We start from the raw sequence: 144179 nt of genomic DNA on the forward strand, positions 1-144179 counted from the left end.
ATGTACGTATAAATCATCTTACAATCAATTCTGTTGATATTATTTGCGTTATTATTATTAGGAATATAATATTTGCGGATTTCCGCTCATTAGCTTCTCTCTCAATGCGCGATGTGAATCTTTACATCTCTCTCGTGCTTGAATTAATCAAGATAAAAGGGAAAAAATTATTCATCGCTCTCTCTCTCTCTCTCTCTCTCCGCGCGAGGGCGAATAAACGTGAAGATATATTTTGTAAAAAGATTTTTTTATTTTATCGATACTTTTCGGTGTGTGTGTTGTATGTATATGTATAAAACTACTTTCTAATCGTGTTTTCTGCATGGATAATTATTTCTCTATGTCGATAACGAAATATTCTCAGCGTATCATATATCGGGGGGAGGGGGGGGCGTCTCTTCCTGTCTTTTTTTTCTGTCTTGAGGCTCAACTAGATGAATATAGTGTCTAAAATCATTTTAATTCCGAACGCGTTTTTTCTCACATAATCACGGAATTGAGATCATCTCGCGCACGCACATGTCTAGCGTATATATAATTTATATTATATACGTACTCGCGCATATAGCACAGAACATTGCAGCAATATTGCCGTAATATTCCGTGCTGTATAGGTACGAACGCTCGGCCCTGTTGAGTAGTTTTTACAATATTTTACAATATTTTAATAAAAAGAAAAATTTGCAATTTTCGCGCAAGGACTGCTGAACTAGTTGATAATGGATAGATAAAATTCTGTCGATATCTTTCATTTTATTTCTATATAAAATTTCTTGCGCTGTATATTTTATATATATATATATATATATATATATATATATATATATATAAGAAATACTATGCGTGATGAGTATCCGCAATATTATCTCTAGGATACAATCTATTTAATATTACACTGCTGTTTGGCCCTTAACGCCCGGTGTTTTCCTCATATACTTACAACTTTTCCTTCCTCTCTCTCTCTCTCTTTCTTTCTCTTACAACTTTAATATACATATATTTATATGTATGTATATATATATATATATATTCATATAATTGTCATTGCAGTCTGTCGTATTTAAGCTCTTCGAATATCGCATAATCCGATTCGTTTTGCACAGCTTCCTCCAAATATTGTCATGATTGGCGAAAAGTTTTTTTTTTTGTCAAATTTGCTCCTAATATTATAATGCAAGCATCGCTACTCGCGATGATACACCGTATTATTTGAAACGGAAGACTATATCTTCATTGAGTAGCTTTTTGTTTTTTTTTTTAATTAATGAAAAGCTGGACTGAGAATTTTGTTGATTATTATAAAATGTTTCTACAGCTAATTACTCTCACACACGAAAAAGTTAAGCAAATTCTTTCATCACTCACGCATACACAGACACACACACACACACACACACACAAAAATAAGGACAATTATCACTGAGCTACAGCAGAAGTATCTCATTAAAGTATGTAGAAATAGCTTTTATCAAACATAAACATAGAATAGTCATTTTTTTAACAGGCAAATATTTATCTTCTTGTAATTCTACTTTCATACTATTACGCTTAAGTCGACTTTTATATGCTTTATTACAAGTATATTATATATTTGTTACAAGTATACTATCATTCTCGCATTCTCTCTATCTCTTTTTTTCCCGTTTCCCTCTTTTATTACCCATTCTGCACACATACACATACATGCATACACTCTCGTCACGACAAAATATGATTCTTTCTCTTTATATTTACAGCGTTACTTTCGTTGCGTTTCTAGAAGTATATATAATCAAACTTAGCATCTGCTTCTCATAATTTCTGTTAATAGCAATTTAATATTCACATTCAATACCGTTCAGCAAATCGTCCAAATACTGATTAATATTTTTTTGTTTTTATTATCGCTAGTGTTGTATGTATGTGTGTGTGTATCTCTGATGAGATGTACAAATTATTATGAGTAATGTCATAAATGTTTATACAATGAACTTTGAATTGAAAAGAAGATTGATCAGTGATGTTACACGGATGATATGTGTGCGCATATACACGAAAGGAGGTAATAGTCACTTTCTATTAAAAGAAATGTGAAGAGGGGGAAAGAGGAAGACGGTTCTTATGTAAAATTATCTTTACATTAAGTATTGCGCAAATCAATAGTATTTTTAAGTGCTTTAAGGGATGCTCCTCGTGTTTTTCATAGAACATTGACAACAAATAAAAAGGTTAAGCAACTGTAAAAAAAGAAAAAGAAAAAGAAAAACAACAATGTGCAATATGTATAGATATACATATATGAGACAGTCTCGTTAAAATACCAACAACAGAGATCAATTTGTTTGTTTCGCATGCAAGCTTATAGCTGCATCTTTCCAAGTAACATTTATAGTATTATTTAATACTTTTCTTTCAAAATGAACATTTATTAAAAAATATTTAATAAAAGAATATTGTGCTAGTGTTTATAATCAACGTACCATATTTTTTCCTATTACAGCGTAAATATCTTATGTCACGTATGTTTAAACTTAAATTTAAAAATCATTATATGCTAAAAAATATAGATTTAGAAAAATTTACGAATAAGTAAAAATAAATTTATTGATGGTCCATCCTTTTAATTTATTTATACATATATATGTATATATGTAAATTTGTTGTATACATATATGTATATATATACAACCAGTGTATATATAAATTTTAAATCATACTTTCTCAAATATCAATATTGATTGATAGCCTGTATCATATATTTGAGAATATTATCTCATAACAATAAAATAATATTTTATATGATTGGTAAATATATTAGTTTTTGAAAAATTTTATTTTTTGCAATCATAATAAACGTCCTTTTTCACTGTATACAAAATTGGGTAAATTTTTAATAAAAATTTGTCCATATATTGAAAGAAGTTAATCTTTTTTAAAAATTACATTATATGTAATTATGTGTAAAAAAACAATATACAATATAAATATATATATAGACATAAAGACATATATAACTTCTAATCTGTGATTTGTTATTTTCTTTCTTTGATAATATTTAATGAAAATAAAATTTTTTTGTACACAAATAAAACAGTAAAATAATATTTGCCAATTCTTAAAAAAAAATTTTGTTTAAATAAAAAAATAAAAAAAAGACAATTACAGAAAAGCAGTTATATGTATTCGGGCTTGATATCATCTCTCGCAAATTTCTCTGATATTTATACCACAATTAGTTTTGTTTTTCTTTTAGCTGTTAAAATATATAAAGAGAATAAAAAATGTATTTTGTGTGATCGATAAAAATCCACGTATTCTATGGATGATATATATGTATGTATACATATGTGTATATGTAAATATATATATATATATATCTACATACATACACATATACATATACTAAACATATTAACTAATTGTTCCATGATTAATTGCTCTATAAGTAGATAATTGGTCGACTGATGTGTTGAGTTTTTTAAGTACACTTTCATAACTGGGATATATAAGGCATGGCTATGCTCTGTTCTTAAGTAAGCGCAGAACAATACGCAATACTGGTGTTCTGTTCTATTATAACCGTTAATTACAGAGGTCAACTTTGTTTATAGATTGCGCATTTCCTATTATAAAGAGTTTGCACTCGAATAGGTTACACCCATCTCTAATAGAATTTAGCATTTTAATGCCATTTGATACCATCTCACATATTTATACAACGCTTATCATTGTAAAAGTAAATGCTCTGCGTGTCTCCGTATCAATTATACTTTCAGTCTCATTAGCATCTACATGTGCACTGAATATCCAGTGTACCGTAGGCCGCTTTGAAATTCATTTGTTTCGATAGAAGAACACGAACACGCGCGATCTGTATGGAAGCATTTCGGTGTAAAATAGAAAGTTCCTCTCATTTTTATTAGATTAATGCGACCTAATTACGAAGAATGCAATCCCCTCACCAAGTACTAATGTCACTATAGATCTTACATCTGCCGTTTTTTCATTTCTTTAATCTTTCTTACACTTTGCGAATACCTATTATATCCGATTCCCTAAGCTTATGGACCCTATAAGCGTGGAATCTGAAAAAAGAAAAATTCAATTATACTATTCTATAAATGCATACGACTGATTAAGGAAACTTCATCACACATCTTCATGATTTATATATTTTATTTTGCTTATTATTAAACTTACGGCTTGGTTTATACTGCGTTGATAATTCAGTGATCTCCTCTTAACAATTCCATTAAAAGATTAAAGGAGCTGCCTTCTCCCTCGGCGCGTTTTGCACTGAGTAGTTCTTTTCCTGCTTGACATGTTCTTTGTAAATCTGGAATTCTCAATAATAGTTCACCGAATTTGGCAGGCATTTCTGGATATTTCGCAATTGTGTATTGCTGCAATGCGTGAAGGGCTTTTTCCTGAGAAGCTCTGACTTTTTCAGGTTCCTTTAATTCGCTTATGTCGGACGTTAACAGTACGATCACCTGTTTATTTTTGAAAAGATAAAAAGATAAAATAAAATATCGATTTTAATAGATAAAAAATTAAGATAAAGAATTAATTATATTTCCATCCTCATTTAACATATCTAGTGCAACTATTTGAGTTTTTAAAAATGTATTTAATATAAGAATAATATTCAATATAAAGAAATAAATGGTAGACAGTTGTGTCAAGTATTAAATGTGTGCAATGAGAATGAGGATCTTTAATAATGAGAGGAAAAATAATTACCTTCATTGCAACATATTCGTATTGATCTACTCTTAGCCTTCGCAGATTATTGGTAAAAGCAAGCATTCTTTCGATGCAATTCGCTAAACCAAGTTCTTTAGCTTGTGCCAGAGTGATCGACTTGCCAAGAGACACTCTGATCTCACCGGGACTATTCATGCTACGAAAACAGCAGGAGAAGAGTAGTAATTCGCACCAAGAGTTGATCAATAAACAAATTTGGTCGTCGATCGAGATATTCTTGAATAACGGCAGACTCTTGCACCATTTGACAATTTTATAGAGCCGGTGGTCTGCGATGTTGCACAAGTTAGACAGAAAATCCGGATGTTGCGTCGGATTGCCATTATTGGAATTACTGGCGATTTGAGAATTGCCATTATTCACGGTATTGCCGTTCGTGGAATGTTCATCGGGCGCCCTTGTGGAAGCCGAGCCGGCGGGACTACCCGACTCTCCTCTTCTGTTGTTAGTATCGACATTGCTCGAATCGTTCGACGAACATTCCACCGCGCCTCCGTTATTTCCGGTGCCAATAACACTCGCAGTTCCGCCGGGTGCCGATGGGCCACTTCCGAATCCACATTGCATATTATTGTCACCGCTAACAGAGATGTTTCTCACATTCCCGGACATTCCCCCGCTTACTCGATCATTATCGTTATAATGCCAAAGATGCTCCACATCCATGATATCTTGCAAGAGTTGCGGCACTTGCATTTTATGCGAATGATTCGAGTGATATCTGACCGAGTAATGGTGCTCGCTTCCGGCCGGTGCCGGGCTGCAATTGCCCGCTGCCGTCAGTTTTTCGCTGCCGGCCATACCGCCGGCGGGACTGCCGACAAGATTCGCCGGTAGAGTATAGGTGCACTGATACGTACTTCTACCACCTCTGGTACGATCCTCCCTGATCGCCTCGAGCTTCATACCCATGTTGAGGCACTTGTCGAAGCGGCAGGCCGGGCATTTTTTCCTCGTGGCCACGGTGACCGGACAAGCTGCGCCTCTAAGGCACACATAGTTCTTGCGATTCTGGACGGTACGCTTGAAGAATCCCTTGCACGACTCACAGGAGAAGATACCGTAATGAAATCCGCTTATCTTGTCACCGCAAATCGGACAGGGACTATTTATCAGTTGCTGTCTGGTGGAAATACCTGACGGCGCTGAAGGTATTCTACAGTCTTCCTGATCCTCTACGACCGCGTGGCCGTCCGGTGACAGTTCCGAGCCTGGCACTGAAGAGGATGAATAATGATGCGCGGCGACAGCAGACGAGGCTGTTGGAAGATGCAACGGGCTACCTTGCGCCACTTGATGCTGATGATGTTGCGAGTGCGAATGCGAATGTCTCGGCTGCTGGACGGGTGAATGTGTAGGCGGACTAAGCGAGCCATAACTATAACAACTACTGGAAGCGTCCGAGTTATTCCTTGACAGCGAATGTGACAGCGATAGGGATAGCGAGGAGGTCGAATTGTTGAAGCTGTGTCGAGAGAGGGATAATGACGAGGACGGTATCGGGCTGCCCGCACCTAGAGCGGAGTGCCGCGCCGCGTGAGGACTTTGTGTCGGTGAACTGAAGACGCTGTATGCGGAATGAACGGCGGAATCTGGTGACGGTACCTACAAGAGATGAAAAATGTCTATGTATAATCAAATACTATGATGCGACAGGCTGATGTTAATATGATGTTATGTTCTCTGTTAGCTCACCTGTGATCTAGTATGACTGTGCTTGGTTAGATGATGTCGTGGATTGAGAATAGGGCTATGATTAGGCGTGGAATTATTGTATCCACCTAAAAGCTTGCCCACGAGAAGCGGTAAATCGCTCTGTTGTGTCTGCTCGAGATTTTCGATACCGCGTTGTTGCTGTTGCTGCTGTTGTAGTTGTTGGTTGTGTGTCATAGGTAGTCCAGCGTCGTGAAAGGATCCTATTGTGAAAGCCGGACTGGATCGAAAATCTGGCTCTGACTTAATCGGAAATTTCTGTTCCATGGGTCCAGGACTCGTACTGCACACTTGAACTCCCTCCATGGAGGTTTCCTCGTTATGGTCCTAATAATTAATTTCATTATTAAAACTTGTATACTTTAATTTTATATATCTTTAATAACTTCATCTTGTATAATTAAAGCCAAAATATTCGCTTATATTCAGAGTTTAATCTTTATATTAGGCATTTCATATATATCGTAAAATAAAAATTATTTTAATATACATGTTAGACATTATATCTTTATTACACGTCTGGGCAATGACTTCATCGTTTTTGCGAGAAAATAATTCTATTTCTTCCGCAGAAATTTTGGCAAACATGTCAAAATGTCCCTCAAGTGTCCACGAAATCTCTTTGTCGATGACTTCAGAATATCATATCCGACAAATCCAACCTGATTAGTAATTGTATTGGAAGACATTTCTTGGTCCGACAGTTCTCCCTCCCACGACATCGGCCTCTCGGGCTGCTGTTGCGAATTATCGCAGCATCCCGCGCCATCGCCATTCGCATCCCCGTCGCCGATCTTGTCACCGTTCTGATTACCCGACACGTCGCGTTTCTTCTTCGAGCGCAGATTGACGCCTCTAAAGTCAATCTTGCTGATTTCACCATCGCTGTCTTCGGGATCGTCGATGTCGGCCGCGTTCGCGGCGAGGATACCGCCGATTCCGATACTATGCGGACCCGTATTCGCGCAGATTCCACTCGTCGGGACGGTGTTTCCGCATCCCAGCATCGAGGTCGATACCACCGACACCGTCACACCGTTCTGTCCTCCGAGATATTTACACACTCCTTTACCTAAGTATCAAGCAAAACATATTGCTATTAAAATTCACGAATTACTTCTTCTTATAATTATATAATAATTATATAATTCTTATAATTATATAATAATGTATCAAAAATCTTACGCAACAGATTAAAAGTTTGACGCTTTATGGATCTATTTCGTATCCAGACGATATCGCATTGAAGGAATCAAAGAGTAATTACCATCGTGCATTTCTTGATTGGGCGGTACGTTAATAGTGGTGACAGACACGTTTTTCCCCGTCTCCGTGGAACGGCTCGGGCTCATCGATACACCGACGCAAGGCAAGGGGCAACAGGTCGCGGATGTGTTGGTCGAGGTGGAGGAACTCGTCGGGGACGAACTGGACGTGACGCAGGAAACCGAAACGGACGCAGAACCTGCTGCTGAAGTGGAAGTTGAAGATGAGGTCGCCGCCGCCACCGCCGACGACGACGATGACGACGATGATTTCCAGGTCTGTGTGGCCGACCACCAGCCTGAATCCGAACCAGGCCCTGGTCCTGGGCCCTCGCTGGGCCCGTTTTGCTCCGACATTCTCAGCTGATTACGCTGCTGCAAGCGGCTCGTGATACGACTTGCGGCCTCTCGATCTCCGCGAAACCGTACAGCATCCTTACGGCGAAGCCTCTTATTGTCGTCTCTGTGAATTATCAGGAGCTACGTACAGGCAGGATCTCGATATCGATCGTTTTTTCGCTTCTTTTATATCTGAAAAAAAAATATTATATGTATATAATATGTATCTTTATTATTTTATATATAATATCTATTTTCTTATATTGAGAAAAAAGTTGTAAACTTGACTAAATATTTTCAATTATTATTTTTTAATTGAAATACTTTGGTATTTAAATTAAATACGACATATTAAATCTAACATGACATTTATTTAATTGAAATACTTAAATATTTCAATTAAAAAAATAGTAATTGAAAATATTTAAAAGAGTTTATAATGTTTTTCTCAGTGTATACATTGGATATATTGAACAAATAATTTTAGGGATAATTCAATACGAAAATGAAAAGAAAATATCACTAATTAATTTGGATGCACTCAATTAATTTTCTATATTCAATTGATATATTGAAAATGATACAGAGAATTAATCGAGGACGCATTTCCAATCAAATCGCCGTAAGTCAAATTAATAAAACATTATATTTCGCGCGATTGCTCGATTGATCAATATTTTATTAATATTTATTTTATTAAAATCACATATATATATTTGATTGCCGGTCTTCAAATTTGTTTTTCCAAGTCTGTTTTTTTTTAATATAAAATTTACATAATTAAAAAAAACATTGTAGCGAAAATTCAATTCAAAATCTAATTACAAAATCCGCAGAATGTACTTTCTAAACCACAGTTTATGCAATACGATGCGGTTTCGCTAGAAAGTAGCACGCTTATTTTGGCCCCTTCGGCTCTAGAATGGCTAACAGTATATCTTCTCTCGCACGAAATGATTCGCCGAAAAATTTTAGCCGCGCGATTAGAAGCCATCTCGCGAGCGCTGACACACAGTCTCTCTCTCTCTCTCTCTTTCTTTCGCAAGGTTACGTCGATGGCCGTGCCGCAAGGCCGGCCCACTTCCGGTCTCGCAGAACCGCCGAACGACCTTCGCGCGGAAACGCGCGCGTTCGCTCACGCCCGCACACGGTGCGTAGTGCGTGCAGGACGAATGCTAGCGACCGATCATATGAGACAGATGGTTATATCATACGAAAAAAGCGACTCGTCATAAAAAAAAAAACAGAGACCAACAAGAGAGCATATATATATATATATATATATATACAAGAGAGCATATATATATATATATATATATATATACACACACACACACACACACACACGCGCGCGCGCGCGCGCGAAATATACATATAATTATTAAAATAGAAAACATTATATTTAGATCAAGTTTGCTACATATCGGTCCCCTTTCAAATTATGAGCGTATTGCAAAATCATTCATCTAGCACGCTATGAAGCGTAAATGCGCGGATAATTAAAATATTTTACGACTCACGTATGCGGAGAACCGCGTATTAACGATTAACGCCTAGCGAGAAAATCGTTGATGTGTCCTCGAAAGAATTAATCTAGTTCTCACTGTTGCACGATTTTGTTTTCTATTCCGTCTACTTATTATTAATAACGACAATCTGACAAGTTGGAAGTCGAGACATTTTTCTTCGAGTATTTAATTAAATAATTATCTTCTGTTCTGGCTCAACATATTTTTAATTTAACATCTTGTCAAAATTTTGAACTCTAGATCTATTAAGAGTATCTATTTAAAATTAATATTAATAATTTTATTTTAAATCTATTAATCGATAATAAATTTATTAATTTAATTTTATATTAATATTATTAAATTAATATTAATAATTTAAAAAAAATGATATTAATAATTTATCAATAATTAAAAAAAGATGTAGCTATTGAACTCAATATTTGCATACATATAAAAAACATTAGCTCTGAAAAATGACAAAATAACTCGCGAATATTCTAATAAGAATGACGCATCATCTTCCTCACAAAATATTCCTTCACGACGCGACGTGTGCATTAATTTTCTTTTTTAATCTCTCAAGATTCTCTCTTACATAATCTCCTTTCGTTTCCGTCGCACAAAAGATACAAGGTGCGTAAGGAAGATAGCGTGTCGTTTTATAATTTTCCATTATACTTTGTACGCATTGTCACATGCTCGAGTCACCGCGGACACACGTATCTCGCCGGCATGAAAGAAGCGAACGACTGCAACGCGATAACCGTACTCTCGTCGGACCTGCGCGAATCTCACGTTGGACTAGTTATCGCGAAGTTTCGAGAACGCAAAACGTTCGCTACGGTGCCGGTGCGCGTAGGGGAGCGTTAACAACGTTAGCTACGAGAGCGGAGACGAGGAGGTCGGGCGAGGCCGAGCGGAGCGACGGCGGTCGAGCATATCGGGGACCGGCGCGACGCGACGTTACGATTTCCTCGCCGCGCTCGGGATGTCGTCCTGCGGCACCCACCCGCGCCCACCCGCTGACACACGCAGGTAGCCCCTCGGCGGCCACGAGTGCAGGCAGGTCGCATACCGGGTGCGCCAACAGACAGGGTGTCTGCTCCAATCTTGCCAAGAGATTTTTTCACCTCGCGAATTTTTGCGCAAAATTTCAGAGAAATTAAAGAGAGTAGTTTTTCAATGGCCTCTCGTAAAATAAGTTTGTTTTATGCATGCGTTTTTTAATATTTTTCATCCAGAGAGAAAACGAATTATTCAAGTTTCTAGTTTTATTTATTTGCAAATTTATTGAAAAAAATTGAAGCTTTCGTCAGATAAACATTTTTCATTTGCATAACTTTTTCATTTTTTTTATTACAAAGTACAAGAAAAAATATTTATTCAGTTTTATTAAGATAAATAGTGATAGACGTATGTTTTAAAGATACATAATTCACAATTTGACGTACTGACAAATTGTCTATAAAACATGAGAGAAAATGATCAAAGAGAGAATTTTGAAAAAATCCCCCGAGTTGCAATAAAATTCCGCGAAAATTCCAATTTTTTTAGATGAAATCTCTGAGAATTCATTTCCACGATGTAGATATTTCAAACATATATAATTCATAACTTGACGTACTGATAGTCTATATAACACGAGAGAAAATGATCAAGGAGAGAATTTTAAAAAAATTCCCGAGTTGCAATAAAATTCCGTGAGAATTCCCTGATTTTTTTTGATACGAAAAAAATTTCTGAGAATTCATTTCCAGGGTGTAGATATTTTAAACATATATAATTCATAACTTGACGCACTGATAGATTACCTATATAACACGAAGGAAAATGATCAAGGAGAGAATTTTAAAAAAATTCCCGAGTTGCAATAAAATTCCGTGAGAATTCCCTGATTTTTTTTTATACAAAAGAAATCTCTGAGACTTCATTTCCAGGGTGTAGACCCTCTGACGGAGAAAACCTTTCCTCTCCTCACTCTTTCACGTTTTCTCTCGCAGAGCGGGACACGCGAAAAGAGACGACGGGGCGACCGCGATATACTCCCCATGTACACGCATATGTACACGCACACGCGTGGCATCTCTCTTCCCCTCGTATATAGTAGTCCGTTCGAGAAGGCGAGCGTGGCGAGCGCGCGATAGTTACGACGCCGGCTTCGACAACGTCGGCGGTAAGTTCAAGGCCCTCCGCGACCGCCCTACCCGGCTCCTATGCACCTTCGGGGTCACGTGACGCGGCTCAAGGTCTTCTCTCCCTACTCCGGGATCGTCGCGGCCGCGCCGAGCCGAGTTGGACGGACTGACGACCGCGGCCCCGCGCTATATCGTTGCATCGTACCGGTGTAACGCTATTGCGTTCCTCTCCATCTCGAGAATCGGAACCACCGCCGTTGCCGTCGTCGTCGTCGCGATCGTATAGTCGGCCAGGCGACCAGGCGACGGCGGCGGTTAGCCGTGGGTGACGACAAACGATGACTACGACGATGGAATCTCGTGCCACCTCCCTCCCTCCTCCTCCTCCTCCTCCTCCTCTTCCTTCTTTCTCTCCTTCTACTCGGCGTTTCTTTCTCCCGCTCCTTCTTATTCTTGTGCATCGAGATACGGACTCGGGTCAGTGACATCGCGTAAGGACGGTCGGAGGAAGCGTCGGCTCGCCGAGAGAGCCGAGAAAAAACGCTGTCGGGCCGGCCGCTACTTCGACAGGTAGACCGAGCTGCAGAGGGCCCACCTTTTCTCATGTCTTTTGTGCCCTTTACGCGTTGCTCTGTCATTAGGCTCGTTCGTTACCGTTCGTTACCGGGATAATAGGGAAAGACGAGTACGCGAAATGTAACGTGTAGCGGTAACATTGTAATCGCTCCTGTTAAGATTACGCTTTTATCGCGTATATATTTATCATCCGCGAGATTTTTTAATCTCGAAATATCAATTTAATGTAATTTTAATCGAAATATTAATTAAATATAATTTTAATCGAAATATAAATTTAATAAAAGCAGAGGATTAATTACAATTATTTTGCACGCGAAATTTCTTTCCGCACGTGGATGTATGTCTCGATAAAAGTATCGGAAGGGAGGATAAAAATGAGTCAGGGTAGACAGCGACAACGCACCGTAAATGTAGTTACCGAAATCCGGTTGGCCAACTCCCACGTGTACTTTTTTTTTTTCATAAGCCGATTTTCTGCCCTTATGCGTTGCACCTTATATCCTCTCTTTGGAACGAATCAACGCGGCAAGCACTTGTAAAATGTGCAAGTTGTGTCAGGGATCTCCTCATTTTACCCGTCCAAATGATATCCGTTTTGACTGACATAGCAGGCTCGGCTCGCGCGAACAAAGCAGCGTCCTCCGTACCACGATAACGCGAGATCAGGCTTTATCAAACGATAAGTGCCGGGTACCGAGAAAGATGCTACGCCGACAAAAATACACATGTGATGCTTTTCGAAAACAAAATATCTCGAATAATCGAACGTGACTTTCGGAACATGCGATTAACCGTAAAACGTATCAATCGTGGCTGCTAATTATTGGAAAAAATTAATTGCCATAAATTAATAATTATGACTCGCCGGACACACTTTACCGATACGAAGATGCAGACACGATGACTTTGAAATTCATTTCAGACGCGTCATCCGTAATTAATTCAATCGCAGCAAAATTGATAACAAATTACAAATTCATCGAGGAGACGTTTGAAAAATAAAACACCTCTCTTATTTTTTTCAATAATATTTTTTAAAAAATCGCACGTCCAGATACGTACGTAAAAACGCGTTAAATCTGTGCCGGCATTCGAGTATCTCGCGCGTTGCCGACCCTTTCTCACAACGACGCCGTTCTCTCGTAGAGACGCGAGGCAGCGCCTTTACGTGGTAACGGGCGTAAAAGGTTATTTACCGTCGAAGGCTTTAGTCAATGACCGTTCGATCGATGCCGTTTCTTGACATCGGCAGCAGGGTGGGCGACGCGATGCGATGCGATGCGATGCGATGCGACGCGAGACGCGGTGGTTGCGCGCGATGCACGCGTCCGTCCCGGTCTGGCTTCCTCGTATCTTGACACGAGCTGCAGCAGGCGGTACGGCAGGTGACGCGGAAGAGGGATCGACGACCTACGGAGTCTATACGACGGCACTATTTTAAGCGGGTCGCGCGAACACAGAGTCCCCGATCGGCAGCCCCACGGAATGACCGTGAAAGACGCGCCGCGCCGCGCTCGTCTTTCCACGTGTGTGGATGTGTCGCGTGTGTGTATTGCGTATTAGACGTTTCCTCGTCCCCGATGAGGAAACGCGCTGGCCAAGTGTAACGTTCGCGTGCAACACAGGGATCGTGATTGCGCGCCTTCATCTTTGGACTTATCGAGCAATTTTTGCGCTTGGTCGCAAGATGCGATTTGATTTTTTCCCCCTCTTCTTTTCTTTTTACTTTACCCTTTTAATTCTCCGATGATTGAAAGAAATTCGATGGATATTTTATGATATATTGTAGCGATCACTTTTTGAAAGCGGATCTTCGTGATAGAATGAATAATGAATGTCAATATGACATGTGTCGAGAGAGGACGATATATATTTTTTCGCCGGGAAAATTTCTCGCGGTTATTGTATAAAATAATGTATAAGGAATAAATACATAATTTACAGAAAATTTAAAAATTAGACAAATGTCAATGCCTCAGAAATTATATACAAGCTTAGAGGAACTCGTATTTAATATGTCAGATGCCAAGGCTTGACGCCTACAGATTTTAATATGTAATGAGACAAAACAATAATAGTGTGTGATATCACGCTATTATTATATTTATTATAAGCGGTGATATCAAACTTCGAAGGTTTTAGTATTATGAAAGTGGGCGTCAACCATATTTCACTGTCATCATAACTGTATGTGTATTATACCATACACAGTTGCGACGTACGTGCAATATATGTTTTATTAACGGTAATCATTCTGGAAAGTACATTTGCAATGATTGGACAGAGAAATTTTCGTTTATATAAATTAGTTAAAATATATTAATATCATAAGTTTAATATCTCACATTATATATGCGTTAATAAAAAAAAATAGTTGTAATTGTCATATATATACTTATATATATAGTTATTCTGTTCCTATTTCTAGCGACAACTATTTAAAACTATCAATACTACGCACAAGGTTATTATTATCAATAATTATAAAAATAGATATATCTCATAATTATTTTAATTATGCATTTATTTTAATTATAGTCGGCCTTTTTTTCAGTAAACGCTTCATTAGCAACATAAAAGAGCATCTCGGAAAATTAAAAATGCGAAGTTTGTCAATAGATACATTCTATCCCTCCGCGAGAGATAAATTTTTCGATAGCGTTTATTCAATATGTCAATCAAGCGAGCAATTTCCATTAATTAATTCCTTATCTAAATGCAAACGCGAGAGACAGCCGATCGTGCGAACTTGGTACGAGTGCGTTGCGCGTTGGAATAAAACGGTATCTCGAACTGGAGCGGTTTTCCTTACAACTTGCATAGCGTTCCCGCCCGCTCTATTTCCCGGAGTCTTAATGCGATAGTCGACGTCTCCGATGGTGATTCGCGGATATTTTATAACATATCTCATTTTTTTAAATTATTAAATAAACATTTTTGTCTAATAATTCTATAGATACGACGTTGTTGAAACATTTAATTGGATTAACATGGAAATTTCCTTTATAAATTATCCAGTTTTATTTCACAAGATGTTTTTTAAATTATTGAACAAACATTTTTGCCTAATAATTCTACCATGTCTAACAGACACAATGTTGTTGAAACTCTTAACTGGATTAACGTGAAAATTTATAAATTATCCAATTTTATTTCATAAGACGACTTAAATCCTTTTAATCTCGACGACGTCGCTATAAAAGAAGCGTGAAAAAGCGCTGGGTGTTTAGCAGAATTTTGGCAGTATCATCCGCAGACAGGTTCCCGATGAAAACAACGACGATCTGACTGGACTCTCTTCGCGACATCCGGAAGACCACCAAGACATTCGGCGCAGCAGTCGCTTTAAAATCATTGTTAGATCGGTATTTAGCGCTCGCTTGGTCATTTAACGTGCTCGCACCTAACCGTAGCGGTATTTCGCGAAAACTTGGCGTGTCCCCCGCGGCGATCCTTGTCCCACCAGCCCTGGCTCGCGGAATCCTTCTCCTTCTGTCTCCGGAGCCGAAGGTAGTAGGCGCGCGCGTTTTCCTTTCACCCGGAATAGAGTGTGTGTACGTGTACGTGTGTATACACATGTGCGTATGTGTACGTATACGCCTTGTCAAACAGGGCTCGGTCTCCGCAAGCGCATATCTTCGACATCTCGCGAATGCACGCGCGAAAGCATGCATGTGAGAGGGACCGACTGCCACCCCGACCAGTCAGCGCGGGGTCTGGTCTGGGTGTCGATTAAAATTATTATTGCCGGCGGAGGGGCGTTTCTTCTTTTTTTCTTTCTTTCTTTTTTTTTTTACCACACTGCGAAAACCGGTTCACAGTCGCGCGGCTACCGCCCGACTATGCGTGCGTTTCCTTTTAGACGCGGTCCAGCAGCGACATCGAGCAGCGCACGTTCGCCGGAACCGGTGGTAATCGATAGCCGGGCATCCGGGTGTTTGACGAAAGTCCTCGGGACAAATAGGCATGTTTCACGATTTGCGAGACGCACGCCTAGCTCGGATAATTATCGGGAATGCTCGAGAAAGTTAATCTCAATCTCACGATTTTTAGAGATTTGCTGAGAGCAAAGTACATGTAACCGATATAAAGATACTCGAGGACACGATTGATATCGATTAACACAATTTTGAACGATGCGCAAAAGATGAGGAAATATATTTCAATAAGACTGAATCGGCGGTAATAATTTTTCGTGAGCAATTCCAAGATTCTTACCACGTGTATATTTTAAAAACATAAAATATTTAAAAATATTTTATTCACTGGAAATTTTATACGTAATTTATTTATTGACGGTAATTAAATTATGTTCAAAATATAAAAGTTTACATCGATCTTTTCAGACATTATGACATAAGTCGATGACATAACTAATTTATGTAATGTAACGCAATTAATATAAAAATCATAAATAGAGTCATGCAACGTTAATCAATACATCAAATAAATACATCAAATCGTTAAATCTATTTTCAATCAAAAAAAGGATTAAAAAAAGAACCTTTACTGCGGAGACCTTTAGGATACAAAAGTATGACTATGAAGAATGATAATTTTGATGTAACGGTTAAAATTGTCAATAGCTCAGATTAATGAACATTGATAAAATTCTTTAAGTTAATTTCCATATCTAAGAATAGCAATTATTTGCATGCGGTTATGAGTAAAATATAGATACAGTCAGATCAAATTGCCACATCGCCTCGCATTAGAGTGTTGGCTATATTCCAGTCTCCGTTACCGAAAGAATGTCATGCAACGGAGATCGAGCGGACCGCACAACAATTGGAGCGTACAAATACAGTAGCACAGAAAAAAATTATCAATCGAGAGAAAAAGAACAACCTTTTCCGTTTATTAATATCCGACAAACTATCATCGTGAGAAATTAAAAAAAATATTTTGTAGAAACACAAATGTTATGTATAAATGAAAATGTATTAATCACACTAAGAGAAGCAAGAATATCTGCTCTATTATATAATCCGCTTGGATATTTGAAGGAGCAGAAAGCAAAGCAAGGAGCTACTGTCGGTCGACAAAGTTGAAGGACGCTTCTTAAAAATAATCTTTCGCCTAGAAATACCTGGTGGCGATTCAACATTCTTGATTTGGCAATATCCCAAACGTGTCCTGCCGATTCCTAGCATACGGCGTAATTAATTCTCCACTAATGCGACGCAGCGGTTATACATTCAATTCGAAAATGCGATAATGCAAGCGATTGCGAGAAACCGACACTGCCACGCGTTCCTAGATCGAAGCAATGCAATTCCAAAACCGGTATCCATCAGCGCGACTCTAGCACGAGTGGAAAGAGGGGGGAGATACAATTTCTCTCCCTTTTTCCCGCGTACGCGCGCAGGACGGTAGACGGTAGAGGTAAAAGAAAAATTCCACACCGCCTCGTCTCGCGCCATGTCGTGATATTCACCATCGACGATACATCCAGCCGTCTCGTTTCGCCGCCGCGTTTGTAACCGTCGACCTTTGAAGAACAAGAGAGGAACGCGCGTTCAGAAGAACGTACGTACATGTACGTACGTACGTACATGTTGGCCGTATACCCGCTAAGATGATTCCGGACGAGAGCCTTGGCTCAAAGCATTTTCCAAGCGAGGGTACGAGCACGCGTGGGAAGACCCACGCTTTACGGTCGCGATATACCGACGGATTGTCTCGCGTCATTCGTCTAATATTACCTTATTCCCTCGGACACACGTCGCAAGGGAATAAGGTCGCTCGCGTTGAAGCGTGAATTCATTAAAACGTGAAACCGCAGAGCTGATTACAAGAAAATCTCACTCCAGAGACCAGAGATAAGCACGTTTAGCGACCGTTTAACGTTTCGTTTTCTGATAATTTTGAAATAAACCGTCGGAATATTTCGTAGAGATGTTTTGCGCGTGCAATCGGTTCTTTCCCCTTCTTCTTATTCAATTGCGAAATTTGGAAATCATCTTTCTGTAGCAGTGTGATTCTGATAAGTGTAATATATTACTTGGCTTACGTGAGTTAAAATGAATCATGTACATGCAATTGAAAAGATATCGATAACTTTTCAATATTTATTCAAGTTTCCTGCTACTTTAAAAATAAGTTGGCTTATTGTTAAAGCATTCAATTAAAGGATTGGTTGTTAGAAAAAGGGACAACGCGAGATGAAGAATAATCAGCTGATTGTCAAAAAATATCGGAGAGGAAACGATCTGTTTATCGACACTTGGCTCGATATTTTTTGACAATCAGCTGATTATTCTTCATCTCGTGAATCGGTTCCGGGTGCGGCTGGAGAAAGATTCATCAATAGAAAAAGAATAATCAGCTGATTGTTAAAAAATATCGAGCCAAATATCGATAAATAGATCATCTCCCCTTTGATTTGTTTATCGATATTTGGCTCGATATTTTTTGACAATCAGCTGATTATTCTTCATCTCGCGGTTAGAAACGAGTCATCAGGGTGCGGTTGGAGAAAGATTCATCAATAGAAAAAGAATAATCAGCTGATTGTCAAAAAATATCGAGCCAAATATCGATAAACGGATCATCTCCCCTTTAATCTGTTTATCGACGTTTGGCTCGATATTTTTTCACAATCAGCTGATTATTCTTCATCTCGTGAATCGTTCCCGCGGATAGAAACGAGTGATCAGGGTGCGGCTGGAGAAAGATTCATCAATATTCATAAGTCGCTAGGCCTATCCGCGTTGTTTCAAGGATCCAGGGAACTTCCACCACGCATAGTTTCGTTCCTCTTCCCTCGTCGCCCTTCACGCATTCACGGATTTTTTTCTTCTCGTAGACACACACACAGAAGCGTCTATATCCCTGTAGACTATCTCCGTGTCGCATAGATTTATCGAGCGCATAAGAATTCTGATGTTTATATGTATACGTGTCCGGCACGCTGGTTACACACCGACCGCGGATACGTGACGGGCGTATGAATGCGTGCACGTACATACACATGCAGTGTGCAATGGCACGTCGTGCTGCAGCCGACGCGATAAGAATCGTGCCCAAGGTGCTTGCGCAATCTGGAGTAGCGATTATCCAGAGAGACACGCTCGCGTATTCGTCGCTACCATAAACTTTTGCCCGCACACTTTTGTCGAATGAACGAAGGGATGAGTAGCAGGGAGCACGATACCGCCTCCCCCTATTACATGTCATTCATGCAACCCTGGGAGTCGACGGAAGGCGGTTATGAATTATTTAAGTATTATTTCCACAGATATTGGAGTAACTTTTGCACCGACCTCGAATTAATGCTAATCTATGATTAACCGATTAACTTTTCCTTTTATATATTTAGGGAAAGAGAGAGATACACACATGTGCAAAATTTAATTTTACCTATTTGTTGCAACTAGACTTTACGTTAACGAACAAAGTATTTAAATTATTTTATATATTAAAAATAATGCACATAAGTAATTTAAAAATAATTTAAAGTTGAAAATTATAGTTATAGCCATATCAATAATATGATAGTTTTACGATTATATTATGTTAATTGCATTTTTTGGACGATGATCTTTTCTAAATATAACGCAGCATTAAATAATGTACGGATTATTATAGTGATTTCCAGAGAGCTAACTTATTAAATTAACGCACAGGTGATTTTTCGTTGCAGGAACCCGGGCGTGCAGCTAAGCGAGAGTATTCCCGATTTCTTTTTACGTCAGCTGTAACGAGTGATGTTATTCCTTATGTAAGTTTTTCTCTTATAAACTTCTGTGTAATCTAGGTAACTTACTTTTACCTAGAAAAAAATGTAGTATAATATTGTGTTGGTTAATGAGATCGTAACGATTACAAATATCGAAGTGAATAAATCAATAGGTATTTATCATGAAAGCAATTCTTTTTCAAATTACAAGACTCATTTCATTCTAATAAAAATTACGTCAACGTGTGTTACAACTCCTCATTTTTTACTGGTGATAAAAAATATAAATTAATATAATTTATTAATATAATTTATCACCAACGAAATTAATTGAAATAGAAAATTTTTATATCTGTACTTTTATAGAATTCGATCCACTACAACAATTTGACAATTTCGATATTAGACATCTTTATAATTTTCGGTTCAGAAAAATTAATTAAAATGAAAAATCTTCAATTTTTCAAGAAATTCGTTTCTCCAAAATCTAACGAAGATCCTCGAAAAGTACCTCACCCCCTTTCTTTCTCTCTCTATAAAAATCATATCTTGCGAAATATTAATATAATTTATTAATATAATTTACCAAGGGAATTAATTGAAATAGAAAATTTTTATATCTGTACTTTTATAGAATTCGATCCACTACAACAATTTGACAATTTCGATATTAGACATCTTTATAATTTTCGGTTCAGAAAAATTAATTAAAATGAAAAGTCTTCAATTTTTCAAGAAATTCGTTTTTCCAAAATCGAACAAAGATCCTCGAAAAGTACCTCGCCCTTCTCTCTTTCTCTCTCTATAAAAATCATATCTCGCGAAATATTTCGTCCGCGTGGATAAAGGCGAATCGAATCGATTCCTCGCGTAAATCGTAGTTCGGAAAAGGAGAGAACGCGTTGCGCACGCGGCGAGGTAAATATAGTATCGCTTAGCACGCGAATGTGTGTGTGTGTGTGTGTATGGGGCTAACGACTACCAAACGCAGAGAAAGTTCTTCTAAGCGTTCCGTGACCTTTCGTATCATTCCGACGGGAAGAGAGAAAAAAAGCAGCGGTCAAACGCGGAGGGTGCAACGCGCGGACTTTCGCCCACGGTTTCACTCGCGCCCGACGAAATGCCGCGGCGCAAATTCCGTCGACATTTTACACGAGCGCGTAGACGCGAGAGACACGCGCGCAAGTTGCAACGCTTAATCTAATCGACGGTGTATTCTTTTTTGCCGAAGGACGTTGGAGCGAGTCATCCCGTCATCGCGCTTTTCAAACGCAACGCGGCTCGACAAAGGTCGACTTTCACACCGTGAATAAGCGAGATTGGAGAGAGAGAGAAAAAAAAAGATTCGGATTAATTAAAGACCCGTATTGCAGTTCGATGACACCTGTCGAACGCACGATTATCACTTCTAAAGAAAGATTTCGCGCGAAGACGACATTATTAGATGACGTTATTAGCGCTCCGATTGAAAGACATGAAAAAGACCGGCGCGATAACGCGTCTCAGGTTCCCGATGCCGGCGATCGGAATTCTCGAACACCCCGTATATCAGGATACGGCGAGGCGAAAGGCGCGAGTACGCCGGCCGAGTATTCTATCGCTCGTAGGTGGAGCCGCGTCAAGGTGGAGCGCTCGATCTCGGGGGGCCTCCGTCCGAGAGATGGGAGAGAGGACAGCGAGCCGAGGGTCGGATCAGGTCAGGTCGGGTCGAGTCGAGTCGAGTCGAGTCGTTCCCCGAGACTTATGTTAGTCGCGGTCGCGACGACGCCCGCGGTTACCGATATATATACCATTGTCGCGATCGCCTCGCATATACCGCTACAGGCTAACGCCCGTCCGCGCCCCCCCTCCCTCCCTCCCTCCTCCGTCTATCGTTCTCCGTCCGTCCGAGCGATTTTCTCGGGTGCCCTCGTCCCGCGCTTCGTCTTCGCGCCGCGGTTCCCCCCTTCCCGCTCCGTTTCCTCGCGTCCTCTTCCTTCGCGGCTCCTTTAATCGCCTCCCGAGACGCGCGCTCACAATTTCCTGCGCTCTCGGTCACTTACTCTCCTACCTTGAGAAACGCCCGGACGCTCGACGGGCGATTCGACGGTGATTTCGCGTCCGCGCGCGCCGCGAGAGAAAGGAGAGGAGGGCCCCCCCCTCGAGCGAGCGCTTCCCCTGCTCTCCCCCTCGGGAGCGCCTCGAACGAGACGCGTCGCGATGAGACGAGATCGGGATCGGGATCTCGTCTCCGCGGAGAAAGAGCGGGGACTCTCACGGTTTTGTAAGGAGCAGTGGTTGCCTCGTCTCCCTCCTTAAGGGGATGCCGGAGTCCTGTTTTACTGATAAAATGTCATATTTCATTTTTGTACGAAATCGTTTTATTAATTGCACAGACTAATAAATGCTCCTTCGCGATTAAAGTGCAGAAACAAAGCGGGAACCTCCTGATTTTATGTTAAAAATTAAGAGAAAATTGAAAAATTACAGTTTTTAATCAGCTTCGAATCGTAACAATATTTGCTTTGTATGCACAAAGTAAGATAGGTATTTCGGTTTATTTACCGAAATCTTTTTCATTAGAGGCTTCTAAACTCATTTCTAAAAATTCATTTATATTCCTTCGTACAATCTCTAGCGGGAACCCATCTTATTTTGCGTGTACAAGCTGCAAAACTTTTATATTAAGCAAATATTGTTCTGACCTTTTTACGATTTTTCAATTTTTCAAAATTTTTAATATAAAAGATCAGAAGGTTCCCGCTTTGTTTCTGTATGTACTTTAATCGGAGGAGCATTTATTATTTTGCGCAACTAATAAAAAGATTTCGGACAATAATGAAATATAACATTTTATCGATAAAACAGGACTCCAGCATCCCCTTAATCCGTAAATCTCCCCGATGGATCGTAAATGCTTCGCGTTATCCTTAATTAAGTTTTAACCGCCTCTACGCGGAACGCGACTCGATATAAATGCAAATTGTACCGAGTCGATTCTCTCGTGAATCCCTGGAGGAGATCCCTTCGTAACGAGAAAGCTAGATAGGAGAATAACGTAACTTTTAAAGTACAAACGTATGAAATTAATCAGATCTGATTCCTATGCTTACGTTCGATTTAAATTTTATTTAAACGATAGCGGTTCGATAATCAAAGCGCGTCGAGATAATCTTGCAAGCTCAAACATACTTGTCATTGTTTATTATCAGGTTACTTTCATACAGGATGTTCCAACTTTCTGCAGAGTACATCCTTGTACATCACTTCGTATTTACTTTCTACTATACCACGCAAAAATGTGCACGAAACCTAGAAATCACAAAATGTACTCCATCTGCTATGAATTACGCAAATTGATCGATAAATATTATAGCAATCTGCAAAGGCTTCGATCAAAGGCGAAAGAAAAGTAGCCAATCCATTAAATCTGGCAGGCTCCGAGAGAGACAGAGAAAACGTAACGAAACAGAAACGTCCCGCGTTTGAGCGTCACTGGTGCCCAGAGTATCGCGCAGTAGTAGGGACGGACTCGATGGGCGAGCGTGCGCGGGGAAGACGGGGAGCGAGGGGGACACGTGGAGGTGGGGGGAAGGGGGGCTCAAGGCCGGTCGCGCTGTCAGAAGGCCTGCGCGCCGAAATATCAACAAGCCTTTTTCCTACTCGGGAGCGAGCACGCTGCCGATGATGGCCGATCGGGTCGTCGGATCCGCTCCTCTCTCGAAGGGAAATTGCGCTTGTCGCCGAGACTAAGAACTCGGACGAAGAACCGCTCGTAAAGTCGCGCTGCGGTTTAACGCCCGAGAGTCGAGCGAGAAACGGGGAAGGGGAGCGGGTGATATAGAGAGGCGAAGAGGAGAAAGAGAAAGAGAGAGAGAGGGAGGGAGAGGGAAGAACGAGTAGAGAGAGACGGTGCGCGCGTGCACGCGCTTGCGTCGAGTTTCGGACAGGTGGCGGCTGACAGCTGACAGTTCGCGAAACCCGTATCGAGAACTTACGAAACTGACTGTCGCGCGAGAGGACGCGCGAAACACGCGAGACACACGTTAGACGCGAGTTAGGTACGGTGCGCGTCTCTCGCGCGTGCGAGAGAAAGACGCGCGCGGACAGACGGAGAAGGAGAAAGGAAAGAACGTAAAAATGTCTCTCTCGCGGATGAAGATCGCTGCCAGGTGCGCGGCTCGATATCGGGCTCCGCGAGAGAGACTTTGGATCGCGTCGCGTTTTGCTCCGACGACGTCTACGCGAAAAAGAACGCAAAAGAGAACGAGGGAGGGGCGGGGAGAGCGAAAGGGGGAACAAAAGTCCGCGCGAGGAGGGAGGAGGGAAGAGAGCGAGAAGGACGCCGCGAGGGGGAGGAGGGAGAGGGGGGAAGGCGAGCGGGAGAGGGAAGGGGGAACGGAGGAGGAGCGAGAAGGAGAATCGAGGGGTCATCGGGAAACATAACCTCCGTATTCTCGGACTTGCACGGCGAACGGACTTTAATGCACGTTACCGCCCGCTCTTTCCGGAGCACGCAGGCAATCTCTTACCTCGTCCTCGAGCGCGCCCCGGCGCTCTCTCTCTCTCTCAATTTTCCTCTCTCGTTCCGAATCTCTCGACCGACGACGACGACGACGACGACGACGACGACGACGATGACGGCGATGTCGTATCGCGGGTAAGTCCAGCTCTCGTGGAGGAAGTAATATAAGGCACTCCTGACAGTCTTTTTTCACGATGACGGCACCGTGGCACCTATTGTATCGCGCGAGCACAGCGAAGGGCGATCCGCGAGCGAGAACGTATCACGTCGCACTGGTCGCACTATACCGATCACATTCGCGTGTACGAGGGAGAAGGAGAGAGGAGGTGAGAAAAGGAACGAGGAGAGCGAGAGAAAAAGAGAAAGAAAGAGAGAGAGAGAGACGGCGGCGGAGGCAGAGCACCTCGCGCTGCTGCTCCCGGTGGACGACGACGCGCCGTGTCGGCCGGGCTCGGGCACCGAGGGAGGTAACGACGAGCGGCGGGCGAACGAACCCGGGGCGACCGCGCGGCACGCACCTTCGCGTCGCGTTACAACAGCGGGGCGGCGGGTAACAATGAGCCACGGGCGGTCACGGGTAGCCACAGGGCCCACAGGCACGGGCCACCTCCGTCTCCGCTGCTACTCTGGCTGGTGGCACCTCCGCGCACCACGAGTTCGCGCTCGACTGTCTCTCTCCGTCCTTCTCTCCCTTTTTCTCTCTTCCTCTCCCCCCCCGCGCTCCCTCCTCTCGTCTCGCTCTCGCCGAACGAGTCCCTCGCGTGTACGTGTGCGCGCGTGTGGGGCCCTCGTACCTGCTTCTCCGTCCTTCTCGTCGCTCTTTCATGAATTTCTCCGTCCCTTCTCTCTCGTTCTCTCTCTCTCTCTCTCTCTCTCTCTGTCTATCTGCTTTGCGGTGACTGTACGCTGGTACAGTACACTGTCGCGCGATGCCGACACCTCCGCGGATCGCTCCGAGACGCGGCGCGTCCCCCTTTGCCGTTCGCCGGTGGACACGGAGGCTGGATGGTTGCGGAGCCCCTGCCCCGGAATGTCGGATTACGTGTCCGCGTAATAGCGGTCGCGCTTAAAAATGGAAAGTTTGCGCTTAGCCGATAACGCGTCTCGCGTCCTCGCGAAACCCTAATAAAATTCGCATCGATTACGACGACGATTCCGAGATGGGAACGTTGTAAAACCCGTGCCTCTCGCATTCGACGTTTACTCGTTTCTACCGCAAGCTCAGTTACGATATCTTGTTTAATGTACCTTGCAAATCTCGGCTATCTCGAGGACGGAAGATTCCGTTAATCGCAATTAGCCTTCGATTATCTCGAGTCTGCTGCTTTATCGAGAAACGCCCGAGGTGATATAAAGTCGATATATATATGGATTGTAGATTCGGATTTCGGTGGAGCGGGTATCCATCGCTAGCTGCTTTCGTGTGTCGCACAGACGAAAATCACATCACGGTTCAACGCTCGAGTCTGACCGAGGTCGCAGCGGCTTGCTCTCCTTAGGAGCGATCGGCTTCTCGATTCGCGTTCGTAAACTTTATCAACGAACAAATGCTCGCTAGAAATTCGTTCGATATCCTTGAAAGTCTCTAATGAAATCGAATGTCGACGTTAAAATTGTTACATTATTTTTTTAAAGAGCGATTGTCGATCGATCAAACATTTTTTGAACTTAATAATTATTCCGAGGATATGAAATGTATCGTATGAAAAATGTTATTTATTTCTTTCGAGGATAAAAATCGAGGAGAGAATTTTTTCTGTTTCCTGTAAATTTAATTCGCTCGAACTTCTTTATAAATAATTTTTACGTTATCGGAATTTGACAGAGATACGATATTTATTATATATTTCGAGGATAAAAAAATCAGTAGAGCATTTTTTCCTGTTTCCTGTAAATTTAATTCGCTCGAACTTCTTTATAAATAATTTTTACGTTATCGGAATTTGACAGAGATACGATATTTATTATATATTTCGAGGATAAAAAAGTCAGGCTGGAGAGTTTCTGTTTCTTGTAAATTTAATTCATTTTAACTTCTTTATAAATAATTTTTACGTTATCGTGGAATTTGACAGAAATACAACATGACGATATATACCTTTCCAAGTAAATTACTTATATTATCGTTATCGAGTCTAACAATAAATGCGCGATTGTGAAATTCATTTTAAGAAGCAATGATTCAACGAACCGATATACGATAGATAATAATATCAACATACATTTTTATAAAATATACCTACGTAAAACAATTGGATGGATTTATTGGTTCAGAGAGATATTATTTCATATATATGATTACAGATCTCGAAGCAACACGATCATAGAAAGAAAGGCGCGAGATAAGTATTGAAAAAATACTGTTTTATCACTTTCGGTGGAAATGCAACAGTTAAATATATATTTTTATTTGCTACTTAATATTATATACACACGACGCGTAAACATCGACGCTTATTTGCAATGTCGGAATGTCGACAAAATAGTTTTCGTTCGATGAAAATAAATCCACGGATGCGGGGGGGGGGGGGGAGAAGGTAACACGACGGTCCTGATCCTCGAGGATCGATCAACGTATGCGATCGCCATTCCGATCCAACATTCCTCGCGTCCCTCCCCCTCCTCTACGTTCGAAGAAACGTATGATTCATCGAGCTAATGCGCGTCTAAAAAATGCCCTTTTCATGCGTATTTTAAGTGCGTGTTGAGTTTGATTTCGCAGCCTAATGTCGAGTCGTGCGTCGGAAATATTTTCAACCTTGACTATTACAATGATGGCCTAGATCCTACGCTTAAAATTGATTTTGCGAAACAATGAGGAACTATAGTATACGATACTCGCTTGAAAAAAAAAACCCCTGCAAAAGTGAAAGTTGTCAAAGTATCGTCGTTTTCGTCGTCGAACCTCTTAATTACGGACGACGTGAAGTAAAATTTGCTTAACTTGCTAAGGAAGATTGATACTTGAAAAACATACATTGTACGATATTTAATCAAAAACAAAAGAAATGATCGTAAAATGAAAAAGGAAGATTAGAACACGATTTAAATATTTTCAATTTGCTTTCTTCCAAAATTTGAATTCTAAAAATTTCAAGTCTTTGTGTGTGTATATCCATTAAAACCGCAAGATTAAGATAATATACACAATGCGTATCGAAATAAACCGAAAACAAAATAATATATACGATAAAAGTAAGAATTAATGACACGCGATAAAATATTGAAATAAATTCTTCAAGCAAAATAACAATTATATTTCAATAATAAAGATAACGTATCCCCGTCGTAAGATCTACTTAAATAATCATTTACGTGATCGCACTTACATTCAAGATATACATATATGCGGCGCGATGCGCCAACAATGCGTAACAATGACAAAGATTTCCGTATGTTCCCTCTCGTACGAGAAGGGAACGAGAAGTCAGGTACGTGCGGTCGGTCATTTTCTTCCTTTTCTTTCTTTTCCGCGATCGATCTTCTCCGCGAAGGATCGCGAGACTAACGTGATCGTATCGATTGGCGGGTGCCAACAATTACAGCACTCTATTTGCTACACGATGGCGGCAAATTCGTGGTCGGCGTGGGTGTAGGGCTGCTGCTGCAGGATCTGCTCAGCGCGCGATGCGGCTCGACGTTGAGAAAGGTACGGTCCGTGGTAGGTGGTGCGGAAACGATTTCCGGTTCCGTGGGGCTGGGGCATCTTCTCTGGCTGCAGTTGGAGCCTGTGTTTCTCGACAGCGTCTGCAGGGGTATCCGATAGATTCTTATCGGCTTCCAATCGCCCTGACTATCTGCGAAAGCAAGATTTCTCGGTTGGAGAGTGACCTCAAAGCGTTCATCAAACATTTGGAGGCATATTTATCGATTGAATCGAGGGAGGGGATTGAACAGAGGGGTTTCGACTTCTGACCAAGACAAAGAAGCCGAGTAAGGTCACGTACTTTGAAAACTCGATCGAGAGGACGAAGATTGCGCGGTGGGCGGTGGGCTGCACGGCATCTCGTCCTTCTCGAATGGTTTCGAGTCCAATCGAATTCGCTCGCACTTCCCTGGAAGGAATTCCGGAGCCGTAGTCGCAAAGAATACGTCCCGCTTCGAAGTAATCAAGTTGATATTCGGCATTGCGATCGTGTGAACCAGATTGCCGTTTATTATCAGTCGAATCTCCATCGTGTCGCTAGTGAAGGCGATCACGTATGGAAAGGCACAGACTGTCGTAAAGAACAACGTCCATGTTACATTGGTATACGTTATTTAAATAATGAAAGATATTATATAGGTGTGTGCGTATGCATATGTGTGTGCAGATGACGACTGAATATTTTATGTATAAATATATCACGCGAAATTTGTCACAAAGTGTCGCACCTACGGCTATCGGCACCGAATTCCAATTGAAATCGAACTCGGTCGGCGCAGCGTTCTCTTCCATCAGTTTTTGAAAGTGACATGTATCTAAAAAAAATTATTAAACATTCATAAGTCTATTTTCAAGATTAGTATTTTAGATCCAAGCATTTCACGCAATTTAAATAAGAAATACTTGGAGATCTCTCGACGTATCGCTGAATGTCTTGAAATATAAGGCAAACTTGAAGCAAGTTAGGCATCATCAGCGGCTCTCAGGGATCTCGAAGTAAGAATTGAGATAAAATGCGGTGACCTACTGTTGTAACAAAGTAACAGTTCCGGCTCCTCGTCTTCGCGAAGATCCAACGCCGCCACCAAATGCGGCTTCGGCGTCGCTTCCATGTGAACGATCCTCGAAACTCCGCTCGCGGAGATCAACTCGAAGTGATGTCGGGCACCGCAGCACAGCGTCCACTCGTTGGTCGGATCGGCGCTCTCGATCATCGTCACTAACGTGGGTGTCTCGCTCGCGGTGAATTCCTTCAGCGGCAGGAAACCTTCGATGGTGTCCGTGTCGGCTGACGAGCACCAGATGGTCCAGGCCGCGTTGTGCTTCCATTGAAGGACCGTCAATCGGCGGCCGACGACTACGCACTGTCTCGCAATCACACATATTGCGTATTTTTCTCACGTTAAAATAATTATTCGACATCATCAGAACATCAGAAGAAAGAGGAGGAGGGAAATTTCATAAATTGAGTTTTCTCGACAGATTTTTAATTAATCATCTTTCGTTCCGCTCGGCGTGATACAGGCATTACTTTTGTATTTTTTTTTATCAATATTGTATGAAATACGCAATGTATTTAGAATAATTGCGAACGAATGAAAAGATTCTTTTTCTTTTTCACGAACGTTTATTTGATTCGTTCTCCAACTCTATTCATTGGCCAGTTACCAGAATTGGATGAAAAAGCCCAATAAAAGAAGAAAATCATAATAAATTTTTTTATTGTTTCGGATTTTATTCACTGCAATAAACTGCTGAAAATGATAAAATAACTAATATATAATAAAGTTATATATATATATATATAACTTTATGCAAAAAGATATTTTTGCTTTAATTAGTGAAACATACTAATCATTAAAAAAACAAAATTAATATAATGATTTTTTTAATTCAAATTAATATGTGAAATACATGTTTGAAACAAAAACTTTGAGGATATAGACTTGTTAAATTTTATATTAATTTTTAATGAGAAAATTTTAATGAGAAAAGTTTGATGAGAAAGATAGAATGACATTAACAAAAAATTAAAAATTTCTACCGATATCTAGTTCGCGTTTATCATTTTTCACCTTATAAAAGAAACTAATTTATTTGTTACATTAATTACGGATTTTATTTGCGATAAAGCTTATAAATTAGAAAACACTCTCTCACTTGATAAATAATTGTCGATAAAAAGATTTTCCATTTATTTTAACAGTTTTAATAGAAAGGATCATATTTTCCAGGCTTTTTCCCAAAAATGCAGATAGTAGAACATGAAAATGTCAAAAAAATATAGGATTTTGTCAATCCTGGCCAAATAAGAGACGAACAAGTAAAAAACTCGAGACGATACTTTACCATGCGTAGATGCGAGCCCCCGGGCCTGGTGATGCTGTACAAGTGACACCCTCGGGTACGCCGCAGCTTCCTCTCCTTGATATGAGCCCGGCTCCTGACAGCTGGTGCGCGAACGCGCGCGCGCGGCCGCGAGCGCGTCACCGGCTGAAATCGGGCGGTGGCGCGGGTGAAGTTGTCGCACTCGTCGGCGTCGTCCTCGTCGCAGTCGTCGTCGTCGTCCTCGACGTCCTCGTCGTCGACGTCGTTCTCATCCTTCTCCTCGTGGTTACGATCGGCGTTCAACAGCTCGGCGCACCTCGCGGACGCGTCGCTCTCGAACTCGCGCAGCCGGAAAACGTACACGCTGTTTTCCTTGCCCTTGTCGCTGGCGCGGAACAAGAGTATCCCGTGCTGCTCGACCACGTCCAGCTGCTTGATCTGCACCGACTCGTCGAAGATCAATCTGTGCGAGAGTCCGTCTGGAAATTGGAAAGCGAACGATATTAAAATTCATATATCCTCGTCTTTCTTCTTCTATTATATTAATTGTAACTTCTAATCTCGTACATATTTTTGTAAAATTTGAACGTAAAATCAATGATTAGATTTCCAAGATAATTTGCGCTACTCCAAATGTACCTTCGATGAGAAACGTCCCGTTTTCTGAGGCGAGGATCAACCTGTTTTCCAGCCAGACGTCTCCACAAACGACCTCGTAGGGGAAGTCGGGATAGATGCATCTCGGTTCCCAGGGTCTGGGCTTCAGGGGGCCGACGGTGGCCAGAGAAGTAGGCGCAAGACCGCGCATAATAGCTTCCAGTTTCAAGGCTTGTCCGACTCGCACCATCTCGACGGCACGGGTCTCCTCTCGACGTCGTCCTGGCGCCTCGACGACGTCTGAGAGCGCTCGTCGATTTAGCATGCTCTATGGTACAAAATTGTGCCGAATCGATCTTTAAATTCTCTACGATATATCAAGCTTTTGTCAAGATTACTACTGACAATAAGCATCTGACAATAAGCGTTTCTCTTGCGAAAAAATATCTTATTGATTGTTATATTGTAACATTAATATTAATTATATTATATTAATATCAATAATAATATTAATATAATAATATAATAATATTATATTGTAACATAATATTAATAATATTGATACAGTTTTTAAAATTTTCACTAAAATCAAGTATATTAATATAACAGTTAATATACCTGCATATTAAATCAATCACCTGCATATTAAATAAATGTCAAATTATATTTATCGATTTACACGAGTATTATAATTCAAAGTTAATGGAACGTGAAAAAAAGTATGAGCGAGCAAACGACAATTTTCGCAAAGTGACTTACGTTGCTTTTGCTCTCCTGCGAGTGCTCCTGGTACATATCTCGCAATAGGGCGTCGAGGGTTCTCTCCCTTTTTCTGGAGAATGTCGGGGTGTCGAATGTAGCCTTCTCGCCGTTGATCAACTTAACAAGGAGAAATTCCCGAAGATTATACGGGTCCTCGAATACCGGCGGGCAGGGTAGACTCGGGCCAAATAAAGGTACGTTCTCGTCGCAGTAAATAGCGACTCGCCACCCCTTGCCGTCTGCCTCGGTCGTCACCACGGCAAACACGTCTATGTAATGGAAAATGAATTGATAGTCAACAAGTGATCTTTTCTCATCTTACTTCCTATAATATTATGTTAGGTTTTTTTTTTTCTACAAGTATACGCTCATTGTTTTCGACTTCGCTTTGATTAATTAGTGATTGTAATTAATAAAGGACGATGAAAAGTATACGAAAAGAATATTTTTAATTGTTATATAAATGGAAACTGTTATTGATAACAGAGATACACATAATCGAGGAATAAATCAAGCGTATAAAGTGAATATATTGTTTAAAGTTCAAAGGAACATAATAAATAAACAAAATCTGTAGGTGTGCAAAGAGGAAAAAGGCGTAAAAAGGATGAGAATCACTGCGCTGTGTGTGGTATTTCAGTGTCAATTGTACAACCCGTGTGCACTTTATTACGCTTTACCGTGTATGTAACGACAATAAGCAAGGTTCGGTTGATATTGTAACGTGATCTTATCTGACCTTACGTGTGATATTTTTTTAACTCACGGGTAAATTGGCTTCTTATGCAGTTCGGATTGAATGTATCCACGGCTGACGGGTCATCCGTGTAGATGATGTTGACGATGTCGTTGCCAATGTGCCTCTTCCTCTCTAGCTGCTGAGGATTGTCTTTTGAATAGGGTAACATCGTGCTAACGTGATACATAACTTCGTGGCCTGCATAAACCGTGTAGTAGCTCTCCTTGCCGGTCATATCTCCTGAGAAACGATAAAATATATGAATAAAATCTCGGAAAAGAGAGACGAGATTTTTCAAATATACAAGAAAAATGCGTGGAATATCGTAAATACCACGGAAAGTACCAAAGAAATAATAGAGACTGAATAAAAAATGTTCCAATTGACAATATACTAAGCAATATTTTAATATTATAATTCAGTATCATATTATTTCAGTGCGCGGCTTTATGTTATACATTTATGATGGAAATAGTAGGAAAAGGGATGAAAAAATATTTGAATTCCATGTAGCAATCTGAAACGGGAGAGAGAGAGGGGAAGAGGAGATAAATTGCCAACCTCTTTTGATTGCAGAGATCCCAAGTTTGCACTGTCAATATTCATATTATCAACGTACCTTTCACATCCAAGCCACCTCTGTATTTGTCCCAGCCTTTGAGCCGTATTCGCTCACCCAGGATCTCCAGGAAAGCCTCGAAGCCCGGGCTACCTCTTTCTGCGAGCAATGAGAAACGTTTCTCAGCAGGGGAGGGGAATCGATAGCGCTATCTATTATCACTTAATTTCCCATCCCACTCGACTGTCTTTTGTTCTCGCCGACACTCCTGATGGTCTTACCGTTAGACAACATCTCGTCGTCGGTGATCTGACCTTCTCTCGCGTAAATTACGCCAAACTTGAAGTTCACCGAGCCTTCTTGTTCCTCCAGCAGTAACAGATCCTGCAACAGGCATCATTGAATTAGTCCGTGTCTCCGATGATGTCTTTTGTCGAGCGTGTAATTGGCATGAGACATTTGCAAACGTACCTTTTGGAGTTCAGGCGTGAAAACTTCTCGCGGCACCTTATCGAGTTTCTCCAGACCAAAAAAGTTGCTGAAAAGGTCAGAGTTAGTAGACTGACGTAACATGCACCGTTTCACGTTCTTTTCAATTTGTAGACAAAGAGATAGTTACCTGAGGATCTGCCTGATGGTCATTGTCTTGTTCGCCGAATATGGCAACGATATTTTCTGCGCGCCCTACGCGAAACATTCCTCAATTCATCATGATTGATTTTGCATTCACACATAACAATTAATAATTTTACACTCTTAATCAAATTGCGTGCTTAATCGAGATTGGATATTATAATGAAAGATTATAATTTAAGATCTAGTTTTTATTTTTTAATTAAATCTATTTTTCATTCATACATCGAGCGCAAAGTAAATTTATTTTAATTTATTTTAATAGAGTCATATTTTTCTTATGTAAACAGATTAAAGTAACGCGAATAATGTGATGAGATTTTCTGCAGTTTTCGCGCTAGGATGAAGAAGAAGAGAGTTGGGAATATAAATAATTCCGTAAATTCGTCTCCAGAGAAAGAGAAGGATGTGTCAGGAATCTGTTTTTCTTACTAAATAATATATTATCTACTTACAGTTCGCCTCCATAAAATAACTCTGTAGTGCGGTACACATTGATCACCGACTTCGCTTGTGACTACCGAGAGAAAAAGAGGATTTCTCTCTTGATCGGAGGCGATGTAATTTTGATGAACTGTGCATAAATAAAAGCGTAATCATTATTCACATATTGCTATTATTAATCACTTTGAGCTGTCTATAATAATATTGTGTAAGTAATTTTTGCGGCATAGTTTTTCTACAGTTATGAAAAATGGAGAAGGCACTTCTACTCTATGCATAAATTTTTGTTAAACGCAACGATGATTAACTCGGTCGAGCGAATATAAAGAGCATAACTCTATTTACATAAGTGGACTTTTAACGGAATTTTCCATCGTGTTATCGCAACATTATATAATTACTTGTAGAAAGAAAATTTAATTTAAAAAACTCGAACATAAAGTGGACAGAAATATGCGCAGAAATATTTCAAATAAATTACGCAGAAATATTCCAAATAAAATACGCATAATTAATCTAATTAGCACATCGATATTGTATCGACATTCACAACTTACGTTTTCCCAGAAAGTATTTGAAGTACCAACGCGTTTGATACTCCGGGTTCTCTAGTATCGGCGTACTCGGCGAACCGAACATCTGTCGAAGTAAAATTCGTTTCTCGTTACAGACGTCATTTCGAGAAATAAAAGTGGAATAGAATGAAATACGAAATGAGGCGAAGGTAAACAATTACGTTCACCAAGGGGAACACACGAAAGGGGACGAATCTTAAGAAGTGAAAGAAAGAGATCCGACAAACAAGTTGATCGTTTGATCATTAAGTTTTCTTACCTCTTCTTTCTCCCCAAGAGAGTCCCCGTTCTCCACTCGAAATCTTCTGCCATTGTCGGCGCCGTCTTGCTCGATTTGCGGCAACTGAAAATACATTTTCAGACGCGATTAGCAAACACACGAAATACCAGGTGTGAGTCAACATGCTCCACTTTTGTGTTTGCGAATCGTAATTCCGAGGCTTCGAAATGCGCGCTATCGAAAACAGAGATGGCAAAAACTTGTCGGGTTTTTCAAACTTGTCGTAATTGTTTTCAATTATTTTTATAAGCAATCTTTGGTTCTTCGGGAAAAATTCGATATTTATGTTTACAAAACTAAATTTAATCGAATTTTATTATAATTAAAATATTTATTATAAGCGTTACTCTAACGTATCTTTAAAAAATTAAAAAATTTTTTTTCTCTGATTAAAAATATTAGAATAGATGGTTTAAAAAGGAAAGTTAAATATGGCATTATTTAATTTCACATAATTAAAAAATTTAATTAAATCCTCCACAAAGAGAGAGAAGAAAATTTTATCAAATATTTTATTATTAATATAAAATATGATTTCTTCATTCATGAATTAATTAAAGACGTATTATATTTTTAATCACACAAAAGTATATTTGATGTATTATTTTGCAAAGTTTATCATTTTTTTTCTCTTTCTTATTTTTTGTTAGAAAAATCTATCAAATATATTGTAACGTCATATATCAACTATGAACACAGTGCAGCTTCAGCGAAATTGATAAGCAAATCAATAGATAAACAGCCAGAGATAGAGGGAGACAATATAATCAGTTTACTGTACGTGTCACAGATTATAGGACCCTCGTATGCTTTTATCATGGCGATTAACATTTACCGTGTCGCAGGCATTGTGTTAGGACCCTCATGTGGCAAGTAGAGCGAGACTCTTACCTAAATAAATCTGCTCTTTCTTACACTTACCATTTCGACACTGCCGTAGCATCGTCTCGATAGGACTCCTCGCCTCGCTATCGCGTCCGTGGTGGACCTAAAAAACGAGGTTTTACATTTTTAAATGTAAGTCGAACTTGTCATACCATGAAGATATTCTATCTCGCAGCCTTTTCACAAAGAGCACGTTTAAAGACCCATTCGCGCATTCGTTGGAGTCATATGGTCCGCAAACGCGTTTCATTTTCTGTTCGTTTGATTTTTAACGTGCTTTTTAATTTGCACTTACAGAGACATTTTGCTTTGCGTAAGTTTTTTATATAGCTCTTTTTCGCGTATATTCTTATGGAACTTGTTCACGTTAAAAGAAGCAACATGTCGCGGTAAAGGGCATCTTGGGCAAGAATACGTACATTTTTCTACCAATCTCACAATGGACTTCCGTTGTATTTGCAACATGCTATTCGAATGTATACATAACATAGTATTTTGCAGACGGATTTAAGTCACGGAAATATTGCTTGAAAAATTTGTTTCTGCAATCAATTTTTGCATTGCGAATTAATACTCGCAGAATTATCCATAATATGTCTCTCTTTAATTTTACTAATTAGATTTTTTGATTCTTCAATTTAAAATCTATCCATCCTTTACTAAAAAATTGGGGCACAAATAAAAATTTTGGGTCACAAAGATTTGAAAAAATAAGCGCTTTTTCCTGAATTAATATTCTAATTAAAATGTGTCCTACTCGATTAAATTTCAAAGATTTTATTTCTTAAAAATTTTAATTTGCAATTTAATTAGGATCAAATTTAAATATATTCAAAGTTACGATATAAAAAATTATAATTTGTAATTTAATTAAGATTAAATTTAAATATATTAAAAAATTACGATATAAAAAATGATTCTGTTCAAAATTAATTCTGAAAAAATTCACTTTATGTTCAGCAAATAATAATCTATAATATTATTTAAAAAATTGAGAACGAGACGGTTGTAGGGAATAGCCTGCCGTTGCGTTTTCCGATATTTTTTTTCGCACGGAAGATTAAGAGGTACAATTCTGTTATCGGCAGCATAATTATCATTGACTCGCTAAATGTACTCCGATCGAATACGATCATCCCCCGCGAACGGATCGGGGGATCTCCCCCGTAGTGTGAATGTAGCGTAATGTGATGACACTTTCCGTCCGCCGACTCCAACCCCTCACTCACATTTCTCATTTTTCACGACATGAATATCTGGGTTAACGAGAACCTACATCGAGGTCGAATTGGCCGGGCAACTGGGAGAGGCCGTTACACGGACAGAGATACAGGGAATGATTATCGTTCAAGATTCGGGATTTGCACGGATCGTGATCTTTCCGCAACAGCTCTTCTCGTTAAATCGTCGACCGATTCAAGTCTGCAAAACTATCGAGTTGTTGCGCAAAAAAAAAAATAGAGAAAGATCAATCGTTAAATCAACAGGTCAAGCATTAAATAAAATAATAAATAAAATAATAATGCCGTTCTTCTCGATAAAAACAATAGAAAACGGATGAGTGACCACTTCGCAAGATACGAATATCCGTATGATAAACAAAAAGATGAACGATAATAACGAGTTACTTGCTCTTCATGAGGAAAGCGAATAATCGACAATTGAAGAGTCAATAACTCGTTACTCGATTCGGCAATTGACTTCGTAGTTAATCTCGTTAGATCAGAGGCCACGTACACATGACTGGCGCGTCGATGGAGATGTCTGAGCTGCGAGGACGGCAGGATCGCCACGCACACCGATCTGGATCTGTTTCTGCGAATCATCTCCTGGACGCTCGAACCGGGTCGCAACAATTCCTCCTCGCTGTCGCTGGTTATAATCGGTACTTCGCCGCTGTCGCGTCTCGCTTTGCGAGACTTGCTCTTCTCCGTGGAACTCAAGGACGGCAAAACTGTGCTCGGCTGCGTCGACGAGGTATTGGTACCAGAGGAAGCAGTTCCTCGTAATCGCGAAACGAGCTTCATGTCCAAGCATAGCATTTTCACTGACCTCCTTGATACGCGACGTACGTCTCTACGTACAATTTAAATGTATGACTACGCACAACGCAGTTTTGTCATCACGGGCAACACGCGTCGCTAGAGACGAGCTCGATGCGTTTCTCCTCTGGTAACAGTAATTGTTACGATGTTGTTGAACTCGGGCGATAATAACGTTGGCACCCGCATCACTGTGCGACTTGTGCAAGCTAAACACGTTGCAAAATTGCCGCAACGGTGAGGTTGAGAGGAACTACAGGTGTCGTGAGATTGTTCGACGGATCTCGGGATTCGTGCTGTTGTCTTTAGATCCCGTTACCCGCCAATGCGTTGCATCTCACAGCGTCTTATCGGAGGAATATACCGATTATGTAGACAAGATCACTTGCACCGTATGGTAATCTGAATTCTCTCTCTTGACTCGGGTCGAAATTGGCGTCGGGCGATGGCTTGAATAACAGATCGTTGATGTATGCGGAACGGGAAAAATAATGCGTTTTATTTACCCATTTATACGCCTCGCTTTTGCGATCCTCTTTAAAATATTATGCAATAATATAACTAGTTATATCTTCACTTAATGCCTTTAACGACAAGTGACATGTTTTGCAACTTATGCTAGCGTCGCAAATGCGGTATCGTTAGAAATAATCGAGTCATTATAGATAATTATATATCATAATGTATTTCGTGATAAAAAGCTTAAAAAATGTGAACAAGTGACAACAAGTGTCTTCTAAAACGACTAAACGATAACTTCAAAATTATGCACTTTTCTCTTCGTTTCGTGAACTTATTTGTCGAAGATCCCTTACACATTTACTTTTTAAAAAGACAAAAATTAATATTTATATCTTAAAAAGTTAATTCATGTCATTTTGAAAAATACCTTATGAATAATATATTAAAAAAGGAACTGTATGTATTCTGGATGTATTTTTGCTACGCAAAGAGTAAACGATGCTAATATGAAATGTTCTGCATAAGTAAATGCAAACTAAGCGCGTAGGATTATTGAGTTTTTTTGTTGAAGATTCTTTAGATCTTTCTTTGAAAAGAGACGAGAAAATATTATAATATTAATATTTTAAATTAAATAGAGGGAAAATATTAATATTTATTTTAAATTAAATTAATATTATCAATTAAATAGACATAGAAAAACTTTTTTTGAATAATATATTGATAAAAAGAACTGACCAAAAGCTAGAGATATTTTTAGTGAAAAAGTAAACAATGTTAATATAGAATATCCAGTAAGCAAATGCAGACTAAGCGCGTAGGATAGTCTCAACACAAGAATATCGATTTCGCTAAGATAATGATATTCTTACAGCCTATTCTCGGCTTGGAAATTTTCTTTGCGAGTGATAGCAGAAAATTGCATATATAATACACATTTTATTTAAAATTCAAATGAGGAAAGATATAAATTAAATTCTGAATATCTAATTATAATTCAATTATGATCTACATACATATGTAATTATTAGATTTAAAAATCTTGAACAAAATAATTATTAGAGCTAAAACTTCGGAATAACAAACAATATCAGACAGAGAAAAAGAGAGAAAAAACAGAGATCAGTATTTCTAAATAACTCCGCGTTGAACAATGTAAAACGATAGAATACTCGCATTAAAAATGAAATAACAATGAAATTGAATAATGAAATTGAAATCATTACGTCAAGAATGTCACAAATGAATAGACGAATGAATCACGGAATTGAGTTTGCGAATGAACGATTCGATGCGGTCGTTCATCTCTCGTAGTTATTTTATCGGATCGATCGGATCAAAGATGTCGATACCTCCGGGACGATTTTATCGTCCAATATCCGAGATACCAGAAGTTCCCCCCCTCGTAGCATCGCGATAAGTGACACGTCAAAGATACCGTCCGAACGTATTCACAGGTCTTGTGTCCTACCTTCGGCAAACAGCAACATCGATCTCTCTTTGTCAGTTTTGTGGCTCTATCGCCAAATGGACAATTTGCGGCTGACATTGGACGTTTGTTATCCGAATAATTCGAGACGTCCGTGATACCGAGGAAAAAATGTTATGCTATTGATATCATCGATTTTTCTTGCTCTCTTGCTCTCTTGATCGTTGAGAAATTCGAATTGAAGGGCAACAATATCATTGAATTGATATAGGGTGATTCGACCAAAATATGTGAGATATATTATTGTGTATGTGTGTATACACACAAATATTATGTATAATATAAGTGTAATTTTCCGAACTCAGCTGACGAATGTCAAGTCGCGAAATATTCACTGTGAAATATCCAATCTCGAATCGCAAATTATTCTCGCGTGTGAACGAAAATGTTTTCGGTTATAAATATGCGTTGCTTGCGTTGAAAAATTGAAAAATTTTATTCGAGTCAATCAGACTGCGAGATATGCTTGTTTACGAAGGGTTTTCACGTGGTTTCCCACACATGAATTTTACCGCGAAAATATTGCGTTTTACTTTTATGTAAACTCGCGATTTCTACGTAAAATTTTACAAAAACCTCTGTCATATTGTATTAGATTTACGTGATATATGATATAAGAATAAAGTACCTTTGCTATATTATACTTTCGATTGAGAGATCAGTCCTTTTTTTGGAATTCGAAAGGATCAAACGAAACGTTTCTTAAATCTCAAAATAGATCAAAACTTCTTCGGAAACAACCTCGCTATTCAGGCCTTGATACTTTTCACTAACATCAACTTCTTTTCATGAGCTTAACTTTCCTCCCTCCAAACTAAAAGAAATACAAACTTTATTCTCGTTGAAAAAACACTTCATCTTAATTGTATCGTTTTTTAAAATAATATTACGATGACATTAAGAAACATGAAATATGAATCACATCTTAAGTGAATTTTTTTATCCTTAATTTTCCTCAAAAGCCATACTTCTTCTATTTTAAACTTGCAATATCATAAAATAAATCTTAATAAAAAAATTTAACTGTGCAAAGTGAAATTGCGTGAATTCCGTCAATAATTTATCCTTATCGATGTCATCAATAAACACTACCCCGCAGCCTCTCATCAGGAGGTGTTGTCGATTTCTTGATAAAAAAACAAATAGTCATCGAAACTAAACTCCTCTCTGCTTCTCTCTCTCTTTTTGTATCTAATCATTTAAAAAAATACACAAATTCAAGCGAAACTCTCTTTTTGTATCTAATCATTAAAAAAAATACACGATCCAAGCGAAACTCAACTAGATTGCTTCAAAAGAGACTCGTGGGAGGACGTATATCGTCAATCGACTCTTGTGTAACAATTGTGACATACATCCATCGTCCAAAAATGATATGATTTGTAGCCCACGTCGCATCTTGAGAACGTCGTTAATTTTTCCCTGCAGGATATCTAGCAACACACTGATAAGGGAGTACAACGGACTGTATCTCTCCTGATGGCCGTTGGCGAGGCGCGAAGGACACCGCTCGCGAAACTCGACGGCACTGATCGCACTCCCTCGCGTCTTGGGTCCGCAACCCCTACTGGCCGTCCTCCCGCCGCCCTCGCCCCGCCGACGCAAATTCGCGGCGAACTTTACGACCCGACCCGTAGCGCAGCAGCAGCCCCCGCGAAACGGAGGCAAGTTGCTCGCAGTGACATGGCGACTCGACGACTGGCGACTGGCGCCGTGTCGACGAGTTCGTCGGTCCCCGCGTCCTCCTCCGTCCCTTCCTCCCCTGTCTCTTTCTGTTTGTCGTCTTCCACCACCTCCTCCTCCTCCACTGTTACCGTCGCAGTCACCTCTCCCCCTTCCCCTCCCCCCCCGCTTCTCTTCCCGTTCATTTATCTATTTGTTCTTCCACGTACGTACGCGTACGAGGGTCCTAACGCGGTATGTACCGTCACGTACACACGTTGCCGCCTTTATCATGTATATCGATGGTTTCACCATCACGGTTTCGGCGACGACGTCGGTGACCCGTATTCCCGCCGACACCGAGGCGCTCCCTCAATCTCCATCGGTGTCCCGGCGATTCTGTCCCCTCCCCCCCCCCCTCTTCCCCATCCACCGCTTCATCTTCTTCGCAAATTTCGGTATTCGAGCTGGGGATTAGGACGTGACTGGGCGCGTGTCGAACCGGCGAATTAGCGCGATTCGATGTTAATCGGATCTCCCCCATCGCCCCCGATGACGTTCTCGCGAAATGCAAATAATCGGATGAGAATTAAAATTGGATTCTTATGTCACATAAACTTACGCGGAGCTTCGCGTGTGTAGCTGTTGTTCGTTTATAATTGTTGTTATATGGAAGAAGGTTTGTCCTTTGATAAACTCGAAAGCAGTCCTTGTCTTGCGTTTAATTTTATGAAAATCTTATTCTCTCTAAACAGAGTCTGACGGACTTAATTTGATTTAATTTAACTGGTAAATTAAACAGTAGCTTCAGTTCAGGTCTTTCGCGAAGAATTACGTATAAGCAAGAAGATTTGTTCTTCAATTTAATTAGACGAAATATTACGTGTATAAGATGTGGCTTTGTAAAATTTTTTATCGTAGAAATATTTTATATTAAATAATACAAAATGATAATATTTTATGTGCCTTATAAACTTTGTATACTTTATTGTATGAAATATTTTATTTATGAAAATAACGATCATAAATTCTTTTTTCATTAAATAAATATGTTCGATAAATTTTTCATTCTCACGCGAACGGTATATTATAATTATACTAAAAAATTCGTGATGGGATGGAGATTTCTTTGAAAATTTCGATCAAATTCGCATTTTTATTGATCGATGACATTTTATAAGATTTTTCCCGTTCACGCAATATATACGTAATATATATATATATATATATATATATATATATATATATATATAAATATTTTTATACAATAATAAATAATTTTGATTTATACGTATAGTCTTCCTTAATAAGAAGAATGTTCTCAAGTAACTAATTGCCAATTAAAATGTTATAGAGAAACACGACAAGATTTATGTTGTTGAGGAAAAAATGTATATATAATTGACGGAAGTACAATGTCATAATGCATCTTTCTATATCAATCTTCTGCTTATTTCGTACAATATGAGTGATACGATGATGAAGTGATGTATAATAGAGAATTATGGCCGCAATAGATTCTCTTTACGATTGTTACTTCTTGACTCGATTTTTAGTAGCAGCGTACCGTACTTACAGTTTTATAAAGAAAAGCAAACTAGGTTATCATACATATGGCAAAACGCAAAAATATTTTCATCATATACATGCGACAAATACAGAGAAAACGTTTTTAGATTAAAAAAATTTGTAAATTGAAAATTTGTAGATTGAAAGTTGAAAAAGAATATTTTTGCATAATCAACATGTAAAAATTGAAATATATATAAATCAAATTATATTATATATAAAAATTAAAATTGCCGAATGCATATGCCTTGATTAATCGCGACCGGCGATGTATCGATATTTCGTGTCTGTTTTTTCTCGTATAGTTTCATCCGAAGCTTTCGAATCTCCGGTGTGTTGTTGGCATTTTATCGACTCTCGATAAGCCTATAGTTGGCTCTCCAGCCAATGGTTTCTTATCGACTACGAAGGTGGTTGATTTCATCCCACGCGACGGCGATAACCGATGTACAGATCCACGTGCGAAACGTAAATGCTGCGTAAATGATGCGTTTCATAAAATCGCGGCAACATGCGACAGATGAGCCGAATATATTTCAGTATAGAAATAAATTTAAAACGTAAGGCCCAGAGATAAGCGTATTATGATTATCGCATCACATCATGCTATAAAAAAAATGAAGAAAAAAAAATTACTAAAACGCACGGTTTATACAACGCTATAAACATAATGGAGCAAATAGCTCTTTTGTGTACTCCAAAAGTGAAAAGCCTGTGAAACGACTAGAATTGCATCCGAAGTCTGTTTTCAGAGATTGTTTTTCAAACTGCGACGGTCATTAAAAGCGACATTCCTCTTTAGATCAAAGGCAAAGTAAAAGGAAATGTTGCTCATTACGGTAGTGGTCGTTTTCATTAAATAGCGAAAGTTGTGCGATTTTAGGCGCATCCTGTTGTATGCACTTGCATGCAATTTTGACTTTGCATCTACTTTTTCTATTGAAAGTTTTGAAAATGCAAATGAGTTTATAACTTGAATAGGAAATTTTATTTATAATGACAAAATAAATTTTGAAAATATGTAAAAAAAAAAAAGAAACGCGATGTGTTAAATGAGCAAATGTTAATTATGTTTTCTTCTTTTCTGATATACATTTTTTCAATTACTTATTATTATTTCTAATATTTTATTATTATATTAATTCATCGGTTGAATTTTTCAATGAAATCAATACTCGATCTTGAAATTATTTTTAATTTAATGGAAGCGGAAAAGACAATTTTTCGCAAATATACAAAGGACTTCATATAATATATTTGATTATCACGAATATTGTCAAATTACACATTCAAATAATAATTTGAAAGAACGTAGAAATAATGTGCACAATTTTATTAAATTTATTTAGAACGCATGCGAATATGTCTTAAATTTCAATAAAATAATGTTTTAAATAGAAATCATATCTGTTGACTAAATTAAAACAGAAAGAGTAGTCAGACGGAAAAATGTATTATAAATTAGCACATAATTTCATTTTACATTCTCTCCAAATATAACGGAAATATTAAATCATTGAAATAGCGTTGAAATTTGTCCTCAAATTTATAGCTATCGTAAAACGTATAGTATGTCAATAGCTTAACCAATTTCGATGAAAGTGTCAGTATCGTCAATAGATCTGGCCAATTTCTACAAAAATGCTGATATGGTCGATAGATTTTCTTGAAAATGACGAAGAGGCAGCGCTCGTAACGTATATTGCGCAATTTTTCTACATAAAGTAGTATATGATATAGAAGTAACAAATAATGCAGAATCGATTGGATCGACGATAGTATAGCGTAATATTTCTTGATAATAAGAGCACTAAAACATACATGTCGTTTCTTAATAATAATTGATATATATTGATATATTAAAAATTTTTCTGATTTCAAAATTTTTCTGATTTCAAATTTTCATCAATTATTTTCACCTATATCTTACGAGTCGCCGTTCGTTATGCGCGAAGGGAGGAATCCAAATGTACGTCGTTGATTAAATTAAAAAAATATAAAAAGATATAAAATAAAATATAAAATAAAATTATAAAATAAAATGTAAATAAAATTATACGGAGATACGTGCACGTGAAAAGGGGACATTTGCTCGGGCGCGCGTGGTCAGTTTATGATAACAACGTCGACCAATGCAGTCTCGTGGATAACGCGCGTAAAAATAGACCCGGAAAGCCTCGTCCGACTTTGAAACTATTAGCAATTTATGTCGCAATTCTTTTCCTCGTATGGTCTTCGACACGATATTGCAGTCACCCTGCGCGATCTGTGCTGTTTGGTTCGATTGAATGATTTATTTAAAAAATGATTCGAATTTTAAGATTTAATTAGTGTTCTAATAATGAAAAGCAATTTTCGTGGCAGTTTCTATGCCATTTTTAAACGATATCTAGATATTAAAATGTCTTTCAGACTGAAAAATGCTGGGAATGGAGAGACTTTGTGGAAAGGATGACAGAAAGTAACAAAGACCTCTATACACGTCCATCTTAATCACGATGACAAATGAAAAACACACGCGGAATTTTATTCCACAAAGAAAAGAAACAGTCCTTATGACCTTATCGTCATAGTTTTGTAGTTTTGCGCAAACACATGTGCATACAACTCTGCTCTGTATTATATCACATATAGAGAAAAAAAAGAAGTTAAAAATTCGAAAACTTAAACAGATATATATATATATATATATATATATATATATATATATATATATATATCGATACGCAACAAACTTAAACTTTTACTTATATTACTTATATATATATATATATATATATATATATATATATAAAATAAGTAAATAATATAATTATCATAAAAGTTTAATACAAGTTTGTTGCGTATCGTAATAAATATTATTTTATAAGGCAGCATCAACATATATAGTACATCCTCCCACAACTTAAAATATATTTCCAATTTTTTTACAAATATGATATTACACTTTTCCTACTTCTATGCAATATCTAACCTTATTCTTCTAAGTAATCTATTCATACAATTTATGATTACGCAGAAAAAGATTATTTATAATTATCATTATACATGTAGGAAATATTTCTGCGTAACTATATTTGTGTCTACGCAGGCAAATATAATAAATGTCTATGTAACTATAATTATGAGTGCACAGTCAGAAATATGTAAATTTCTACACACACACACACACCCACACACACACACACACACACATATATATTAATATATAATTATAAATTATACAAATATATTCCACAAAATATGTCAAAATATATAATCTAAATAGAAAGACAAAAATTTTACAATATTTACCTTTTGATTGATGAATCACAGTCCATTTGGCGATTGTTAAGTGTCACAAAACTGGGTTTTTCTTTATTAATCAATGCATTCGGCGTCGCGACGCTACTACGTCGCTTGATAATAACTTTTATTAATAATATGTCACACTTCTTTTCTGTCTTTTTAAACAAATAACCTTAACGTGTCACTTCTATTCCTTGTTACACTATTCCACACTATACTTTAAATTTATCTTTTATACGTACGGACACATACATATTACACTATTCCGCACTATACTTTAATCACACGTATGTGCGCACATGTACACATATGATTTTGTCACTTAAAGCATTGTACATATCGAAGCGATAATCGTATACGCAGCGATGTGAACGCCGCTTGAGGGACAAATTCGCTTTGCGTGTGTGCGTGCGAGCATATGTACGTGAGACACTGGAAATGAGGAAGGAAAACGAAAAATGTCACAATTCTGATATTCGATCATCATTTCTCGGGATTGACTGCACCGATTTTGTTCAAACAGGTCGCAATCGAAAGCATATATTCACATTTTATAATAAAAATGTCGTTAGATTTTTGATTACGGCTTTAGTTTATTAAATATCTTAAACCGAAAGTTTACTTGACGCGAAATGACGCGAAATTCCGGTACTTGGTAGCGCCGCGTCGAGAGCAGTGACTCTCAACTCAATGCTTGGACTTGTTTTTTATGTACTTGGCGTCGCGACGCTACCGCGTCGCTTGATATTCTAGTATTCTCTAGTATTTTCTAGTATTTTCTGTGAAACTGAGTAAAAGTGCGAGAGAGAAAGAGAGAGATATAAGTACGAAACGTACGCTTTGATCAAGTAAGACACGACTGTGTCAGCCGTTTTTCTTTTACGTATAAAGATAATTAGTGCATACGTTAATCGAAAGTCACGAGGTAGGCGCGCGTACACATTAATGTGTATTATACATGCATTCCCATCGCAGAGACCAGTCGAGCTTTCAACGTTCATTATCGCAAAAATGGTAATTCCGCTTTCCTCTTTGGCCGCTAAGAGTGATAAAAAAAGGGAATTATTATATCATCGAGAATTAACATTTTCATCGAGAATTAATACATTTTTCCTGGACATTAACGTTAATGTAATGAAAATTTTAGACAAGAAAAAATTTAGTAGAAACATATAAATGAACTGGCACAATATTCTAAAATTATGGAAAAGATAACATAAAAAATATGCTTCCAATCTCTTTGTAATTCGTCTTCGAGAAGCTAAATTCGATTATTAAATTTTTTCAATAACACGTGATTGATTCTAGTATTTTTCTAAGAGAAGCTCTTTTTATATCTACTCATGTTTATTTATCATTACTATTGTGTCTCTGTTTCACATCCGCTAAACATTTGCATACGTTTAAACGTCGCGTATGTCTGGTATGCTTACGTAAAGTCTATTCATAGCTTCGTAATGAACGTGACAAATCCGATGTATGTGAAATATAGTTATATCTATCTTCCGTCGTCTCAAGCGTCTATCGGGAAAGAGAGGTCAACGACCCGAAAAGTCATCAAAGTAGCCACTAAACCGAAGGACGGCATCAAACCACCCGATATATCCCCGAAGACGTACATCGTCTTTACGTCTTTATTCATATACCGTACCTACAAAAGTCTCGTTATGCATCAACAAAATCGATATAGCGTGCTTCCGAATGCAGGCCAGCAGCGCGGTGACGTAATTCGACGATATATTCAACGAGACCGGAGAGTCATCGAAAACCAGAGTTCTTTCGCGATCATAACACCTCCCGGTTAACTCTCTCGTCTCACGTCGACTCTCTCTCTCTCCCTCTCTCCCTCTCTCTTTCTCTATCTTTCTGTACTTGGCTAACCGTGTAATTCCGTTTTTCCTCGCGGATTTTCCCTTGTTCTCTCACCCTATCCTCTCTCTTTCTCTCTCGCCGTCTCCTGCTATAGCATCTCTCATCTCCCTTATATGCTCCATATTTCCGTCTCGCCCCGATACCCCTACGTTTACCATCGAGATGCCGCGGTCGACTTCCGCTCGGTCAAGCATGATCGAGATTGATCGGCTTGACACAAAAGAGCGGCAGCCGACACTCGGCCCAGTCCAATAGCAAAAGGGTTAATTATAAAGAGCGAGGCACCAAAATCCGATATCGCGGTGCCATTACTCGCGTCGGCGCGATATTGTTGCTACAATTTTTCTCCCGCATTAATATTAGTAATCGTTAAATTAATATTAATTGTCTTAGATGAACCGTCTTTGATTAATGTTTCGCAAACTAGCGATGATGCCGCGAGTAGTTTCGTAAATATTTCACAAGATTTCTTTCCATAATAATAAACATTTCTATGAAAAATTTATTTTAATTCAATTTAAATAGCTTTAAATTACTCTTTAACTTAATTTAAACAACTTTAAATCGCTGTCAAGCTTTTAATAGTATTCAAAGAGAATCGACATAATATTTTCTAATTTCGTCTTCCGAACGAGATTGAAGGAATATTTCTCTACATTAATATATCCATGATATATCCATGTATATGTTAAAAATTATTATACTCATCTCACGTCGAAATTATAACATTATTGACTCTATGAAAAAAGAAATGCTTCGAAACGTACATGCTTTCGGTTTATACATCTTTGCGGAGGGTTAATCTCATTATCCCCCGCCAGAGGGGAACAAAGTGGATCATAAAGAAGACGGTGTGTCGCTTGAACGCTTCGTTGGCGGATAAAGCAATTAAATTTTCACGATTTAAGTGTGATACAACCGTGGTGTGTAACACACAGTTGAACGTAGTAATAAAATCTTCTGGAAAACAACGAGAGAGAGAGAAAGAAAGAGAGAGAGAAAGGAAGAGAGGGAGAGTTTTCGCGATACTTAATTATAATAATATATGCAAGTACAATTGGATAAATATGAATCACAAAACGTAATTATGAGTTATGACTAATTATCGTGCTAATGTGAACATTCATCAGTGCTTAATAACAAAGCTTGTTAATGATATTTCGTTACGTGCTACTTCGTCCCTCTCATTACGCGAGTGAAACTAAATGCTTCCTATTATCCTTAAATTGCTATTCGATTCCGGGATATCTGTTTTCTCCGCGAAAACTACAATATCGCGTACAGTTTTTTCACTTTTGCGAATCGTTTCCTTTTCTTCTATTTGCGAGATACGTGGTTCAATCTAGCAGTCGAAAATGCCACGGAAATGTTCCATCGTGGAATTAATTCAGATACGCTTTGGTCGTTGAAAGGAACTAATTAATAGCACTGGTAGTCGGCTTATTAAAAATCAATGACGGAAATGCAAACATCGCGACAGCCTTTTGCGAACTGATCGGAAACAAGGATTCTGAAAAGATTTATTTCTCTCATCTTTTGATCATATCCAGCAAGTATCGCACTGAGAAAAAATCTGATTGCATTAATTAGAAATTTGGTAGATTCAACTAGTATGTCTGTTGGAAAATGGACGAATCAAAATTCCTTTAGGAATTACTAGATGAGTATGATTAATTTCTTCCTCTTAAATTTACCAAATTTTCTTCGTTATAATACTAAACTTACAAGAAAAATGGCATCGCTGTGTCCATGTTTAGTTAACATAACGACAAGTTTTATAGATTCAACTAAATCCTTGTAGTAAAATCCATTAAACGTTCTAGTTGTAAGAAATCGAGTCTTATCGTGATAACTAGAAATTCTGTTTGGTTTAATCAAAATGCCTATCAGATGTCTTGTTGGTGCGATCAAATGATTTTTCTCAGTGCGTTTTCTCCCCAATGCAAGACGTAACTTTTCTTCAAATCATTTCCAAACCGGTCGCTCGTAAATCACGACATTATGAGCGCGTATACTCGTAACCGTGTAATACGGTTATATTACGTGATTTACGTGCGTCGTTTCGTCCGGGGGATTAGAGAGCAATCCGCGCGTTGGCTTTGCGGCGCCGATTATCTCGGCTTTTATTATTGCGATCGCGTCGGTGTCGTTCGCGCGATCTCGGTTAACTTTCGTCCAATTCGAGACCACCGTTTCCATTCCACTCGGTATTCATCAACCGGGATTACGCGAAGCTAATCGAGCTTTAAAGTCACGCATCTCGAATCCCCGCCAATTAAAAGTTTCGCCGTCCGTAAGCCGAGTTTCTCCGCGGGGCATTGTTTGTCAAGCGTCACTGTTATCGCACCGAATAACCGACGACGATATAAATAGTTGAAGCTTAACGTCGCGAAAGTCGGGCATAGCCCTAAAAGCGTACGATGTCGCGAATATATTTTTAATAAGCGACTGTGTAAAATTGAGCCTACATTACTGGCTCGCGTTGGAAATTCTCGGGTCAACGGGCATGTGAAATACGTGCACGAGGAAAAAGTTAATCAAGAAAATGCAATGTTTATCAAGGTAATTTAGAATCGGAATATCCTGGAATATGTACGTCATTCGAATACTTTGTTAATTCTCATTCGCATCGCTGCGATTTTCAATCACGTTTGCACATGTGTAATTAAATAAATAATTAATTTGACGATGAAAGAGTTTTTAAATGGTGAAGCGACTAACTTGCGAGAATTTCATTCAACACAACGCAACTTGAATAAAACATTAATCTAATTAGTTTCATAAATAGGAGCGTTTTTTTTTGCATTGCCACTGTTATGTATTATAAAAAATTATATTAGCAATAAAAATATGAATGAAATATTATACGATAAAAATTTAACATGCTCGAGCGAAATAATAATTTCCAGATTTAATTATAACGTATAATTTTGATATTTAATAATTCACAAATCTCGATTGGGAAGCTCACAATCTGTTTTACCTGTAAATAATTAAGCGGATTTGTTATATCGCTCGCGAAAGCGATCGAAACGCTTGTTTTTCGTTAATCAATATCAGCAAGCGACAGTAGTTGCGATGGACCAATCGCGGGGATCGTGATTGTTCGGCTTTATATTCGGATTGATTGGTTTACTCGTGGTTTCGTACTGTCTTTAATACCTTAATCTCAGAATCATTAAACTCCCAAGATATTTGTTTCAAGTGCCAGGCAATTTTCGAAGTAGAACATATAAAATCGATTGACTGAAAAGACATATTACACAAAACCTACGCTTTCACAAGCCACGTTTTATTGTACGATTGATATCAAGCGCAGTTCTTGAAATTAAGAGTACATTTCAAACTCTTATTCTTTCAAGTTCTCGCATCATAAGCTCTTATATACTTTCATGAAAAATGTGCTTAAGTTTATAGGAACTAATAATTTGTTTTCCCCCGCTAATAAAATAAGTTGTTAAATTATATTTCATTTATATTTATTCATTTGAATATTTTTAGTATTTTATATACGACATTTATTACAAATGTTATATATTAAAGAGAGAATATTAATATTTTTTCCTTTTAATTATGAGAAAATTTTAGCGTTAATTACGTAATAAAATCGCTGACATTCGATGACAGTTTGCAAAAGCAACAAAAAATTAGAAATAAGTAGTTTCTTTTGCGGCATCCATAAATATTTCATTGTAAATGTAATAAAAAAATAAAAGAGATGCGCCTCCAACGAATGCGAGGAAGAGAGGTCTGCTAGGAAATTGAAGACTTACCTGGCGGTCCATGGCAGCACCTTGTTGCCCTCCAAACTGATGCTCCGCAGCTCGTACTTGGTCCTATATCGCAACGGCGAAGCTGGCACCGCATTTGCGTGGGTAACGTTCTTCATGCTCTTCGTGGTAGGCCCGGAGAGCGCGTGCCTTCTCATGGACGTGCCTTCCCTCGCCGACTGATTGATCGTCCTTCTCAAAGAACTCATTTTTCGACACTCTGTTTGTTCGCGAGATTGTTCACAATTCGGTCACGTGACCGTTATTACGCGTCATAATTTTCGGCGAAACAGACGAAATAGTCGTAGAACGGCAATTTATACCTTCGACAGGTGTCCCTTATGATCAGCGAAAAACCTTTAGTCAAACAGCTATTCCTTTCTTCTGGAAGTCCTTTTCTCATAACATCATCCTTCTCCAGTCAGCGTAATCTCCTGCCGCGAGGAAGTTTATCCTCGCCAGACCCAGTTTTCCGTCGCGAGAACCTTCGACTCTCCGCTCTGGCGATAGCATCCTAGCTCAAACTTCTCGAACAAACGTTTACGGGATAAACACAGATCCCTCTCAGTTACAGAAGCTTCTTCTTCGCTCTGTCGTCTAACGACGATCTCTTTCTCCGTTTCGCGGGGAAGTAGTTATACGGAACTCTCCTCGAGAGAGATTACAGTTCGTTAATCGAATCCCGTCTTCGTTCGTCACGAAGAAAGGTGCTGCTTACCTCGGTTCTCGTCGCGAACGACTGTCGATGTCTCGTCGGGAGCGATCATCCCGCCTGGCTCTTCCGATCCTCCGAAACGATCGTCTCTCGGATAGTCTTCGGTCCGACTGATCACAGGTGCGGCTGTTTTATCCTGTACGAGCGTAAATGGCCGCGCTACTTTTCAACCCCACCATCCATCGGCGTCGTTTACCACCATAACTCGCGCCGTCCGTTGCCGGTATGCTGCTCATCGTCCAGCCCCACCATCGTTCCTCGACACCCCACGTATCTGCCGTCATCATCCCTCGCCGTAGACGCTTTCTTCTCTCCTGAGGACACCCTCTCTCGTCTCTTCCCTGCTCGATATCGGCTATTCAAGCGCGAGCGCGCGACAACTAAACTCTATCGCACCTCGTCGAGCCAATCAACGGTGCATCGAGAGTGGATGCTACGAATGCGTGTGGCCACTTCGTATTGTGATTATTATCAGATCTCTCTTGCGTCGCTATTTTTTTTCTCTTCGATAACAGACGCTAAGGTTTGACGATACCAGAGTTACATCGTTGACGTTATTAAAATTAGAGAATATTGCTATGCTGCGTTTTTTCTCTCTGAATAGCTAGGTGGATATTGCTAGAATTAGACGAGTCATTCTATCGGGATTGTTGAATCTAAAAGAAAATAGTCGTCACGCGTCATCGCACTTTCCCATTTCGCGTTGACGGATATTAATATTATGTAGAGACCTTTTATTTTACTGGAATTTTTCCGAAGCTGGGAGAAAGAAAGTTCCCATTGCATCGCATTGCATCGTGTCTCTTCTGACAAATACCAGCAATACTAATCATTCCGCGAGAATTGCTCGGGGAAGAAAATGTTTATCGCGTTGCATTATTTTTACCAACGTAATAAATGTCAGCGTTTGAACAATAAAAAGAATGATCAAGTAAGATCGACATTTTTCTCGCGAGTCACAAAGTTCTTCCCAATTCGAGATATGTCGGACTCGCATGATCAAAGTGAGTTGCGACGAGCGCCACGATGCAAACGGCAAATGTAACTTGGAAAATTAGTCGCTTACCCTTCGACGTTTCTCTCGAGCGTGCAACTAATGTCTATGCATCGCGAAGTTACCCGTGCATAAACGATTACCTACCCTTTAAACGAGTATCCGTGCACGAGCCCTTACTGCGCGTCAGCTATGCACGAGTTCACGCATCATAGGAATTCTTCCAACGCAAGTTTGCGTCAAGAAGCGTATTTTATTTTTCGCTATTTATTCTTCCGTGAAACGTGCACACAGTTAATGCGTTACGCATAATGAAGTTCTACGAGAAAGCTCTAGGGAATGTCCTCGCGCGATCTTAATTCCGTTGAAATAATAACGATTCTACGCGCGACGAATCCTCGAATGTGGATTTTCCTTGAGAAAATATCTCCAAATTATCGTCGCGCGGTTTTATGCCGCTTTTTATAGTGCTCAACGTTAAACGTCTTGATAATTAAACTTTGGGTTATCGCGTGGGAGTCTCAATTAGAGTGTTACACGTGAAAATTAATTGGTCATTTCCGAGCTTTTACATTCGATGGCAACGTTTAGTTGAAATTTTCCATTCAAATATGCAAATTAATCAACGAGTTCAAGGTCGCTATTAAAATTTTTACGCACGTCACACGCTGCTAGATCACACATAGTCGTTCGCCTTAGGCCTCTATTGATCGTTAAACTTAGTTTTTGTGCACGCTTCACTTATATGTTATAAAGATAATCGGTTAGCTGCAGCCTGATTGCGATCCACGCTTCGTTCCAGCCTGGTACGCTTCTTTGAAAAAACAATCGTGCAGAAATAAAACGGTAATGTGTAAAAATGTATTCGATTAAATTTCGAAAAAAAAATATCAATCCAATTCGAATGTCATTCATTAAAATTGTTTTACATTTTGAATGAAAATTTTGATAATTACGAGGTAATTTCGAATAATTTCGAAAGGCGTTACGCGTTGCTGCGAAACTTGAGAGAGAGAGAGAGAGAAGGTTTTATATAAAATATATCTCATCGAACTCTCGTAATTAACATGCATGTGCTTTAGGCATCTATTTTACCCTCCCCCTTTACATAGTTGAGACATGGCACGAGTTGTCGCTCGAGCTAAAACATTTCGCAACAAAATACATCGAATGAATCTAGTTTGCGACACGGCGGGAGAACGAGCATCTATTGTCGTATCTTCTTAACAATGATAATTAATCCGAATATAGCGATGCGCGACGAATGCAAATTACGCTTGTAACATCGCCAACCGTTCCGTCATGAATTTCAATTTTCGATCAGTTGAACAATCTCTGGTATCTACGTCATCAACGCTGGATGGGAATTCACCCTTGTGGGAGTAATGACATTTAACCGAGGGATCTCACGTGCGTTGCATCATTCTCGCTTACCCCTAAGCCGCACGTGCCGCGCACCGGAAGTGCAGCGCAATCCTCTTCGAGTCATCCCATTACCGGGATGAATGTGTCACATTGCACGATACGCTGTCGCGCATACATACGTGTTACGTAATTGCGATTTTTCGCGAAATTCGCGGCTCGAGACGCGCGCGATCCTCCCTCGATCCAAGGAGCGCCCCCGCGGATCGCGAGCAAGCTCGGGAACGGCCGTGGAAGACTGCTCGATTCACGGCCAAGATAATTCCGCGAAGGGTGCGCGGGAAAAACGCATGCGTCGATCCGCCCCGCATGGTCGAAGGAGCAAAGTACACATGTACCTACGTGTGTGGCGCTCGGACGGATCGCGACTTTGTATTTTCGGAAAAAAACAAGCGCATATATCTCCAAGCGAGGGGGAGCAAGGACCGGGGGATGAACGCGTCTTTTTCTTCATCGAGGGATCGATCAGAAGGAGGACTTCTCGAAGCAATTATAGAAGCACCCTCGTATACGTGTGCTCCGTTTCTCTCCCTTCTCCTTCGATCTCTCTCCCTCTCTCTCTCTCTCTCTCTCGTTTTTTTTCCTCTATTTCTCTCTGACGCGACCTCGGGATCATTCGCAATGATCGCCCGAAGCTGCTGTCGATCTCGATGGATCCGCCTCTTTGCGGAGAATTCTTTTCTCGGCTCGTAATTAATTTAGACACATTCCTTCGTCCGCTTCGCCGATTGTTCCGGGCGAGAAGACTGGATGAGTTCTCGAAGAGAGAGGAGATGCAATCTAATTATCACGAGAGATGCTTGTGCTTTTCGTATCGGCATCTTCTCTAATGCTATTCCTTACCTTGCCTTCTTTTTTTTTTCTTTTTCCTCTGATATAGAATATTATATTATTCCGTAGCGTATTAGGTTGGTATATGCGCTCGAGAAAAATAGATTCAATTTTAATCTCGTAATCCACGCTCTTCTCCTTTTACATCGCGCGTTTTATGTATTCGTTGAAATTAAAATTGAAGATCATCTTGTTATTCGCCCAGACAATCTGGCTGACATGAGTACACTTGTTTAACATGACACAAATAAAATTATCAAGCATCGAGAAAATATTCTTCCTGATAATGTTCCGAAGCAGTAAACTCCTTCGTAAACAAGATAATGTTCTCCCTGTACGGATACGCTAGAGAATAAGATTTCCTCAGTAAACCATCAAGTTTATTCGGCAATAAGGGGTAACAGTACAAGCCGCTTTTAGTAACCAATTTTATTAATAGCCATAGTTCTCTCCGACCTCGCTCGAGGATCATATTACACTTTCCATTTATTCGCGATTGCTGTTGAACTTATGCGCTATTTTATCATAACTTCGACAACAACGTCGACTCGTGTAAATTAATCTCCCGCGAAGTAACGCGAAGCGACGAGAGTGTTACATGATTTATTACATAACGCACTCAGACTTCGCGATTCGTGCGCTGTCGGCATTTGTTAGCAGTTACAATTTAGGGGAGTTTAGTTCAAACTTATATATATCCGCCGCTTATCGAAACAATGCCGTCAAGACAGCGAACCTATTGGCCATTTGTCTCAGCCATTTTATCATCTCTTCCCCTAGCTTTTTCCCCTATTTTTTTCCCTTAATTCGATCCCTCGTCTTGTTATGTACATTCCAATAGCACCCATTTCACTCGCGATACCCTTGCGAATATTGCACGAGCACGTTCGACCCGAGAAAACGACCAATTCACACGCAATTCGCATTCGTTACAAGATTTAATATAAAAATGATAAAAGCCGTCTCTACAAGAAATATCCGTTAGGTTAATTTCTAACATTAATGTAGCGCACTGTTTCACCCTTTACTTTTCTTAATTCCACGCGTCATTCCATGTCACTCTCTTATTCCACGTTAATCCCATAAGTTAAGCATAAGCGTTTCATTAATTTTTCTTATCCGAGGCACTTTTGCCTCCCTTTCTTCGACATTGAATTTTGCTCGCGATAACAAGTCTTTGTTAGAAGATACTCTGAAAGGATGTAACCGACGTCGAGAAAGAAAACTCGGACGTTGATAACACTTGTTATGTAATTTTTCAATATGATTTATTATCTCATTTTTCGCGATTAATATTCCTTTCGTGCGCTGGGGCACTTTATGCTTTCATCGATCCCCACATGTGTGCGCTTGATATTCTTTTCGATGTTTAAGGTATAATGCATAACTTTATTATTGATTTTGATTTACAGTCACATGTAAAGAAAGCGGCCACAATGACTGCTTCCTACGCATCATGTGTTCGCAAAATTTACAAACAAGTAAATTATCTGTCTTAAGCGCGATGTCGATTTCGAAGCCCTTGGACGGATTTATCTCGCAAACAATCGACTCGGACTTGAACTATCGAACACAAATTCTAGGAGCTCCTTAGTCCGCGCATCGATTATATTGAATTGTGCATGAATTGAGAGCAGTATTGCAATCGCTTTGCCAGCATTGGTAGTACCGTTATAATTCAACGGTATGACGTACAAATTAAAGTACAACGTATATTAACTATCGATATAGAGCAGTTGCGCGAAAATAATTCAAATATCGATGCATTTTTCCATATTTTTTTTCGGATATTCTAAGAGATTATATAGGGTGTCGAGGCAATCTTTTCCCCCAAATAAGCTCTTGTAACTTGCCTCGAGAGCTTTTCAAAACACTATAATAAAGTATTTTTTCATCGAGTACTTTTCGAGTTATGAGGCTTGAAGTAATTTCTTAATTTTTAAATAAAATATCTAGTAAAATATTCATTTTTCGATTATCTTATCTTAATATTTTTATATATAAAATAATGACAGGAATCAATTGGTGTAAAGAAAATACATAATTGTTTCGAAAAAATATGTAATTGTTAATTGCATAACTCGAAAAATATTCGAAATAAAAAATACTTTATTACAGTGTTTTGAAAAGCTCTCGAGGTAAAAGCTACAGGAGCTTTTTTGGGAAAGAGATTGTCCTGACACCCTGTATATACACAGCAAATTTATTTTAAGTACCATTATATTTCAAAATTGTGTATTGCAAGTAAAAATTTGCTGATGCAATTTTTTGATACCGTTCCAAAAATCAGTTTTGCGTTATCTCTAACATCCTTTGTCCGCAGTTTTGACAACCGATAATTTTAATCGATATCGCAAACAAAAACGAAACGTAGCGTTATCTTTTCAAGGCAAAATGTTTCGAATTGTTGACCATTGTCAAAACAAATGTAGAAATCCCGGAGCAATTACGTGCAATCGTCATGAGAATTATAATCGCGCCCTGATATATTAATGTAATTTGCAAACTCTCCGAATTTCCATCTCGCAGCTCAAGGATTCGGAAGACTTTGTAAACTCTAATGACTGCACGTAGATAGAGCGCGATGAGAGAGTTATAAATTTAAATTTAACGCAGCTTGTGACTATACATTAGCCGTAAAGATACGCCATATAATTACAAATACCTATCTACGTACGAACATACCGTGTCGGTCGATATCTCGACCGAGCCCAGGTATTCCGACGACAATACATTAAATCGGATAAAAGGCTTGAGGAGGGGGTTAAGGTAAATGATCTTGGAGAGAGAAGTTTAAACTATATCGTTTGTGAAGCATATAACCCAGCACCGTGTGTTTCGTTACCTATTTAAGTAGACTATTATCGCAGTTGTATCGCAAACGGGAATGTTTTAATCGCGAGCTACGTGCGATCCCTTACGATCTCTGAGAAAGAAAAAGAAGGAGAGAGAAGGAGAGAGATCGATCTTCGCGATTTATCGAACGTTAGGAAGCTGAGGACAAGCTGCATCGCGCGACATTATATCCTCTCATGATTATGTTATTTATTATTTTCTGCCATTTGCTCTTTTTTGCGTTATTTTTTTCTGTAACTCGAATGTTGACATATTTGCTAATTAAGCCGTTTAAATTTGTCGAAGGATATTCGAATGAGAATTCTACGCTATTCAAACTCGTACTTTGTACCGTAAAATATTTCTAACAATGTTTTCTGTGATTTATAAAATACGCAAAATGGCGCAATATATTTGTCACTTGAGAGCGCAGTTAGCGATAAAAAGTTTTCATTGCCAGTATAAGCTTTAATCGTTTGATTTCTGCAAATTATGCTCGATTTTCTGATAGTATTTTCGCCAGAATCTGCAGACTCACTCGTGGCGAGATAAACAACTCGTATGATCTACGTCTACGCGTTCCGTCTACGAGTGACGTGTGAAGAAATTGGCGGTTGAGCAAGTTTCCAAAAATTCGGGATATTGTAACATCGGGAGATTTCGATATCGAAGGAACGGAGGACTCGGGAGGCAGTCGCGAAATTGATTGGAAACAATTCAGTTTGAGCGATTACGAGCGATTATTCGCGAACTGTCAGACATGAATCTAGGCAGTGAATGGCCATGAGTTGTAGGACACCGATATAACTGGCGTAAAAAAATAGCGACCTGGCCGCTATAAATGAATATTAGTATGCGAAATATTATTTTGTATTTCATTGCTCGTTCGAATGCATTGTTATTCTTGGCAAGATATCCATCATACGGAAGGTCTCTGCTTGAGAGCGAAACAAACAGCGGTGGCATCCACTCGTAATGCGCGAGTCACGTAGAGTCACCGACCGAAAAAGTGTCCGTGAGAAAAATATAAGCGCTCGTATAAAACATAATCCATTATATTCGTGACTCGCAATAGAATTTAAAACACATGCAAATCTGTAGAAGAGCCGCGAAGAAGTGAAAAATAAAATTTTTACTGATCTTTTAATAAATTTTCGGTTCTTCAATTCTTTGAGCAGTATACTCTTCACATATTCAAGAAATATTTGAAATATGCAGTTTTCTCGAAAGCTCTCGCTTTTATTTACAGAATCTCTGAATTTTTAAATATAAATTATTATATTTAAAAAATACTTTTCCTCCAATTGAATCAATTGAGAAATTCGATTAATTACTTCATTAAAAAACTGACAGTATCAAAAAGATTCCCTGCTCAAAAAATTACAGAATAACGATCTTAAGCTCCTCGATTTCGTCAAATATAAACGGTGTTGCCCATTGTCGGAATTTATTTCTAACAGCTCCTTTAGATCCTCGTCGAAGTAAAGCAATGTCGCTCAAGGCCCGCTCATATCTGCATCTCCGGCTCGGAATTATTGTCGTTAAACCAGTCCGAGGCTCTCTGACTTTCCGTCACGCGTACGTTAAGCTCCCTCTCGGTATATCGACTCGATCTCGTGACGGACGGGCCTCGTCTGTGCTCGTCGAAGGAGGCGAGAACCAATCTGTCGCCCCGTCTGATCGCCCTCGGGGTCGTTTCCACGGAACTGGTGCCATCCTCCGCGGTCGCCCACGGCGGCAAACTTCCGGAAGGCATGCCCCAATGCTCGGTGAATTCCGAGCCCGACCTGGCCAAGCTCGGCTGGCTGAGCGATCTGACCAGAGAATCCGCGCCCTCGAAGGAACTCAAGCTGGTCAGATCGTCCCGGTCCATCCGGGCAAAGTCGCGAACCGTTATCTCGGACATCGATCTCAGATCGGCCTCGCTGCCGGCGCCGGCGCCTCGCGAACGAATAGAACCGCCCAATCGACGTGGACGACCCTGTCCACCGATCATGGTCGTGGCGGACTGCGATGTCTGCAGATGATGACTCTGAGTGCCTAAGGTGCGCGCCGAGCTGCCGCCGTCGCTTTCGTACTCGTACAAGGTGGGGAGGGAAGATCTTCTGGACCTGGTGTCCCATTCCGATGATTTGGACCGTTTGTATCTCTGTCCGTGATTTTTGCCGTGGCTAGAGGACGAGGTGGAGCCGGTGTGCGTCGACGGTGGGCTCAGAATGCGGATAATCACGTCCCACTTGGCTGGCGGGAACAGATTGACGTATCTCGCGTCTTTGCGGATCAGCTCGTAATCCTCCTTGACTACCGCCTCGGTCAGCAAAGTGCGCAGCGTGCTCTCCGTCGTGATGATCTCGCGCCACTTGGCGCGTTCCTCGTCCGTTAATTCGGTGGCGTAACGCGGTTCTAGGACGCGCGCCAATCTAGTGTACCAATCGGCATCGGCATCGTCGAGGGAACGACGGGAGGCGGGGGGTGGCGGTCTGCAGGGGATCTCGGCGCGGGTGGTGTAGGTCGGCTCGATGCTGACGTCCGGCTCGTCGTCCACGCCAGCGTTCGTCGGCTCGTTCGTGATGGTTAAATTGGAAGCCGAACTGACGTCGGAGAAGTTCTCCCATTCCGGTGGCGGAGGCGGCAGGTCCTCCGTCGGATAGTTCCTGATGGTGACGTCCCACTTGAGATCCGGCGGCGGTTGCGGCCTGGCGCGATACTCGGTGACCTGGCGAGAGTGACGCTCCACGTCCTCGATCGTCTTCTTCTCCGTGACGGTGCGCAGAAACACGTCGTCCACCTCGTGGGTCGTAATTTCCGGACGGCGAGGCGCGACCATCTGCGGCTCGACCAGCGGCTCGGTCATCTCCTCGCGCAGCAGACGGTGCTCGCGGTGCTGAACGGCGGTGTGGGTCGCGGTGGTGGACGTGGTTGGCGCGATGGAAGGCGGCGGCGGCGGTGTCGGCGCCAGGATGCTCGCCACCCGGTATTTGGCGTGAGACGCGTCCGTCACCTCGGTAAGCGAGCGAGTTTCCGTGAGCTCGGTGTTCAGGGAGGTGAGGGATCTCGGCCGGCGGATCTCGTGTTGCAAGAGCGGTTGCTCGGTCGTCGGCGACGGGAGTTTCTCCTGAATCACGGTGGTCTCCCGCTCCGCCTGTTTACGAAGAATTCTCGAGTAGACCGGAGGCGTCTGCTGTCGGGAGATGGTGGAAACGGACGACGCGCCACCCGGTGGTCCATGAAGCTCGGGAACGTAGGAGAAGGTCGTCATTCGGTAGGGCGTGCTTTCCAACGAACGCGATTCCTCTCTTTCCAGGATAGTCGTCAGGTTTCTCTCCAGGGCGATGCTCGCCACGTCCGATTCCGATGGTAAGGGACTCGGCGGTGGCGGTGCTCTCTTCACTCTCATCTGTACGTCGAATTTCGGCTCGAGCGGAACAGCCACGGGATGACGCGGTATCATGACTCTGGACGCGTTCGCGGCTGTCATCGACGAGGTTTCCACCTCGGCGGCGACCGTCTCGGAATACAAAGAACTCGAGGTACGCATTTCCACCTGGCGCTGATGCTGGATCTCGCGATGATCCATGAACGCCTTGTTGTCGTAAGACCCGGCGGAGGACACAGGCAACGAACGTTCCTCGTCCACCTGTAGAAATAAGGCAAAAGCGATTGGTGTAGATCAGCGCATCTACTATTCATTTGCATACATTTTTCTAGAGGATTTAGAAAAGCCTTTCAAGTTCTTTATATATAATTATTCATACATATTTACAATATATGACTATTGTTGAAATTAACGAAATTTTATAATTTCATAAAATTGTGATATTAAATAATATTTTATAGAACAAAATTGTGATATTAAATATCGAAACTTCAATACACAAACATCGAGAATTAAACAATTTTCAATCATTCGTAGGCTGAATAAATTAAAATTTATTACACAGAAATTTATATTCGTAATTCGATTAAAAAGATTAGCACGATATGAGAGTGACGCTTCTCTATTTACTTAATAAGCTGAATGTTCCATCATCCGCCTTCGCAAACAATTATCGAGACTCACCTCGGAGTGGCTCTCGCTCGGATAATCGCTCGGCAACGTGTCCGAATGATCGATCACCAGATTCGCCTCGCTACCGGAAGTAGAGGCGGCGGTCGCGTGAAGAAGGGCGTGCGCGCGCGGTATCTTGAGACCCTCGAACATGGTGATGTTGCTCAGGGTCGAGCCGGAAAGTTTCGTTATCTCGGAGCCGGTGCCGCTCTCGAAGGGATGTCGATGGACCACGCGGACATTACGGCGTTTCAGGCACATGTAGGAGCAGCCGAGACCTAGCAGGAGCAGCGACAGGAACAGGATCGCGCAGATAATCAGCAGGATCTGGAAGCCTTTTAGCGGCGGTTCGGTGACCGGCGAGGGCGTCAACGTAGCCAATCTACGAGCGGAAATCAAATTAGAGCGGAGCACCAAGTGTGTCCCGGAGATGAGAGAAGAGACGTGCAAATAACTACAATGTCGTGGCTAGTACTACAGTTAGCGTTGCGATATCTCGGAGCTGTCCTCGAGTGTAACTGGACTATAACTAGAGAATAAAGGCGTGTATATGTTACGACACGTTCTGAATACAAAGTATTACTTTCCTTATTCCTCTGACAAACACAGTAATATTAAATATCAATTATCTGTCGCAAATGCTTAACAATTTAAGTAGCAAAAGCGCGTGTATTTCTTGTAATATTCGTTTCTTTAAATTTTCGTCCGTTTGAATATTAATTATATATCGCATTTATTGAATTTGGTTGTAATGTTGGTCGACCGTAGAATTTAACGGTGTAATGATAATTGATGTTTCCTTGAAAAGAAGGACAAAAGAGAAAGAGAATTTAAGAGTGACCTTCATTTTTTTCGACAATGTGGATTTCAAATAAATTATATGAATTGTTTTAAGAAAAAAAAAACTGCTTTTATAATTTGTAAAATTAAAATTTAAAATTTGTAAAATTTATAAATTAATATAAAAAATTAATGCGTTAGATATAATATATAAAATTATTTAATAAATTGAAGATCTCAATATGAAAATGAAAAAATGATTCGACAAATCCTACGTCAGCTTTTGCAAACAACTGATATATACTGATATTTTTTCCGGTAAGCATTTTAATAAAGAATTCTTACATGCTTTCTGGAGGCTTTGGAGGTGCCGGCGCTACGGGTGGAGGATATCTGCAGACTATGGTGATAACCTCATCTCCGTCCATCTCTAATCCGGGGTGAAAGCGAACAACCACGTTATTGGTAAACACACGCAGAGGATCCTGCTTTGTACCGCATCCTGAAATGCAGATTGTTTTCGTGCGATGAAATATTAATTAAATTTATTGGAGTAGAAAACTGAGAATTTCTAAACGCAAATTATAAGTTGTATAATTATATATGAATTAAAAATGAATACTTCGAAAAAGCAGTAAACATAAAAAAATAGTAAACATAAAAAAATGCATCAAAATTGCGTCAATTTCGTTCTGTTTCTGTATTTTGTAAAAATCTAAATATACGTCAATACGTTCAATAAAAATATATTGTCCCATAGAATTTTTGATGCGATACAAATTAAATTTTTCAATCATTACAATATCATTGCATTTTTATATACGATTCGATTTCATTTCTTAATAAACGGTTTATTTTTTATTAATTTTACGCTTTCGCGAAATAAAAGTTTATTCTGTTTACTGACAAAAAAAAAGACAAAAATATAAAATATAAAAATAGGAAAGGATACCCTTTAGAGGTAGTTCCAATTTAGCGGTGGTCGCGCCTCGTCCTTTGAATATGCAGGCGCTGTTACGATCGAAATCAGCGTAAGCCACTCCATAGAACGGCTCCTCGAATTTGAGTTCGACCTCCATGCTACCTTGGCCGCAGTTTAGGGAGGCCTTGGTTCGATTCAGAAATATAATCGGCAAGATGTCGTCCAGCTTGGTGACCTTGCCATCGAGAACCGTGCTCGGTGGCAGTCCCGGCTGATACTCGATGCTGTTGCCTTGCGATGCATAGTTGCTCTGAGACAACACGATCGGAATTGCCGCCCAGAGCAGAATCGTCAATTTCGGCAACATCTGCGGCGAAAAATAATAGTGATCTTTCGGGAAACTGACAACGAATATAAAGAAAAATGATCATTATAGGACAATAGCGGGGATGTAATTAATCGCAGAAATTTGAATCAAGAAAGATTATTATATCAGAAAAACTCGCAACAAAATTAAGAAAAATTCGTACTTTTAGAAAATATTGTTTTATTATAGAATATTTTTATTAAAGTGCATGAAAATTGAGTTTATGTCATGATATATATGTATTATCATATTTTTAAAAATTAAAATAATCCGCGAAATATATATAAAATGTATACTCCAAGTCATCACTTTTCAGCAATTCTTTTACGATTTAATAATCATTATTTTATTTCTAGTAATACTATCATATTTCATGAAAATTTTATTATCGGAATGTCGTGTCCGAAGTCTCTAATACACGTTGTAATAAACTTTAATGATAAACGACATGGCATGTACGACATGTACTATAACGATTGGAATCATCATGTTCTCAGGTATCATTCGAGAAGCACGAGGAAGCGGCTGTCCACATTCCCACGAGCGACTTCCAGAGAACGTAAGTTTTCCTTCATATATTTCAGCTATGTCATTGTTTATACGCAATGCTCGATTCACACGTGGATCCATACGCGTGGTTTGCCCATCGTAACGCATGTCATCGTGTTCCTCGTACAGGGTGTACCAAAACTTTCTTCCAAACACAGATGTTAATCGCAGATCAATAATAAAAGAGTTTTTGGTTTAAGTTAAAAAAATAAATTTATTAAAGTAATTTAATTTAATCTGTTTTCACATAATTTAAGAAAGGCTGAAATTTATATATTTATCTTCAAAAAATTAAAATCGTGATGTAAATTTTCAATGAAATTTCTATTAAATTCTATGAAATAATTTCTATTAAATTCTATTAAATAATAATTAAATCCCATTAAATAATTTCTATTAATTTCTATTAAATAATGATTAATTAAAAATTAATTTGAATTAATTTAAAGATTGATCAAAGAATGTGTAGCCGAGAGAATAGTACTAACAATTCTTTAGTACACCCTGTGAAATATCTCGAGATGCGCGACCCTTCTCGAGTTAAATCGTCCTTTCTTACTCAACTGGAGCAGAGAAAGCCGTTATTCGTCGCGAGATATAAAATGCAGATAAATGCGGGTTTTGTCATCTCCGATGTTCGTCGTAATAATATCCGCGACAAAAGTGCCGCATAAAAATTCCGTTAGACTCTAGACAAAATTGAACACATTCTGCAAGTTGATGAGCATTCGATCAATCGCCGTCGAGCGGTGTAACGCTCATAATTCTTCCCACGCAACAGGGGAGAGCTCGTCCTTTATAAACGACAAAAACGAAGATGACATATTGTAAGTGTAACGATATGCGCGAAACGATTATAGCTGCCGCGGTCTCGAGAGAGCCTACTTCAAGGTACTGTTACGCCCGTAATTGCATCAAGTAAACGCACACAAATTATAGGCATTATATACCGGCCGTATCTATAAAAATATCTCGATGTGCGTTTCTTTCATGCACGTTCATAAGCCTAGGTATGCACGATGATCGCACGATCGTAAACGCCAGATGACGGTAAAAATAATCCTGATTAAAATACACTCGCGTGGAAACGCGTGAATCACTCCCATCGACTGCCATCGTCATTGCCGGCGAATTCGCGGTCCCCTTTGCTGAAAACTGGACGACGCCTAGCAAATTGTCCGCCGTTAATTATTCGCCCCGCTGTGTGTTTAGTAGCGCGTGAGAATCTCGCAAACAGCCCTCGTCGCATCGTCTCGCGCTGCGACCATTAACGTTTACTGTCACATCGAGCGAAAATGTCAAAAAAAAAATTCGAATGTCTTATTCGTCCATCTAGAATATGTTTCTGTTATTCGAAAAAAAAAAGAAAAATAAAGAGACAGCATTGATTAAACAACTTTAAGCGAGCAAGAGATAGATAAACTTTGAAATTGTTGATTTTACGCGAAAATAATTGAAAATAAAAATAGGAAAGAGAGAGACAGAAGAATAATGAAAATATAAAATAATGAAAAATAAAAGCTATATTTGAAAAAAAAAAATATTAGACATGCAGAACGACAACTTAAATATCGGAGCCGCCATCAATCGTTAGGAGTAAAAATAGATTCGAACAGCAATATTTATATCGATGGTCGTCCCTACTCCTAAAAAACTGCTACGGACCTAAATGCGCGGTGAGTGCATAATTCAAGAGTAATCGACTGAAGTGACAGATATGACGGGTTATTTATTAGTGCCAAACATCGCATGGGCTAGAAATAGTTACATTAATTGCGCGTGTGACGCAATATATATAAATCACATCGGGAGCGATTAATAAAACGTGTATTTCCAGACACGTGTGATGAGTGTTATAGTAAATTACGCAAAAATAACAAAGATACAGGAACATGTTTCAGATTTGTTGTTTCTTTTATCAACCGCGAGTTAATCGGTAAATTAATTTGTCGTCAGCGAAAATTTGATAATTTTTTGCAATTAAGTATAATAATAGAATATTCTTAGTTCACACTCGCATTAGATACAAATTAATTATTCAAATCAATAAATAAAATATTCCTTTCTAAATAAATATTCTTAATACATTTCAAAAAGATAATATATTTCGGCAAAGATCGAGAAATTTAAAAAATTTGCAAAAATATTTAATATCAAAAACTCAACACATTTATACGCGAGTAATCCATTTAATCCATTTAATAGTACGCATAAAAAATAATTTTATATTTATCAGAATTTCTTACTAAAGAACATGCCATCCATTGTATAATCTAAACGATCGCGAGAATCGTTTTGTAGAATCACAAAATGGCGGATCTCGGGACGGCTTAAAATTCATTAATAATTTTACAATTTCAAAGAGAAGCTACGTTCTCGATTGTAAACGCAGAAAGTAACGCGTGAGAAGTCTCATGGCAATTGTAACTATTTCCTGCTTCCTGCGTTTCCTTTCTTCGAACGTGCTACAACGTATCACGCGCTTACTTAATTATTTAATTAATGCGCTATATACAAGTTGAAAAAAAGAACGGTTAATAGGGAAAAACAAAGTGTGATTTAATTGGCGATGTTAACCCATATCGTCTTACAGCATTAGCATATTGCGTATGAGAAGCTGAGTCGAAATAAAAAACCTCTGCGCGGCTTTATACGAGTACAGCTTAAGCGCTAAATCGTATTACAATCCCTTCGGTAATATTACACTTCCCTCAGCCTCCCGCGGCTGCTGAGATACGAGGTACTCGCGCCATACTTTAAGACGCCAATTACGCAAATAATTTTATAGTCCTTAATTATTCTCGTCCTGTTCAAACGTTTGTCTTTGATATCTCGAAATTGAATATAATAACTTTGCTACTTATCGCGCTTCGAAAATATCATTAATTCTACTCGCGATATGAAGAAGAAAGTGAGTACAAGAGTCAATCACGAGATGTATAAATTTTTCATTACTGTATTTTTAAAGATAAAATGAAAATAGCAGAGATCCGATACAATATATCGCAACAAAAATATTTTGATCGAGAGACGCGTATTATCAAACATAAATTTTTCCATGATTAAAAAAATATTTTTACGCGATTGTTCGTTATGAACAACAATTATTAATAAAAACCGAATAGAGAGAGGAGTCTTGTCTCGAAGCTTTTCTGCGCGAATCTCCCTGGTTGTACCTTAACGGTATCTCTGATAGAACTTATTTTCGTAGAAAAGTCGAGTCATGCCCTTTCCTCAACGATCGATTCGTTTACGTTTCGATGCAACGTACGAGACTTTATTTATTGCGATTGTATCATCCATCAGTCCTCTCGCGTCACTGAGAGATGTCGAGATACCTTTGAAATAGCCATTATCCGCTCAGCAGCGAGGCCATTAAAAAAGATGCGATTGATATCCGGCCTTCCGCTGGCGCAATCTTGACTTCCTCGTGCAGCCGGCTACCGTGTCCGGCAAAGAAAAAAAAAAAAAGAACCGTAACAAGTTTCCCAGCAGCGACTATCCTTCAACACTTCGCAATAGATTTAAGAAGACAATTATAGATCCTAGTTTGTTTACTACAGCGCTGTATTACGTTACGTAATTTCACAATTTATGGAGAATCCTTGTTAATGATCAAAATATTTTTGTTGCGATGTAACAACAGATTAAAAGCAAAATAAAAATATTATAAAACTAAAATAAAAAATTGGCTCAAACTAATTAAATAATTAATGATAAAAATATAAGTTTCCTGCCTTTATATCCGTCAAAATTTGACGAATATTAGGAAATGAAATTAAAGTCTTTATTTGATAGAGAAAATTCTTTTTTTTTTTCTAAAAATAATATAAAACAATATTTTATATAAACAATATTATATAAATCTTCTCTGTCACTTCCATTTTACCTTCAAAAGTACAAAAATATAAAATTTGTATCTCTACCTTGTACCCACTCTCTCCATCATATCGCGAGTAGAATTAACGATATTATCGAAGCTAGCGCGCGAAAATACGCTCGCGTTTATTAAATTTATTTCTCAGCGGAAATCGCGTACAAAATCGTTCTTTGTGCGTGCGTCATTGAATTATGATCCAAATTTCTTTAACGCGCATTAGATGAACCAGATCTGTCCCAGCTGAAGTCGTCATTTCGCGGTGCGGATACTCGCGAGGGAAACGTGCCAGAAATCGAGGGGAATACTTCGCGGTCGTCCTTCTCTCTAACGATGACTGCCGGCAAACCCGTGATGCAGGACCGCGAACGAAGGAGAGTCTCGGGCACGCTTCGATGCATCGGACCGACTGCACCGTTAGACCGCACCGCGATAATACGCGCTCGCGATATAAGAGAATGCCCGGTTATACTGACTCGGCTCCACCGAGTGTCGTTGTTTATCCCCGAAACCTGCGAATTTTCTATTTTTCCAATCCCAAATCGACGGTATTTTGCGAATGTCAAATAACACAACGTAAACTTTTTGCCGAATCTAATAGCTTGAAAACTGGATCGCGAAAATGATAACTTTAATTGTGCGATTAATTCTCAATTTGTTTGTACTTTTCTCTATTTATATATAAATTGTATATATATTCTATTATATTCTAATGCATATTCTGAATCGGAATATGTATTAGAAAGAGATCAGTAATAATGCAAATGAATTAATAAAGACGGAAATTTGTTCGTATTGAAATAATTTTTTTAAATTCATTTCAACTTTATTCTTCGTTTCGCTTTTGCCGAGAAGTTTTGTTCTCGACGGAATTTACTTTTAAAATCGAGTACCGCTCTTGGAAATAATTGATATTGATTTTATTTGTGTTCCCATAATTACTTGTACAAGAATTGATCTCGGAAAGTTCTCGTGCGCGACAATTTACATGCGAAAATACATTTATTAGGCAAAATCGAGAACAGAGAATTGAGAGAAACAGAGAAAAAAATAGACAATTTTTTAAATTAAATTTGCTTACATATACAGGGTGTTTCTTAATAAATGCGAAATATTTTAAGAGATGATTCTTTGCCGAAAATTAAGGGAGGTTTTTCATATACACATATTTCACATTTAAAAAGTAGACATAAAAAGTTCTAATAAAAAATTGAATGAGGGGTTGCTAGTTTCATCCGCTAATAATACGGAAGGCTGAAAAACATATTAATAAATAACCTTTTTTTTAAAGAAATGAAATTAGAATAGAAAATATCCTGATTTCATTTCTTTAACTTGTTCCAAATTTGAGACAAAAATAAAAACCTAATTTTTACTCCCCATTTTTAGAGGAATGTAATTCCACAGGCAGAGATGTAGGAGTATGTTTATAAAACACCACCCTTAATTTTCGACAAAGAATCATCTCCTAAAATTTTTCGCACTTATTAAAAAACACCTTATGTGTGTATATAATCAGGATCGTCCTGACGTACGTACCTTTAACGTTTTAACCGCTTACCGATCGCAGATTCCTCGTCCCGGGTCCTCGTTCCTCGTTTCTTTAAGATTGATGACGCATGGCGCGCTGTCCTGAAATACCAAAGTAACATGACAAGAATTACTTTAGTGAAAGTTATCTCGGCGGAGCGTGAAATATGCGGACATCGCGACAAGACGCGTGCGCGACCGCGATTGACGGCTAATAATACACAGTGGTTACAAATCCGCGACATGCTCCTGCGTGGCACACAAGTGCGTAAATATTTGCGGTTGTCTTATATATCAATGGGAAATAGGGAAAGAGACACACCGAGGTCTCTCTACAAGATGTTTCGCACAAGAGCGTTAGACTATGTATCGTATTAAAAGTTATGAACAGACATAATTTGTCAAAAGATAAGCAACTTTGTGCGGTAAAAGATGCTTATTTTTTGACAAAAGATACGATAGTGTCGATCTATATCGTATTATTTATACGCAAGATGCTCTGTTTTGAGACAATTTATGTTTGTCAGCTCGAATGTCTGTTGAAATATTATTAGAATAATTTTGCTTCAACTGTTATTCTATAGTGAACTAGCACGATTCATAAATTATAGTTAACAGGAACTTCCATCGGCGAGGATTAGTCGATCCGAGAGCATCGAACCGGATCGTTATAGCTTTAGTAGCTTCCTTATATTCGGAGTAATTAAAGAGGTACCTTTTTTCCACCGAAACATGTTATTACCAGAAATACATAATTAACACCTCTTATCGTTACTACATTCTACGTTTCTAACGTGCACTCTGGAATTCTTTATAGCCCCGCGAGAAAGCTTTTATTAGGCTGCACTCTATAATCGCCTCTGAGAATGTGCGCTCTACGATATCCGAAACGTAAAGAGAAGAAGAGAAGATTCGCAATGGGATGGTAGATGAAGCGTGAGATTAAAAAGGGTACCCCGAAGATTTATGAAGAGAGACGCCTCAGAAAACATTGGCCAGATCAAATTTTATTTGTTGTCTTTCGCGAAAGAAAGAAAAAAAAATTATTTGGCTTTGTTTCAAAAACGCGCGTCCCAGGAATGATAGAAGATGTTGCAAATTCTCAAAGTTACAACGTTAACTAGACTCGGATTTAATATAACCGCATCGTTCTGCGGCACAGATTTTCTCTGGCAGAAATGTACACTCGACGTAATCGATTCTTCCATGACACAGTAGGATGATGCGTCGCTAACCTTGGCCGCTTCCTGTCACACAAACACACACACCCACACACGCGTAGACACAAACACACTCGCGCATTTATTGACACAGCTCTGACCAATTTTCTTGGAGTCAGACCACACTCGCTCACCGATATTCCTTTCGGGCGACCCGCACGTGAACGTCGTACCGATTACGAGACTTCACGTAGCTGCACATGTGGCTTGAATACGTACGCTTTTACATGTGTATACGGCCGTGTAAGTCGTGCTCGCGGTTCGCGACGAGGAGGATAATGAGGATCGTCAGCGAAAGAATTCGCGAAGGCTTTCGATGACGGTCAGATCGGGAGATGTCCCACGCGATTTTATCGCCAACGCGACTCTACATCGCCTTGGTCGTGGAACATAAAGCGAATAATATGTTGTATACAAGATGCTTCGGCAATCGTGACTTTCTCGAGATACTAGTGATTGAAGCATCATTGACTTTCAACAACGATCTAAATACATGTCGAGAGAGATTAAGTTACGAAGATTGCGAATAAATGAGAGGATTATTCTTATTCTCGTTTTATAATTTTAAATAAATTTTAATTCGAATTTTTAATTGCATATGCAAAGTTAATATTTTCTATGCAAAAAAATTTAATTTTAAATCTTATTATATTGTATATAAAATAGAAGGAATTTTAGATTTTCAAGAAAATTGCTCCGTGCTCGGGAGAAAGTTGATCATTTCTCTCTCGGAGAAAGATAGTTTATATCAGCTGTTGTTAGGAAATTTTTGATTTTAAAATTTAATTAAATTTACTGCAACGTGACACGAAGTAAATAAAACTTTCGATATTTAGGTAAAAATGGAGATAAATTTAAAAAATGTTCCTGTATGTATAGATACAGATATAATAGTGGAAAGAAAATAAAGTTGCGTTCGAAATATTAAATTTTCTAGTGAAACTGAAATAGATTTTCGTGCGGCTTTCTTACTCAAGCAAAACACAATTATTCAAAGTTGGAATGGAAAATGTGTTTGAGCGAAGATAAAGCTTTAACATTAGTAAAGATAAAAATATCTTACAGAGATTTTTTAACTTAATATAAATGTTCTCCATATTTTGTCACAAGAGACTTTATAAATATATATATATATATATATGAAGAATATGTAGATGTGAAGAAACTTTCCCAGGTTGACTGGTCGCGAACAAAGTATTACTGTAATACATGCTTTGAAATAGTATAACGCGTGCATTTTTCAAAAATGAAAAATAATATTAAACTTTTTTTTATACAATATTTTTAATTAAAAACGTGGCAACTCTTTATAAACGTTATTGCAAAAAAAGACGATGCATTAAAAAACAAACGTGAACAAGTGCTAAGAATGATCATCTTGATAACTCGCATCGAAATAAATCATTCATGCGTTAATCATCCGTTCGTGCGATTTTCCTCTCAAAATAATTCCCCGAGATATTTAAATATTTAAAGGTTTACGTGTCTCTTGTCGAGTTTATTTCTGCTGGAAAACGATGACAAAACTTTTCTCGTATGCTTGTAAACACGTCGCCGGCGAGATTACTCACGAATGTCGGTGATACAGCAACGGATGACTTATATATTTTTCGCGGAACTATTACATAAAAGTATTGGCAACGACAATTCCGCGTGAAACGAGAATTAGAGGAGATGTACACTGCATGTTTTATCATGTAGGTATACATTGCATTATAAAAATAGAAAAGAACGTAGAAAAATAAGAGGGAAGAATGACAGATTTGTCATATCTCTGCTTGCGATGATCTTTTCGAAGATGATAAATCGAAGAATTTATATATCACGGCAGACAAATTACATATTAATTATGTGAGACAATAATTTAAGAAAAACAAAGCGATGAGAAAACACAACAAAGAGATACATATCTATTGTTTTAATATTTTGCCATTGTGTCAATTTTTCTCTCTTATGAATTGTCGATGTATAATATTTCTACGATGTATAATATGTACAAAAAGAACCATCGTGACTTGATGACTATTAATATCGATTGTAAAGAGATGGATTGAATATCGATAATAAAGAATGTATACAAATTTAAAAAGAATCAGCTGTTGTTACGATTCAAAAGTTAGTGGCATTTTTCAGTGCTTATTCGTGTCTCGAGAATTCATAAATTTTTCTTTTCATAGAAAGGTTTATGTTAAAAGAAAATAACATAAATAAAAATAAATAAATAAAATTATTAAGAAAAATATTAGATATTATATAGAAAGCAATATGTGCGTGATCGCAATGTTGTATTTGTAAAGCAATATTCACAACTTGAAATTAAACCAACTTCTGTAATGTCTGTAAAGTGGCATAGCTTAAAATTATAAAGGAAATTATATCATCTTAAAAAACAACAGAATAATGGACGATTAGAAAAATCAAATAACGTGCAATTTTACGCGATATGTGAAAGCATAATATTAAGATGTAATATATATGTTTATTTTAAGTAAGTGAAAGTCGAATGAATGGATCGAAGCGATTATGCGGTATCTAATAATGTTAAGTAAATATTGAAAATGTCAGTTAGAGAGAAGAGTCGATGAAGACGGGTTCCGAAGGTTTTAATATACCTTGGCTTTATTTAAAAATTTCTAAATTTTTTTTTAATTTGAAATTTTTTTTTAACTTTACTAAAAGTAACTTTAATTGAAAGATAATAACACAAATCTACGGAAAAATTCTAGAAAAAAATTCCGTAAAGCAACGTGATATTAACTTATTTCGTCAAAGTCAAGTTCTAAGATCCTCCTCTCTAACTCTAATAACTTCTTCAATCGCTCGCGTTCGTGGAAGGGAAGTATGACGTGAACGCCCAGTCACGCTAAATGTCTCGATGCCTTCTTGTGATCGAGCCTTTAAAGTCGAACCAGTATCCGAAGGAGACAACGTTGCGATCTCGTTGCGCAAAGTTGCGCGCAAAGTCTCGACTTTCACTAGCCGCCGTCATCGTCGCGCACGGATACGCGTGCGCGCGCACGTGCGTGTATCCTTGCGAGCCGCCACCACCGCACACGCGTGCACGAGAGAGACAGAGAGAGAGAGAGAGAGAAAGAACGCGCGGGAATTGCTCTCCTCGATCCTCGACATGCATCGCTGGACGCACGAAAAGCAAAAGATGCACGTAACCGACGGATTAAAGGACCGAAAGGAAAAAGGAGGATCAGCGCAATCCCCCTTCTCATTTATTATACGCGAAGTGTATATACTTCCTTGATTAGTCACTTTGTAATACTGGATTGCAAAGCTCGATTCTTTTTTCAATATTTGTTTGGCCGGAATATATGAAAGATGATTAAATGGACAATTATATTCTTTCCGATGGTGGAAAGCTTGAATCTTTTTGTTTTGGAAAGAGAATAAATATTCGCCCGTATATCGGATTTAAAGCAGCAAATGGAAGATAAATGTCCGCTCTTTAATCTCTCATTTGAAATATCATAAATTTAAAAACGTAGCTTTTAGTCAGGGAGGATTTTAACGTATATTATATCGTTATTATTATAAACGACGAAATATATTTCTGAAAATAAATCATTACTTGTTATTATTAAAGAGAATTTATCTTATTCGATTTTCATGTTCAAAACAGAAACTTTAAAAGCTTGATTCAAAATAAAAGCTCGGTTAAAAAATGAAAATTTAACGTACGAATCAATTTAATAAACTATTATGCAAATGACAGATACGAAAAAACGGTAAAATATCGTCGTCGAGAAAATTCACTGTCTGTGTGCGCGAAAAACCAAGGACGGAGTAGGTCAATCGGATTAAGGGAACACGATAAGAAAAACGTCACGGATTATTCTGACTGAATAAATTACAGTTTCCTTTTTCCAGGATCGTTGCATAACGCAGCTGTGGCTTCTTCCACTTTCGTGTAAAAAAGAAATTTTATTTATAAAGCCACATTCTCCGCCATGTGTTATAATATGCGATTTCTTGTATATATTTTATTAATATATTATTATATTATATTATGCATATATATATAAATAAATATAAAAAAATAAAATATATAATATCTACTAATAAAATATATAATAATAAAATGCATACAAAAAATCATATATTGTTACACATCACGGAAAGAAAAAAAAATGCAATTTTATAAATGAAATAATTCTTTGAAATATATATGTATGCATGCACAAACGATTGTCATTAACAATCGCATGGATCGGTGCAAATCTTGTCTCGCGCCTTGTCGCGTGTCAAAGAAACGGATATATAAACGGGATCAGGCGGGAGAAAAAATCGAAATATCAGAGTGCCAGGGACAGCTGCGGACTGTCTCGCTGCAGAAAGTGGATTATAGCGATCGGACTTTTGCTATTGCGAAAGTGTGTTTTAACTCGAAGTGAATGGTGCAAAGCTACGTCACGGACTTGCTGCAGAAAAAAATAATGTATTTTTACGATCGGCAGTTATACAAGTCGAAATATTTCGAACTAGAAATCGAGCCGGTTTCTAACGAAAAATTCCGTTATAATTATTTTTGATTGGCTGACTTGCATGTTTGGAACGAAAGTAAATAGTGAAATTGAATTTTTCTTACTATTTCAGTTTATCAGAATTCAATATATTTAATAGAATGTTAAACAAAACATTAATTTAAAATAGTGAAATTACAAATATTATCGTGTCGATAATATTTGTATAATAAGCCAAAAAGAAAAATGTTTATTGTTACAACTTTTTCGTAGTAACTATTTTCTGTGCAATATCTTTAATGTATCTTGCAATAATGTGCTATTAAAATTTATCATGATGCTTATACGTAGAAAGGCGTTACTATGTGCAAATCATAACAGTTACATCCGTCTTACAATGCTTAAGAATTTCATTGCAAATAATTAATTCATGAGCATTTACATTATGGAAATCATTTCATTAAAGTTTGCAGAATATTCTCGATGCAAAAATTTAAAATTTTCTAACACTAAACAGACATGCAGACATAACTACGTACATATAAACGTATGTAAAACGATAAGATTACGAGAAAAAAAATAGGACATGAAGACTTCAGTCAAATAAGTAACAGAAAAATTGAAAAACAACGTAGTTTTTGGAAAAAATTCGATATATTTTATTAATAATTAATAATTAATCATATTTTTCTTCTGCTTTTGATATTCTACCGATATATTTTATTAATAATTAATAATTAATCATATTTTTCTTCTGCTTTTGATATTCTATATAATAAATTTTTAATATAAACTAATAAAATATAAATAAAAAAATGTAATTCTTTATAAAATATACATAAAAAAATGTAGTTCTATATAAATAATCTAATTAAATTTAAATCTAAAATTAATAAAATTAATAATTGCGAATATTTTAAAATATTTTAGATATCTTAAAATAAAATATAGATTATTTTTTCCGCATTATGTAAAATAGATTGTTATATTAAATAATTGTAATAAATATTAATTTTATCAACTCGACTATATCTTGCCAATAATAAAGATTAAATATGATTAATTAAGTAAAAACTACAAATTGCTCACTCACCTCTCACAATGCTCTACTATCGCTCGATGCCTTTGGTCTCCTTTTTTTCTCTTTCTCCTCCTTTGTTGCTCTTTTTCATGGCATTAGACACTTATTTGCGAAAACACAGTTAATTACGATCGAACTAATTACTAGAATATAACGATCACGTATTACTTTGAACGGTATTCTTTCGACATTAATTGCACTTTATTATACATATTACGACATATTGGAAAATATCGCGAAAATTACGCTTGCTCAAAATTTCGTTTTACTCAACACTCGGAAATTAAAGATAAATATTCGCAGAATGCAATATCCGAAAATATGTACATTGTTGCTTTGCTGATTAGTCGCGCCGTAGAATTCAATCAAATAAATTACATAAAATACACGTTTCAACAATTTATCGATATATACACGTAATATTTTATTATGCGGTAAATATTAAAAACGTTTATATTTATTAATTTAATGCGTCACATTGTCATTCCGCTCAGAACCGATTTATTATATTCGTACTTTATTAATAAGCGAGAAAATAACTTACTTGCAACTTTTGCCCTGATATCTCGCGATTCCACGCGGATCGAGTTAATAATGGCTAATTATAACACGATAATCGCGAGAATTAATTAATTCCGAGGATTAATGATCGGTAATTATAATAATCTTTTAGTTAGACGATAATAATGTAAGGATTACTTCATGAGAATATCGAACGCGAAATTATTATCGAAGGTTATCAAGATAGAAGAACTTTATCGATGAACGACATATAACACACTTGTTTAACGTGCGGACATTGACCGAATGATAACAATGTTTTTCATCTCTCTACGCGTCGATTCTTACACATTCTTTTCCCCCACTCTATTGAGCGGGGATATTCTCCGTGCTACCCTACTACGTCATCGCACCATTGACATACCGCCAAATATGTAAACAAGGTCGCGTCAGAATCGCTTCGACCGCGATCACGTTAAGAAGGATAATATACGATGATATAAAGCGTCGCAATCTTTTTGCTCGAGTGTCGCAATAACGTGAAAATATTCTATGATAATTAAAATTCTTTTTCATCAAGAAATATGTAATACATTACCAAATAGATTATACCGAAAAAATTCTACGTTTCTTAAAGTTTCATAATTATCAATAAATGTATGATCATTGAATTCTTGGTAATTATATAATTATTAATAGATTACATATCACGGTGCTTGAATATTTTTAATCGTTCGATTTATTTTACTCGTCTTTTATAACGTATATCATTGTGTTTAGTATTGTTTATATACGGTCGACGTCTTGTCATTCGTGTCGCGTGACTCGAGCGAAAAGGTAGCGGCATAAGACGCTGCGTATTATCTCTCGAAATTGTATTGCGACAATTTTTAATATTTTATTTATTTTATTAGAAGCACGATTACAATTTTTAATACTTTATTAGAAGCACGATTATTCATACAATCATTACAGTTAGCAAGTATCAACCTGTGCGATTAATTAATTCCGGCTGTTATCACATCTTAATTAGCCATTAACTCGATTTGCGTAGTGCACGGTAAAATCAAGAGTAACAGAGATTGACGCATGAAATTAGCGTGATTTTCAAACGTCGAATGGAGCAGATCGTAATATCGCGCGAGCGTCAGTTTCGCGATGTTTCCTGATATAATAAAGCGTTACGATATATCATTATTAATATTGTTGGAGTGCCGCGTGAGTGTATTTCAGTGCGAGCACGATCGTAATTAATAATTTTCGCGATTCGTGAATTATTCAGTGTCATGAAGGAGCAACAAAGGACGAACAAGAGAGAAAGAAAAAGCCTGGAGAGACGTCAAACAACAGCGGAACAATTGTGAGTATTTTATAATGCTTATTTAATTTATTATTTGTTAATTCTGTGTAATTAATTTATACATGTTCAGAATAATGATCCATTTTACACTATGTTACACAATATAATGTATATAAAATTTTTATTTTTATTTTGTTTTCATATATGAAATTTTATTTTCATATGAAAAAATAAAAGAATTCAAAAGAGTATGTTATATTTAATAAAATATTTTTATTAATTATTTCTATATATAGATAGAGAGAGAGAAATAATTTATTTTATATAAATAAATAAAAATGTTTAAATGAAAATATAATATTTTATTATTTAAAAATTTTTTTATTATTTAGGATTTATAAATTTATTTATATTATTGATGATAAGAATTAAATTTTCTTATATTTCATAAAAATTTATATGTTTATAAAAATTTTTTTTGTTAGAAATTATTATTTTTTTTATTACTTTTTTTTTATTCATGTGAAAAAATATGAATAAAAGATTTTCAATTGCACGTAGTAATTACTTTTTGAAATATTAATTTTTACATACTGTTTTAATTAAAAAATATTTTTGTTTTACAGATCAGCATATTACAACTCCTGTTGCGCATCGTATCGGTGAGTGTTACATTGTCTTTTATTTTAAATTCAAGGTGATGGATTTGCAATGATAGCAGATAAAACAATCAAATATTCTGCATCATTTATTTTTATAGAATGCTTATATTATATTATATTCATATAATTATTATTATATTAAAAAGATATTAAAATTTCAAATTGATAAGAAATAAACAAATGCACTATGTAATTGTAAATCCATACACAAACACATTACTTCAAAATCGGTAGGTTGAAAAAAAGATTAGTATATATGCATACATATTCATATGAATATATGTATATCAGAAATGAAAAATGCTTGATAATTTTTCATGTATTTTATATTATAAGATTTTTTGAAGTTTCTTTACTATAGAAAAAAAGAATATTTTATAAATCAAAGAGAAGGCTTTATTTAACTCAAAATACTAGGACGTGTTTAAACATACACTTAAAAATTTGCGATCCCCCGTTATTCTCGTATTATCAAGTAGATTCGAATGTAAATTTCGTAACTATTCTTACATATTCAAAGGGAGAGAGTTTGATTCTCAATATTGATTATTTATTTCGAAATTCAAAAAGGTAGCGAAGATCAATTTACTGATAACTATCGATCTCATTAGTGCAATTAATTCACTTCTCTATCCTTTTCTCGACATAAATAGAACAACTAATCAAAAAGTTAGGTTTCGAATAAAAGTTACCAACATATTTTTCAATTTTGATTATTAAATTGCGCAAATAATAAAAAAATATATAAATATATTTACACACAAATATCGTGATGATTAATATAAAAATTTGTTTTTGAATATTAATAAATCGATAAAATTTCACGTACTATCACATCGATCCTATATTAAATTTTGCATCTGATTAATAAAGTTATTAATAAAGTTTGAAGAAAAAAACGAATATAATAAGTATTTCTATAAATATAACATCATAAATGAGATGCGTTAAATTAAAATGCTAAAAGTGTTTTATTTTATTAAAATTAGTGTAAATATATAAAAACTACAATTTGTACTTTTTATATTGCATTATATATAAAGAGAGAGAAAGAGAGAGAGAGAAAGTGATTTTTATAAATATTTTATAAAGAAAAAAAGGGTATATTTCAAGAGTTTATTTCAAGTGCACACAAACTTGTGATCCTTTTAAAATTTTGTCGCGAGTTGATTATTTAATTGATTTTCCATCGCGACTTTCTGGTGAAGAATCGCGCGTACATCTGCACCTATGCGAGGTGCGTAAGCGGCAGTGAATAAAGCGACCGTGCCCTGTACCAGTGACGTCATCCTCGCCGGATTCAAGATGGCGATCGCGTGTTCACCAGGCGAAATCGACAAGGAACAACGGCGGCGGCGGCTGCGGCGGTCCCAGGACCGGTTTTCGAGGAGGCGGTACTACCGCCGCCGTCGCCGACACCGCGTGCAATTTTTCGTCGTTTTGCGGGCCCAAAAGCCGAAGCTGCAAAACCGCACGTCGGCTACCCTGCCTACGCAAACGGCTACGCTAAACGCGCTCCGCAGAGAACCTTAATTTATGCAAGATATCCGAGTCTCTGTTATATTTCCTTTCTTATCTTCTTTAAATCGACACGCATAAATTTAAAATATATATTTAAAATAAATTGCAAATCTTTAATTATAACCTGCATAATATACAAAGTCTTCTCGATGTCTCAGAGATATCTAGAGATTAAAGACATTTCTTAAAGATGCGCGTCAATTTTAAATCGATATTAAAATTCAAAAATTTTGTTAAAATAAAACATTCAATTTTAAAAAAATTTTAATTTACAAATATCTGAAGATTAATTCGTAACGCTTAGCTCGCAAAAGTTTGTAAATTCTGAGTTACATATAGCCCGTAAACCATTAGTATACATCTTGAAACTTTTGTTCGCGAGTAATTTAATACAAATTGAGATTCGAGAGAATTTGTGTGTATTTAAATATAGCAAAAAGAGAGAAAAAAAATACAAAAGAGGAACCTGGAATATCTTGTATACAATCGAAAGCAGATTCTCATTTGGATTCGATTTTGAACGAGATTTCCGATAGTGATAAAAAATACTGACGTGATCGCTTCACTTAAAATTCCCCTGTTGAAAATAATGCGACGCGAATGCTATCGTCGGCGATGGAAACAACGATTTCTCACGTTTCGACCTACGCGATTTTGCGTCGCTATCGTAAATTTTGCGCGTGCACACTGGAAATCGCCCAGTGATCTCGCTGGAGATGTAGAATAGCGTAGATCTACGGAAACGCGAGACGGTCGGAATTTAAATAAAGATGAGAGCGTGTGACGTGATTTTCTCGGGGATGGATCGCGCGAACGTATCGCTCTCATTTAACTGCTTTGTCGTCGTAAAATTTTCTCGAGCGACTAATTCGAAAATCGATACGGCGCCCTCGAGTGACGCGCGTGTTTCCCTCGGATGCGTAGCGGTGCGTATCCCGTTCCGCGAGACACGCGCTCGTCGCATCTCTCGCGTGAGGAGGTGTAGCAGCGGATGTCAGTGGCGTAGAGCGATATTTTTCAAGCTTTTTTTTATCGAATCTATCTCGAAGACGCGTTTGAAAATGATTTTAAATGTCGAAATACTTTTTATTATTTTTTTAATATATAATAATTTTCCTTTCCCTTGAAAATTTTGCTGTAAAATGACTTTTAGATATATCTAAAAAGTTTCATATATAAAAATGATGTCAAAAAAATTGTTTCCCTTGAAACACTTCTGTAAAATTGTTTCTAAATTTTTATCATTTTTTTCTTGGAAACTACTGACTTAATTATCATTATTTTGTTTTTTTTTTAATATTTATTTGATTTAATAAAAATTATACCTTCATTAGAAATTGCGATCAAGGTTATCAAAAAATTAATTAAAACATAATTGACGAAAAAATCAATCTTCAAAAAACCTTGATTAAAATATAAATATTTGAAAAAGAAAATTAAAAAATTATTTCGACATATTAATTCATTGAGAGAAAGAAACATAATAGTGTAAAATTTTGCCATGTGACTTCGCAATCATCTCCTTAAATATCTTATGAATCATTTATAGATATTTTTATCTACGAAACGAAAAATAACGATAGCGACAAATGAATGTAATTTTATACGTGTACTGCGAAAAAGCGATAAAAGTGATATCGCGATGGCAAGTTTAAGAAATTCCGAGCTTAAAATGCATATTGTTGTTATTTTTTAACGCTAGACGACAAAAATATTGACATGTGAAAATTATTGATGCCATGTACGCGCATTAAAAACTTTCCTCGCGCATGCAGCTTTCAGACTATCGTATTGATATACCATGACTTTCGAGTCTTTTCACCTAGCCGCAACGTGTCGCTTAAACTTTCGAACGTCGATCGAATGCTTTTGCTTTTCTATAGATCTCGCTTGGATCATCGCGATTGTTGAATCGCGACACTGATGCCCGTTTCATTCATCGGAGTATAAAAGCTCGCATACGACGCGGGACATCGACTGCTCATTTAATAATGCAAATGTTGATTACATAATTCATTGACCAGTTATTATACTGATTGACAATCAAATAGGAGGGAACAGTCGGTGAGAATTGTCGAAAAAGATCCCTCGCAGATCGATCGGACGCTCTTCGCGATCCACGTTCTCATCTATGATCTCGAGATTGCGATGCTTACTTGCGATTTTCAAGCTTAGATATCGAGATACTAGTTTATTAACCCTTATTAACCCTTAGTCGCTCTCGTGGCATTTGTCAGGAGCGTCAATTGTTCGAAATATTTTTATTGTTTTTATCTACATTATTATTTTTGCGCAGACAAAATTCTCTATTTTCTAGAATTTATATTGAACTGTCTAAAAAAACTTACTAAAAAAATTTACTTCCATCTTACCAGTTCAGCGTAGATTATTTGGTATTAAAATAGGCAGAAATATTTGCATCTTATACTTGCATTCGTTGTTAAGTGCATGAATTAATTATCATACGCGATACTCTGGTTCCTCGCTCCAGATGAAAAGAATTAATATCTCGAGTCCGTTACAACAGTAACTCGCGAAAGGTCGATACACTGCTGCGAAGCTTCGATACCACTCGCAAAAGAGAAAGGAGAAAGAGAGAGAGAGAGAGAGAAGGAATACATACAAGATACTCATTGTATTTTTCATCTATAAAGATAGACAGTCAATTTCACGGATTAGAGCTTCATCCATGTTTTTGTCTCCGAGTCATATCGCTCGGAACATAAATCATCCTTTGAGAAGTCTTGATTTAAAAAAAAATCAAAGTCCATATCGCGGCGTCTCTTTTACTCCCGGGCCTACGCTTTAACGACAGCATCTCGACGCGAGTTACCAAAATTGGCGCATCGGAGACTCTCGGATCGCGCGCCGCTCGCTTTCTTCATACTCCTGCAAGGAGTCGGCAGGCGCGAAGGTCAACGAGTCTTGTACGTGAGCGGGGAACGCCTATGGCGCGAGGGGCACCAACGCGCGCGAGCGCGGCTTACTCACGCTCGCGAAATTGCTACCGGGCCTGCCCCCGCGGGGGTCTCTTCCCCATCCGGAGTTAATGAGCGCGTCTTCCTTCGCTGAGACAGTCGACGACCTCGCGTCGAATTCTCTTTTGCAAGCCCGTATCGCGGGACTCTCGCTCGACCCCGATTCCGTCCCGATGCTGTCAGCGTTGAGATCACCATTAGGTGCGGCAGACGAATGTAAAAGTGAGCGCGAAAAACGATCGCCTCGAAAGAAATCAGCTGGAGATGATCGCGGAATAAATCGAAATTCCTTTCCATCCAGGAGTCTTCGTCAGGGGCAACCTCCTGCGCTCTCTCTCTCTCTCTCTCTCTCTCTCTCTCTCTCTCGCTCTCGCTCTCTCTCTCTCCCTCCTCTCTCTCTCTCTCTTTCTCTCTCGACTATATCAAACTGCGCGTACAAAGTTCACCGGTCACAGCTGGAGGAAATCCGCATTGGAGTGCAGCATTGTAGCGAGAATCTCTCTATTTATAGAACCTAACGTACTTCCTCCAAGAAGAAACTCGTACTCGGCGCGAGAAGCTTGGTGACGTTCGCTGAAACAACTCCGTATCTCGCGGATAATTCGTCCAGCGTGTCCGGTGACGAACGATTACATCCGGCGAACGATAGTAACACGCGTGTTCTCTCCTACCTCGTTGCCGTGTTGCGTGCTCGAGGGGGGCCCGAGGGGGGACGGAGGGGCTCTCGAGGGAGCTGCGTGCGGCCGATACGCTCCTGCCCGGGGATCGCAGGCAGGTAAATATCGTCTAGTGCGATCGCGCGACCACGACTGAGTACATTCTCCTGAGAGAGCGTTTCACCTGCGACGACGGAGCCCCCCGTCGGCGGCCTCGGCGCAAACTGAACCCCGCCACCTTTTCCTCTCCCACTCGCGCGTCGCGATTGCGTCGCGGCCGAACCTTACGCGCTTACGTCCTTATACCTACCTACCTGCGAATGTATCTCTCGTACACCTATTCGGCCACCCACCTCATTCGCGGTACCGTCCGACGAGCATCCGGGAGATTCGCCCTCTCGACAAATCCGTGGGAGGCGGAACATCCTTTTTCTACGGTCAACAAGGCATCCGCGGGTCGGACGGGTCTCGCGGACAGGTGTGATGATAGGGCATTAGGTAACCGAATGGGCAGTCTTCCTTTTTGATCCTCGTGAGCTCCAATCTTTGTAATTTCTCGTTTGTTTAAGGGCGGCATCTCTTCCTCCCGGGGAAAATTGTAGATCGAACCGATCATAATTGATTTCTTTTTTTTACGCGAGTTTTCGAGGAATAACATTTCGTGCTGTATTTTAGGTGGTTCACAAAAATAGTGAATTAATAAATGTGTCAAATTAAGATATTTTATTTAGGATACTTTAACAATACTTTTCAAGACACTTGTATTATATGGTACACGAGTGTATTTATTGAGTACCATCGAAAAACGAGAATCTGAAGCTTTGAAAGCAACACATTTGTATTAAAATTTTCCGAAGAGGGACATGCGTTTCGCGCATATACATATACATATATATAGGCATTTAAAAGAATACTTTTGATGAGAAAGAGGGAGAAGGAGAGAAAGAGAGAAAGAAGCTTCCTGACCGACGTCCGTTACTCGAGAGGTGGATTTAATGTCCCCGGGCGACGTACGGGACGCGAGCGCGTCTTCAACATCCAACAAGCTTAGAACCGCTATCCGTTTTTCGCCAAACGATTATTCCGCCGCGAACAAGAATAAAGAGAGAAAAATTCTCTCCTTTTACTCTGTTTTCCCAGACTCCAGGCGGCCGCCACCGCCGCCGTCTCCGAGAGACGCTCTTTCGCAATTCGCGATGTCGTTCGCCAAATTTATCCCGACTTCGAGTCTTCTAGCGAATGACGTTCGTTTCGAATAATTTTCCGTAGTGAGAAGATCTTTGTCACTTATCTTCGGGATTGACAGACGACGATAATCTTGCCTTTAAAGAACGTGCATAAGCCTATAAGGATGTAAGAGGTGCGACATTCTTACATTCTTCCTATGAACGCCTCGCGTATTTTCTGCTCAAGGTAACTAGGTTTGGATGTGGTACAAACTGTAAATAGCTAATTTAACATTACGTAGGAGTCTCGTGTTATGAAACATGAATATATAAATAATGTTACTTCTTTTGTTTCCCGTAATGATTCAATAACTATTATCTATTCGTAGAAATCTATCGGAATAAAAAAACGTAAAGAACGGATTTGATATAATTCTCTCGCTCTCTCCTTCTCAAACATTCCCCTCCGCGTGCGACTGCAGCAATCATTTTAGTTTTTATTTTATTTTATTTTAAGAATTGTAGTTTGTTTGGTTGCGACGAGACTCTTTAATGTTTGATCGTCTGCTCTCTCGTCTTTCAAAATCGTTTGCCGAAAAAGCGTCAATTGAAAAAGGCAAGGGAGATGTCAGTGATAAGAGTTCACGATATGCGAGAGAGAGAAAAAAGGAAGAGAAAGAGAGGTTGACAGAGAGGGGGATGGACGCCCTTTTGCTCGCCATTAACGATCCTAATTTCTAATTTTTATTTCAAGTATTGATGGTTTATTTGGCTTTCGGGAAGTAACTATTTTTAACGTTTGATGATTTTTTCTCTCGTTCTTCTAAATCGTTCGCCGAAAAGACACGACGGAAACGATCACTCGAGAAAAACGGGGGACAGACGACGGACGGAGATTTCGCGAAGATGTCGGCGATAAGGGCCCGCGATGGTCCGCGATGGTCCGCGATGGTCCGCGTAGAGAGAAGAGAGGGACAGAAAAGAGAAGATGAGAAAAGCGGGGGCGTGGGCGCCCAAGGCCTTCTGCTCGCCATTTACGGCCCGGCACGTAGCCGGACACGGAAGACTCGCGGGGTAAGGGAAAGAACGGTGAGAAACCCCGCGATATATAGAGAAGAAAGGACAAACGCGAGGAGGGGAGACGGAGAAGCGAGGTAGGGAGATGGAGAAAGATCAAAGGGGGTAAGAAAGGAATGAATACCAACCGTCAGGCCATTTTGGTCGCGTTGCAAACCGGAAAGACCACTCGAAACTCCGTCAGCGAAACGCATCCGTTCCTATCGGAGGATGGAGAGGATGGGGTTCCGATCGCTTTTGCGCTCGGCTCGTTGACGAGGGAGGTGGGGGGTGGGGGAGGGGGCGAGGAGTCGTCCGTCCATTGATGGCGCCAAGTTCTGCTCGACAAGTTTCTCCACAGTCTTCTGATATTCGAATTGCGACGGGAATGATTTTATCGCGCGTCAATTTCTCGCGCGATGTTAGCTTCGCTGGCACGTACTTGTTTAAGGGGAGAGATAGAGGAAGGAATTTATTATTATTTTGTAATTTTATAGGATTATCGATGATTAAAATTTAATAGTTTGCGAATGCAGATAGATGCGTCAATTTATGCTGCGAGAGTTTGGAGTTATCATATATCATGATATGCAAAATTATACGAAGTATTATAACGTCTCGCAAGCAACTAGCCAAGCGAATGTAATTTATTCGCGATGATGGTAGTTAAGATGTTTGTAAGAGCGTGTCCTGTACACAGTGTTATTAATCTGACATAAATCGCTTTCACTTGTTAGTTTGAAGATCAAAATCGCATGAAATCTTTCGATTTCTAACTTACAATTGTAGCTTCGAATAATAACTCGTATCTCAGATACGCACACAAATTCTCTCTGTTTGTTTCATATCTTAATTTGTTTTCATAAGTGTCAATTATTTATCTCCCGAATTGCGATTTATAAAAAATCACTTCTCGCTCGATTCCCTAAATTAGTTAATTTACGTATCACATCATGTACAGGATATTAGGACAATCTCTTCCCAAAAAAAAGCTCTTGTAGGCTCTTAAATTTACATGGGAGGAATCAATTGGTGTAAAGAAAACACATCATTGTTCCGAAAAAAAAATGTAATTGTTAATTACAAATTATATATTTTTTCTTCGAAAAAATGATGTGTTTTCTTTACATCAATTGATTCCTTTCATTATTTTGTATATAAAAGTATTAAGATAAGATAATCGAAAAATAAATATTTTGCTAGATATTTTATAATTTATGTAAAAATTAAGAAATTATTTCAAGTCTCATAACTCGAAAAGTACTCGATAAAAAAACACTTTGTTATAGTGTTTTGAAAAGCACTCGAGGTAAGCTGCAAGAGCTTTTTTTAGAAGAGATTGCCCTGACACCTTGTTATATTAAAGCACAGATTAATATAATCCTGCGCGAGATGGTGATTTTCTGCGCAATCGTAGCTCATAAATTCTCTTCCAACTTAGCTGGAACGTATCATCCAGGATACGCACGATCATCCTTGCATAACGTAATAATGCAGCGTGACTCGTCCTCTTGAAAAAGCGTTCCAATGGCGGGCGCTGCTCGAAACATTACGCAATACAAAGTGCCAAATACCGTGAGACAGAGGGACAAGTGCGTGATCGCTAGATCGCTAGGCTTTTTTCTCCCATGGCAATTTGTCGCTACTTTCGAATCCCACGAGAAATTCCGCAAAGCGACGACTTTCACAATCCGTTGCGATCCGCGACACCCGGTGTGTTCCTCCATCCGCGATTTTCCCGAGTACATTCGCGTCACGGTGTGTACATACAAGCATGCGTGTTATACGTGCGTGCAAGCTCGTCGCACGTCGGAATTTCATTTGCTTTTCCCGTAATGTCGATTACTTCTTACCTTAGCGCGTCTTGTCGCCTCGATGCAAGTTACATCATTGCGTCGGGCTTGAGGCCCGAATCACGCAATGATCTTTCACTTTCATGTATGACGTCCTTGGACCAATCGTGAAAGTGATTCGAACTTTGTCCGATGGAGAGGAAACAAGAAAAAAAATGTAGCAGTCTCTAGAGTTCTCCCTCGCATTTTAATATGCACGAATTGTAACATTATGCGATTTTAATCGCAGATTTGACGTCGTATATTTTTGTTTCGGTAAATGCCACCATCTGGTGTAATTTAGTTTCTACAGGAACAGATTGGCAAATTAAAGGAGATAATTTTGAATTCCAATTCCGAACTCTCTCTGAATCGGTTTATTAGATATTTTCTTTTCGATTTCTATCAGTATTACAGGGTATCTAGTTCCTGGGAAAGCAAAAACATGGGAAACGTGGAATTCTCAGTGATTATTTCGTGTCTGGAAAAATAAGAGAATTCTTATTTTACTGAGATTCGAATATAGCAAGCCAAGTGAATTATGTGTTTAAAATATAGTATATAAATATATATGCACATCTTTATATAAATATATATGTATTTTTATATATTCAAGATCTCAACAAAATATTGAACATGCAGTACATTTATTCCGTATTTATTTTCGGCAGTATTTTTAGTGAGAAAAAAATGAGAATGTTATGCAAGTGAAAAAAATTTTTCAGTGTTTTTAGTACATTTACAAATCTCTAGCACTTGAAACTTAAGAAACTCTATATTTTTTTTATATTTTTGGTTCATAAAAAACTTTAGAAAACGCATCCAATAAAAAAATTTAGAAAATTAAATGAAAACATCTTTAAAATAAATTCTCTTTACCTGAAATTTTAAACAAAAATATCCGAAAAATCGGAAAACTTTTATTACAAGATTTGAATATATAAATATCCTACATATTATGAAAAAAAATGGAAAAAGCGATTCTCAATTTTTTATAATAAAAGAATAAATAAAGAGTGCGAATATTAAGAAAAGAATGCAAAAATCACAAAGGTAACATTTCGAATTTGAGAGCAATAGAGAGCAAAAGAGCTCAAATTCAATCAATCTTTGATATTTGATGAAAAAATTATGTTTTTATGCCTGAACTGTCGAAATCGGGCGGACAGCTTCGCGCGATGTCCGAAGCAAATTCTGTTTGGGAGAGGAGGGTAATGGACCGGTTGGTCCTCTCTCTGACCGTCGCATCTCCGAATATGGCAACGAACACCACCGGCGCATCCTGGCGATCAGGTACGACGTATACGCACTTTCGAACGCGCTCAAAATATTTGAAGAATCGCTCGCACGTTTCGTAATCGCAGTTACCGTAAACCTAATCCGCGTGTGTCTATACGGATGGAGATAAATTATTCGATAAGTGTCGAGTTTTCACTTACCTGATTGCGCGATGTGTTTATGATGCAGTGGTAATATTATCCTTAATCCGGCGCGTAAAGTAGATAGATGCTAATTGCTGCTTTGATAAACCACTCTCTGAAAATAAATACGGAAAATTGCAGAGAAATTTACACCGTGAACATCGAATAATACTGCGTGAATGTAACGAAATGGCGATAATAATTTATTTATAATGATAAAATTACAAGTTGAAATGAGAAAAATACAATGGATTATGACTTTCTCTCATTCTAAAACTGAATTTCTACGTATGAAACATAATAATGCCTAATTAAATAATTATGACCAATTTAATATATGGCTAATTTAATAATTGTAATAAATTTAAAGAAAAATTTGAAAATGAAATTTTTGTTTAAGTACCAATTAATAAGCAAACAATATGAAAGAAGATGTTTTTTCTTCTTTGAATAAAAAAATTGAAATTATTGAACATTAATTATAAGAAGCAAAAAAAAAATAAATGATAAAACTATTTGTAGAGATTTTTATATGGTGTTGAAATTAACTTACTATCCAATATATTATATCATCAAACATTTTATGTAATGTAGATATTAGGAGAGAAATTATTAATATCAGAAATTATTAATAACTTAGAATACATTCTATAGTAATTAATTAATCAATATCGCAAAATGAACAACGCTTAAAGTTTCAAGATAACGTACCTTTATTTTTTACGCTATCTTCATTTAAATAGAACGAAGACAGATACAGCAAAATCGATCGTATCGATCGGTGGCAGTGTGTCCATATGAACAAATAAATTCGCGATCGATATTTACGCAGACGTAGAATATGATGACTAGATTATATTACGTTCTTGCATTTTTAATCGCGCTTAAACACAAGAATCGAATACAAGAATCCTTCAAAGATGAAACAAAATACACTTTTCATCAAAATAAACCGTCGCAATGGACCCAATATCGCCCGAAAATCGCGATCACACAATATAATCTTCATTAATCCTTCTTTCTTCCCAGAGCTTTCTTACGTAATACTTGCAAAACACAGTTAACACAAGTGTTGAGATAGTTGTTTTTCGAGGCTATATTATACGCAGGCATCTATTTAGCATTTCGAACACTCTGCAGTCTTGCAGCAACTTGCAAAGACCCGAGTAATATCGTCATACGAGACTTACTTTGCTCTCCTTTCTGAGAAACACCATCACATTGTAATAAAAAAAAAGAGACTATAATTGTATTTAAGAATTCTAAAGAGAATTTAATTTTACTCCGTACGAGAAACTCTCTTCATTAATTTCTAGTTCCTAGATGGTTCCTGAGATCGTTCTTGATTAAGGGTACATCATTTTTTACCCACGCGAGAGTGAAATAATCCCGTCTGACGATACTCTGAATATCCAGTAATACTCCTTCGCGATTCTTTTCGAGAGCGATACGAAGGCATAAAGATCTCCGGCTCGACGTATCTGCATCGCCATTTTTCAAAGTGTCTTTTAACGAGTATACATCGCTATCTCCAGGGATAGCGCACAGCAGAATAGTTTTGGTCCTTTCCGTCGCTCCGTCGCGTTGCCGATTGTCGTGTCTCTGTCTTTTCGTTCGCGGCTGAATCCGCCCGAGAGCGACCGGAGGATTGAAACCGGTATAATTTCGACGAGTTCAGTTCCCCAGTGCTGCAAGATGCGGCGAAATGCGCTGTAACAGGACGTGGTCGTCGCGTTTTTCATTGTTCGCAGATGGAAGGGAGAAAGAGCGGGAATATGAGATCGGACATAGGGAATACAGGAGAAACGCTGCACGTCGTTCGTTCTCTTGAGAAATGCGCAAACAAATTTTTCGGATGACAATTGGTCTGTACGCTTCGTGTCCACGCCATTGGAATGCGCGTATTATCTTAAATCGTAATACGTGAATGTGTATGTCGCACAAGATTATAAACTAGCTTAATTTCAAGGACGAAAACTACGTGCACACGTATACACACGCCTGCGGTGTCTCATATTCCTGCTGCCTCTCCTCTAAACGTAAGGATCATTCTCTCGCCATGCTAGGCGAGGTCTGAGGTCGCCGAAACTATTAGCTTCTCGAATATTTAATTCCCGAGAGAGCGACTGGGCGCGTCGTTTCCCCTCTCACCGCGACTCGCATACACGAGGATGATAAGGAGGAAGTGAAAGGGAGGAAGGAAAAGAGACGACATCTCCGACATCCGGCGCTATCGCTGTCGCATCGCTTCGAGTTCGATGAGCAACAGCCGGCGGAAAGGATGGACGCGAGACATCTTCGCGAGATCGGATCCACCGCCGCGGATCCTCGAGGAAGGCCCGTTGATCCGTCGTCCTTTCAGGCCCCGTCTGCGTCGGATGCGTCGAGGATCGCGCGATGCGGACGGTCGAGGTGGACAGGATCGCGACGATGGCGACGGTGAATCGAACGTGCCGACTCTCCGAGGCAACCTGCAACAATAATCGTCCGTCCGACTCATGGTGCGATAAAGCTAATGCGTAGATTGCATCCGACATGCTCGATTGATCTATGGACGCGTCGTGCACCGGGACACGTGTCCCGGGATCGTGTCTTCTCTCTTTCTCTCTCCTCAAGTCGTTTAGTTATGACAAGTGATGCCTATGCATGCGATATCGATTGTGCAAATCGTTCAAGGGAGACTTGTTTATGCATTGTTGAGTAATGCGCTGATGGTTCCAAGACAGAATTACCTCGAATGAAATTTACACATCTATCTCGAGCAGAAAATATCGATTTTCGGAAGAAGCATAAATTATCTTTTCGAAATTTCTTCACGTTTAAAATTACCTTAACGCGAGAAGTAAATATATTTCTCTCATTTCGCAAATCTGATTTCTCCAGAGATCCGTATAGCCACGCGATTGTAGAGAAGAGGTACATTTAACCGTTTCAAAAAATCATATGTTTTTTCGCATTTCTGCAAAATATCGTCATATATCACGTAGGATATATTTATAGTTTTTGCATAAAATTAACGTTTCTTCAAAGGTAAGGCTGGCCATATGTATAGCGCGTATATCACGTCACAACATCGCGGTTTGATATCAGTTTAATGGGAGTAAATCCGCTTAATGTCGACGATACGCGTACGCGTATCGCGCGCATATATCACGTAGGCGATCGGCGATACGCGCCGACGAGAGTCTTCGCTTCGGAATTCAATATGTTTCTGAGTGCCAGTGTCATAAAGAGCAAGTTATTCAACGGACACCCACGCGAGCGCGCGCGAAAGAGAAGGGACGAGGGGAAGACGCTCACCTCGATCAGGCTTCTTGAAGCTCGCCCTTCACTCCCGGCACGCCATGGTGATGCCTCGAGGCGAGTTTGTTCGCCAATTCGTGCATCACATCTCTGTATATCACGGTGTCCAAATTCTCGCCTAGCATGTAGAGGAGAAACCAATCGCCCACCTTGCTGCGACGCACTATGGTCTCCACAGCGTCCCTCCGGACCAGACGAAATCTCATTCGCAACAGGTAGACCCTCGTGCGCGGCGAAAATATGATCAGGATCTGCGACAAATATGATTATATCGCGCGTAAAGACGAGCTCTCGAGTGATAAAATTTTAAACAAATTATAATAACATAAGCAAATGAAGTGAATAAACAAATTATTTTATCATCTCGTAAAGAGATAAGGAAATACTTATAGATATTGTTACATTTAAAGAAATGCTTCGTTAAGTACGATATGAAGGAGCAATTGCATTTCTTGTTTCACATCACAGATATATTTTGCAAAATAAGATAATGTTTGGATCGTACTGACCCTGTACAAAACCGTAAAGAAACTGAGCACGCCGAGGAAAAGGAACCAGAACCAGAGGAAAACATAGATCTTCTCGTTGACGACGTTTAAAGGCAATATACAAACGGCGTCGTGCCTCTCAACCTCTCCGCTGACGCCGTACTTGTAGAAAGTGCATTTGGTCATACGTGGAAAGACGTAAATCATCGGGTCCACTCGGTCTTCTTGATCGGATTCGAGGAATCTGAGTACGTCGATACCGAAGGTCAGGAAGGCGCCGTCGAAGAAGCGATTCATTAGAAACATCTGACCTGCGACAACGTGCTCGTTGCTTTACAATTTTACATCGTAACTTGTGCTTCTTTCTCCTGAAGCGCAAATTTGACATTCATAAAAGACACAACTTATGATGTACAAAAATTTGCAGTTAAAATAATCAATCGATTTTCTTCTATATATCAACTAAAAGAGAAAAATTTCTTATTTATGTTAGATTTATGAGAAAAATTTATCATATATAATAATCTCATAAGAACGTATGTTATACATATGTGGATAATTTTATTTCAAATATTTGTTTACTACAGGGCAAATAAAATATACAGTGATGCTTCTGTGTCAATATTAAATACGAGAAATTTTTATTTTATTAATATAATTGAGTGCATGAGCGAAATAAATAAAGCTCGTTCTGGGCTCAAAATTCAGGATAATCAAATATATATAATTGTGTTGAAATATTTTGTTTTATTATATTTTGTTTTATTTATATTTGTTTCTTAAAAAGTGTGGATTTATATAATTTCAAATTTAATTTATACACGTTTCCATACTTATTAATCCACACATGTAAAGATTATACATTCATATCCATCTATAATATATTGATTACAGTTTATATCGCTGGTTGATCCGAGAATAATAATAGACTTCGTATAAAATTGACGAACCATCGCATCGTCAATCGGGCAGTCAAGCTTGCAAGCAGTTGGCCAGCTGTATCGCTGCCAACTTTTATCGTGAATTGAATTCATTCATTCGCTGCTCATTACACGGATGTCTGCCTTTTTCTCGATGCGTGTACATGTCTATGTTTGTGAAACTAACGCGGACAATTAACACATGTTCATTGAACAAAGTCATTGAACTTTGCTGTATTTTAGTGTGTCTATTAAATAATTATATTCTATTGTGTATTGACCATCGATGGATAGATTCAAAGCACGGATCAATGGCCAGTCAATGACTCATTCCAATATTCTCTGAACTAATAAAAAAATTGGTGCTCGCTGGATTCGTGCATTTCTAAACATGGTATATTATATTAAATAATATTGAATATAATAAATTAAATAATAAATTTGTGATATACATTAGATATCTTCGACGTATATATTATAATAAGATGTGAATCTTTAATAGCTAGATGTTGCCTAAGATTGGCATCGTAAATATTTCTCAAGTTCAATTTCAGTTTGTATAATATAGTTTTGAAAACAAAATAAATTATTTTATACATCTACGTAAATATAATATCTATGCAAAAGATTTAAAAATTATCTATATTTTTTATTAATGTGATTATTAACATATATTTTATTTACACTATAATAAAAAATATTTAAGATAAATTTATTCACATATATATAACATAGTTTCGAAAGGATTTTTTATACGACATATTTGTCAGAAATCTAACACAATAATGATTTCTCCTCTTTGGCTGTATATATTATAGAGTGTTATAATTTATTTTTCATCTGCATGTTTGTTAGGAAATTCAGCATACATTTAATTATTTTAATCACGATGCGCGCTGTGTGACTACCTTTTTTGAAGTCGCCAAGAAAACAAGAGGAAAAAATGTGCAATATTTTTTAAAAGTTTTAATTTAAAATATTTCAAACATATAGCGACAAAAAAATAACAAATTAATCCCAGTTGCGTACATATGTGTCTTTAATAGCGAGACAACGAAATATTTTAAATATGTTTTTCATAGAGACAATATATTTATTCCGATCGTAAACAAAAGATAAGAAGAAATATATGTGTTGTCTAATGGACTCGCGAAATTCCAAATTCGTTCAAAACACGGCGAACCGAAAAAAGAAGAGCGAATTACTCACCGATCACGTTCAGCAGCGCGAGGACCTCGCATAGATAGTACCTGTAAGCCCACCAATTATGATAGCGGAGGTTCTCCCAAAGGTAGTCGAGTAGCATCTTCTTCTTTTGCTTTTTCTCCACCTCGGAGCATAGCCCGATGTCGAGATCCATCATAAGGGCATGAATCTTACCACCCTCCCATCCCTTCCAGAGCCAACGCGGAGTATAAAAGAGGATCGCCTGCGAGCAAAGTGCCGAGTGAATAAATACCGGTGAATCGACCAATAACTGATACATTAGAGAGAGAGAGAGAGAGAGAGAGAGAGAGAGAGAAAGAAAGAAGGAGAAAAAGAGAGTGAGAGTTCTGGGGGAGGCGAACCTACTTACATGTAATACATAATCGATGCGAAAGAGCACGCGAAACAAGTTATCATTATAGTGCCTTGCGCCAATAATTGCTGATTAAAATGCTTGAAGAAAAAAAAATTCCTTCTAATTTATGAACTTTTAATGAAAAAAAAAAATCGACAGCCATTCAACTCCTTTTAATGAAAAGTATTGCTGTTTATCGGGATTATTTATGTTATGTAAAATTGCATAGTGAACGTTATCATTCATGGCATAATTACAGTCCAACGAGTTAAAAACAAGATTTAATTTGTGGTTATTTTAATTACTAACTTAATTGGTATCTTCATTTTGCTGGACTCTTTCTCCTGACGTCCCAATATTCCTGGATTATACGACATGTTTACGAGAGAATTAAATTCTACCTCAACAAGTTTTTATCATAATATGTAGTTAATCATAATGTTTTACTACTGTAATTTCTCTTTATATTCAATAATATTTAACGTCGGGGGCGCGAGGGGAAAAAGAAGAGGAGCTGTTGATAGCCGCGTTAATTAAAATCGGAGCATTCCTATCTCATATTAGAATTTCTGAAACGATGTCAATGCACTTATCGAGATCATGACGTGGGGGTAAACCCTTTCTCACAGTATATAAAGCTCTCTCTGGCTTATCGCCAAAGACCGCGGGTTGTGCTTGCCGTAGTACGCGATCGAATATAGATACGTGCGTGCGTTACCTCTTACGACGCGTTGGCGACTGTTCAGAAAATTCTGACTAAATTACAATTTACGGAAGGTGACATAGACTCGAGATGATTGTTAATGAAAGTAGACGGTATATACGTATTTAAACCGGAGCTTTAGGGTTTCCGAAATACACGCGTCGCGAATTACATTGTTTCTGAGAAACAACATGCTAGTTTAATTTGAGGACTAATGTGTACATGATGATATAATTTTATTATAGGGAATATGAGTACATGATGATATAATTTTACTATGGAAACTGATATGTGCTTAATAGTATAATTTATTATGAGGACAGTTTATTTTTATATAAATGACATATATAAAATGAAATCATTTTTTCAACACAAAAAATTGAGATTCCGCGCTTTATTTAATTTACCAAAAATTCAATAATTCAATATGATTTTTTCATAAAATTATTACATGTACAATAGTATGCATATCATTATAAAATATGCAGAAAAATTAATATTTTATTATTTAATTATTTAAAGTAACTCTCTTTCGATAAAAGATGTGTGTGCATGTGTGTATTCGCGCTATAGCAATTATTTTCAAAAGTTAATTATACGTGAAAAAAAATTGTGGCTACTGAAAAGTGCCAGTAAATTAAAAAATACAGATAAAATAAAAACGTAATAAAAATGCGACAATATAATTCGTTTAATAATTTCAACATACGTGATTTACACAAGAGCGACAGGAGTAGGTATTCAGAATGGGTGGTCTGATCTCGCTCTTGACAAGATTACGAAGAAACGTAAAACAAACGTGCATGTCAAACCGATTACACGACGATTCACAGCTTTTAGCATTATCACTAGGCAACATCTGTGTATAAAGAGAAAAGGAAACTGTGTAATGAAAATAAATTTATTTTTCTCTTCTAACCAGAATCGAATATGGCATTTGCTGCCTGTTAAAGAGACATTTGTATTTTTCTGTCATATGTATTTAAACCCATGAATTTGTAAAAAATTTCTTTAGATGTGTAAATTTAAACACATTGTTGAGATAGACAGAAAAAGAGAGACAGATATGATATCTATATTTTTTGAATAATATAAGAAGAAAATAATATTAAAGTCTATTAAATTTTAAAAGTTTATTAAATCTTTAAAAGCTATTAAATCAAGTCTTAAATTTGACATTTGAATTCTCACAAAATTATATATATTTTCTAAAAAAACTAGCAAATTGAATATAAATTTGAAATTGCATTCTACGATATATAAATCTTATTTTTTAATAATCTTGTAAAGTATAATATAAATATAAAAAAGTTCATTAAGACTTATCTTTCAAAGTCGTTTTTTACAATTGTTAAAAGCTTAACACACACATAGCTCTATTATTTAGTCACAATAACTCATGATAATAAAGCAAAATAAAAAAAAAATTATGAGATATGCAGCAATCCAGCGCAATCATTTACTATAATTATATATAATGTGAGTAATATCCATTTCTGAAAGGAAAGAATCGCATACATGCTTCGCACATGATTCTCGGCCGATGCAGAGAGGCCCATGTGTCACGTTAACCCCGAGTAAATTTAGCTAAACAAGGCGAAAGAGTTACAAGCCTCCGAGGAAAGGAGGACGAAGCGAACAAAGAAGTGTTATGTATAGCTACTTTTAACGCGCTTAAAAATAAGCATGTAATGTAAAGCAATTAATTTTTTCCCGATGCTGTCAAATATAAATATCTTTCTTCTATTTAAAGATTTTGCATTGAATATAATCATTTATTTTTGAAAATAATCTGCTTGGAAAAATTCTAAAAATTTCTTTATACATCCATTTTGTAGCTAATGTTCTAGAAAAATTTGAACTTTTAGATTTCATAAAGTTTTTCTGATAAAAGATAATTCTCTATTTCTTTTCAATTTTATTAAACTTTGTAATCTCTTTTATTTAATAAAGATATTTTGTAGATTTAGATATTAGCAATATTATAGATATTTCGTGTTGTGCTTTGTGTCTAGAAAATATATCTAGATGCGCAGTAGTCAATTGTAAAATAAAAAGCGAAATAAAATTTTCTACTTTCTATATATTTTCAGTTTTATTAAACTTTATAATTTCTCTTATTATTTTAATGAAGATAGCCATATCGTAAATTTAGGTATTAGCAGAATTATAGATGTTTTGCGTCAAACACTATCTAAGAAATATATCCAGATGCGCAGTAATCAATCGCAAAATAAAAGGCGGATGCGCGATTAATCAAAGAACGAGAGAGTTGTATGAGCCTTGGACGCATAAATAGAGGACTCGAGGAAAAGAGCGATATTGTACGTGCGCGAAGACGAGTAATACTCGAAGTATGGGAGGCGGAGGTACGATCGAAGATAGCATCGAAGGTACATATGCATTTTAAAGGCAGAAATATATCTGTAACCTGTATTTATGAATTGACGTTATGAACAAGGATTATCAATCACGGATAAACGAATATACGCATTCGCCGCCGATTATATATCGCTCTTCATATTGAGACTCTGGACTATCGCAAATTCTGGACTATCTTAATTTAGATATAAACGCTTCGAGCACTTTGGCGCAATCTCTCTCTCCTTCCAGTTATTAATTTTAAATAATTTTGATACTCTTTTACGAATATCGCTCCTATAAATTTGAATCCTGATTAATATCGAAAGGTATTTTACGCAAAAAAAGGAGACTAAACAAAGAAAAACATTGCTCGAGAAAATCGAATTATCCAACAATATTTCTAAATTCAATCGTTGATTATAGCGACAACTAAAACATGATAAAAGGGGAATAATATAGAGAATATTCGACGAAAAAAAAGAGGCAACATAGGAGAGAGGGAGAGACAGACATCGTTTCTTACTTGCAGTAGCAAGAAGAAGATAACCCACTGATAGTATTTGTGCTGCTTGACCAGCGGGTGGGGCGCATGGCCGTGCACCCCGTCGCCCTTGCTGTTCGACACCCCGGGATAGGGCACGGCCTGGCCCATGCTCAAGTTGAACGCGCGCACCATGCTATACGTGGTGTGAAGCCAACAGAAGGTCTCCAGCACGGCCTTGTCCACGGAGCCGCTTGTTTCGCAATGTATCGGCGAGCCGGAGATACTTTTGCAGGCCAGGGTGAGACAACCGGCCAGCAGCACTGCCACGGTAGCCCGATAATGAAGCCGAAACATCATAGAGTCCTCGGCGATTCTGTGCACCTTAAAGAGCGATCGAATCGCGCCGAATAAATCGATCATTTTGAGCATCAACGGCATATTCGATGATCGGGGAGCGAGAGAGAGCTGGGCCTTTCGAGTCCATTCGATGTTGTTTGTTTTCCCATTTGCTTTTACAGAGTATTCTTATTTTATATCAAAAGACGAATCGCTCTTAGAATTTCCTTGTGGATTTTCTGGATAATGAAAGAATAATATTTCAATGGAAATATATCTCTCTCCTTTGTACAGATTTATCCGACTCTTGGCAGGACATTAACAACATTAACGGTAATCTTACTTGCAAATTGATTCATCGGATCCGGACTTTCGTTTTATTTTACTATTAAAACTAGATCGCGCGATTATTGTTTTAGCTAAATTGCCGGAAACGAATAACGAATGAATCGTTGTAAGAGTACAATTACAGTCGTAAAAGTGGACCACCCGTGTAGTTCACTTCGTGCCCTGCGTGCTTTTTGAGTTTTGAAGTTGAGCCAAAGACAAAAGTGTGTATCGTGTGTATTTAGTAAGCATATAAACCAAAATAAAAGTCACACGATAGTGTTGACTGATTTTTAACTTTTCGTTGATTTGCTTCTCTCCCTTCGATTATTTCTTTTCGAAATCTTTTCTCATTTTTTTGTCATCTTTCCGATTTGATAATGTTTCGTTTGAGAAAGAGAGAGAAGAATTTAAAGATCGTTTATTTGTAAAGTATATTGGTTTACTTTATTGTACAATTGTATCGACGAAATAAAAATTGATACAATCACCCCATAAATATAATATGTATCACACAAAAATGTAGATCAAACTATTTACTTATTGTTTTGTTTAATAATTTTTAAAAATCACTTTATATTGCTCACATCATACACACATCTTGTTCGTTTTTTTACTATTGTTATAGTTAACATAATGCACAATTTTTTTCGCTTTATTTTAAAAACGAAACAGCATTTTAAAAACTTGAAAGCTTTCGGCAAAATGTACATGAAAGAAAAATTGAAAATGAAGTCGGGAAAAAAACACGCACGTGTGGCTTGAATACAAGCTGTTAGAAGACTGACTGGACTTGAGAGGCATCCCTTGACCTCGATATTAAATACATAAATTGCAACATTATCTTGCAAGTATCGAGGCGGGTCAATATGGCCAGAGGCTGATCGACAGAACATTAGGTATATTATACCGCGATCTGATATACGTGTCTGATATGGTGCACAAATATTTGCGCGCAGATTTCACATGTATAACAATAAATAGCTTCACTTTGTTTCAAAGTTTGCAACGGACTAGTAAAGTTCAATATCACGTAACAAGATTTCATAAGCTTCAAAGTTGTGCGTAGTAAAATTATACTTAAGGCTTAACGTAACACGATAATATATCGATTTGCAAAATCAAAGAAAAATTTAATGAATCCCGATACGCTATATTAGTGAGCTTAGCAAGACGTAAATATTCTTTTATATAATATCGTAGATCATAAAATATTTGAGTCGCACTGTAAATTTCACGTACGCATCGTTAAATCTCCGCGATAACGTGTTGAAGAGAAGACGTCTATTTTTATCCCTAAAATCCAAGAGAGAGAGAGAGAGAGAGAGAGAGAGAGCAGATTCAAGTGAGATAATATAAACGGCTGTAATTTATTCCCTAAAATTCTTTTATTCTTTCTCATTACGTTACATGACGCGGCGACATTATCGAATAAAAAAAACGAGAGCGACGGGTCCCTGTAAAGCTCATCGCTCTAATTGCATCGCGGAAAGTACAAGGCGGGGTTCGACAATCGCCATCATCGAAAATATACTTAATCGCGCGTGTTACGAGCGCGTATTCCGAGCTACGAGATTAAACGCGCCATTATCACGTGTAAAAGCACACTCCGATGAACCGAAATGTGCACTTGCGAAACCGCACTTGTCATCGTCCACCCGAACGACGAAAAAAAATAGAAAGCAATAAAAAGCCGACAAAATTGAGATAAGATATTCGTGTCGTAATTAAAAATAGTGCCTTTTCATCGACTCCTTTAGCGAGCGATTCAAAATAATCCTCGTTATTAACGAGATTGTCGAGTCAAGAAAAGGATTTCGATTGATTTTTTTTATCTGTATTTTTCATTTATTTTATTTTTAATATTTTTGATACATATTTTTTATAACTTATATAATTTATATAATTTATATTTATTTTAATTTTACGCGCTCTTTTCCCATATCTTTCTTTATATGAGAGTTTGGTTACCGAAGAATTGAAATGATTATGTTACGGGAACGATAATATGAGAAAGAAATATACGAAGTATACAAGCTGGATGAAAATCATTGTTCGACAGTGAAATTAGCTCAACGATAATTATAGAAGTGTTGGCGGGGATATATCGAAGAAAGGGGAATACACATCAGTGAAAAAAGCGACTATCCGACTGTTAAACTATAGTTTGCTTTGAGACGCCGGGTGAAAAAACACACGGTAAACGCGAAGGGAGACGAGGAAATAGAAGGAGAACCTTCGTTATACGAGAGAATTTACGTTTTGTAGGCTGTCGTCGGACTGAGTTTATTTTGAGACATCAATGCGAGTAGCATGAAAGAAACGCGAGAGAGAACATAAGAAAAAATACTATGGATCGCTATTTCAGGTGCACGCCACACCATTAACTCGTTTCGACCTAACTTCGACTACAACGTGTTCGCAAGTCGCTTTCATTGTGGACTGAAATCATCGATAAATGCTCGATTTCACGTTAAAAAATTTTTATCGCTTGCTCAACGATATATTATTCGTTACGATATCGATACATTTTCTGAGTAACTTGCGCGTTATATAACTAGGACGTTCCTAAACATGCGAAAAATTTCGGGGGCTGATTTCTTGCGTAATTTCTCGAAGAAAAGCTCAGATGTGCCAATGTCCTAAATGGCATAGTTTTTGAAATACAAGGTGTTAAAATTTTAAAAATATTGAGAGGCAGTTTTATTCCGAATTTTTTTGCACATATTTAGGAACATCCTATATACGTCATCATCGGGTTAAAGCTCATTAGCTTCCACGTAAACCGGATCGCCTGTGCGAGCCGTCGTACGGTTTATCTCTCAAAGCAGAGGCTAAAAGGGTGAAGGTGGAGCGTCATTGATCGAACACGTCAAGGCGATATCACAAACGATCCTCGCAATGGCAAAGTTTGATGCATTGTTATACTTAAGGTTTCTTTCTTGGCAGTGGACTGGACAATAATCCGTTGCAAATAATATTGCAAGTCGCTCGAGTTGAGCGAAATGATTGACGAACGAGTAGGAAGCGCTTATGAGTGCAGCGTTAAAAGCACCATCGGTGCCATTTTACGACCCCGTATGCGAACCGCACATTTGACGTTAAATGTGGGTGCTTGATGTTTTGCTCGTCTAATCGACAGACGTGTATTCTAAAAAGGTACGGGGTTGAGTAGCACCCAGTTATATCTAACGTTATAAAAAGAATAAACGTGCATATAAATCTTTGAGCAAGATCTTTGCATTAAATATATTTCGTTTGTGTGGAGCCATTCGTATATGTGTGGACAATTTTTTAAATATTTGTCACATATTAGAAGGCTATGAAAATGTAATGAATCAAAAAATAAGATATTTTTAGAAGATAAAGAGATTTTATGAATTTCTATTTAAAAAGATTTTTATTTGCAGCCGACAGTTCGTTATCATCAAATTATAAGAAAGTTATCGGGAGTTTTAAATATTGACAACATCGTGCGTTTTTATTCTTTGCTGTTATTTACACAAAATTGCAATAATCTCGAATCACGTGCGTTAAATAAATACTTGGAGCTTAATAAATAATTGATTAGATTCGAATTGAAAACGCTAAACGAAGAAAGTGAAATGTTACCTGGAGAAACAGCATGAAACAGACCCACTGGTAGTATCTGTACTCTTTTCTCTCGCTTTCGGGATACGATTTAGAGTTGTCGATGCCGGGAAAGGGCACTTCGTAGCCTTCTTTCTTTCGATAGGCCGCGGTTATGGTATACGTGCTGTGTATCCAGCAGTAAGTGTTCAAGACATCCTCCGGCAGGTCCTTGCTGTGTATGCAATCGATGGGATTGCCGACGTATTGGCGGGTGGTGACGATGAGGGAGAATGCTATCAGCAGGATCACAGTTAGACTGTAATGCAGGCGGAAGACGGCGCTGTCGATATGAATATGCGAGATTTTTATAAGGCTCTTGAGACTGCGAAATATGTCGAGCATCTTGGTATCGAACGATACCAAGGACGGCGAGAGGCTCGGGCTGCGCCGACCAACGGCGATCTCGCAGTATAACGTCTCCAGGACTTCTTCTAGATCATACTTTTCCTCTATATCTTCCACCGTTTCCAGTTTTGAATCTGTTTAACCGGGTTAAAACTTTCCCGTCCACTTTTCTCACTTTCCAGCGCAGCACAAATCAAAATTCGAAACCAAGATCGCGAAGACGCGAATGTTCGCTAAAAATCGCTAAAAGCACGCATTCTCCTGTCCACATTTCCCAACTTCAACAGCGCGTCTTGAGAAAAGATTTCACTATATCACTTGTCTCATTTTCTTCAATCATCGTTCCTGCGATCATCTTTGGTTTATGAGAAAAAATATGTCTTTTGATCAATAAAGAGAAAGACGTACAACGATATATATTTTGTATGCATTGCTTCGGCGATCACTCTTTGGCGCATTATTAGCTATATTTTATAAATTCTTTGGTCGATCGAAAACTATATGAATCACTGTTATTCAACTTACATACTACTACTTTGCATTTCATTCTTATCATTACAAATACTGTCTTCTTAAACAGTGACTATTATCCATCTTTGGCATTTATTTTTTAAAAATTTTTAAAAAAGTTTGCAAAAGCCTCCGAAAAGAAATATGATACAATCGTATCATATAGTGAAAGTTTCTCTTCTTTCTTCGCATTTATTCCATCATATCTTCGTCTTTTTTGAAATAAATTTCTTACACAAACAATTCTTCGATCGCTGAATCGTTGACGAGTCCCTCCGAATAATTCTTCGAATAATCGTATTTTATGACAATAATCCTGCATTTCTTCTCTTATTTTTATCACACATTCGTATCGTAGTTTCTAATTTCGATTGTTCGAGTGTATAGATAATCAACATTCGACATCATTGTTCGTACAAGCAAAATTGTCGATCTCGTGAGCTGTCAAATCGAGGAATAGGCCGAACGAAATGTAAACTCCTAAAGTACCATATCTCGCGATCTCCCTTTGGTATTCTAAAGAAAAGCACAAGTATCCAACTCTTTACGACTTTGCTGTCTCTCAAATTATATAAAATTACATCGCGCACGAAATTAAGCCATTAAATATTGACAAAAGTCCTTCGCGGTTTACCGAATTTCACTGCGATATTTTCGGAGTGTCCATGAAAGAGAGAGGAGAAAAATCTTACGACAAGTCTCGGGACCTTGCATGTTTCTTACGTTTGATGTTGCAATAAAGTTACCGTAAATTTCTCATCGTTCTTTTTCTTTTTCTTATTCTCGCGAACTTTTCTTATTCTCGAGAAAAGGGAGCGCGGGAAATGATTAGTGTTATCGAAAATCCAACGCTGTCATCGTCAAATTCGGAAGCGTCGGACTTTCATGATGCAAAAAGAGAACGGATAGTGACGCGTCTTGGAAAATTTCGGAGAAAGCGCACGAAAATACCCGCTCGCAACTCATCGCGTTTATATATGCATCTTCTGACCGAAAATCTAATTAAATCAGACAGTATAAAAAGAATGTGTGTCATAAAATGGCAGAACTTCTCTGAAAGTTTTCTTTCTTAAAAGTGATTAAATTACGCATAACATCAAGTATCGATATTCCCAATATAATTCTTCATGTATTGTCAAAAATAGCACACGTATCTGTTTTTGAAAAAATTAGGATCTCTCTGATTAATTCATAAAAAAAAAAAATAAATTTATATTCTTTCCACGATATACGTGTGATTTGATTAGATTTGATTGGATTTTTTTAGCCCCGAAAAAAATCAGATTCTCCGGTTATCAAGTAAATCAAGTACTCGATTTAATTCTATTTGACAAATTTACGAACAAATTTGCGCGCGAGCGTGTTATTTTCGCGTTGATTTGTTTGCTATTAATTTCAAGATCAAGTACGAGCAGGTCGCCTGCTAATTTCACGATAAAATATTGTCCCTTACAAATCTGTGCTCGCTCGTGAACCGGCGAAATTATCGCGTACGTTCCTCGAGGCGACGCTAAACTCGGAAACTTTACGCTAGTAGATGGAATGTGGATGGAATTTAAGTAATTTCCTTAACAAAGAAAGAGAGAAAGAGATATATGTACATCGTTACATGTGTATTCAACGCCTCCTGAGGAGGCTCTTTGTTCAATGTTACGAAAGTATAAGGGTTTTCTTCGACTCGGTAAAGCTGTGTGATGCATTGGGTGTGTGCCAAGATAGGATGCGCTCGCTGTAACCATTTTAGAGTTGAAACATTTTTGGGAAAATAAAATGTTTTACACTTGTTCCCGTGCTTACTCGCGTGGACGTTTTATCGATGTTTTAACGAGACGACTGTGTGGAATAGAAATGAGAAACGTGCCAAAATTATCAAATGGTTCAAAACATCGAGAAACGATCTATGTTACATTAAGAAAACTTTTCAAAACCAAATGTATATTCTGAATATTCCTCGACATGAGTCTCGTACATATCATTGGCGATGATTATTCAGGAAAAATCCAGAGAAATAAAAAGATAGATTACCTACGAATATTTGTCATAAAAATCATAATTGATAATTACTAAAATAATAATTGAAACTAAAATACTTTTATCAAGCTAATTGTATCTGTCAAGCTGTTATTCATTCATGATGTGCGAGTACAATTCTGTATACGAATCAACTTAAAAGGATTTCCCAAATAATTTTAATTAACAATTACACCCGCATTAAATTACTAGAGTCGGATAGATAAAAAAATAGAAAAACCCTGAATCAATGCAATATATTTTCCTCGTTTCTGCCAATTAATTATCAATTTCCTGTTAATCTCGCGCAGCGAGATGGGTAGGCGCAGATAAGACGTTAAAAATCTTGAATATTAGCGTCGTCTCCAAAGCGGATATCCGGCGGAGTCCCGCCTTTCTTATTTGACTTCGCGTAGATGAGCATCGAACGGCGGCGCGTAAATACGCGAACGTCGGGAGAAACTTTTTCCAGATGCGGCTGAGCGATAGAGAGTATCGCGCGGATGATAAGTGAGACAAGTGGTACCGGCGGATACACAACGAGCACGAGGATTGCGAAGTCTCGAGCGAAATGTGCTCGAGGGGGCCCTCGCTTTATTTATAACCGACCCCTTGCGTGCGCTCGCGCGCGCGCGCGAAAGAGCGCGCGAGGGGTCTCTCGTAATTTTTTTTTCCTCTCTTCTCTCCCCCGGATCCCATTAATGCCGCCAGCCGGCGGGCTCGAAAAGCGAAACGATCGAAAACTCCGCAGCAATTAACGCACCGGCCACTTCAAAGGCCATATCTGCCTCGACGCGAGCCCCGTCCCGTGCGTCTCGTTGCAAAGCGGGCGCGGCCGTCCCGAAAATGAATTCGGCCTAAACGCGAGAAAATTAGGAGGACCTGTAATTCTCCGAGGCGTGCGCGCTATTCTATTTTAGCGTTTACCGCATGCGACTGCACTTTGCTACTACAGGCGAAATCGCCCGGCGGCGGCGAAGTATGAGCTCGGAAATACCTGAGGGCAAAATGAAGAAAGAGAGAGCGAAAGAGAAGTGCACTCGCACAGGGAGAAGATTTTACAATGCAAATGACGTGAAAAATACATATCCTCTTGCAACACTTATAAAGCGCTGAAATATAACGATATTCAAATATTTATTAAATTTCAAATTATGCATCTCTCTCTATTGTTGGCGATTATTATTTGTTAATGTATCAAAATACCTAAATATTTCATTGCAATATTTCTTTGTAAAATATAATACGTATATATATTATTAAATTAAATATATTATATATTATTGAATTAAAATATCGTGGTTTTTCGTGTAAAAAAGTGCAAAAATATGATGCAATTTCACGCTATTAAATAAGTGGAGGCTAATTGTTAGATCTTCAAGAGATTCCGCTAATCAATTAATCATCTGTTGCGCGAGAATTCGACTTCGATCCATGATATTTCTGTTTATATTTCTGTCGAAAAATGTTTTCGCTTTAAATATTTAATACGATTGCAAGCGGAGCGCGAATGAAACGCGAGTCTACGCGAGTATCCCCGCAGTGCAAAACGAATCTTTAATGCCCTCTGCACCTTCCTGTCCCTACAAGCTCATTCAGAATGTTTATCATCTGCGTTCTTTACAGAGGAATTAAGTATGGATACCATGCCGTCCTGGCTTTTTCAACCATGTACCTTTAAGATGCCATTGCAGGCATACCTTGGAAAGTACCGTTGGTAATCGTGCAAAGTCCTTCGGATCTTGCTGGTATCATTCGCCAGATTTTATCCGTCGCGATATTCAAAGAAGTTCTTTCTTTTGCAGAAAAATCTAAGATATAATTCGTAAAAGACAACTCAACTCGATAACTTCTAAAAAAATATTAATATATTATTACAATATTTTATTGATTTTTATTAATATTAAGAAATACATTATTAAAATTATTTGATAAAATAGCAGAGAAATAAAACAGTATGCATTATATTATCAATATGCTATATTATTATAGATATTACAAATGTGCAATAATTATGTGTAATTTTATAAAAGGTAATATAAAAATTTGTATATCGAATAAAATTAATTAAACAGAATGAATAGAACTGAAAGAAATAAAATAAACGAAATAAAATTAAATTAAATTAATGCCTTATGTAGTTGGGAGTTAATTATGAAATGTACATGATAAAAAATGTTTAAAATGTACAAATGTACAAATGTACAGGCCTACGAGAATAATTTTTTTTTGTTTTAATTTTTTACGAGTGTTTTTTTTTTAATTTTTAATCCTAGTATATAAATCCCGATTTTACTTAACACGTAAGGATTTTTCATTTCAATTAAAACATTAAAGTTACTAAAAATATTTCTATATATTATTATATTACTACATTACTATATATTATTATTTTAATATTAAATATTAATATTGAAAATTATTATCAAAATTAAACAATGACATAAAAATTAGACGTGTTGGGAAAAAATAAATTTGATGTTTGGAATCGGTGTAAAAAGTTATAAGTATTCAAAAAAATTCTTCGAAAGCGCCAAATTTTCGCAGACTTGTGTAATAAAATATATCAAATGAAATTATATGTTATAGAATATATTAAAATATATTAAAATAATTTATATGTTATAGATTTTATAGAGAGAAATCAAAGCATGTGTCAATGACTTTTTTGTTACAAGAATCAATTATACCTATTAAGCCTAAATATGGCAGCAATCAAAATATCCACTTTTGCATGTATAAAAACACTAGCTTAATGGTACAGCTCCAAGCTATACTTTCTGAGGTACTTGAAAATATTCTTACTACTTTTAACTCATACTAGATTACATATGTTGTAACGGTACTTGGAATATTTATTAATGAAAAACGTCAAGAGCAACGGAAGTAATACATCACCGTTAATAGGTGATACTCGAACAATCGCGAGATGACCTATATAGGGAGAATGTTCGCGATTTCGTAACCAGGATTTGTGAATTAACTGGCGTAGTAAACGTATTAGGTGTGTAGTTTAAATAAAGCATAGACGGCGATTAAGAGATTAGATCGTCTGAATCTATCGTCACGTGCTTGCTTTACCACGTGCGAATCAAAGTATCTGCAATTACGAATGAAATTCATGACATATTTAGAATCGTGAAAATTAATATGAATTAATGAGCTCAGTATTTATTCCGAATAAAGTGGAAATAAAGGCGTGCTTTATCTTCGTATTTTGTTCCCTTTTATTGTTCATTTTGACGTAACGCATAATTCATTTTCCGTTATCGAAATATGTCTAATATAATATTGTCAGGGAAATATATGAGAAAAAAAGGAAGCAAATAAATTTCCTTTCTACATAGGACACAGGATAATTAATGTAAATATTGCTCCATCCGCAATCATTTGCAGAAAAAGAAAAATCACTATCGATTAAAAACACAAATGCACTTTAAATCGAATATAATTCAACAAACTTACAAATAAGAACCGAAAATTCAACTGAGAGCTTAAGATATCCGTGCACTACGGAGGATCGCGAATCTTCCTTGTTCTGTCATTCATATGGAGATGACTTCTTATTCCTCGAAAATTCCATTAGATACAATGCTCGAACACTATGAGGGTGCAGCAACATGGAGATAAATTATAAATTCAGATTATAAAAATGAAAGTATGCACAAGTATGCCTGCCCTCAAAGCTTGATATGTTTATGCCCCAACTTTTTATGATGAATTTTTTCTAAAATTAATAATCTTAGAAACATGTATTATTACTTTATATTCTCTCTCTTTCTTTGTTAGGTAAATCTTATTTTATTATTAATAAAAAGAATTACTTAATTTATATTCTCTGTGGAACATAATAAAGAAGAATTATTTAATTTATTCTCTGTGAAACATAATAAAGAAGAATTATTTAATTTATTCTCTGTGGAACATAATAAAGATATAAACTTTACCTAAATGAATTATAAATTGCACTAAATATCTCTCAATTTTTTTGGCTCTTAATGTTGTAAATTGCCTTTTTTTCTCAAAATTAATTTTTTCATTCTTAGTTTAATTCTTTAACTATTTTTCGAGATATTGGAAAAGTGCAAAATTATTTACACGATAATATCAATCCTTTAGATATAATAGTTATGCTTATATAAAGTTGATGGGTTAATATATGCAATTATTTTCGTAGTGACGAGATTTTAGATATATTAAATATCACGTGTATAAAAACATTTGCTTAATTTCTGTTAAATGAATAAAAATAAAACTATAATATTTGTCCTTTCTATTGCTTCGCTTCGCTTTACGTTTTTATCGAAAACAACGAAAACTACAGCAGTGTATCTTTACATCCACGTTCGACTCCTTTTCAGCTGTCGTAAAAAGAGCAAAGTTTACTGAATACATTATAAACTCTGCTAAACAATCATGCGAAGATAAAAAAAGCGAACATTTTCGCACTTTCGCGCGCTTTCTCTCTCAAATTACTCCCCCACAATTTCTCTCACAAAGGAAGACCGATAATCCAAACACAGGGATCGCCGAACGAGAGAACCGAGGCCTTTTGACCGATACTCCAAACATACGAAGCGAGATGAGACCACGCTTGTCGAGTCACTCTCGCCACGCGCGTTCGCGAGCAATGCATCATCGTGAACAAGACTCGTCCAAAAATATCCGAGAAGCAGTGATCGCGGTGAAAATAAATATAATTTATTATCTAGAAAAAAAAAGAAAATTCGCATTTTTCGACCCTGTAAATGGAGAAAACGCTCCCGATTATGCCGATCGTCAGGTATGCCTTGTTACAAGTGTCGATAGCGATCATTGCAGCCTCGATTTAAAATCGCAAAATTGCACTGTTTTCAACAATAGGAAATTTTTTCAAACATAAATCATAATTTTGAATACAGCGAAATGTCACATTCATGTGACATAAATTGTAAACTGATGTGACAGTTCATTTTATAAACTTTTATTATCATTCACTGTATTCGCCGTGATACGATGTGACATCAGCGTACGCGAAATACGCTGCTGCACAAAAACCCCCGATAATCTCGCGCGAACAAAGTTTATCCCGACGTCCGTAGTTATTCGCAAAATTCCGCGCGAGCGAATTTCTCTCGAAATGCGACACGCGACGAGAGGAAGGTTTTCCACCTACGTTCTCCAGCGACAATGAAACTCGACAAGAGAGGGAGAGAGGAGATCGAGGACGATCGGAGGCGATCGATCGATCGACGCTTGTCACATTCGATCCTATCCCGCGTCGAGACGGCGTCTTAGCCCGGCGACTTCCGCTTCCGGAGGTGCCTCGCGGCGCGTCGCGACAAGGACGATCCGACATTCCGATCCGTCCGTCCGATTTCCCCGACTCCGGGATCAATCGCGGATGATCGCGGCGCGCGCGGCCGCAGGTCGGAAGACCGGAAGCGACGGACGGTCGGCGGAGGAGGCGACCCGGAGGAGACGCGAAGCGTCGCGTCGACGGCCAGCTGCGGCCGCAGCGTCGGCGGCAGCGTCGGCGGCGTCGTCGTCGTCGGCGGCGTCCTGTCGTCGTCCACGCTCTCGATTCCGTCGCGCGTCGCGTACGCACATCTCCGACAACGACTTCCGCGCACCCGCACGACTTCCCGACACCGCGCGGACGGACTCGCACGCACTGGCTCGCACCAACTCGTAGCCGGGACATGGCACCTCGGGCTTGGGAGCCGGAGACGAGGAGTCGGCCCGCTCCAGGAATAGAAACGCCGAACCGAGCGCGTTCGTCTCGTCGGAGAGAGAGAGGCGAGATGAGACTCCGCCGCCGCCGCCGCGCATATCCATAAGGTACGCGTCCCTAATTTAAGACCGATTAACTACGACGTCGATTAACTTTAATAGACATCCTATCTCTGTTTTCCTTGTTTTTATCGCGCACCAAACGAATACGCGGCTTCTGAAAACGTCTGGAATCCGCGAAACGATAAGACTTTGTAACGACGATGCGTTATTACATTAAAACGTTGCGTTGAAGTAATTCTATGATTATTATCTCCGAGGTCTTTCTTCTCGATCGTAATGACTCTGAATTTTTTTTTTTTTTTCGTGGTTTTGCGGAAAATAATGATCATGCGAGCCTTTACCGCTTATTACAGCAGAGCTTCATGTATTTCGTATCTAAGAACATCGCTCGCTATAATTATCATAACATTTTATATGTTGGGGAGTATATTTTGCAATGCAACACGCATGACTTGAAGGGGGAGCGCAATCACGCGATCGAGGTAAGATTGTCTCGCATCGGGATTCGAACATTTCGAATTATACACTTTCGTTTCACATTTTTCGCATCGTCAAAAGTCAGCCCTGCGAATCGAGCGAGCGGACCGACGTGTCAATTACGCGTCTGATTGCAATTAATTAAATTAATAACCGATATCTCTCGGACTGACGCGCTGTTCGCGTGCAATCCAATCTGTCGAATATTTCGTATCCAGGTTTTTTTCTTCTTTACATGACTAGCATCGAAAAATTCATGAAATATTATCGAGGAATTGTCATAACGAATTGATCAAGGCACTGCCATAAGCTTATCCGACAGCTATTCGAATAACCGGCAGAGATTGTCGTTTTAAATCATGAACGACTAATTAATCGAATTATATAATTATCTGGTGCAAAAAATGCAGCAACAACGACGGTGCATTCGCGATGCGTCAGCTGGCGCGTGAATTAATTCATTTATTGGCTCTCTTATGCGGCTAAAAACGCTCATTTATTCACGAACGTCTGAACGATATATCGTTACTGTAACGTTGGAAAACGCATCGTCCTGTTCATTATTTCGCCGTTAATTAATAAAAAAGACCATTATCTTTATATCTATTCCATAAAATATGGCATAATATAATATAATATGAATATAATATGAAAAATTTTCTATTTCTATTTGAAAGAGAAAGATAAAAAAAGAATACGTTTTTCTTTTTAAAAAAGAATATATATTTATTTAGAAATTTAATTTTTATTTTTTAATAATATAGTTTCTGTGATTTTTCAAATTTCTTAAAACGTTATTGCGTTTTCCCTTGATATTGTGCAATCAAATAGTCGGTAATTTTAGTCGAACAACATATATACCGACGCAGATATCGACCATTTAACAGATGTTGAGCAGAGGGCGCCTATAACAAAGCCATCCAGTTGTCTTTCATAAGCTCTGCTATTTATTCAAGTGAGTTTATATTTCTTATATCTTATTTTCTAAAAGATTAATTTATCATAGATATAAAATGTAGTTAAAATATATAAATCCTCCTTTTACAACATTATCACAAATCCGAGATTTAAAGCTGAAATAAAGTTAAATAAAAATTGCAAAAAACTATGGTCAAAAGTAATCTTATTTCGACAAGCATTAAAAATATAATATAATTGCTTTTTTTAATATAAGAATAAATTGTATATTTTTCGATAAGATAAAGCTTAGAATTTACATAATTATATTTTTAAAGAAATAATAATTCAGAACATCTAATTTAAATTTAAATGCATTAAATTTGAAAAACATCTATAATTGATTTTGCCTTGTTCGGTCTTGTTTAATTTAATTTTATTATTATTTTAGCACATTTGTCGAGTTTCCGGCCAATTTTGCCGCATGCGTCAATCGATTAATCAGCGAAGTTAATTTTACAAGATTCTCGTGTATTTCTCACAATTTCTTAATTAGCGATAATTATAAAAAAACATCAGGAGCATCATGATCATCATTGCTGTGGGAAATTTCGATAATTTTTTTTGCCACGATATGTGAACATCGCAATCGTGTCATGCGAGTAATAATTCTTACGTCAATCGTTCATGTGTAAACCATATGTACCATGTGTAAATAATGTCACTCGTCTGTCACGCAACTAATTATAAACGTGCGTGAATCGTTATAGCAGATGCGCTGGAATTACAGCGCGTCAAATGAAGCCAAACTGATTGGTTCTCTGTGAAAGATACGTAAAACATGTCGATCAAATATTCTATAACGTATTCTCTCTTTCGCTAAATAATATTTTATTTTTAGAGAGGAATACGCGCCACGACGTGCTATTTCTTCAATTGAATCGCGTTCCTGATATCGTTTTATCTTAACAGTCAACACTGATGCCACTTGTGACACTTGAAAGAAAAACACACTGGCTCGCTTAAGAAATATTTAAATTATCGTTAATTTAATATAAAAAAATACACAAAAATTTTTGATTACGGCTAATTTGTTAATTTCTTTCCTATAACTTTTTGTTTAGATTATATGTCTTTTTTTTCAATTTCAATTGTATAGTTACAGTCTGTCTGTGTAATACGTAACTTATCAGTTGAGGTTTAATTTATTCACAAGTAAACCTGGAAAAATGCGTCATCTAATTGTTTGAATGCGGTTGCACGACACCTATCTAAATCGCAAATGCTAGAAGTATTTTAAAACTCTTTTTATGTCACATGCCATGCATTTTTATGCCATGTATAATGCATGTGTCTGGCAAGATGTAAGCAACAATCCTCTTGTGCACAATTTAATATCTTCTACTATAATAATATATATTTCTCGCTTTTAAATATCTTGACAAGTTTTGTTAAATTTATTATTTATAACAATTTTATGTGAAAATTAAAAACCCGCTTATTCTCATATATAATCATAATTTATTTATTAAATTCAAACTTAGTAAAATAGAAATCAATTAAAGACAAGTATTGCTGAATATATTTTATTAAATTTTAAAATGTAGGGAAAATATCGTAAATTATTATCAAGAAAATACAAAATTTCCAGTGTAATATTTATTAATTTTATGGCAACTCGTATACTTTAATATATCCTACATTTCACAATATGATGCAATAGGCGGGTCCAGTTAAAAATTTGCATTAGTATTGTGAATCATTTTTCATTTTCTTCTACATAAAAAGATGAGGCGTCAAATTTACTTAAAATTACTTCGGCTGTCATCACATTGTGAAACTATCTTATAAACCTTTAGCCTCATATATATATGTAATCTGAATGTCGGGATGTGTACGGATCTCAACTATAGGTCGCGTATCGACAAACGTGGCGTTGAAATCTCCGCATTGTCCTACATATTACGCGAGAAGCAAAGAAAAAAAAATAAACTCTCATGTTTAAATTGTCCAGAATTTAATCTTTACACACCTTTACTTGTATAGATACAATCAGGCTTGTATAATGTATAATATATATTCTAATATATATCCTAAAAAGTTATAAACGCGAACAAAATCCACAATTCTAAGTGGAAGTCTTATCTCGGCAACGTGTGTTGTCCGTGGAACACAAATGGGCAAAAGAATCTTGCACAAAATGCACCGATGCTCGAGAACGAACAAGCCGGCGATAAAATTTCTTATTTTATTTCTCAATAATTTCTATTCCTTTTTAGTCTCTCAAACGTGTTACCACATTATGTATTTATCACATCTTACATAAGCTAATAGAATACAAAATATGCACATATAAGTGTAACTGATGTATGAACTCTGAATTGATTAAGATAAAAATACTTTACACGTGAAAGAGACATACTTTTAGTCACCGCGAACTTCGTACAGTGACCATTACTAGTCGCGCTAGGCCGTGTCGCGGTTTTCTTGCGGTACAAGATGACGCAATCTGCTGGCAGCGAAAGTATACAAACGCACGAACGCGTCTGGATATAGCTTAATGTAAGAATAATTATTTCTCCGTATCAGTTACAAGGAAAAAGATATGTTTTAAATAGAGATATCCTGTGTATAATATATCGGATATTTTCTATATAATACTAAAGTCCTCGACCTTAATTTCGATGACAGATTCTACGACAAATTCGCAGTTGATTTTTCTTAGGAAATATTACAACAAAGTTGTATTTACTTTTATTGCAACTTTTCTTTTAATGCAATATTCCACATGTTTTAATATTCAAGAGATCACAAAAATTTATATCTTTATATAAAAATAGAAATATATATTCATATCATGAAAATTTAGCAAGCTTATGGAAAAATTGAAAACAAAAAGGATAAGGTCGATGCTAAACTGTATCGCTAAAATTAAAGTTGATACTGTGAAACACGCATCATACATAGTTAATAATAGATATTCGTATGCGCCAAATTGCGTAATTTTCTAATGTAGCCTCTTCTCCCTTAATTGACATGTATAAGGAACAATAGTTATGCGTATATCACCGATAAACAAACTGTCGGATGAATAAACGTTGGCTAAGAATGCCACGACAAGTTCGTAACATGCATGTCACGATAAATTGCAAATTCATCGGTCGTTTTATGCAAACAAGCAGCAGGAAATCGTTTAATCCGATGTTAACGGTTAGATTACACGCTGCACTTCTTTCAAGGTCTTCACGATTGACGAATTAAAATCTCGAACACGACTGTGGGAATAAACTAAGAGTCATTACGTTTTGAGCAACCAGCGAATGAGAGTATAATTGTATGATTTTTATACGAATAATACATGAAACTAATACTCATCGATACTCTATGAGTAATTAATTGCTTGTTTGCACAACAAACTTGTCGTGGAATTCTTGGCCAATGTTTATTCATCCAACAGTTTGTTTATCGGTGATATACGCAACTGTTGTTCTCTATGTATGTCAATTAAGGAAAAAGAGACTACGTTAGAAAATTATGCAATTTGGCGCATACGAATTAAAAAGGACATCTTTTAAGATTTTCTTTTATAAACGCATCTATGCCTCTGAAGACTATTATTTTGCTCCATAAATGATTAATCGCGTGAAAAAATCATACAATAATACTATTCTCATTCGCCAGTTGCTCAAAGCCTAATGACTCTTACTTTATTCCCAAAGTGTTCAAGATATTAGTTCGTTAGTCGTGATGACTTTGAAAAAAGTGTATAATCTAACCGTTAACAGGCTTTAAAGAGATTCATCTCGAACCATTAGTTGTTAATTACTCGAACCAACTTTAATATCTTAACTCTTAAAAACAAAGAAAAAATGTTATACAGTAAACGAACAATAATCCTAAAAAAAGGGAAAAAAAGGAAAAAAAAAAGAAAAATTAATTGTGAATCACATAACGTTTTCGAAATTATTTTTCTTTCTATATGTTATACAGTAAATAAATGATAGTCCTGTTTAGACAAAAGAAAAAAAATAATTGTGAATTACATAACGTTTTCGAAATTATTTCTCTTTCTCTTCTGCTTTTAATAATGGAAGAATATTTAAATATTAACACCCTTTATGTGTCTATTATATACATGACGAGTGCTATAATATTAAATTCCCCATTTACGTTGTCCACGCGTTAAGATATTGTTGGAATTATTAAAATAATACTTTTCTTCGAATGAATCGTTATATCCTATTATATACTAATATTTAATTTTATGTAGTAAATATTTTAGATGTATAATTATTTCACTAAAAATCTCATTCGAGACTGAGTATAATCTTATTGCGTTAATCTTTCCCAAGTCACCCTTGCATATTATATATAATTAAATTGAATTATTTGTTTGAGCAAAATACAGATACATGCGTGTTATAATTTTCCACTGAATGTGGAAAAGATGAGATACATATGTTTAAAATGTTGAAAAATGATCGCTTGGAAAAGATTAATTATATACAAGATGATTCGGAATATCTTTTCAATGTTTAAATAAATTAACGATTAAAAAAAGATGACGATAATACATAAGTGATAATATTTCTTATCTATACGCATTAAAAGATAAAATCTTAAATCACACGTATAGAAATAAAGAGAAAATTCATTTTTTAACTCTCAATTCCTTTTGCGTATCCATAACATAGTGTTACAAAATACATTGTAAAAAAATGAATACGCAATCAGTACGCATCGTTACATATCGTTTTTTTAATCGTTAATTTATTTTAAAACCTGAAAGAGTATTCTGAGGATATTTCGTAAATATACATATCTATATGTAAATCATAATGCAATGGTACGAAGATTTTTGTTGGAACGCATGATCAGAAAAAGAGCATATCGCAAGATGCGAAGATCAGTCCGTATTTATCGATTTTAAACTAAGTAATTCTCTCGTCCTATACATATGCGCATACTATACATCAACGAAAGTGCAAACTATGTCAAAGTACGCGTCTAATCTGCGTTTACGCGGTTGCGGACTTCGAATTGGTGTTAGCCATTTTCTTCGTGAACTCCATAAGGAAATCTTTGTAAAGGAGCGAATCCATATTGGTCGAGAGGATATAGAGTATCCACCAGTCACCGAGGTCGACCTTCTTGCTGACACTCTGGCAGATCTCGATCGGCAGCAATCTCGTCGATAGGTGCAGCAGCCTCGGTCGTACCATCGGTGCAAAGATAATCACCCCTCTGTATATCAACAGGCCGAACAACATGATACCCAGGATGAAGAACCAAAACCAGATGAAGATGTACGTCTTCTCGTTGACGATGTTTAGCGGCAATATGCAGAGGGAATCGTGCTGCTGTATCGTGCCTGAGGCACCATACTTGTGGAAGATACACTTGGTGACACGTGGGAATACGTAGACCATAGGATCGACGCGTTCCTCCTGGGGCGTCTCCGAGAACTGCAGCACTCGCAGACCGTAGCTGAAGAATTCACCGTCGAAGAATCGATTCATCAGGAAAAGCTGACCGAATATGTTGATGAAGCACAGGATCTCGCAGACAAAGTACCGATACACATACGTGTTGTGACTCTGCAAGCAGTAATATAGCGTTGAATTAAGGCAAATTGGACTCAATGAGGGCGAATTGGACTTAACGCAGTTCGTCTCCCTCTCTCATGTGACATGCCCGTCGTCTCAGCTAACATTCCGGCTAAACGGTATCGCGATATCTCGCATAATCTATTTACCAAGTAAATATAGCATGTTGTAATCTAAGTAAATATGAGAGGCTAAGTCCATTCCACGTTTCGAAAATGAAGATTATTTTTAATATATCGATACGGATCTTTAGTTATATATTTATGTTTATATAAAATCTTATGAAATTAATTCGCATTTATTCTCGTATTTTATAGGTGATATATATTCTGAATCTTTTTTTACATAATTTATATTCAACGATTAGATATCTGTAGATTTAGTTTCAATCCTCAAGGATGCTTTGAAAACATTCTGACTAGAGAGACGATAAGTTTAACGATAGCAAAGACACGTGTTGCTCAAAGGTAAACCAGCTACTTATCAATGACCACCGGTAAAATAACGAGTTATCTAAGGAAAGTTTTTGCTCCTCCTATTGCTTCTTCTTTCACATGTTACTACTACTTCTTAAATATCTTATCTACCGAGACGAAGCAAATTTTAATGCTTTGTTTAGTGAATTGTGTGTTTGATTTATTTACACTTACCCTGATATGCTGTATCAAATAATCCATGAGAGCGCTTTTTTTCTTGGTGATGTTTTCCTCGGTGTCCATGCCGTGATTCATTCCCATGACCAGCGCATTCATCAAACCGCCTTCCCACAAGCCCCACAGCCATTGCGGTACATAACATAAAATCGCCTGAATCAATAAAGGAATAAATAAATATTTAAAAAATGGATAAATGTATAAATGTATAAATAAATATTGTATATTGAAGGAGGAAAAAGAAATATTAATCGCTATAAATAACATGCTCAAATCAATTGATTAATAACTGAATAAATGAATAAATAAATGGATAAATAATTAAATAAATATTGTGTATTGAAGGAGAGAAGAGAAATATCAATCACTATAAATAACATGATCAAATTAACTGATCAATAACTGAATAAATAAATAAATAAATGGATAAATGATTAAATAAATATTATGTATTGAAGAGGAGAAATTTATCGCTATAAGTAATATATTCAAATCAATTGATTAATAACTGAATGAATGAATAAATAAATGGATCAATTGGATGATTAAATTAATATTGTGCATTGAAGGAAAGAAAAGAAATCACTATATATCAATAACTATAAATAAGAGATAGATTTTTACTATATATGTTTATATAAAATCTTATGAAATTAATTCGCATTTATTTTTGCATTTTATAAATGGTAAAAATTACATGTACAGAGAAACTGTCTTTTTTATGAATAATTTATATTCAACAATTTTTTGTCACGAAATTGCGCTGAGCAAAACATATGTTTTATCCTGTTATATTTATTTGCTAAATTTGTTGTCTATCTTTTCTTGACAGATAATTGCAATCTTTTTCTACAGATAATTATGCATATTAATCTCTAAACCTAAACTCGAAAATTCTATTAATATATCATCGATTTAAAAGTGATTGGCGAATGATCGATTAACTTTTATCTTTTAATAGTCGCAATTTAAATCATATATATATATTTAACGAGCTGAAAGACCTCTCACGCTTGAGAGATCCACGTGGGCCGCAGTCGACCAGATATAAAAGATAAGCGCGAAAAGACAGACAGATGAACACAAAGAGGATTCGGAGGGATGAGGGGGAATCTCTTTCTTGTCTGGCGCGCGCGACTCGAGGCGTATGTCACGTAGCACGTGTGGTAGATTGCCGATAAAAAGATTTGCTTACCTGGAAAAACAGCACGAAACAAACCCACTGGTAGTACGTGTAGTATTTCCTCGCGTCGACATCTCCAAAGTCATTGGCTACTCCTGGATGGGCGACTTCCAGGCCGACCTGTGGACAGGCGATACTTTAGAAGGATGATAACGATGACACTATCGCACAATGGAGTTCCATTTGACTCCTTTTGCATATTGATAAGGAGGAAAAAAATTATCCTAATCTATGTATATCGTTATAACAATATTTTCGTGTGTTGCAACGTGCGCAGTTGCATAAATAAATTAATTTCTTATTAATTAACTTATGTGAAACAAGAATTACATGTTTTTTAGAAGACTGACAGGAATTTATCCGGATGTTTTGATCATAAAACTTATCACGTTAAAAATAGCAAATTATATATTCATTTTTTTTATTCTTCCTTCTTGCAAATTAAAATATCTCAAGAGTATATTTCAATAAGAATATCACTGTGTATGATATACTCTTCTGTGTCTTGAAGAATTAAGACATGAAATCTAGTAATTCGAAATGTGAAACATTATTCCTGTTTTAAAGAACAAGTTGAGATTTCGTTTTATGAATACATGTGCGCTTAAGGAACGATTTTAAAAGAGTTATATCGCCAATATATAAAGCTAATCTCTTAAAAGAGATGATAAATGTGTGTATTTATTAAAGATTGCATCGACTGTAGCAGTTGGAAGTTTTTGCTTTTTGCAAAGTTAATCGAGAAAAATTCGCACAATCAATATGTTAATTTTTATCGTCTTTTTTTGCGATTTGAAACGAGGCAACCGTGATTTATTCATCTGTAAATACTTAGCTAATCAACAAATTTCCAAGTATAATTAGTGAATAATATTATAATTAGTAATTTAAATAAACATTTGTGAATAAGTAAGACTATAAATAAATGTTTCTTACTGTAATATTTATAATCTTACTTATTCACTAATGTTTATTTTAACTACTAATCATTTCTTTTAGATATTTATATTATCTAATATCTAATCTTATCTAATACTATTTTATATATATATATATATATATATATATATATATTATATATTAATATCTATCTTATCTAATACTTATATTATCTTATATCATCTAATATCTTTTGTAGGATGATTCTTCAAAATTTGCATGCATTCAAATAACAAAGTTGTAACTTCATTCACTTAATCTTGAATCAATCATTCCGTTATCATTAGCCGTGGTCATGGCATTTCATTCATTCTTCATCACTTATTTTTTTTGTATATATCTCAAATATCTCAAATATCCCGAAAAAATGCTAATCTCTCGATACTTTATTTCAATCACAGAATTTGAATAATTAATGAAGTGGTAAAATTGATATAGCATCTTTCGATGCCGCGATTATTTATATAGACAGATTGATTAAATAAAAGTGTCTTTATACGCAAAAAAATTTATGCGTAAAAAATGATATATACGTAGGAAATTATATATCCAGATTTATCGCGTGCAGAAATCAAATACTGATTATATTACCTGCTACTGAGACTTGTTGGATCAAAACTGTAAACGTAACAAATAAATCTCTATAAACAGCAAAACGCGGATATCAAATATCAAAAGCAATACTATATGCAAGATGATGTAATCGAGATAGGAAAAAATTGCGATACGTCAATTTAGACAAATAATTAATAGATATTTTAATTATTTTAAAAGATTAAACAAGATTTTATACAATGATATGATGATTTTAAATATACTTAATAGTTAAGTTATTTTAAATATACTTAGAGTTTTAATATGATATATAACATACACTGTGTTATAACGATATAACATTAACTTTGCCAAGTCAGCTTTAGATACGCCTACTAATCTAATACACCTGCGCAAAATATAACTCTTAATTATTATAGTCTTTTTTTTTAAATTTTGATTCTGATTCGTTTAAACATCTATTAATCATTTTTCTCAACAATCTTCTATCAAAAGTAATAATATATGTATTTATACTTTCATTAATAAAATATTCGGTTTATAAAAAAGAGTGTAATAAAAAAATTAAAACATTTAATTCAAGAATATAAAGATCGATGATTTACGTATCTCAAAGATTTAATGTAAAAGTGTTGCAAACAAATTTCGAGAAAAAGAGTCTAAAAGTGTCACTTGATTTGCATTATGTGTCAACAACTCTATTAACGGTTTTTTTTAAATGCTGTTTACCTTGACATATTGACTGATTGTTAACGCAGAGATAATTGTAAGGACATCGTGCGTTTTCAACGATAATCAATTAGAATCCACGAAAGCGGTAGCGATAGTATCAGTTTGACGAGAAGATTGTCGAGAAAGGGGGACAAGCGACGATCCCGCGAGGATCAGGGGCGATCGGCGGAGGATAGGTACACAATCGAAAATCACACACGCACCTGTCGATTGAACGCATCCGGCATAGTGAAGGTGGAAGTTATCCAGCAGTAAGTGTTGATGGCGTGCGTAGGCAAACCCTGGGTGATACAGGAGATCGGGTTACCGACGTACTGGGTGGCCGTGAGCAGTATCGAGCACGTGAACAACAGCACCGTGGTGAAGTGGTTGTGCATCCGAAACACCATAGAATCCGTGATGATCTCCTGCCGTTTCAAATAACGGCTCAGGTCCGATAGTAGCTTATACATGATCGCGCCGGGATCTCGCTATGCCACGAGGACGTTGAAGTGAAACGCTCTCCCTCGTCTCTCCAAGACGATGATAACTGACCGCGTCAACTGTCAACACCCGCTCATCCGCTATTATCCTGCCGCCACAGCCACGAGCACCACGTGCGATTCGTTAGCGCGAATAGACGGGTTCCGAGGTCTCTCTCTTTCCGTTACGTAGGAATTTCAAGCACGATGACGACCACGAAGACGTACCATCAACCGGCACTAACGAGCGTAGCTCATCCACCGCGTTCTCGCGCGAACGAAGGCAGCAAAACGAAACGAGAGAGAGACACGAGCGTGCACGGTTGTCCACGCGGCCTCCTCTACCCGTGTTCCCTCCTTTTTTCTCCTCCGTCTCCCGTCTCGCCTTCCGCAGTGCCCCGCCGTTTCGCTTCCCCCCGCCTCTTGCCCCCTCTCTTTATCTCTCTCTCCAACCCTGCCCTTCTTTTCCCGCCTCTCTCTCTCTCTCTCTCTTTCTCTCTCTCCTTCCACCCCTCTGTATCCCCGCCGGGGGTCCTTCCTTCCCCTCGGCTCTCCGGGCGAGATAGGTCACCGAACCACGCTGGACGAGTTGCCGACGAGTCCTCGACGTGTTCCAGTTCCTCCTGCGAAGAGATCGGCGGCTTTCGGTTCACAAGCTCGCGTGAATCATTTTAGCGAGGGAATAATAAAAATTCGCGGGGGAAGAAACGAGAGGAGGAGCGCCTTTTCTCCTTTTCTCTTTATCGTCGTTTCCGTCTGCGGGAGCCTTTTTCTTATCTCCGCTACTTCCGCTTTCTTCCCTCTCTTGATATATCTTTTTCTTACAATTTCGAACAAGTTTGAAGAGACTTCCTTGCGTAGCTTCGTGTTCTCTTAGGCAATCTCGTCGAGCGGTTTCCTCGGATAATTATTCCACGGAATTTCTGCGTTCGGCGCGTGATTGTGCGATTTCGCGTGTAAATAAACGCGAGATTCCCTCGCGATCTCCGGCGATCTTTGCCCTTCCTCCTCTTCCTCGGGCGCTCTCGATCTCGACCGACGATTATCCTCGGCTTCTCAAACGATCCCTCCCATTCGCGGTCGCGGAACGCGCGTCGAGGTAAGCTAAGCTAAAAGACCGGCGGGGCTCGTAGAGGAATTCGTGTTCCCTTCTCGAGGACGTTAATTTCTTTCCCTTCCCTCCGTTTCCCGCTCTTTCCTCCCTCTATTTCTTTCGGATTCTCCGGAGAATCGAATCGGGAGAGCGAACGCAACGTGGCCGCGTATCGAGGAAGCGACACTAACTACCAACTGTCAATCGTGCCGACCCCCCTCTCCATCTCTCTCACTGTGTTTCTCTCTTGCTCTTTCTCTTACTCTTTTTCCATCCCCCTTCTCGACCAAGTCCCCCTCCTCACTTTCGTTTCCATGCACGCGCAACAAAATCGTGCAGCGAGGCTCTCGTCTCCTCTTTCTCGTCGAGGAATAAATTTTTTTCTCTCGCAAAAATACCGTGAGACGGCCGCGGCAACGAGTGCCGACACGTGTATGCGTATTCGTACGTGCGTACGTAGCAATATCTTGAGCGGCGACTGACGAGAAGTCGCGGTTGTTTGTTGTGTCGTCAAGAGGAGAGGCGGCGGAGAAGGGGACTCTCGACTCGTACAAGGGAGGCCAGAGCGGCCGACACACATGGAACGGGGGGAGGGGACGAGGGGGGAGATGGGCCCGAGGATGGGGAATACGGAATCGTTGGAAAGGGAAGGGGCCGACGCGCGCCTCTCGATTTGTACGCTATAATGCATGCCGTTCTACAGTATCTGTCATCCGTGCGCGCGCGCTCTCGTCCATCCGACGTTACTACCGTTACCATGATCGTCCTTTTCACAGCGGCATTTGCTTCGGAAATAGGGGACGACCCCGTCTAACGCCAGGATATATTTGGGGATGAATAGCTCCCCTAGTCCTCGCGCGAGCGATCGAAGAGAGAGAGACACGAGAGATTTTTGTGGCCTGGTCCTTTGAGTCGCGTGCATTTTCGGACGCGCGTAACGTATATGGCCAAGTTTCGTAAATAATATGGTGTAATATTACGAAATGTAGGTGATAGGCATTTTAATTAATCGCAGGCGAGATGCGCATCTCGTTAAAATATTTTAGTATAAACTTGTTGCTCAATAAAATATGTTTTAAGGAGATGTAAAATACACACATACCGATTATTTTGTATAAGTTTTATCTTACGCTATTACATCTTGCTATGATTTCATCAGATTCTTCATCAGAGCTGCATTTAATCTTCGCTAGAAACGTCATTACAATCGCCAGTTACATAATTCATGGAAGTAAATCATTTCGATCATTCGTGGCCTGCAATCGGCAGCATACCTTTTGTATTTGTCAACGGCGCGTGAAAACATGAACAAAGAAGACCGTGCGATAGGATGCGAGAGACAGACGGTAGCTAAAGAAGAATAAAGAAATGTTATAAAATATTTGAACTGTTGAAATGTACAAAAACATTTGACAACATTGAAAGATTCGGCTCCGATGTTTACCTTATCTTTACCTTGCCAGAAGTTGCGACAATTTCCAACGTATTTCTAACGAGAAACATTAATTAACATTAATTTTCTGTATTGCCATTTGCGTAGGAGTTTTCAGAAAAACTTCTGCGTGTCAAGAGATGGGAATATTAATTATATGCAAATATTTACTGAACTTTATTCCTCTAACGTTAATAAATTTTATATTATCCTTCTTGTATAAAAATACAATAAAATAATAAAATTTGATAAAATTATCAGAAGCACTCTTGGTTTTGCTGTAATAAAATAACACAGAAATACATATATTTTATTCGTTCGTTTTGAAATATTTGTGCAAGAGCGAATTCGCATAAGGCCCAAATATTTGCGAGTAGGCAGTTATATGATACAAGACACACGCACATAAGAATTTCTGGCTTGAAATGAGCTTGTCTCGTTTTATATTTTCCCCAAACTAATATTGTCATTGAAACGAAAATATTTTGAAAACCTTCCCAGGGAAGGAGGAATTTTTTGCACAATTTTTTCTGGTGTAAAGCGGAACAAGATCTTCCTAAATCGTTGTTATTGTACAGATAACTATATCACTTCTATCAAAAGTCGAGAGACATAAAACTAGTAAAATAAAACGATTTTAAACCATTGTACTATTTTTTACAAAATTAGTTTTATTATTCAGCCATATATTTTCTTCAATTGAAGCATTAACTTTTACAATGATTCCAAAGTAATATTTTAACTTGCTTCAAGTTTTTCTCGCAAATTAATGGACGTTAATGGAGAGATAAATAATAAGTCTTTCAATACAGGAAAATGTTGAAAACTCGTTTATCCTTGTGAGGCTCTTCGTATTCTTTGAATTTTCCAGCTTAGTTTTGAGTTTTTATTTTTACATCTGTACTGTTGTAGGCAGATATTCGAAACTGACAAATTGTTCTCATTCTCGCCCTTTTTTCTGTCTAGAAATATTCAAATAAGACAAATGTATTTTAGAATATTTCATTTATAATTGTGATGAATAACTTTAAAAAGTTATAAAAACTTATTGAAAAATCTTGCATGTTAATATATCTTTTTTTTTTGTTAAAAGAATATAAATGAAATATGAAAACCCAGCAATCAAGAATGAAATCAACAAGATAACGTAAACAGACAGGAAAACAGGAAACCCAGAAAAACACGAAAACCCATTTTTTTATTCTTATGTTATCATCTCTATACACGATGGTTTCAATCGAAGAGACAAAAATGTCTCATGTGAATTTTTCATGGAATGCAAGTTAGTTTTAGTGTACACATTTTTCTCTTATATCTCTATTATATTTTTTTGCATATAATAAGATTTTAATCGATTGTATTATCTCACGATCGTCATAATTCGTTGGCATCACGTATCAGCGATGAGTAACGTTTTACATGAAAATGCAACATGCGCGAGCTTTTTCGATGACTCATTTGCGTAAATACATCCAAAGTATGAGAATTACTACGGATTCGGTTTCATTCATGCAGATGCCAGTGGACGTTCGTAATAATCCGCACATCCGCGAATACTTTGTATGCACATCCGTTTTTCATCGTCTCCATAGTCGACGCGATCAGGTGGACCAGATGGTCGAAAGATGACGCAATGAAAGACAACCTCGTGGATATCTTATGCAACGTGAATAAATGCGTGAGCTATTATTTACACATCTTTACATAAATTATGAAATTTTTTTGCATCGAGTCTTTATTGAAAATAAATAACAACTATAAATTTCTTGAAAAGCAGACGATGATTATTCGAACAAAGAACACACTCTTATCAATCTCGTATAATATTCATCATAACTCATTATTAACTCAATTAGCTATTTATATTTGATGATCAAATCGATTAGTATTAGTGAATTACGAATGAATATAATATCGTTGATGAATATAATACATATATATAATGAATATAATACACATTAATTTGTTCCTTTAGTGATTATACCATGTATAGAAAATCAATGGGCATTTTAAGTGTCATCTTGATTAAGATGCTATCGACAAATAATTTGATAAGTGAAATCGAAAAATCGTTTTTACTCATTTCGAAATTTTCATATAATTTATATGATTTTATTTAAAAGTCGTCACGTTATTAAAATCATCACATGTATAACGCGATGCGTCCATTGTCTCTCTTTCTTTTATGTGGCTTCTAAAAGCCTTTAAAAATTACAGCTCAGATTGATTCTCATCATGGTTGTCATTCTTTGTATGTCAGTTGTTCTCAATTGTATTTGATCATTGCATTGTTCTTGTGGATACATGTGCACTTATCTACGCAAAGAGTATTGACAATAAGATACCAAATCGATAAATTATTCTATTATAATGCGTCTAATCGATGAATGTATTATTCCATTATAATTAAGAATAATAATTTCAATTGACGAATTATGCATGTGGCCAAGTATTGTTACATAATTTAATCCAATATATAATTTTATACACAATTTTCGTGCATGTTCTAATTTACAAAAAAATCAATTTATAAATAAAAATGTGAATTTTTAAAAATTGACATTTTAAAAATCAATTTAAAAAAATAATATTTTTGATGATGATTAATTTTTATAAAATAATATTTTCTATAGTACACAAAAATGCTTTTGATAACAAAATTTTTTAGCACTTGTAGAAGCAACGTTATTTTTTTCGTGCAAAATTCTAATTTAATTATTCTAAATTTAATTGAATTTTCTATATATTTTCTGCATGGAATTTACTTAATGACCAATATATAGGTGAACGATTAGATAAGAATTCGATTGCCAGCATTTCGCAACAGATAAAAATTTAGATCCGCTTTTTTTGGGATGGGAAAGCCTTAATCTCCGCAGACCTTTCACTTCCATTCCCTATTTTTTTTTTCTTTTTTTCATTTCGGTTGTGTTGCTTGACGAAGCAATTCGATTGCGACCGCATAATTTGTTTCGCACACATGAAACTGCGATATTTCGATCTCTCAGACGTCGACTACCTAAAGGTCATCAGACCGGTTTGTTGGACGAAGTCGACGGAATTGAGAACCGCTTGCCGCTCAATCGTGTCAATTGTGACGAATGCATACCAGCTGTGCGGCCGAGTCTCCTCGCCCTTATAACGTTTGAAAAATAATAGCCTAGCCTTAAACTTTCACAGAAAGAAAGATCAAAAGTGAAAGTCGTTCACATGTCAGTCTATTTTTCTACGGTCCTTTGTATTTATTTCATATTTTAAAATCTGTCTAGTTTCAACAAATCGATTTCATCGGTATTTCTGCAAAAATGCCATAATAAATATAAAGATATAATCTTTTTTATAAATATAATAAATATAAATAATTTAATATAAATAATAATATAAATAATAAATACAAAGGCATAATATTTTTTATATTTAATTTTTTAAATCGACATTTTTGCAACAAACACAGTCAATTGAAGATGTAATACAAAGCATTATGTCTAAAAATCTAGAAGAAATATACAAAGCGCTATACATCTGGTGCCCTAGATAGATTAAGAGCAACCTGTTGCTCGTATATAGCAACGTTTAATGTTCGTTGTATTCTATACGCATGCAACGTGCGATGAGAAAAATGAATGTAATCATATTATATGAGATTAAATGTTAAACTCACTATTTGTCTCTCCTAAATTCAACAAATTAAAACGTCCGCTTCAAATGCCAACATCTCTAAATCACCATGCATTTTTCTTCCAAGGTAAATGTAACATTAAAATAGTCGCGATATGTATTATTCATGGAGTGGCTGGCTTTTCAAAAAATTTATCTCGTATATCTCTGACCACACATTTATATGAGATAAATGGAAGCATCGTCTAGACATACGACGCGCCAGAATATGCGATATACACGCATCATTCTGCATGTTTGTACCAACATTCGTCTAAACCTTAGATTTTATCTTCTCTACGTGAAGATAATTTGCGTTGCTTATGGTATGCGAATATCCGTTACGATGTATCGCGCGAACGCATCTGAATGAATTCTCACGAAGATCCGGTGGATCGTGTTAGTGATCGACCTGACGAAAAATGAGCCGTACTTTGTATCGTATCCACGCATTTGACATTCGACTCCCGCACGTCTTTGGCATAAATATATGTATTTACCGCTGCTACAAGACATAGTATCAACGGTGAGCTGCCCTGTGTCATTAAATATTGCACCATGTAGCTTAAAAAAAATGACTGATTACATAAATTATGGTTTTATTTGCCTATATGTCGACACTATTAAATTTTTGTTGTTATAATGATTTTTTACGATGAAAGAATTAGAGAGAAATAAGACAACAATAATATATTTATTTAACATTAATAAATGTAAGAAATAATATTTTTTTTTGCTGGGACAAATTATACTTATTATAATTTTTGGATATCTTATGAAACATCTAACGACAAATTCTCGTGAAATTTTGTAGACATATCGTTTTGCGAAAGTTTTGCTGGTTGCAAAATGGGTTTGTGTTATAGAAGAACGAAACGCGGTGTCTGGCTAATAAATATGAGACACAGGATGTTGCAGCCGAGCGATTATCCCTAAAAGCCACAGCTGCTTTCCAGATTTCTCGATTCTTTTTTTGCTTTTCTTCCCTTCGTTTCTAATGTTTCTTCCCTTTTCCAAGTATAATTAACGCACGCCAGGCTAGAGTAACGTTCAGGATATTTGACGAGCTACCACGAAGAATCAAGTTACAATATACACGAATAGTGCACGTGTTTCAAGCTCAAACAAACGCGCGACGCTATAAAATTTGCATTATTACACACACATACACACATAGAGTGATTCGTTCATTATATTCTCTCGTATCGGCAATAACTATCGGATAACAAAGAAGCTGTTTGCTTTTCTCGGAAATAATGATTTAAAATCATCACATAATTAACTGAGAAAAAATAAAATAGAAAATACTATTTTTTTTCAGAACTGTGTCAAATATATACATTTTGTCAATTTATTTAAATGATATATTTTTAAAATTATATTTCGTATTATAGGAAATATAAAAAAAAAGGTTTAATATATTTTTGTGCAATTTTCTACGCAAGAAATTCTCCGAAAATATTATCTTTAGAAGCAGGATGCCAACATCCGCATCAGTACTTATACTTCTCAGATTAATTAGACTTTAGATGACTTTATTGAATTAGAAAAAAATCTCTACTTAAATAATTGATAATGCAACAACTAAAAAAAAATAAAAATAAAAAGTATATTCAATTCATATTGTTGATTTTGCTTATTTCTAAAAACATAGATTCTAAATATATATATATATATATATATATATATATATATATATTGTTTATATTTTGTTGCAAAAAGTTAATCTATTCTTTTTTAAATGTTCACCATAAATAAATAATCTATAATTGCGTCTATCGATTGGTTTCGTTTGAGTTTGAACGTGGAACAAAAAAAAAATAGACGACGGTTGGCGATTTGATCAGTCACTTGACTATAGTCTAGAGTCCAAGTGCATCAACTACAGGCAAGGCACTCTTTTTCTGCTCTGGTCGCTTTCGTCATTTCCCGACTGAAAGGATATAATGAACGAACCACTGGCTCGTTGACCGAACTCTCCGGTTTCTCGGAGATATGCATCCGCACGAGAACAAAAGCTTATTGTAACGAAAACTAAGAATATCTCATTTGGAGACCCTCGTTGGGTAAAGATTTCGTATGTCACGAGACTCATATTCGCTGGAGAATTGTTATAAATACTCTAAAGATATCTATTTTCATACAAATATTTATGAACATTTATTGATCTAGGATTCTATAAACATATCCGTATATTATATATAAATGTCTATATTATTTAAATAAAATTATTTACACATAAAATCTACTTTTAAAAGAGGTTTAATGATAATAGCTAGCTCTACAAATGATTCTAGAAGCAGAAATGATTTTTTTATATGCCACGTTATATAATAATTAAAAGATAATATTATATAAAATAAATATATGTGCTTTTTTGTGATCGAGTCAACATTTTTAAACGGACGGGAGGTACAGAATGCAATAATGATTCGAATAAACAGCGAGTCGTAAAACCTAAAGCTCTAACGAACGCGACTGTTCTCGATAGTAGACCACGATTCCAATCAGAGGTCTTAACAACTTAACGATCCGAACTATTATCGAGTCATTTATCGAATCGGGAACCGTACGATCGTATTTATTGTGTACGTATATGCAGGTATGTACTAGTTTACGCACACGCGTACACTATGTACGTGATTGCACGCAACGTATACACGCGTGTCCGTACGATATATCTAGAAAAGATGATTGATTATGCATTTATGTCATGCATGTAACGCGCACACATGCTACAAATGTGATGCACGCAAGACGCATTATCTGCAATTGCAGTAAATCTCGCTAAAGTACGTTTATACGTATAAAGCGGCAATTTTTCGGCAGTGTTATAATACACGTACAAAAATGTATCTATGACAGGGAGCTCGGCAGTGTTATAACACACGTACAAAAAATAGATGTATCTATTTTTCGTACGTGTATTATAACACTGCCGAACTCCCTGCTTAATAGAATTCGCATATAATTTACGAGAGATAGCCATATTTCCAAAGTCATCACGACGTATGCTTGAAAATCGTCCCAACATATTATAATCGAGCTTTCCAGCTTACTTGTTCGATATTTGTATAGCTACCTATTAAATAGTACTATAAAAGCTTTCTACCAATATTTCCACGTAAATTCTATAATTTATCGAACATGTATTACATGGCTTGAGTTAAAAAAAATGGCTTGATTAAAAAAAAGAGATTAACAAGCAATATAGATTATAAAAAGATGACAACTAATTTAACACTTTAGCTTCCATATTACGCTACTTATAAACGAGTATTTAACAGTTGCTGTAATTGTTCAAGTTCTCAATTTACGGAAGGCTTAATATCATCCCACTGGTTCTTCAGCAGACTTTGCTCGAATGGGGGCAAGATTTTGAAACGCGCGTGACGCCTGTTCTCCAGATCTTCCGCCAACTTCTGAAAAAGCTCCTTGAAAACGTAATTGTCCAAATTTTTGGCGATGTAGTAGAGAAATAGCCAGTCGCCGAAGTAATACTCGTGAGTGACCTTGAGTACGTTCCACGGATTGTATTTGCCAGGGCAGGCCATAGAAAACATGAATTTGTTGAATGACGTGCTTCTGTAAGGAGAAAGAATCATGAAAGGGCGCTTATCACGGTGCATTATTCACGCTAACTTCAGATAATCTTTTTATATTCTTTCCTATGTGTCATATTTCATATGTGTGATATTTTTAGATATGCACGAATCTTGAATTTCGCTGACATAGAAAACGACGAACTTTATAAGCACGCTGTTAGAATATATTATTATTAAAATATATTATTAGAATATATATGATTATAAATTGTTACGAAACATTACTATAAATTGCTTCTGTTAAAATATAATTGCCAATATGGGCTAAACTTGTATTATTATTTAATAGATAAAATTATAAGAATTTTAAGATTATATATATCTTCTTGAATAAAATATAAACAAATATTCTACGAAGAATCAAGAAAATTAGTTAATTAACAAATAAAATTATGGAATAGAAATGATCACTCTTTTTTGCAGAGGAATAATACATGTCATTAAAAAGATCAAAGAAAATTTTTTTCAAATTATTATTGAAAAATTATTAAATTTTTAATTAATATTGGTTAATTTTTAATTTAAGTTACACATATCATTAATTGCATATCATATTTAAAAAGATAAGAACCATATTATTGACTTTATAGAGATTAATTCATATGCTAATCAAGTCATCTTTTATCTAAATATTAGTTTTTGATTAGGAAGAAATAGTTAGGACTGGTCATTTATTGATCAATCTAATTCTTGGCAAATTATTAGTCAGAAAATAATAATTAGAATATTCCAAGTTTTTATTAAACGTAAACTAATTATCATTTAATAATCGTCTGGTTTAACTAGTTTCTAGCTATATTTTTTCTATTAGAAAATACTCTTTTGACAGCGCCAGCTATTAAAGCTTTTATCTAAATAGGATTTTATCTGAACAAGATTTTTTAATTATAATGAAAGTTTCGAAATGGCCGAAATTGGTTGTACTTTCTAACTTTGTGTACTCAATATTTTCCAATGATATCTTTCCCAGGTAGTAAACCCAAGAATTTTCAGAGGTGAAATTAATGAATGAATGTCATAAATTTGTAAAGCTAAACCTATAAAGCTGACAACGAAAAAATGCAGAGACAAAGTTTAGTAACCTGGCGTGAAGGATCATGGTCAGCGCTCTCCAAACCAATCCCAAACCGGTTATTATTGCTAGCACGACGAACCAGAACCAAAGGACCGTATAGATCTTCTCGTTAACAATATTCAATGCCATCACGCACAACGCGTCATGCTTTTGTATGCCGCCAGAAGGACCGTATTTATGAAAAATACATTTGGTTACCTAAAAGAAAATTTGATTATATATTCATGAATACATTTCGCTCTTAATAAAGTAGTTGAGAGGCATTAGGCTATGAGCGAAATAATAATTAAAGTTGAATTAATAAAATAATCAAAAATATAAGATTTTTTTATAATTATCGAGTTTCAAAGTCTTTATAAAATTGCACATAAAATGTTGATCAGAGATTAAAATTTCAATATTTGCAAATGTCTATCAATTTCTAATTTAGCAATATATCATATTAATATTAGTCAGAAGTAAGCATTATATAATTTTGATTATTGTTATGAGATATAAAAAGTAGTTGTTACAAGTGATACAAAAAGTGAATGATATTATAAATGATATTATAAATGAAATTGTACCTTCGGGAAAACTATGTCGAGTGGATCCACTTTATCCGTAGGCCTTGATTGAGAAATCGATCGACCGAGGCCTAGGAAAGCTCCTCCGAGGAACCAGTCAGTCAAGAAAATTTGCATGATCACGTTTATAAAATTCATTATCTCGCAAAAAGTCAGTCCGTATGCCCACGGACGATTCAAGTGCAATCGGTTTATGAAACCGGTGCGAATCTGCTGTATCCTTTCATCGCGATCCTTTTTCGAAGGTATCTTTATATCATTTACATTAAGCTCCGTTTCATTCAATGATAAAGATGCCATGTGCAATCCCGAAACTAACATACTTAGCCGATTACCTGAAATTCAATATATTGCAATTTTTGTAATAAACGCTCGTAAAAAAGTGATATATTTAAAGATATTTATTTAAATATATTAAATATATTTAAAGATATATTTAAAAATATTTATTTAAAGATATATTTAAAGATATTTATTTAAATATATTAAATATATTTAAAGATATATTTAAATTTTGTAATATTCGAATTTCGATTATTATTATCGATCGATTATTGAGATATTACTGATATAACATAAAATAACTTTACAAATAATACAATGTAACGCTCTAAGTCGGATACCGTATGCAAGTGTTTTAACGATTAGATTACGACGGCAAGAAAAAGATTAATGATGATTAGCTCGCTGCTTGAGATAAACGCGGTTGTAAAACGTCGTGCGATACGTCGACGAGTATGTACGTGTGTATGCATATTCGACCTTCCATTTTTCGCCATATATAATGCGGCAGATAGAAGAGAAGCGCTTGGAAGAACAGGACAAAAGGCACCCATTGATAATAAGCGTGATGTATGACGGGGTCGCCCTTAGCCGCTGGTCCAACGCCAGGATGTGGTAATTCACCTTGCAGCACCGCGGTAGCATTCAAATGCTTCACCTGAAGAGTAAATGATCAAATTGATCGATAACGGACAACATGTATGCAGAGTAATGTTTATTCTTACAGACGGTATTATTTTCCAATTATTTCTAAAACGACGATTTGGACGATTATTATTGACGTTATTGAATAACATTTAAACGATCTATCAGCTGTTTTACAACACGCGTTACGTAAATATGTGTATGAGACATTTTTTAGAATATAATATAGATATCTTAATTTTTTAAAAAGATAAATTCGATAAATTTTGATATATAATATTGTTTTTTAATTACATGTTTGTAATTCTAATATTAAAAAATTATGCGCGTTTAATATATTTTAACGTAAAAATTTTAATTTTTCACGTGTATAAATATAATTTAAAAAATTGTCTAAATATCTTTATTTGATAATTGACAAAGAATTATTATATCGAAGTAAAACTTCATCTTGGATATTGTATCGCATTATTCAGTTTTCTGAAGATAAAACTTTAGACTTACCACGTGTATGTAAACTTACCACGGTATACGTAGACATGAAGAAACAGAAGGTCTCGACGACATGAGTAGGTATAGAGATATCGGTGATACATCTTTTCAAAACAACAAGAATTTATTTCAGATATGGTCATTATTATGTACATATAAAATTTTATGATTCTTAAAAAAATATATACCTTATATGTTCTCCGATGAATTGTCTGGAAGAAACCAAAATCGTCCCAATGAGAAGCAACATAAATGTAACCCTATAGTGTAGTCTGAAAACTAATCAGAGATATTCTTCTCAGTCATCGAAAATTTGATATAAAATGTATAATTATTTTTACAAAATACGCAACGTGATAAATTACACAGGGAACAATTAAATCATGCATAATTATTTAATTAAAAAATAGGAACCGAGAAATCTATTACCGAGATTGTCAACGGCTACCGCGTTCTGATTGACTTTGAACTTAACGTGGTTCTTAAGAACCGAAAAAGCAGCGAGAACATTGGCCGCCATGGCTATGATCTTCCACGATCTTCTTAAAATTAATCTTCTCTCGTTTGTGTCTCGAATAATTTGCAGAAGCTCGTTATTACTTCGCTAATAACCGTCACTTTTGCATCTCGTCAACACTTTGTCCAATATCTTGATGGCTGCCAAGAAACCCGAAATTCCGGTCTCGATTTATAGATGCGCGAGCGACACTTTATATTCCAGATAGAGTACCGATCGAGAACGCACTGAAAACTTGAAAGCAGTAAAATCTCGCGGTCGTTATCAGAAAAGATGATTACGAAGCGCCCTGGACGCTTCACTCGGTATTATCGAGAGCAAGCGGTTATTATTGTCAAGACATTTTATTCGTTCACAGATAAGAGCAGATAGCAGGAATTAAATGACACGAAGGCATAATCACAAGTCAACGGTATCGGATACATCTGAATTGGTAAAGAGAGAGAAAGAGAGAGAGAAAGTAATCCATAATATTATGAATAATTTCGCAGAGAGTGTGGATATATATAATACGAGATGATGACCTCTGACCCACATGTTGCGTTGTTCATCGTCGCAAAGTAATTCTTCACAGCAAATGTTTCCTCTCCTTTACAGATACTTAAACAATAGATTTCAACAGCAGGAAAATGCCAAGAAATTCCCTCGAGAAAAACACTCTTTTTCTTCAATTAAAAACAAAGCGATATGAAGAAAGTAACATATCAACAATAACAAATTTTACAAATAGTAATTAAAATTCACTGGAATATTTGTCGATTTTAAACTTATATGTTAGGATATATAAAAATAATTGTATTATAAAAGAATGTTTTCATGTATTCATGTAAATATTATTTTCATTGTAATTTTTGAGAAAATATGTAATTAAATTCTTAAATTATTTAAAATGCGTGCATGTGTAAATATATGTAAATTTCTTTCCAGTCACGTCACACAGATTTCATTTATATGTAAAATATTTGCAAATATTTTTTGATATATTTTATATGGGGATTACTACATAATATTGTCCCTTAAAAGCTGCATTTTCATTAGTTTCAAATTTCTAGGATGTTTTAATGATATGATGAAATAATAGAGAGATAACAGATCAAGTCCAATGGTCATACATCGTAATCAAACGGTGACAACAACGCGAGAAATATTACGGCTTTTATCAGAAATACTTGGCATTGTTGTTTAACCATAGCTTAATCATATCTTTCTTGATAAAAGTATCTAACCTACATTATATAAAATACAATAAACAATTCATAAAATGCGCATAATTTTTAATTTTACATTAAAACTTATTAATCAAAACGGGAAATCTTAAAATAGCAATAATTATATAAACGTAAGAGATCATCTTATTCGCTAATATACGGCATAACATTGTAGTTTACTTATGTTAGTGCCATGAGAAGGCGTACATCATCTAATAAATTAGAAGTTGTGTGATATAATAATGTGCTCGTTACACGCAGTGTGATTCCACGCGTGCCAGGCTACGAAAATATACACAGCTCGAAGAAAAACGCCCATCTATGACAAATCGTCATATATGTACTAAGCATTTTAAAACGCGAGCAGACAGTAATCCGACGTTAACGACTAGATTAGAATAATAAAGCGCTGGAGCGGTCGTGTTACACTCTGCACGTGTAACGTGACTCTGGACAAACAGCATTTTCAGAATTGGAACATGAGTTTGCTCATCTTTAGACGAACATGAATAAGGCTCTCATCAATGATAACGGAGAAATAAAAATTCCAGGAGCCAACAACGAGAACTGAATGCTAAACAATGATGTAATCACTTGCTTAAGGTTTCAAATATTACGAGATCCTAGCACATACAATTCGCGTTGCATGTTTATCATTTCATCATTCCTTCTAAAATTTCAATTAATTATTCATTTAATTTTTATTTAATTATATATTTAATTATCATTTAATTTCATTTAATTATTAAAGCTGTAAATAAAATCTGTGCTCTGATCATTGAACAATGTTAGATATTATCTCTATAAATGATTTTATAGAGATAACATCTTTTATAGAGATAATATCTAACATTGTTCAATGATTAGAGCACAGATTTTACTTACAACTTTAATAATTAAATGATAATTAAATGATAATTAAATATATAATTCAATGAAAATTACATGAATAATTAATTGCAATTTTAGAATATTTTATTTGTTTAGTAATTAGAGCATGGATTCTCGTAACATTCGGGATCTAAAGTGAATCTGACATGTGCTCGATTAATTAACACTATCGTATTAGTAAATTAATTCTTTCATTTGTAACTTGATCCAATTAATAGCTATTTCATGTCTTAATAATTATTTGAAATACTAATTAAAACTTGAAATATTAATTAAAACTAGAAAGAGGGAGAGATATTGCTGCATTCTTACTTTACTTTTGATCATACACGTATATAATACAATGTGACGTAATATTATAGGTGAAACATTTATCAACAGACTACTCGTGTAAAGTAGTTATTTGTTGAGAATAATTCATTTTTCTCCGCAAATGAAGCATTATTTTTATCTCTCGTGGGTTTCCACGTCTCCGTTGATGAATGGTTCGTGTGTAACATTATATCATTATGTTATGACATAACATGGCCATCAATTAAAACTGAAATTGCAAGATCACTTCGGTTAATTCTCGTCAAACGTGTATCTAGTTTCCCGGCGCGTAACAAGCTCCAATTACAAATCCAACTATTAACGAAGGAATCATAGGAACGATACGATACCTCCTTACGACACGATACGCGAGTATACAATGGCAATTTGAGCTCGTGTGCTCATTGGACGTATTACATATTCCTACGCTTATGCAAGGTGTCAGTTGCTAATCCGAGGATCAGTCACAGCCAGTTGGAATTTCTGTCGTTTCCAGACCCGTTCCTAGTGATAGGTAGAATAAATCTTGATTCATCGATCATTCCGAGAATACCAAATATTGACTTTGAAATACAGGTATATAACAGGTATAAAAGATTTGGGGGAACTAAAACGCATTGTCATTGAAACGCTATCGAATCTTTTCACGAAAAGAATATTATCGAATTTAACTTTAAATTTTGATAAAATGCCCGTGATTCATAAAGGTAAATAATCACCGTCTTTAATACAGGGTGACCCACGTAAAGTGTTACAAATTTATATCTCAGAAACGAATTAATTTAGAACGAAGCAATTTAGAGAAAAATGTTTCAGACAAAAGTTGTATGGTTTCAAGGGGGACATAAGATGCCATTAAAAGCATATTCAATTATAATTCAATTGTAAAGAAAACACATAATTGCTTCGAAAGAAAAAATGTAATTGTTAATTGCAAATTATATTTTTTTTTTCGAAACAATTATGTGTTTTCTTTACACCAATTCATTCCTCTCATTATTTTGTACATAAAAGTATTAAGGTAAGATAATTGAAAAATATTTGAATATTTTACAAAATATTTTACGGTTTATGTAAAATTAAAAAATGATTTCAAGCCTCATAACTTGGAAAGTACTTAATGAAAATTAACTTAATTATAGTGTTTTGGAAAGCTCTCGAGATGAGCTACAAGAATATGCAAAAGCATATAGGGTATCTCATTTAAAAAGTTGGAGGTAGCCTTCAGGTGACTCTTCAAGGTCAAACTAATGGCACCATCTTATGTCCCCCTTGAAACCATACAACTTTTGTCTGAAACATTTTTCTCTAAATTGCTTCGTTTCCGAGATATAAATTTGTAACACTTTACGTGGACCACCCTGTATATAAATTTTAATCGATTAGGATTTACTTCGACTCTATAATATTCTTGAAAAAATCTCAGACGCTTATCGTCGTCGATTCTATCGAATCTCATCAGACTCCTTTCCTTCTTTGACGAGACCACCGTGCGCAAGAAGTTCGGATCACGGGAGACGGTGAGCTGTACGGGAGACGATGCCAAGAGGGTGAGACCGCTACACCAAGCGAAGAGGTGGCCGAGAACAACGAGGGGGGGAGAGGGAGGCAAAAACTGGCAAACGTCGAAGGTGGGACTTTGACCGGCCATTGGCCCCGGCGAGTCGAGCCGCTGGCAGAGCGAACGAGTCCTCGAAAGAAAGGGTCTGTCCTCGACTGGCGTCCACGTTGAGCGTTGCCTTGCCTTACGTTGCGTACCGCACGTACGCTCGACCAACATCACCGGGGGACCATCGCATCTCGGCTCGACCGGTATTTCATCTAGACGCGGCACCGATTCTAAATCCATTCAGGGACGGATTTATACGGAAACCAAATATAGAAATTTAGGCCGTTGAATACAAGCGAGTCAATTGCAAGAGTCTTTTTTTATTTGTACATTTTTTTATCGTATTATATATTTATTTATTTTATATATTTTATATTATATATATTTTATTATTATTATATATTATATTTTATATGTGTTATATTAATTTTTTGGTTGAAATATCTCCGAAACCAAAACTGCTTTTTCATGTAAAGTTGAAACTTAATAAGATATTTGTGGAAATTATCACCGAAAATACATAAAAAAATATTTGGTAAATTTGTTTAGTATAACTTGACAATGAGTCACTGCAGGAAAAACTTTCACTAAATCATTATATTGATTTTTCGTAACTAATGAATATAAAGATATAACTACATTTTCCAAAAAGGTATTATGGAAGAATTTTATTCTTTTTTTCGGGCTCATTTACATTCCTATAATTTATATTATTATATTCTAATCGCAAATAGTACAAAAAATCCGGATGCAGAATGTATTTGTCTGCACAAAATTTTATATTCATATACTTATATCTATCTTTTTTAAGTTATATATATTCTGTGTAGAGAAATAAACCGATGCACACGTTTGCTTTACGTTTTCAAAGATCATCAGCTTCCTGTTCTGGAATGTGTGACGACCGTTCCTGGCACTTACCTGTAATTTGTAAGCGATTCGCTGTCTTACGGGAATTCATTAGATGAGGCAAATGAATATTACTGATAATGTATCTTGCATTCCACTTACGAAAGAAAACTTGTGAAATAACTTTCATATATAACATGCGGTTAGATAAAACAGAAATGATCTATGAAAGAAATCATCCGTAATTTTAATTCAATTAATCCTATCCTCGTACAAATTTGGTTATGAAATTCCTATCCAGAAAGTACTAAACCTAATTTTTTTAAGAAATAATTACAACGGAATTTCTATTGAAAGATGCAAAATTTATTTTTTCTGTTATAAGAAACAAAAATAACACTTGCTTGTTACATACAAAATATATATATATTAAAATATTAGATAAGTTGAAGGAAAAAGTTTGAAATTAGTTTGGAACAAACGCGAGCCGTTAAGCAGTTTAACGAGTCCCGCGTAAGTGGCAATTAGCGAGAGCTAATTAAATAAAATAAATAAAAATCCGTGCGTCGGGTATTAATATATTCGCTACCGATTGACACTTCGATCTCGCGCACCGAAATTCCTCGGCGGAATGTCAAGTTTCGGGCTCACGATCATTTCCCCCTGCTGATAATGACGGGCAATTTTGTACGCGCGGGAGAATTTAGTACGCTAATGCGGTTCAAGTGCAATAACGTACCTGATGATTGCGGGAGGGAGCGATTTGTGTACAATTGCTTGGACCTCGAACGCGCTCCATGCGCACTCCTGTCTCCGCTCGGTTAATCGCGGTTAGCGCACGCACGTGCAGAAGCCCTCCCTCTCGTTACGTGG

The 144179-nt window shown here is 37.0% G+C and overlaps 6 protein-coding genes and 1 pseudogene across 13 annotated transcripts; all 7 read right to left on the reverse strand.

Moving 5' to 3' along the window:
- Positions 1 to 3371: 3371 nt before the first annotated feature.
- LOC105253676 (nuclear hormone receptor FTZ-F1 beta) lies at positions 3372 to 25299 on the reverse strand. Of its 3 annotated transcripts, none has more exons than XM_011261843.3 (7): positions 24481 to 25299; positions 7727 to 8255; positions 7122 to 7531; positions 6442 to 6786; positions 4723 to 6351; positions 4180 to 4472; positions 3372 to 4064 (listed from the first exon to the last, which is right to left on the reverse strand). In XM_011261843.3, the coding sequence occupies exons 2-6, from the start codon at positions 8079 to 8081 to the stop codon at positions 4206 to 4208; spliced, it is 3006 nt and encodes a 1001-aa protein (XP_011260145.2). In that variant the 5' UTR covers positions 8082 to 8255; positions 24481 to 25299; the 3' UTR covers positions 3372 to 4064; positions 4180 to 4205. The 3 variants fall into 3 exon arrangements, with proteins under 3 accessions (XP_011260145.2, XP_025264397.1, XP_025264398.1); XM_025408612.1 differs by lacking the exon at positions 24481 to 25299 and adding an exon at positions 17378 to 17519; XM_025408613.1 differs by lacking the exon at positions 24481 to 25299 and adding an exon at positions 10170 to 10328.
- A 1699-nt stretch (positions 25300 to 26998) lies between these two features.
- On the reverse strand, positions 26999 to 55441 carry LOC105253684 (GTPase-activating Rap/Ran-GAP domain-like protein 3). Of its 3 annotated transcripts, XM_011261874.3 has the most exons (18): positions 55219 to 55441; positions 52079 to 53446; positions 35958 to 36024; positions 35016 to 35099; positions 34739 to 34820; positions 34193 to 34311; positions 33724 to 33788; positions 33576 to 33642; positions 33386 to 33488; positions 33165 to 33263; positions 32573 to 32785; positions 31804 to 32075; positions 31087 to 31372; positions 30469 to 30926; positions 29147 to 29483; positions 28848 to 28934; positions 28421 to 28690; positions 26999 to 28270 (listed from the first exon to the last, which is right to left on the reverse strand). In XM_011261874.3, the coding sequence occupies exons 2-18, from the start codon at positions 52282 to 52284 to the stop codon at positions 28023 to 28025; spliced, it is 3063 nt and encodes a 1020-aa protein (XP_011260176.1). In that variant the 5' UTR covers positions 52285 to 53446; positions 55219 to 55441; the 3' UTR covers positions 26999 to 28022. The 3 variants fall into 3 exon arrangements, with proteins under 3 accessions (XP_011260176.1, XP_011260196.1, XP_011260158.1); XM_011261894.3 differs by lacking the exons at positions 52079 to 53446; positions 55219 to 55441 and adding an exon at positions 46440 to 46480; XM_011261856.3 differs by lacking the exons at positions 52079 to 53446; positions 55219 to 55441 and adding an exon at positions 37659 to 37963.
- Positions 38048 to 41982, reverse strand: LOC112637911 (annotated as a pseudogene).
- Positions 55442 to 58052: 2611 nt separating the features above from the next.
- LOC105253711 lies at positions 58053 to 85533 on the reverse strand. Of its 2 annotated transcripts, none has more exons than XM_011261913.3 (6): positions 85352 to 85533; positions 70955 to 71047; positions 64653 to 64989; positions 64046 to 64202; positions 62933 to 63302; positions 58053 to 62509 (listed from the first exon to the last, which is right to left on the reverse strand). In XM_011261913.3, the coding sequence occupies exons 3-6, from the start codon at positions 64987 to 64989 to the stop codon at positions 60380 to 60382; spliced, it is 2994 nt and encodes a 997-aa protein (XP_011260215.1). In that variant the 5' UTR covers positions 70955 to 71047; positions 85352 to 85533; the 3' UTR covers positions 58053 to 60379. The 2 variants fall into 2 exon arrangements, with proteins under 2 accessions (XP_011260215.1, XP_011260225.1); XM_011261923.3 differs by lacking the exon at positions 85352 to 85533 and adding an exon at positions 77731 to 77871.
- A 5979-nt stretch (positions 85534 to 91512) lies between these two features.
- LOC105253645 (innexin shaking-B) lies at positions 91513 to 113490 on the reverse strand. Of its 3 annotated transcripts, XM_025408615.1 has the most exons (6): positions 112951 to 113490; positions 106021 to 106301; positions 104910 to 105630; positions 96732 to 96951; positions 94624 to 94913; positions 94117 to 94365 (listed from the first exon to the last, which is right to left on the reverse strand). In XM_025408615.1, exons 3-6 carry the CDS (start codon positions 105270 to 105272, stop codon positions 94117 to 94119), a joined length of 1122 nt encoding a protein of 373 aa, XP_025264400.1. In that variant the 5' UTR covers positions 105273 to 105630; positions 106021 to 106301; positions 112951 to 113490. The 3 variants fall into 3 exon arrangements, with proteins under 3 accessions (XP_025264399.1, XP_025264400.1, XP_025264401.1); XM_025408614.1 differs by lacking the exons at positions 104910 to 105630; positions 106021 to 106301; positions 112951 to 113490 and adding exons at positions 91513 to 93282; positions 100674 to 101072 and having other exon boundaries at positions 94112 to 94365; XM_025408616.1 differs by having other exon boundaries at positions 104910 to 106301; positions 112947 to 113490.
- A 6076-nt stretch (positions 113491 to 119566) lies between these two features.
- On the reverse strand, positions 119567 to 126636 carry LOC105253639 (innexin inx1). Its single transcript, XM_011261784.3, has 4 exons — positions 124816 to 126636; positions 122399 to 122506; positions 121201 to 121356; positions 119567 to 120541 (listed from the first exon to the last, which is right to left on the reverse strand). The coding sequence occupies exons 1-4, from the start codon at positions 125062 to 125064 to the stop codon at positions 119963 to 119965; spliced, it is 1092 nt and encodes a 363-aa protein (XP_011260086.1). The 5' UTR covers positions 125065 to 126636; the 3' UTR covers positions 119567 to 119962.
- A 6859-nt stretch (positions 126637 to 133495) lies between these two features.
- On the reverse strand, positions 133496 to 138808 carry LOC105253629 (innexin inx7). The gene is made up of 7 exons (XM_011261772.3): positions 138350 to 138808; positions 138109 to 138199; positions 137952 to 138024; positions 137264 to 137441; positions 136502 to 136836; positions 135943 to 136133; positions 133496 to 134840 (listed from the first exon to the last, which is right to left on the reverse strand). Exons 1-7 carry the CDS (start codon positions 138438 to 138440, stop codon positions 134564 to 134566), a joined length of 1236 nt encoding a protein of 411 aa, XP_011260074.1. The 5' UTR covers positions 138441 to 138808; the 3' UTR covers positions 133496 to 134563.
- Positions 138809 to 144179: the final 5371 nt, after the last annotated feature.

This window comes from Camponotus floridanus, unplaced genomic scaffold, assembly GCF_003227725.1.
Source record: "Camponotus floridanus strain SB8 unplaced genomic scaffold, Cflo_v7.5 scaffold22, whole genome shotgun sequence".
NCBI classification, from domain to species: Eukaryota; Metazoa; Arthropoda; class Insecta; order Hymenoptera; family Formicidae; genus Camponotus; species Camponotus floridanus.

Coding starts and splice junctions, on each gene's coding strand:
- LOC105253676 (XM_011261843.3), bottom strand. CDS start 8,081: ATGTCGGAGCAAAACGGGCCCAGCGAGGGCCCAGGACCAGGGCCTGGT. Junction 6,352..6,441: donor ACAGTCATACTAGATCACAG/GTGAGCTAACAG, acceptor CATCTCTTGTAG/GTACCGTCACCAGATTCCGC. Junction 4,473..4,722: donor ACGAATATGTTGCAATGAAG/GTAATTATTTTT, acceptor AAAAATAAACAG/GTGATCGTACTGTTAACGTC.
- LOC105253684 (XM_011261856.3), bottom strand. CDS start 37,963: ATGCTATGCTTGGACATGAAGCTCGTTTCGCGATTACGAGGAACTGCT. Junction 28,935..29,146: donor ACTGTTACTTTGTTACAACA/GTAGGTCACCGC, acceptor AATTTTTTTTAG/ATACATGTCACTTTCAAAAA. Junction 28,691..28,847: donor TTCGGTGCCGATAGCCGTAG/GTGCGACACTTT, acceptor TCTTTACGACAG/TCTGTGCCTTTCCATACGTG.
- LOC105253711 (XM_011261913.3), bottom strand. CDS start 64,989: ATGTTGCCGAAATTGACGATTCTGCTCTGGGCGGCAATTCCGATCGTG. Junction 64,203..64,652: donor ATTGGAACTACCTCTAAAGG/GTATCCTTTCCT, acceptor TCTGCATTTCAG/GATGCGGTACAAAGCAGGAT. Junction 62,510..62,932: donor CGAGCGAGAGCCACTCCGAG/GTGAGTCTCGAT, acceptor TTATTTCTACAG/GTGGACGAGGAACGTTCGTT.
- LOC105253645 (XM_025408614.1), bottom strand. CDS start 101,072: ATGCCGTTGATGCTCAAAATGATCGATTTATTCGGCGCGATTCGATCG. Junction 94,914..96,731: donor CGCGCTGCTGAACGTGATCG/GTGAGTAATTCG, acceptor ACGTTGTCGCAG/GTCAGATGTTTCTAATGAAT. Junction 94,366..94,623: donor TCTTTACGGTTTTGTACAGG/GTCAGTACGATC, acceptor TATTTGTCGCAG/ATCCTGATCATATTTTCGCC.
- LOC105253639 (XM_011261784.3), bottom strand. CDS start 125,064: ATGTATAAGCTACTATCGGACCTGAGCCGTTATTTGAAACGGCAGGAG. Junction 122,507..124,815: donor CGGATGCGTTCAATCGACAG/GTGCGTGTGTGA, acceptor GCCTGTCCACAG/GTCGGCCTGGAAGTCGCCCA. Junction 120,542..121,200: donor ATTTGATACAGCATATCAGG/GTAAGTGTAAAT, acceptor TACTGCTTGCAG/AGTCACAACACGTATGTGTA.
- LOC105253629 (XM_011261772.3), bottom strand. CDS start 138,440: ATGGCGGCCAATGTTCTCGCTGCTTTTTCGGTTCTTAAGAACCACGTT. Junction 136,837..137,263: donor TATATGGCGAAAAATGGAAG/GTCGAATATGCA, acceptor ATTGAATTTCAG/GTAATCGGCTAAGTATGTTA. Junction 136,134..136,501: donor TCGACATAGTTTTCCCGAAG/GTACAATTTCAT, acceptor ATTTTCTTTTAG/GTAACCAAATGTATTTTTCA.